At 35.3% G+C, this 144,179-nt stretch overlaps 1 pseudogene; it reads left to right on the top strand.

The window, feature by feature from the left end:
• The first annotated feature begins 49,906 nt into the window (after window positions 1-49,906).
• On the top strand, window positions 49,907-120,197 carry LOC149750256 (ubiquitin-conjugating enzyme E2 E3 pseudogene; annotated as a pseudogene).
• Window positions 120,198-144,179: the final 23,982 nt, after the last annotated feature.

Genomic DNA, 144,179 nt, shown 5'->3' with positions numbered 1-144,179 from the left:
GAAGTAAACAGAAAAGAGAGATTGATTACTGTTTGTAGCTACGTGAGAATCAATCTAAGTAATGCCATAGACTAAGAAGAAACTTGGGGGGAAAGTTCACAAACGTCAGGGAGAGTTAATTTTCCAGGACTTGGCATTCAAGTAGTCATTGCCCTTCCTTTCTGAGAAAAGGTAAAAGAAGGAAGAAACTATTAAGTGCCAGAATTTTAGGATATAACTTTACACATGCTTTATAATATACTATGTGAATCTAAAATCGGCTCAAATCAAACGCAACTCAGAGTGAGAGAGTTTTTTTTAATTTTATAAGCCAAATTGCCTACTCTACTCCCAATTTCACCCTGCTTGCAATAAATGTCAATGATGGAGGATGTTGGTGGTGAAGATTTTGGATAACTTTATAAGTAATGGTACAATAAGACAACTTACAACTAAAACCTATAACAGGGTCTGGAACATAGTAAGTGCTAAATAAATATTTATGAATGAATACGTGTATGTTCATCCCCATAGGGCTAGAAAAAGAAGTTTCTGGTGCTATCTTGTCTCTTTTGACATTGATTTTCTGTCAGCTCCATGGAAGTGAATGGAGAAGGGAGTAAGCTAGCAAGCTTTCTGACTACTTGAAAAATAAGGTTTCTTGTATTCTATGTTGAGATAAGATTTTCAGCTAGGTGGTACTCAGGGGATAATTAAATTATAGGAATTGGGTAATAGAAAACATGAAGGGGTAGAATATATTTTATTCAATATATATAAATAAATATAAATGTATGTATAAATATACATATAATAATAACACATATGTTATATATACATAACAGGAGTTTTCATATATGTAAATATAAAAATATATATATAATTTTATACATAAATATATTACACATTATATATTATATGTGTAATTATATAAAAATGTATAACTTTTTATATTATAAATATATATGTTTATTTACTTATAAATAGAGAGAGAGATTCCAAAAGACCTGTTTTGAAGTACATCAAATCCATAAAAGGCAGTCTTCTTTTTCTTTTATTATATGTACAAAAAGATTTTGGTGAGCTTAAGCTGGTTCTAAAAATGATCTCAAACTATTTAACTTCTTTTTAAACTAATAATTTTAGGGATTATTTTAAAGAATTGTCTTCATGGACCAAAGTTAGATAGATGATAGGTAAGTAGATAGAGATTTTTTTCAGACATTGATATAGGGCATTGTAAAAGGAATTCTGATTTGATTATAGAGGTTGAAATGATATATAATATCAGGCAAATTAAACAATCTTCTTAAAAGTTTAGTTACCTTCATGTAGAGGATGGTTGTCTCAGCATATGAAAAAGCACCACTTTTCTATTATTTTTCCCCAGTGATGGGAGATTGAGCTTAGTGTATGGAGAAAATTTTCACAAAGGAAACAGAGCCTTGATTCCTAGCAAATTGATGTTTTTATTTGCATTAAAGTCATATTACTCCATTTTCTCATTCAGCAAACAGTTTTTGAGCTCTATAGATAAAGTTAACTTTTTTAATTTTTAAAAGTAACATTAACTTGGGATTTTACTTTTTATTCAGCCACCTCGCAGATGGAAGCCATGTAGTTAAGAAGAGTGTCTAGGACTAGAGTGAAAGCTCATTTGGGGGATGCTAAGAAGTCTTTGAAGAGAAAACAGCATACAACAAGGATCATGGCTAACCAATGAGTCACTCTCTTTGGGTTGATAGCCTTGTTTTGATTTTAAAAATAATAGCAGCCATAATACTAATACAGTACGTTAATCATAGTAATGCTAAAAAAGGAGATTCTTAAAGGGTAAATGTTTTCAAAGTGAACAAAGCAACACCACCAATTAAGATTGGGGCTAAAATCTGCAGCCATGAATGCAACTTCTGGTACCTTGAAGTTATTTGCCTAGGAGGCTTTCTTGGAGGTCACTTTGAAGAGGTTTCTATCCAGCAACAAAACTTCATGAAAGGAGCTGATGAGAATAATCCAGATAGATAGCTCTAGGCAACATCTTGTGCTTTCTCCTTTATATTTTATACTGAGAAAGAGAAGATGTAAACAATCAATTATTTAAAATTCAAACATTTTGCTGTCTCTCTCTCTCTCTCTCTCTCTCTCTCACACACACACACACACACACACACACACACACACACACACACGAAAAAAACAAGAAACAAAATAAATAGGAAATGACCCAGAATTCTTGTTCTCTAACTAAAGCCCTTAGTTAAAATATATGGAGTTAGGAGGCTAAGTCATCAGGGTAGAAAACCTTGCTTTCCCATTTATTATGTGATAATTTTCTGTGATCCCCAGTTTCCTCATTTGTCTAAATGAGGCTAATGGTATTTTTAGTATTGTTTACATGAATTAAAAGCAGTGTATGTTGAAAGATATACACAGTCCCTGTACCTCCTAGGAATTATTATTTGACCAGAGGTCTTATCTAATAAAACAAAAGGTATCCAGCCAACTAATAATATTTTCTTAGAGAAACAGGATATATCCAGCAGAGCTAAGAGATTATTTTTCCTGTTCCTACACAGACATAAATTTATCAGCTAAAATCTATGGTGTAATAAGTTAACAGTGGCTGGACATAAAAATTAATAAGTGAAAACTCTTCATTTGTTTGATTTCAAAGTTCACTCATGTGTTGTTTTAAATTCATACTAATCTACAGCTGTATTAATCACCTGAGCTTTTGAACGGTTTTGTAGAAAAGAATTTTACAGAAGATTTGCATTTTACCCTGTAGATCCTTTTGTTAATTTCAGTTCATTTCAGAAAATGCCTAAAGTCTTTAATGAAGTACTATCTTCATTTATTAGTGCACTGTAATTTGGTGAACTTCAGAAGCTTAAAGTACAAGGGTGACATAATCAATTATAACTGTTTTAGAAATGTTTTTGTCTTAATGTTTTTTTTCAAAAAAGCACCAAGGTAATAATAGCACTTTTCATCAGCAAAATACCTTATAAAGGTTAACTAATAGGAAAGGAGTGTTCTCTGGTTGTTCAACAAGAAATTGAGAGTTCAGAGAACTGAGTTCTATTTCTGGTCCTTCTGTTGACTTCAATGATTTTAGATAAGTCACCTAACATAGGCTGTGCTTTTCATATATAATGTTTCTTGCTTTAAAAGAGGTCAAAGAAGTACTTCTTGACGATTTCTGTTGTGTATGGAATAATTAGATAATCCCGCCCCCTATCCATGTCAGCCTATTTCTTACTTATGTGCTTACTTATCTTCCAGTTTGTATATCTTTCAGTATTTTACATATGGGGGATGGGGCAGGTAATGTTGGATAATACTCTGAAATAAGGATTCCAACTTGGAGGCAGAAGCACATGAGTTCCAATTCTGATTCTCCTTTTAATTAGCTGTATAGCCTTGGGCATGTCACTTCATTATTCTCAACTGTGTCCTTAAAATTAAAGTACAGTTAGTGATATCTGCTTCTCAGGGTAGTTCTAAGGAGTCAATTAAATTATATTTGATATACATTGTATCTCCTTGCCTAACTAGGCTTCTGATTGGCTTCCCCAATTTGTACACTCTTTATAAAAATCTGGTCTTTACAATGAACCATGAACACTTGAAATTTCACCTACCTCTTCTCCAAAAAAAGAAAAAGAAAAAAAACAGACAGACACACATACGCGGCTTCTCCTTATATTTTTGTGATCTAATTTCTTGATCATTTCTCTCTCTCTCACTAGTTCCTTTTTAGCCACACTGGCAACCTTGCATTCTCTAATATTACAGAATTACTTCTACCTCAGAGCATTTGAACTTGTTGTTCCTCTTTCCTGCAAACTTCTTCCTTCAGACATTAATACGGTTTACCCTCCCACTTCCTTCAGGTTTTTGCTTAAACCTTATGATGTGAGTGAGTCTTTTTGTGACCTTGCTATTTAAATTTGCCATGTGTTCCTCACTTAACCCTTCCAGTACTATCTCTCTTCTTTACCTATTTTCTCTTCTCTCTTCTTTAATTAATTATCCATTATTGTATACCATACCAACTTACCCCAAAACATAGTGGCTTAAAACAACAAACATTTACTTTGTCACATTTTCTGTGGGTTAGGATTCCTGGCATAGCTTAGCTAGGTGCCTGTGTTTTGAAGTCTGTCATGAGAATTCAGTCAAAGCTTATAGCTGTGGTTATGGCCTTTTGTAAAGGTTTGCTCAAGGAAGAATACATTTCCAAGTTCACGCACACGGTTCTTAGCAGAACTCAGTTCCTTGTGGACCGTTGGACTGAAGGCCTCAGTTCTTTGCTGGCTGTTGACCACAGGCCTCCCTCAGTTCCTTGCCATGAACACCTTCCCATAAAGCAACTCACAACGTGGTAGCTGGCTTTCCTCAAAGAGTGCAAGCAAAAGAGTGAAGAAGAATTCCAAGATGGAAGCCACAGTATGTTTGTAACCCAATGTCTGAAGTGACACTTTTGCCATATTCTATTAAAAGTAAGTCACTAGGTCCAGCCAACATTCAAGGGAAGGGTTTTGCACAGGTAGGTGAGCACAGGGAAGTGAGGATCATTGCAGGCCATTTTAGAGGCTGCCTACCCCATCATGCAAGTAGGGAATTTTGTCTGTTTTTGTTCACTGTTATATTCCAAGAGTTTATAAAATATGCCTAGAAAATAGTTTGTTTTCCGTATATATTTATTGACTTAGTGAGCCTAATCCAGAATCTGCACATAGTGTTTAATAAATGATTGCTATTATTATCCATTCTTGAATATGCTTTTTAATAGTCATTCCTATTATTCCTTTTTCTATTAGATTTGAATTCCTATAACGTCACTGAATTAGACAATAAGAAAGAGCACTCTAGGGTGCTTGCTCTAAAATTTTCATGATTTGGAAACAATACATCTCCTCTGGTTATCAGACATGCAAAGAATAGGAAAACCAGAATGACTACATGAAAAACTGTGAGACCAGTAAGAAAGAAAACTAAAGATTGATAGTATCCATCAAATTACACTGTACAGCAGTTGCTGGAAAATGAGGTTCATGGGAAAAAATTGGGGGAAATTATTGATTCTTTCCTGGTATACAGTTCTATGTTTCTATTATTTTTATTTCTGGAGAGTCAAAATTGCTGTTACAAAACAAGTACTTATTCCTAAAGGCTCTTCTCCTTCATGAAAACAGGGTCATGCCCTTACAACAGACATAGTTTACTGGGGATTTTATGCCTTTTAATACCATTGAGCTGAGACCTGAGAAAATCATAAGAATTAGAAATTAGCAGTAGAAGAACGTCCATAGCAGAAAGAACGTCTTGTTCCCATTTGAAGCTAGATGAGATTCAACTGAAGAAAAGTGCACAGTTTGATGAGTTCAACACCTGTTTCTCTTGTTTTTAACTGTTGCTGTGAGTAAATGAACAAATGACAGGAGCCGAAGAAGAGGAGGAATGTCAGTAAAGCTCTGACTAGGGATGGGGTGCTGTCCTGTCCTTAATGGCAACAGTGGAATGACAGAAAGCCAGCTTCTCCTATGCCAGCCTTAGGATACCAAGCACCTGTCCTGTGAGAGAGATCCTGTGTGTGAAGCAAAATAGCAGGCCCTGAGGGGAAGCTGAGAAATCAGACCTCAAGTGGTTCCTGCGTGCTATGTTTCTGAGGGAATAGGAAAACAATCTCCTTTGCATTTTCACTTTGGTTCACCTTTGCTTTTTGTAGCTATTACTTCAGGTTAATAATCTGGGTGCTTCTCATTTATGAAAAGGAAAGGAGGTAGTCGTATGTTCAGGAACTGACACTTCTACCTTTCAGTTATGCTGGAACTGTGACTACTTAAAGACCTTGTTATCAACAGAGCAGATGAAGGTGTTTTTGTTTTTCTTTTTTTGCCCCGAATGACCATTGGCCCCAAGATGTGGACACCAAATTTTATGTCCAAAGTAGCTGGGTGTTCATGGTTGAACACTTACTTTTCTGGGATCACTGAGTGAGCTAAATCAACTGCACAAACAACCCCACTCCAGTACTGATGTGGCCTGGGTAAAAGCTTTCACTGGAAAAGAGTGGGGACTCTCACTGACTGTAACCCAGATGGAGGGAGTTGGTAAGGTTGAAGCCCCCTTTGCTTCCTCCGTGGACTCTAGACTACAAGGAGTGTTTCTCTAATATGCCTTCCTTTAGAGAAACAAAAGTCTAGAGGAGATTAAGTGACTTTTCTTAGAACGATACAGCTTATTAACACCTGAATTGTAATTTTAAACAAACAATCAGGAAGTGCTAGAGAAAAAAATATTTAAATGATCGTATCAAGAATAAAAATAAATATTCTATCAGCCAAGAGATTATAAAGATGACATTTTTTCTTTGATATTATCTAGAAGTTAAACTGATGAGTGTCGAAAGAGAATACACTTAGTTTCTCAGCAAACAAGTGAGATATTAGATCGTTTTAATTATATTAGAATAACTTGTGTATGAGCTACAATAGCATTTGTGCAGCAGCGACGGGATTCGCAGAAGTATAAGTGCAGGGGAGTTGAAGGCTTTAATTAGAATTGAAAAACAGGAACACTGCTGTACCATTCCTTTTAGAATAGATCCCAGCTCCATTTAATTTAGAATTAGAAGATTTTCAAAAGAATGAGACAAATATGGTTAGGCTAGAGGTAGCAAAAAAGTGTAAAAACAGCAAAAATATGCTAAATAAAAGCTGTTATTTACATTAGCACTTAACAGAGTAAACAAACAAAAAGATTGTTTTACTAATAAAGACAAAGGTAACAATGCAGTTGTAACAATTCAGGTTTTTAAAACTATATTTCAATCATTTAAGAGGCATTAATGAAAACTGCTGTTAAAACCACATATAAACAACTGTGAAAGCAAAGAGGTAGTGAGTGTGCTCTAATGGGTAGAGCATTGAGCTAGAAATGCCTGGCCTTGAAAATTATATTCAGCTGGGCCTCTGATTCTTCATGAGACTCAGGGAAAGGCACTTTATTTCTCAGTGCTGCCGTTGTCTCCTCTGCAAAACAGAGCCCATGAAAATCTTAACTATATATAACTCCAAAATATACTATGTGATACATTGGTTCAATTTCAGATACGCAGAAACTTGCAAAAAAATTATCTAAATACTTTGTACCGATTTATTTAGTCCTGCTACTCTTTCTTCAAAATAAGGCCAGGGAAGCTCCAGTATATCAAACAAATCAAAGTCCAGTTGCTCTTGTGGAATTGAGGAATGTGCAGACCACCACCCTCTCACCCTCTATACCCTCATCTGTTCCCCTCTGGCTGCTACTAAAGGGAGTCCAGAGATCCCACAGCTCTGTTGATCACAGCTGAAAAATTCTCATCTTCATGATGTTACCAGCTAGATATCGGGGGTGATTCAAATAAAGAGCTGGTTTTTTCTCCACTTTTCATTCAGCTTCTCATGTACACGGTTTTAATGGAATGATAATTTTAAAGTACATTAAACTATAAAAGGCATTGTACGGATTCAAGCTTCAGTATCTCCACTGTTTTTCTTCTCAATCAAAAGGTAAGTACAAAACAAAATTATTGAATCCTGAATTCAATATATTTCAATTTGTTAGGTAAGACCAAACAATAAACATCTCCAGGCAAGCATTCCTATTTTTAAAGAAGTCAATTCAAAGAAAGGCTGAGTGACAGTAATAATTGAAAGATCTCCACACTAATAATTGAAAGATCTGTGTTCCTGGATTCTAGCTCCAGTTCCTTCATTTATTGTCCATATAGTTTTGAAAACTTCATATAATCTGTTTCCTCCTGTGTAAAATGGGAATCATATCCAAAAGATGGGCTTAATAGAGATAGTGTTACAATGATTAGCAAAGTCAAGGCCCTCTTTGGTTATTTCAGTAAACACATAGCATTTTGATCAAATCCTTTTTGGTTGGGAGAAAGAAAAGGAGAGGAAAAAAATACATTATTCTCTACCAATAGGTTTCTAATATGGAGATTCCCCATGCCTCTCTGAACTAAGACTGATTCTTGCATTCATTATTGTTGACTGAAAGAAACAAGACCATCAAGTGAAGCAAGAAACAAGAATAGTTTACCTGAGAACAATAGTGTGCTTGGAATCCCTGTACATCTGAGGGGAAGACATTTTAAGTTATAAGATTTCATTCTGTATTCAAATTTTTAATATGTTATTTTTCACCAGTTCCTCCATACCATCTTCTGACTCTCCACTGACTCACAACCCCTCAAGTCACCCCCTTTTCCTCTTGCCACCTTTATTTTCTTCAGTGAACTTTGCAGCTCATGTATCACAGCTTTAATTGGGTTCTGGATTTTCTGCAGACCTACAGTTGACTTTTTCTTAATTTTGCCCACACAGTTACAGGATAAGTTACGGCCATATAATATACTAAAATGGGGATAATGGATAAGTCAGGTAAAAGAATTAATGCATATTCCATTAGATAAGAAGCTATTAGATGAGTAGCAGCAAAGTGGGTGTTGGCATTTTTACACTTCTCTACTTAAATCCTGGAAAATTAAAATCATCAAAAGAGAGAGCAGTTTGACTGTCAATACTATATTATTACTCATGTCCTGACCAACTCTTCTTTATATAACATTCACTTTGTTATAATTATGACTAGAGAAAAGACATTGCATTAGCACTCTCTTTATCAGATCTTAAGAGTATTTTAAATTAAATGCCTTAAAATTGTTTGAATGCAAAAATCAGTTAGCTTGGTTATGTAGATGACATCTTTGTCATTTGAAAGTATGAAAACAAAAATTCCTAAACTTTACACTTAAATATGCTCTTTTCTTCAGTTGCAAAGAAAATGCAACACATTATTTTTTAATATACACAAAAATTTTCACCATGTTTTCTACAAAAACACTTCACAGTTTAATATATTGGCTACTTGTAAATAACTCAGCTGAAGATAAAAGTTCTCAGGTTTAATTTAAGAAGTACATTTAAGATCATAGTGATTTTAGTTATACATTGGAGTAATTTATTTTTCTTAACAATGGCATGCTAGGGTTAACACTGGCTGTAGATATCACCGCATAAGACTTCAACTAACTCCTTAAACCTCTACCCTACACATTAGTTCCTAATTTCAGTTATTTAAAAATCCTGTTGTTACTAAGAGGGAACTCTACAATTGGTGTCAAATACTTTAAGAATTACGAGTGCACCCAAACTTGAAAAACAAGTATTGTTGTTTGAGTCTACTGGTTTCCGTTATTACCTTATATAACGTCATTATTAACATAAATACTATGGTTAAATGTGGAGAAACTATATCAAAATTCAGTGTAAGCAGTGGCCAAAGATAGTGTTGCTCAGTTTGACCCAAAAGCTTACTGTGACCAAACCTTGAAAAGATTACTGGATTTTTTTCTCTCCAGTTTCTTTAAGCAAAGGTCCACTGACCCAGAGTTGTTTTCACATCTTTTTCTGCCCTAACGATATTACATTTTCACATCATTCTTCCTTGGTGTTCACATTTAGTAGATCATTATAATAGGTTCAGTCAAACATGACCTTCTAACCTGAACACTTCCAAATGAAGGAGAAAGACATTAGCCACCTACTTTCCATGTTACTGAGGAACAACATCTGGTGAATGATTGTCCCTTCCCTAATTGCATAGTTCCAGTCAACTTGCATAAAAAATAAAAAGCATATGCATTCCACTAGTCACCTTGGAATAGAATTTTTGGAGGACGGCAGCAGTCTTACACTTGCACTGTTCAGTGCAGCACCTAGCACTTCCTGGGTGCTTAATAAATATTGAACAACCCAGCAATCAAGCCCTCCAGGCAATGGCTGCAGTTGTTAGTTGACACATATGCAGACTCTACACAGTAGGAATTGCCAATCAAACAGCCAGATCTGAACACACAGAAAATAGCAGAGACGATAATGGCAGCATCACCTTCAAATAAAGGACAATCTATATGTATATATTGTGCTACATATGAATTTAAAAGTATTCATAGTTTCCTTTGCATTCCACTGTGCATTTACATAGCTCGCTGCATGTGAAATTAGCCAAATGCACACTCTTCAGTGAATACACTTAACAAAAGGTCAACGGTCTCACACTATCTTTTTAAATAAGTAATTCCTTTGCCTGACCTAAATCCAAAATTGTCCTGGGTACAGGATGTCTAACCTTTTTGTGCCATCAAAAGTGGAATTCCCTCCAGCTCTACATACTTACAGTTATACTCACTTATGAACTCCACAGGCCTGAGAGTGCAGTGTGTGAAATATGTCTCTTCGCTAACAGGTCTACTTAAGAATGAGATGCGTAAACTTTACCTTTAGCACAAAGTGGTCACTTTGAAATTTACACCTTTATAATTAAAAACTATCATTTGGATTTCAGACAATTAAGATACCATCTAGTAAATTATATTATTGCCCTTTTTACAACGTCATCTTCCTGGTGGCCTTGAAGGGTTAATGACTCTCAATATCCCTAGGTTTAGCTTGTCCTAAGGGATCTGACCCAGTTTTTAAAAATAAAAATTAAACCCCATGTAAAAAGCAAGATAAATGAAGATATGACTGTAGTGAAGTGATGGAAAAAGCCTTGGCATGCCTGTCGTTTCCCTTCTCACCTCCATATTCCTGTGATCCTTGTTCTTGTGTCAACCGTTTAGTGAATACTGCTTGAACTGCTTAAAATTATACATTTAATGTCAGCTTTATGCTCTAAGGAATATTTAATGTGAAACATCATTCACTTTTGCATAGAAATTAGCTCTGCAGTGTGAAAACTGGCTTCAGGTGAATTCTACTTTAAAAAAAATGCAAGTGAAAACGGGAAGAACCTGAAAGCAAGCACCACAGTCATAAGAGAATCACCACCAGCAGCTGGAGGGTCCAGTATATTCAGAAAATTGTCTTATATCCAGATGAGTGGAGTCTATTTACTCTACAAAAAATTACATCCAAACTAGGTAAAATAAGAGTCCTGGCATCTCTAAGGCATGCACAGAATTTTTTTTCTACCTTAGATTCTCAAGAACACTGTGAACTTGATTCACCCTTTGACATTTAAGAAGGCACTGAAAACACACTCAGCACAGTGAAGAGCTTGTCTTTTATTTGCTCTTTAATGCATCTTGATACACTATTATTCCTCCTGACCAGCGGGTAATATTGAGTCACCTCACCCAAACACAACGCTTGGCTGACTTGGATCATTTGTTCAGTATTTACTGAGTGCTTATGATGTGCCAGGGATGGTAACAATTGCAAAGTGTAAATGAGGACGATATGCCCCCTCTGCTCCTAGGAAAGGTACACTCCAGAGGAGAAGTTAGACGTGTATAGATCATTAAAATGCAACACGGTAAAGGCTAAAATAGAGGCATGAACAAAGTACCATGGAAGCACAGAGTAGGGAGCAGCTAATCAGGGATGGCAAATGAGAAGACAGAGTAAGTAGGTTCTGAGTGGAGTTGAAAGAATGAACAAAGTAGGGTATACATTCCAAGGAGAAAGAGTATTTATTCATTACCTCTAATACCTTCTCCACTAGTTCTTTCAGAATATCTCCTTGAGGGGCCACAGAGATTTCCCTCTCAGGTGGATGGTGGTGTAGTTATTCTTCACTCTAAAAGGTAAAAATACCTAGGATATCTCTGAAGGACTTGATATTAATCTGTTTGTCACTTAATAGGAAGTGGATTTCTACCAATTCCCTAATGTCAGGAAAAGTGGTAGAGGTCACTCTGAGCTTGGCACTAGGTACAGAAAGATGAGTAGAATTTGACCTGGAATTCCAACATTTAACTGTTAAGTGCAATTATAGAAAGATGCATTGGGGGCAATGTGAACATGAAGGAAGGACAATTAGCCCATCTAGGAAGGCATCAGGGGAGGAAGGTGTCTTAAAGCACATGATGTCTGACTTGAGTCTTAAAGGAGGATAAGACATAAGACAAACAAAGATGGAAGGGGAAACCAGGCAGAGAAAGTAGATGAAGTAATACACGAAAGCATCAGACAGCACTGTGTGTACCACGCTGTTCAAAAAGTTAAGTATCATAGAACATAAGGAAGAGGGCAGAAGAGAGAGGTGAACCCGAGGAAGTGAATTGACATCAGATGCTTGAGAGATAGTACGTGCCTTTGGAAAGAGCTTGATGTTAAATTATAGTCAGTGGACAGACATTTCACAAATAAAGCCAATATCTTGAAAGTTTAGTCACTTGCCAAGGTTGCAGAAGAAACAAGTAGCAGAGCCAGAGGTCAGATTCAGGTCTGTTATCTTCTGGAGCCCACCCTCTTGACCACTACTCCATAAATAACTATCCTAGAATTAGGGGGGTATTTTCAGATCTTCCATTAACTCAACTTTCCTTTTCATTACTCTTGTTATCCATCTATGATAGGGTGGGAGGAACAGGGTTGGGGTGGGGAAAAAAACATGCTAAACCAGGAATGTGTTTGGGATTAACAAAAAGGAAAGGGAGATGTGAAATTGTTGGGAAGAAGTCCTTATGTGATATCAGAAGCCAGTGATTTTATTTTCATGCTAAAGCAACAGAGTATTATGAAATTAAAATCATAATTGGGCCCAAAATGCTAATAGGTGCAGCTGTATAACCCAATCAGTAAACAAAGAAGACTACAAACAGAGAGAAAGGAAATAGAATGTAAGAATGCATGGGAACTGAATACGCAGTCTAGATAATTTGAAGGGGAAGAGGGATGGATGTATTGTTAGCATAAAATATATAAAATAATGCTTCTCAGATGGAAGGAAATTATTTTTATTCCCTGGCAATGATATAATCAGAAATATTGGATTTAAATTGATAAAGAACACTAGTTTACATAATTGAAAGCACTTTAGCAGAAAGGCCAACTGCAGAATATAAGAACTTTGATATATGTGGAAGGAAGAAAACACTTAAAATTTTCAATTTGTAGTTTTTCAGACTAATTGGATGCATTCCACACATACTAGGATCCTTCGTCATTCAGCAGGGGCTAGATGACTTTAACAGGGGCCCTTTCTGTCCTAACTTTCAATGATGCTCTGACTCCACATCAAGTTTCACAAAAATACTGTCCAAGAAAATGGTTTGCTGCACTCTTTGAAAAAGCAACATCCTGTCAATAATAGCTGACAATTTAAGGAAACCATGATTACTCTAAAATACAAAGATAACCTATCCCTCCCTTTTCCTCCTTCTCTGAATGAAATATGGGAGGGAAAAAAGGTGTTGAAGTTAAAACACGAATTTATGAATCTGTAAGAGCTACATATGCTCTTTGAGCTTGTGTTTGTTAGTTATCTCTTCTGTCCAGAAATTGGTCAGATTGTAAATCTGAAAGGATTAAAGTGTCTATTTAAGGAATACAGATAGAGTTTTAAAGCTTCCAGTTTGAACACAAAACATGTGTTATTAAGCTGGAGTTTGTCAAAGAGGAACATCCTCCTGAAACCAATTTGCTACGGATTTATTTGAAAATGTACTGACAAATACAGTATTCCAATCTGTGCATACATATTCATCTATTTATTTAGGAAAATATTGCAGGTGACACTAAGAGAAATTTGTATTTTGGCATTGATCTTATTATTTCTTAGATGCAATGTGTTATATGCAGAGCCTAGGTCAGTTGGACTATAAATCATTCCCCAAAATAGTTTTTGAATGCCTTCCATTTAAAGGCATTGTTAGGGATAGCAGAGCATATGATGACGTACAAGACATCATCTGTATCCTCAAGGAACTTATAAAAATTGGAGAGAAATTGTTAAATACATTTAAAGATTTTAATGTAAAGTAGCACAAATAACTGCTATAGAAAATAAGAGTCAGCGAAAGGATCAAGACAATTACTCTTTACAGTACAGTTCATAGTGTGCTTGAAATGACAGTGATTTGATCCTGTACACATAAGTCTCAACTAGACTTCAGTTTTGCTTGAGCATGCTCACTTTCCACAGTTTCCAAACGAACCATTTTGTATTCTCCTCAAACCATCTGCGTTCCTCCCCAACTCAACCCCATACTTCATTAACAAAATAGAGGTCCTTATAACTCAGACTGCCTCACTCTCCTGCTTAAAACTATATAATAGCTTCCACTGCTTTAAAATAGAATTCAAGCTTTGACCATGGCCTACAAAGTTGCAGATATTTTGTCACCTGCCTGCCTCTCTTCCCTTTTTATACCTCTTTCTCTTTAGCCCTCTTGGCTTCAGCCTCATCGAACTGTTTTGCTTCCTTGCATGGGCCCTCCTCACCGCTGTCTTATGTCTCTGCACCTGCAGTTCTGTCTGCCCAGAACATCCTTCCCTGCGACTTTCTCATGGTCAGCCATTTCTCATTGTTCAGTTCTCAGCTCAAATGTCACCTCTTAAGGAAAACGTTCCCTTAACATCTTATCTAAAGAAGCTCCCACTGTACTCCTTCCCCTAAATAAAACATTTTCTACCATGTAAGCTTAGCTTTAAAGAAAAAACAAACAGTTCCAAACTAAGGTTTTATTGGAGTAATTTTGATATATTCACTTCACGTTAAAACATAGGAGTAAATATAGTAAAAGTTATTTTACTATATTTGCTATGAGTACATTATTTCAAGATTTGTAGATGTGATATTTCTCTTTAGTCCCCAGTATCACATCAAAGTCTTTTCTCAAAAAATTTTATACCAATCATTTATATCTTACTGTTTTATAGATTAAAATTATGTATATTTAAGGTGTACAACATGGTGTTTTGATATACATGGTGAAATGATTACTACAGTCAAGCTAATTAACATATCCATCTCCTCCCATGGTTACTATTTGTGTGTGTCCCTGTGTGATGAGAGCACTTGAGATCTAGTCTCTTAGTAAATTTCCAGTACATAATGCAGTGTTATTAACTATAATCACCATGTTGGACCTTATATCTCTAGAACTTATTCTTCCTACATAATTGCAACTTTGTACTCCTTTACCAACATCTCCTCATTTCCCTCACCTCCCCGCCCCTTGTAACCACTGTACTACTCTCTGCTTTTATGAATTTGACTTTCGTAGATTCTACATACAAGTGAGATCATGCAGTATTTTTCTCTCTGTGTCTGGCTTCTATCTTGTTTCTCCTTAGCACTATGGCTCTTTGAAACTATCTTTAGTTGCTTACTTTTGCTTTGCCTGCCTTGTCCTACTGAATGGAAGCTATATTGGGAAAAGGATCTGTCTGACACCCTCAGTACCTCACCCTATGCCTGGCACATGGAGCTCAAAAAAATACCTGCTGATTGAATGAACCAATGCATAACTAAAAGAATGGCAAAGCTTAAAGAAAGATGTGCAAAAGAGAGAACTAGAAAGTGTGTTCTTTGTAGGTTAATCCTTACACAGGCATTAGAGTGGTATAGGCTTCCAACTCAAATATTCAGGTGTGTAGAAAATATTCCACCTTTATTGTCAGTCCTGTGCATAGTTATTCTAAAGCACTAGATAAATCCAATTTATCTGTGGTTTGAGTTGATAGAGAAGTAGAAAGATTAAAGGATACTTATAAAATGATACTGACTTTAATTTACATAATTTCCACCCACTAATTTTGCATCCATGTATTTTTTTTTGTAACATTTTCCTGCTGTCCAGCTGACTTGGACAGATCATCCACCAATAACAAATTTTTGAGGGTGATACAGCATAATTACATGTTCATAAATTTGTTAAAGAATGTAAACACAGTTGAGTAGCTAATATTTTCTCCATTATCTAGCAATCAATGGTGTGACACTCTCTTGTAAGACCTTAAAACATAAGTAGATTCTAATTTACCCAAGCTATGCTACCACAAAGCTAAAAGAGAATACTTACTGTTATAGTATATACTAGGATTTACTGCTTTCTTAATAGGAGTAAAGGTTACATTCAGTGAAATATATGTTCCTTTTAATGTTTCTTAGTTTAATATTTAACATTTCTTTAATGTGAACTTAGGGAGAGAAAAAAGAAATCTAAGGGTCAAAATCAGAGCAAGTAGGCAAGATTATTAAAATAATTCTCTACATTTTTCTTTGCACACATTAAATTTAACATGAATCTCAGCAAAGCTTCAAAAAGTGAGTACCTCTTAAGAGACTTTTAGTTACTTTTAAAACCATTCTCTGGGTTTATGTAGCTTCTTTAAAATTAAGGTGGCTTAGGGAAAAACTCCTACCATTCCTGAAAAGAAGCTTTTTAAGTAAAAATCTTTTTTTCTTTTCTTAATTTTATTCTTCTAGCTATTTCCTTTAATGTACTTACTGATATAATGCAGGATAATGTCGCTCATAAGTTCTGCACATGTAGTTATGGACTGATAATTTCATAGGTTAGAACATTCAGTCAGAACACTCATTTGATTATCATGTCCTCTATCCTATTCTATAATTTTTCATATATCCATATGTCTATCTAAACACAAAAGATAGTGGCTGCTCTCTGCTGAGAGATGAAACGGAAATCTCCATTACAATACATTGTCTCCTGTATGAATGCTCTACATTTTCAGCTGTCTTCACTGTATTAACTGATGTCATCTTGTGGATTTTCAGCCTTGTCTAAACTGCTCTTGCAATGACACTAATAATGAAAAGATACATCATGAGCAGCAGTTATTAATATATAGTACTAATTACATAAAACACTGTTTTGTCTAGTACTACTATATTACATGAAAAACTGCCCTATCGTGTTCATTTAATGTCAACATAGTCTATACATGGAGAAATATATTTTGAAAGGGAAGTTGGTTAACTCTTTTTAACGTCTTATGAAAAGTGGTTTTGAAATTACTATATATCACCAACCAAGCCATTATATAAATTTGCTTTTGTGAATGAAAATCAATCTGAGAAGCAAAAGTTTAATAATACAAAATGAACGAATATGAATTATTCAAAAAAGAGCAGGCATTTAATGTTTTCCTTTAATGAAAATGCTGATAATAAAAGTGGAAATGTCTTACCAATTTGGAGCTTTTTGTACTTCCCACTCATGTAACTATAACAAAATGCTCTGTAATATGAAAAGAACTTGGAAACCACCATATTTGAAATATACTAAATCAATACATCCCTTTGTTGGCTAGAATTTTTCTTGATAATTGCAAATTCAAGCCTTTTGCAGTCAACAGATAAGATTAGAAAGGGAGACAATGGAACCAAATTTTACTAATCAATAACAGTAGAACATGAAATGTTTAAAGTTGTGTTAGGGACCCCAGTGAAATGTGTAAAATGGTCATGGCCTTTAAGAAACTGTTCTTTTAGTGAGCTAATCCTCCACTAGCAAGGCTGCAGGGGGGACTGCAAGAAGACACTCCAGTTTTTGGCACCAGAATTCCTTTATGCTGTCTCCCACTTCTCTGTCCCACTAAGTCTCACTGTTGGCTTTCCTGGTTTCTCCACCCTTAAGTTTACCCCTTAGATCTTGGTCCCTGCACACCCATACCCTGTGGTTTGGCCAAGTCGTTTCAATTACTTATCCTAGCAGATCTCAGCACCCTGAAGGGCATGATTTCCAGGGTCTACCTGGTGACTTTATGAACCTAATCATAGGCAAGAGGAGAGGTTGTATCCTTTCTCATCCTTTCACTTCTTCCTCATGGGCCCTCTCCAGCCCGAACTGGTTCAGTGGTTCCTCAGCTTGGTCCTAGCTGGTCCTTCCTATGATAGAGAGGAGCAGAAAAATGCATGTAGCTCTCAGCATGGTGGAGCGCTCTGTAGAGGGCTGTAGGTGAAATGAAGGGCTGTCTCAGGAGCACTGCCAGAATATGTGGTGGGTAATTGATTAGAGCCTGAGGAATTTTCAGTGACTCAAACATACTTTGCTGATAGAGAGGAAATGTGTCATAACTGTCTGCAAATGGCATATGAGGCACTGGGCAAAAGTTCTGCAGAAAAAAAGGGGACAACCAACAGGACTTCCATTTCCATAAAAAAGCTACTTATGATATGTTTTAGATTAATTGCTGTATTTTTGAGTCTATAGCAAAGGATCAGCATCTATCTCAGGTTGAATTCAGGTAGAAAGAAGAATAAAGCAAATATTGCTTGAGGAACTATGAGCCTAGACAATTTTGTATCTCTAGTTCTTAGCAGTGACCTGGCTTCTGTAGGATATCTATGAAGTTAATAAATGCTACATGAAAAATAAGTGAACGAAGACAAGGCAATCTAAGAAGAAATAATTTCAACAAATAGGGTGTTTGAAGAAAATGTTTTTCAAATAAAAAATAGAGAAATTGCAAAAGAGATAATTTAGATAATAAGAAAATAAAGCAAGAATAAGGTAATATGATCTGTGTACATAGAAATAAATGCAAGTGTAGTTTTAAAATCAAGGAGCAAAATATAGAACTGGCTACAAAAATGAATGTGGCATAATAATGTTCATTTTCATCCTATGAGCAGATAAACAATAACTTTTATTTATTCTGTACACTCTGAAAGACTGAGCTCTGAGGAGGTAGATTCAGTAAGGGCAAAGAATCTGTGAGTCACTAAAAAAAAAAAAAAAGAAAGAAAAATTAAAGAGTAAGATGGATCTTGATTAGCCTGAGAACGTGTGTCTCAGAAGTAGACCACAAAATTCAGGCTCTTTAAAAGTAACAACAGTTATACTGCACACTTACCTCAAAGGCTGCTGCTTATAGTAAAAATTTTTAAATTCAGAGAATATTTCAAAGTAACTAAAAATTATAACTTTATCAGTCTGATAAGTTCTCTGTCAGGACTGATTCATTTGCTATTTATTGTATTTGCTCATTTGCTATTCACTGCTATTGGTACTTTTATCATCATAACTTAGCATTAATTACCAGAGCATTAAAATAAAATGCCATTGTAATTCTATATTCAGGGCATAAATTGCAAAGTGACATCCATGCTTAGCAATTTGTCTACCAAACAGAAGTCCATTTACACTTTCAAGACCTTTCCCATAAATTAATATATTAATTGTTTTGTTATCCAATTAATATAGATATTAAAGTATGTTCACACTTTTAAAAAGTTAGAAATTTGCCATTCTATCATCTAATTAGAACCAGAATTCCATCATTAATTGAATTTTAATCTTATAAGTGAGGAGAGAGAAAATAGTTTGTGTTTGGAGAGGAGCATTATCTTTTTCCCACTGGAATACATTTAGTTAATCCTATTCTCTATCTAACCAAGTATAAATTATCTTCTCTAGTGGTTTTTTTTCAATATGACTTAGAGGTGTTCCTAAAATTAAGTACTACTATAATTCACCTCTCTGTTATGGCCACCCATTATAAATGTAGAATCTAACACATTCACTATTCCTCCTAATATGTTCTTTATTTTGGCGTCCATTCCTTTTGCAAACATGACCCATCAGCATATTATTTATCTTTGTCTGACTCTAATCTTAATGCAGTGATACAGCTTGACTGTCAGATAGTGGGGTATCGCAATAGGACTCACTTATTGCAGCTTTCATTTTGTGAGTGATCCCTTGGGTGCACCATAACCCCTGGACTTGGGAAACCCAAGAGCACTGTGTCAAAGATGCTCATCCATTGGGCCAAGAGTCCAGATCCAAAAGAATATGAATAGCAAACTCAGCAACTTCAAACTGATACCCACCCACTATCTAAATGCATTCTATTATGTAAACTTTAACCACCTCTTATTCTTCTGTTAGTAATTATCAAACCGTGGAGTATGAAAGAATCACCAAGTTCCACTGCCAGACGTTCTGATACATACGTCTGTGGGTAAGGTCCAGGAGCTGCATCTTTACCAATGAGTCGTGTAATGCCAACACAGATGATTAATGCTCAGCACATTGAGAAATATCCTGATACTCTAGAAGATAAAGGGTTGTTACTGGAATACATCCATTTTATGAGGATGTGCAAATGAGTCATAATTTGTTCAGAATCTTGTGAGACTAAACTACAGTTTGATCACATTGCTCAAGGATCAGAATAAGCTAGCTAATAGGAAATGCTGCAGAAAGGCATGTGGTCCCACGGTGAGAACCAGAGCCTCTGGACCTGAAGGAAAGAGCAGAATTCAGAAGAATTTTCATAAAGACCATTCCCTTCTCCATATACTAAGGTACTTAGGCCTTTCTGAAACTAGTTTTAAAACACAGGGATGGGCAAAGACTCTCGAGAAGTGACTCTTATTTGTGACTCTAAACGTCTGCAAGTAATTTTGAGGAAACAAAATATGTTTAAAGTTTTTAAGTATCAGTAATATTAATTGACAAATATTACAGCACTCTATAGAACGTAGTGTGAAGACTTACACCAAGTGTGTGTGAATGCACGCATCAGTCCTGCCACCTCACCTTTGTTTTACAGGTACAAGGACCTAAAAAAGAAGACATCACCACTTCACACTATGAAATGGTCCAATTATACCTTGTTACCTGTATCAAAAATTGACAATTGCAGAGACATAGAAGTATAGGTTTACAGTTCTATGTTGTTAATTGATTTATGTGTGATGGCTAATACCATCCTGATTTTGTTTCAGGATTTCTAATGAGATTGAGCTTGAATACTTACTGTTTATGACCTAAATTATTTTAAAGTAAGTTTGAAAATCTACAGCTACTATTCTACTTTCCCTAAAACATAAACAGTATCTAGCCATAGGCTAAATGTGTATCCTGGCAGAAGTTAAAATAAATTTTCTTATAGTCTAGATAAGTTAAATGAATAAGTATGACTGAGAAGTAAGAAAAAAGCAGTTCAGTATGTACATAATTATTCATTTAATTTCTGGGAGAAGAGAAGTTACTGGCAATTTCTCCTTTTAAGAACTGGATAGATGTGGGCAGCAAATAAGGAATCAACTAGTACATTCCAAAGTGTTTTCCCCAAATAAACTACACATTTTAATGCATGTGTGTGTGGATACATAGATATATAGATATAACATATTTGCATATGTGTGTGGCTATTTAGATATATAAAGATAGTATTACATTATATATAGTCATATTGATCATTATATATTATTTTATAGACTACATAATCTTATATGGACCACTAACAGTTTCTTTCTTAAAATCTTGAGCCAGATTGGCCCCAGTCACCAACCAAGGCATAAAGAAAATAGTAATGTGCAAAAAGAATTTTCACTCAAATTATTTTGGAATAAATATTACTAGATATTTTAGAAGCAGTGTTAGGAAGGAAGTAATATTATGATTTGTTTTTCTCTCCCTTTTATGAAGGGATTTGACTTCCTGAAGCCCACTAAGCAGGAAAGAGAAAAAAAGGAGTCAATTACTGCCTAAATGTGCTTTTAAAAAGTCTTTAAAAAACTAATTTTTGGGCTTCCCTGGTGGCGCAGTGGTTGAGAGTCTGCCTGCCGATGCAGGGGACACGGGTTCGTGCCCTGGTCCGGGAGGATCCCACATGCCGTGGAGTGGTTGGGCCCGTGCGCTGTGGCTGTGGCCGCTGGGCCTGCGCATCCGGAGCCTGTGCTCCGCGGCGGGAGAGGCCACAGCGGTGAGAGGCCCGCGTAACGCAAAAAAAAAAAACCCAAAAAACTAATTTTTCCTTTGTGGAATAATCCTTGAATTCAAAAGAACTAAACAATGAAACTGCAACATAAAGTATAATAATGTTGTTAGTAGCTGAAATTTTTTTTTAATACTTACCTATTTGTTATTTATTTTCATTTACAAGATTGTATACTTGGATGGCAAAGTAAAATATATTTGAACCCATAAAACCTCACTTTATTTCTTTAAATTTATGCTTCAATCTGCAGTGTGGTGTATAATTTATAAGTGTGTGAGTTAGGTTTGTATGATTTGTGTCTCTGTAGCCAACATTCAACTGCAACTTTTTTTATAATATAAGAGAATCATAATAACTGTGAGAACTTTTACACGTAGAGTGCTGTTCTATGTTTATCAGGCTATACATTTTCCTATCCCCATAGATCCAGTTAATTGACTATGCATGTGATAGCACTGAGTAAATGTTGAATGAAAAAAATACGGGGAAGTTATTATACTTACATAAAGGAGACAAGATTAATATAAATGAAATATTCAAGAATAAAGATGTCAAGAATATTTAATAAAATATACCAATTAGAACCGAATATATATGTGACATTTGGCTAAAGATAATCATCAATATAAAGGACTGTTCCTTGAATTAGGTAGCCAAACTCTCAGAGAGTAGGCCTAGGAAAACTTCATTTGGAAAGTTATTAATTGAGGGACAAGCACAGTTTTTATAGAGAACAATGAGGAAGATGCAAGTAAGGGCCATGGGGGCATGATAACTTGAGGTGACCCACTGCAGACAGAATGATATTAAAAGCTTGGTTGTCAAATGTAGAAATTCAAATATGACAGAGTCTTTGCTGCCAGGGGCAAAATTAAGATCTAGAGTAGGGACTTCCCTGGTGGCACAGTGGTTGAGAGTCCGCCTGCCGATGCAGGGGACACGGGTTTGTGCCCCGGTCCAGGAAGATCCCATATGCCGCGGAGCAACTGGGCCCGTGGGCCATGGCCGCTGAGCCTGCACATCTGGAGCCCGTGCTCCACAACGGGAGAGGCCACAATAGTGAGAGGCCCGCCTACTGCAAAAAAAAAAAAAAAAATCTAGAGTAAAGGAAGAAATAAAGGCAGTTGAATAAATGGGAAACAAATTTGGGAAAAGAAGGGGGAAAAAGATTTTATGCCATTTTGAAATTAAGCAGAAAAATAATTCATCAATTTTGGCTTTTGGAATTGGACGACCCATGGCCCATGACCTGAATTTAAAAGAACGTTACAGGGGTAAAATTAGGTGGTGTGGTGCATAGGATTAATTGGAACATCCATTTCACATTCCTTCTACTGTATTATATTTTCCAGACTTTCTTGAAATAAGGTCTAGCTGTGATCTGGTTTCAAATAATCAGAGGTACTCATATGAGATTTGAAGGCAGAAGCAAGGTGGAGCTATGCTTCCACTGTATCTGCTGGTTTCTTGGGGGGGGTTGTTTGTTTGTTTGTTTTTGACAAGCATGGTCATGATGACATTGGACTTCTCTGTGGCAACATTAGCAGAGGTCTCAGTGTTACGTTATCAACTTCACAGGTCTTGAGAGCTAAGGTATAGGCATTCATTTTGGTACATTTTCTCCTATGATAAGAGTATATAATATGGAATTTGAGGGTGAGTCCTCTTATAAAAATTTCCTTATTCTTCTCACAATTTTGACCTTTCCTGCATTAGAGGCCTTAATATCCAAAAAAGCAATGCTTCTATCAGATGACACACTGGTTCCTAGAAGTAGAAGTTGAGACTGTCATGGGGCCATCTGTGGCTCCTTATGACCTAAAAGTCATGGGGGAAAAAAAGAGTTTTCTCTGTTGAATAGGAAGATTAGTTCTGATTTTTAAGGGGACATAGGGCTACTCTTAAAAAGTTTGTCAGCGAGGATTATGTATGTGTCTGGAATGGAGGGGATATTTTGAGATGTGTCCTTATATTCCCACATCCTGAAGCAAAAAGTTCATGTACAATTCCAGCAATCCAAGCATGACTACCAATGGCTCTGGTCCAACAGGAATGAAGGTTTGCTTTAACCCACCCACCATTTAATGCCAGACAACTGAAGCCAACGAAAGCATGGAATTCAAAGTAGAAAAAAGATGCTATAAATACAAATAGGGTCTTATAACATTTTGGAGAAAAAAAGGCTGCAGTAGTCTCTTGTTCTTTATGTATTTATTTCTGTTTAAACATATTTCCTTTTTTTACTCCATTTCTCTCATTTTGTACTGTATATTTTTCTTTGATAACTTTGTAAGGTATGTAAATGGGAGTCACCTCAGAAAGGATTCTATGACTAATAGAAGTTTGGGTTTCTTCTCCTGGGTACAGTGTAAATATGTTTTTATTTGTATGGAGGAATTGTTGCATTTTATTGGGTGGAAATCAATTGTTGCTCTTGCTACTGTTGGGAAACATGTATGGGAAGATAGGCGTGAATGGTCAGGGAACAGACAAACAGATGGACAGCAAGAATTATTGTGCATTGCTGCTCAATAACCATTCACCCTCTTTCTAGTATACTTAAACTTCTGAGGTTGAGAAGCCAAAATCTACATTTCTAAGTCTCTTTTGCAGACAGGGCTCAGAATGTGGTTTAGATTTGGACAGTTAGTCAAATTCATGTGGTATTTGGAAAGAGGAATATAGTGGAGATCACAGGTCTACATTTCTGTTGGTCATCACAATCATAAAGGCCCTGGATTCTTCTCCATCAACATTTGCAAGGATCCCAGTGTCTCATAATTAATTTGTGCATATTGAGAGGGCTCAGGACATCCATTTTTGCCTATGCCAATATATAGGTATAATGTGGCTCTGGAGTCAACAGTGCATAATTTTCCAACCTAAGGATTGCAACAGCTAAACTAATACATTCCTGGACCCTATGGTTGCAATGACAGTGCCATAGATTCTTAATTATAACAAAGGTAGAGATTTGCCTGGTGATTTACTTCTATGACACTGGAGTCTGCCCTCCAGGCTTTCCAATAAGTTTGTATGAACTTAATTCCTGTATTAAATCCTCTCCTGCTTAAAATAGACAGAGTAGTTTCAGTTATGTACAATTTAACTCTGACTCAAACAGATGGTATATTGAGAAAGAAGCACAATTGATCAAATTAAACCATTATATGTGATGAAAATCCATTCTCCCTGAACATAACATGAACTGGAGACAGTCATGTATAGGAAGAAGAGATAATTTCAATACAAAGGATATGGACTGATTTATCAAAAACCAAATGTAGTTTATAGGTTTCAATAAGTTTTTGCTTTTTGCTTTTTTATTGTCTTATAGGCATAGCTAGGTAAAATGACTTCACCAACAGAACTAGTTCATTTCTAATCTGAACCTGGGCCATTAGCATTATTTATTAGACCACACATACATTTTTATTTGAATTTCATGTTAGTTTAATAGTCACAGTTGGTTACTTGCCACTTATATGCTTCTTATAAACTATATATTTATCAACAAATTTTGACACCTGAAAAGCAATGATGAATATCCATATGGATGTTTTCACAGTATAGAAATAAAAAGATGTATGTCATACAAATGATAAAATCTAACAGTTTAAGAGAAGATGACCGTATCTGTAAACAGAAAGAAAACTCATAATTAGGTTCAGCTCAGATCAAGCATTAAATATTTATATATTGATTTAATTTTTGTTGTGCTCTCTATTTCTCAGGTCAGACTGAGATATTTAAAGAGACAGACACAGAGATGCAGTCATAGGTCATGCACATTTCTGAAATAGATTACTGAGGCTTATTACTAAGGTCCAATCTAGGTACAGGTACGGTAAATTATCCACAGTTCACTCAGAAGAGCAAATGTCCAATCAACCTAAAAGCTAATTATATTGTGTAGATTTTGTCTGTATCTCCTGCTTCTGTTTCTTTCATTCTCAAGCATGACAAAAACTTGGAGTTGTGCAATATTCATACACTACTGAGGCACATAGAATCACAGGTATTTGAACAATTTGGTTGGATGGAGCATATATTAACTTTATTTAGCTTTGCAAACCTGACCTGTAACAGAATTGGCTTTCAGATTTAAATAGGAATAGAAGTCAACATCCACCTTCAGTTGCAATTCAGAATCTGTTTTCCACGAATTGTGAAGACCCATATTACTGATAATTTTAGCATAGAAATAATTTTGGTCAGTGTAAATTGTGTACATTTAAAGACAGTTCACCCCTACCCACCATACTGCTCACAAGGCCCAACATGAGGGAGGGGGTGAGCACCCTGCCTCCACAGTTCTGCTTCCATGGCCCCGCCCAGAAACATACAATCCTAGAAATATACAATCTTCTAAGACTGACTCAGTAAGAAATCAAAAATCTTAATAGATTGATTACTAGTAAGGAGATTGAAACAGTAATTTAAAAATCCCAACAAACAAAAGTTCAGGACCAAATGTCTTCACTGGTTAATTCTACCAAACATTCAAAGAATACCAGTCCTTCTTAAACTCTTCCAAAAAGAAGAAGAGAAGGGAACTCTTTCAGACTCATTTTATGAGTTCAGCATTATGCTGATACCAAAACTAGACAAAGACACCACAAAAAAAGAGAAAATTATAGGCCAATGTCTCTGATGAAATAGATGCAGAAATCCTCAACAAAATATTAGACAGAATGTGACAATACATTAAAAGGCTCGTATACCACAATCAAGTGGGATTTATTTCAGGGGTGCAAGGATAGTTCAACATCTGCAAATCAATTGCAATACACCACATTAAAAAATTGAAGAATAAAAATCATATTATCACCTCAATAGATGCAGAAAAAAGCATTTGACAAAACATATCCATTTGTGATAAAAAAAACTCTCAACAAAATGGGTATAGAGGGAATGTACCTCAACATATAAAGGCCATGTATGACAAGTCCACAGTTAATATTATACTCAGCAGTGAAAAGTTGAAAGCTTTTCCCTCAAGATTAGGATAAGGCTAAGATGCCCCCTCTGCCACTTTTTTAGCATAGTATTGGAAGTCCTAACCAGAGCAATTAGCCTGGAAACAAAAAATAAAAGGCATTCACATGGGGCAGAAAGAAGTAAAACTATAACTATGCCGTTGACATGAATTTATATATAGATAACCCTAAAGGCTCCACCAAGAAGCTGTTAGAACTAATAAATGAATGCAGTAAAGTTGCAGGGTACAAAATCAATATACAAAAATCTGTAGCATTTCTATACACTAACAATGAACTATCAGAAAGAGAAATTAAGAAAGCAATCCCATTTAAAATTGCATCAAAAAGAATAAAATACCTAGGAATAAATTTCACCAAGAAGGATAAAGACTTGTACACTAAAAACTGTAAGACATTGATGAAAGAAACTGAAGAAGACACACAACCATGGAAAGATATTCCATGCTCATGGATTGGAAGTATTAATATAAAAATGTCCATGTTACCCAAGGCATCTATAGATTCAATGCAATCGCTATCAAAATTCCAGGACATTTTCCCCAGAAATAGAACAAACAATCCTAAAACCTGTGTGGAACCATAAAAGATCCCCAAAAGCCAAAGCAATACTGAGAAAGAAAAACAAAGCTGGAGGCACCATGTTGCCTGATTTCAAACTATATTACAGAGCTATAGTAATCAAAACAGTATGGTATTGGAATAAAAACAGACATATAGATCAATGGAACAGAATAGAGAGCCCAGAAATAAACCCAAGTGTATATGGTCAATTAATTTATGACAAAGTAGGCAAGGATATACACTGAGCAAAAGATAGTCTATTCAATAGATGGTGTTGGGAAAACTGGACAGCCACATGCAAAGAATAAAACTGGACCACTATCTTAAACAATACATAAAAATTAACTCAAAATGCATTAAAGACTTGAATGTAAGACCTTAAACCACAAAACTCCCAGAAGAAAAGACAGTAAACTCCTTGATATTGCTCTTGGTAATGACAAAGTAAAAAGACAACATACTGAGTAGGAAAAGAAATTTGCAAGTCATGTCCAATCAAGGATTAATAACCAAAATGTATAAAGAACTCACCCAACTCAACATCAAAAAGAAAAAAAACCAATTTTAAAAATGGACAGAGGATCGGAATAAACATTTTTTCAAAGAAGACATACAGATGGCCAACAGACACATTTAAAGATTCTCAAGATCGCTAATCATCAGGGAAATGCAAATCAAAACCACAGTGTGATATCACCTCACACATGCCCAGAACAGCTATTATCAAAAATACAAGAAATAACAAGTGTTGACTAGGATGTAGAGAAAAGAGAACCCTATTTTTAGTTTTTTAAGGAACTTCCATACTGTTCTCCATAGTGGCTGTATCAGTTTACGTTCCCACCAACAGTGCAAGAGGATTCCCTTTTCTCCACACCCTCTCCAGCATTTATTGTTTCTAGATTTTTTGATGATGGCCATTCTGACCGCTGTGGTTTTGGTTTGCATTTCTCTAATGATTAGTGATGTTGAGCATCTTTTCATGTGTTTGATGGCAATCTGTATGTCTACCATATGACCCAGCAATCCCACTACTGGGCATATACCCTGATAAAACATAATTCAAAAAGATACATGTACCACAGTGTTCATTGTAGCACTATTTATAATAGCCAGGACATGGAAGCAACCTAAGTGTCCATCGACAGATGAATGGATTAAGAAGATGTGGTACATATATACAACACAATATTACTCAGCCATAAAAAGGAATGAAATTGCGTTATTTGTAGTGAGGTGGATGGACCTAGAGTCTGTCATACAGAGTGTAGTAAGTCAGAAAGAGAAAAACAAATACCGTATGCTAACACATATATATGGAATCTAAAAAAAATGGTACTGATGAACTTAGTGCCAGGGCAGGAATAAAGATGCAGACATAGAGAACAGACTTGAGGACATGCAGAGGAGGGGGAAGCTGGGATGAAGTGAGAAAGCAGCATTGACATATATACACTACCAAATGTAAAATGGATGGCTAGTGGGAAGCTGCTGCATAGCACAGGGACATCAACTCGGTGCTTTGTGACCACCTAGAGGGGTGGGATAGGGAGGGTGGGAGGGAGGCTCAAGAGGGAAGGGATATGGGGATATATGTATACATATAGCTGATTAACTTTGTTGTACAGCAGAAACTAACACAACAACGTAAAGCAATTATACTCCAATAAAGATGTGAGAAAAAAAAAAAGAGAGAGAGAACACTAGTGTACTGTTGCTTGGAATGTAAATTGGTTCCATCACTATGGAAAACAGTATGGAGGTTTCTCAAAACAATTAAAAATAGAGCTACCATGTGATCCAGTAATTTCACTTCTTGGTATTTATCAGAAGTAAGTGAAAACACTAACTTGGAAATATATATGCACTCTATGTTGATTACAGCATTATTTACCATAGCCAAGATATGGAAGCAACCTAAGTGCCCATCAATAAGAAGCTGTGGTATGTGTATATATATATATATATATGTATATGTACATGTATATATATATATATGTACATGTATATATATATATATATATATGTATTTTTATACACAATGGAATACTATTCAGCCATAAAACAGAATGAACTCCTGCCATTTGTGATAACATGGATAGATCTTTAGGGTACTATGCTAAGAGAAATAAGTTAAACTAAGAAAGACAAATACCGTGTGATTTCAGTTATATGTGGAATCTGATAAACAAAACTAACTAAACCAGACTAAACTCACTGATACAGAGAATAGATTGGTGGTTGCTGAAGAGGTGGGTGATTGGGGGGTGGGTGAAATAGGTGAAGGGAATTAAGAGGTACAAACTTACAGCTATAAAATAAATAAAGCATGGGGATGTAATGTACAGCATGGTAACTATAGTCAATAATATTGTATTGCAAATTTGAAAGTTGCTAAGAAAATAAATCTTAAAAGTTCTCATTCACAAGAAAAAAATTGTAACTCTGTGTGGTGACAGATGGTAACTAGACTTATTGTGGTGATCATTTCACAACGTATACAAATGTTGAATCATTATGTTGTACATCTGAAACTACTATAATGTTGTGTGCCAATCATACTTCAATACAGAAAGAAAACAAATGTTTTCTAAACAGCTGATTTGCTGGGTTTCAAAAAGTTTATTAAAAAAATTCAAACTTCCAAGAAAAAAAGTCATTTCTAGTATGTTATTTACTTACTATTTTGATATTTTTACAGCCCCCCAAACCTCAAAATCCATTGAATCTTAAATAATACTGAAAATATCAGTATAAAAGACCAGCAAAATGGTAACAGGAAAAAAAAAAAAAAACAGTTCACCAACATCATAACTGCAGAACATCTATATTTTCCATCTTTCCCATATAAGATCTAATGTGAAGTGTCCACTATAGTTATTTAGAGTTGCAAATAATGATTTATTATATCTTTATATATGAATTTATATATTCACCCTTAATTTATGTAAGGCTGACTTTCTTTCCCTGTCCTGGGGAGGACAGGCTCATACATATGTTTGGGAAACAGCAATTTTTTAAATATTTAATTATAGGTACAAATCTGTCCTCTGAGCCAGACATAACACTTGTGAAAGACTAAAGTGTTGATACATTATTTATCAAGCTGATATCTTCTTTTGTTACGTATTGTTGGAAGTACAGCATAAGAAAAATGCTATAATTTCAAAAAAGGGTGAAAATCAATCAGAATATTTATTAAAAATAGAAGAATAAAATATTTTTATATAAACAAGTCAAAAAGTTTCCCCCAAAAAAGCTAGCCCACAGATAGAAAATAATTAGCTGTTGAATTAATGAAAAGTGGATCATTAGAAGATGATTTATACATGATGGATTCAGGGACCTTCCCTTTACCCAAAGCTTTGTTTCCTTTTCAGAGGATTTTGGCAGCTTGTAGGATAGAAGTAAATTTTATGATAAAATTACTTCTAAATATATTGGAGCAAACAGTACTCACTGTGACTTCATGTTTTCTCATCCCTCTGTGTCCACAGACAGCAGGAAACCCTCTTGTTGACTAAGGCAGTGTTTGATAATAACCTTTCTCTCCTTGTTATTTTACTTGGAGTGTTCATCATTTGAGAGATGTAATGTGTTGGGAATCTCCTACAGTCTACTTCAATTGCCAGGCACCATACCTTCCATATTCTCTCTGCACGCCATTTTTTGAAATCCAACTTTCCAGCTGAGTAGATTGAGGCACATACTATTTTCTGAGTATCCCATGAATTTCACATATGGAATTGGCAACAAAATGTGTGCTGACCTATCTACCCTCCCCCCATCCCCTGCATATAGTCATACAGAATGAGAAAAAACATTTTACACTTGATGTTTTCCTCCTTTATCCATAGTGCCTCCAAACACTTAGAAAATTAAATAACATTCAAAAGAGAAAACAAAATTGAAACTAGAAGACAAAACTAAGTCACATAAACTTCCAGGAAGAGCAATAGCTTTTTATATAAGATTTTAAATAAGACTAGGAGTAAGTAAATAGAGAAATGCCTTGGAGGCATTTAAATTTTGGCACTAAATGTGGTGTAATTGTCTGAATAATTATGTGACAATTCAGTTTTTGGCTAGCTGGTCAAAAGAATAATGCTGTTGAAAGAGACATATCTAGACTCTCTTAGGGTAACAAAGCATAATTTTGAACTAGGTCCTGAAGTCAAGATATTGCTAACATAAGGCACTCCTAAATTTTCAACACACAACTATTTGTTCATACAGCTTGTGGAGACAAGATTTGTTCCTGAGTTTTTACTCCATTGCACATAAACACACAAACATGCATAAACAAACACATATACACACTCACACATATGTACATATTAACACACACACCTAGATACACACATAAATATGCATATATTTGACCACACTTAAATATGTACACAGTACACTCACCCATCTATACGCACACACACACACACACACACACATACACAAGTATACACAGACTTGCTCTCTCTCAGAAGAACATATGGCAGGGTATCAGCCTGGCCCTAGGTTTATACCTTTTATGAAACATTTATTCCTCTCCTCCTTCCACCCTCTCTAGATTTTACATAGCGCTAAGATCAAGAATCAGCAAACCTCAGCCTATGAGTGGAATATGGTCTGCCACCTGTTGTAATATGGTCTGAGAGCTAAGAGTGGTGTGTACATTTTTAAATCATTTGAAAAAATTTTAACATGATATGTTAAAATTGTATGAAATTCATATTTTAGTGTCCATAAATAGTTTTCTTGGAACACAGCCATACTCATTTATCTCAGATTATCTAAGTCTGTTTGGGCTACAACAGGAGAGCTGAGTAGTTGCTACAGAAACCACATGTGGCTCTCTCATCGCTTCACACTGCTACTCAGGACACTACCAATCACAGTGATGCAGTTATAAATCCACAGTGTTTCAAGTGCCACAAATATCTCCATCCTATGACCTTTTACTGTTTTTTAAAATTACCAGTATATATGCATTATGTTGAAACAGAAGAAGAAAGGTGGACTTCTTATGTTGTATTTTTAAGACATACTAGAGTATGGGTTATTTTGTTATTGAATTAGATCAATAAATAACAAATTAATAAGGCATCACCATCATACTGGAAGTTCTAGCAAGAATAAAATGCAAGAAAAGAAAAGACATGCAAACCGGAAAGGAAGGAATAAAATGGTCCTTATTTGCAGATGATATGATTGTCTATGTAGAAAATCTCATAGAAGCTACAAAACTATATGATAAGTGAATTTAGCAAGGTTACAGAATAAAGACCAACACGAAAGGTCAATTTTACTCTTATATGCTAGAAGGGAACAATTAGAATCTGAAATTTAAAAACCAAAAACCCTTAAAATAGCACCCACCCAAAAAATACTTGGGTATACACCTACTATACAGAAAACTATAAAACACTGATAAAAGAAACCATAGAATATCTAAACAAATGGAGAGATATTGCACATGCACAGATTGGAAGGCTCAATATTGTTAAGATGGCAGTTCTCCCCAATTTTGTCTATTGATTCGATGTAATCCCCAGTCAAAATCCCAGCAAGCTTTTTTGCTGACATCAATAAGCTGATTCTAAAATTCATAGTAAAAAGCAAAGAACTAAAACAACCAAGACAATTCTGAAAAAGAACAAAATTGGAATATTCACATTACCTGATTTCAAGACTTATTAAAAGGCTACACTAATGTAAACAGTGTGGTACTGACAAAAGGATAGACACATAAATCAACGGAACAGAATAAAGAGCCCACAAAAATATAGTCAATTGATTTTTGGCAAAGGGTAAAATGTAATTCGGTGGATAAAGATAGTTTTTCAACAAATGTTGCAGGGAAAATTGGATGTGAATATGCAAAAACAATGAACATAGACACATATTTAACAACTTAAATAAAAGTTGAATCAAAATAGATCATAGACGTAACTTAAAATGTAAAAATTTAAAATTTCTAGAAGATATAGGAGAAAATCTGCGTGACCTTGAGTTTGGCAATAGAGTTTTAGATACAATACCTAAAGTACAATTCATGAAAGAAAAATAATTGATTGAATTGAAAAACTCTTGGACTTTACCAAGCTTAAATATTTTTGCTCTGTGAAAGACAGATGAAAAAAAATGAAAAGAGATTATGGACTGACAGAAAATATTTGCAAATGATATACTTGATGAATGACTTTCATCAGGAATACATAAAAACTTTTAAATTTCAATAATAAAACATTTTAAAAATTTAATAATAAAAACTAATTTTAAAATGCCAAGTTATATGAACAGACACTTTACTGAAAATCATATAAGGATGGCAAATAAGCATATGAAAAGATTCTCAACATCATCTGTCATTATACACATGCAAATCAAAACCACAATGAGATTCCACTACACACCTATTAGAATCGCTAAAATCCAAAAAATTGACAGTAACAAATGCTGACTAGGATGTGGAGCAATAGAAACTCTCATTCATTTCTAGTGAGGAAGGAAAACAGTACAGTCACTTTAGAAGGCAATTTGGCAGTTTCTTATAAATTAAACATAGACTTCCTACACAACCCAGAAATTGCACTCCTAAATATTTACCAAGTGTTTTGTATGTTTAGATCCACACAAACACTTCTTTGTGAATGTATATTGCTTCCATGTCTTAGCAGTGGTAAAGTTTTATTGTGTTATATATATATATATATTTAGGTCAGGGACAAAATGTAATTTTTCTGAATGAGAAGAACCACCCTCAACTACTGTTACTGAATACTGAATGAGTTTGCAATTAGCTATTGCTGGAGATTTGGTAATGTTTATTACAGAATTCAACTTAAAATTACAAGGCCAACAGTGTTTTTACATGAGAAACACATAGTATGGTAAAATTAATTCAAGGACAACTAACATTATTTGGATTACAGGTAAATCAAGCTGCTTTATACACGTCTCACAATAACAAAAGTTAAAACAAGGTGTGAGATATCCATTTCCAAAAAATATTTTAGTGGTTGTATTTTATTTTTTTTTTATATTTTTATTTTTTGCGGTACGCGGGCCCCTCACCGCCGTGGCCTCTCCCGTTGCGGAGCACAGGCTCTGGACGTGCAGGCTCAGTGGCCATGGCTCACGGGCCCAGCCGCTCCACGGCACGTGGGATCCTCCCGGACCAGGGCATGAACCCACGTCCCCTGCATCGGCAGGTGGACTCTCAACCACTGCGCCACCAGGGAAGCCCTAGTGGTCCTATTTTATGAATGCAACTGTAGTTTCAGTAGCATTTTTCAGACCTCAATTCACGTGCCACATCTGTCGTTGGACATTTAGGTTGTTTCCATGTCCTGGCTATTGTAAGTAGTGCTGCAATGAACATTGGGGCACATGTATCCTTTTGAATTATGTTTTTTTCAGGGTATATGCCCAGTAGTAGGATTGCTGGGTCATATGGTAGTTCTGTTTTTAGTTTCTTTAACGTCCATACTGTTCTCCACAGTGGCTGTATCAAATTACATTCCCACCAATAGTGAAAGAGGGTTCCCTTTTCTCCACACCCTCTTCAGCATTTATTGTTTGTAGATTTTTTGATGATGGTCATTTTGACCAGTGTGAGGTGATACCTCATTGTAGTTTTGATTTGCATTTCTCTAATAATTAGTGATGTTGACCATCCCTTCATGTGCCCCTTGGCCATATGTATTTCCTCTTTGGAGAAATGTCTATTTAGGTCTTTTGCCCATTTTTTGATTGGGTTCTTTGTTTTTTTGATATTGAGCTCCATGAACTGTTTTTATATTTTGGAGATTAATCCTTTGTCCATTGCTTTGTTTGCAAATATTTTCTCCCATTATGAGGGTTATCTTTTTGTCTTCTTTATGGTTTCCTTTGCTGTGTAAAAGCTTTTAAGTTTAATTAGGTCCCATCTGTTTATTTTTGTTTTTATTTTCATTACTCTAGGCGGTGGGTCAAAAAAGATCTTGCTGTGGTTTATGTCAGAGTGTTTTTCCTATGTTTTCCTCTAAGAGTTTTATAGTATCCTGTCTTACCTTTAGGTCTTTAATCCATTTTGAGTTTATTTTTGTGTATGGTTTTAGGGAGTGTTCAAATTTCATTCTTTTACATGTAGCTGTCCAGTTTTCCCAGCACCACTTATTGAAGAGACTGTCTTTTCTCCATTGTATGTTCTTGCCTCCTTTGTCATGAATTAGGTGACCATAGGTGCGTGGGTTTATCTCTGGGCTTTCTATCCTGTACCATTGATCTATATTTCAGTTTTTGTGCCAGTACCATACTGTCTTGATTACTGTAGCTTTGTAGTATAGTTTGAAGTCAGGAAGCCTGAGTCTTCCAGCTCCGTTTTTCTTTCTCAAGATTGCTTTGGCTATTCAGGGTCTTTGGTGTTTCCATACAAATTGTAAATTTTTTTTTCTGATTCTGTGAAGAATGCCATTGGTAATTTGATAGGGATTGCATTGAATCTGTAGATTGCTTTGGGTGGTATAGTCCTTTTCACAATATTGATTCTTCTAATCCAAGAACATGGTATATTTCTCCATCTGTTTGTGTAATCTTTGATTTCTTTCATCAGTGTTTTATAGTTTTCTGAGTACAGGTCTTTTGCCCCTTAGGTAGGTTTATTCCTAACTTTTTGTTGCGATGGTAAAGGGGATTGTTTCCTTAATTTCTCTGGGTGATATTTTTTAAGACGACACATGTAAAATCTCCTCGAAGATCAGCTTTAACAGATGAATATTTGCAATTGATTTTGGTGATAGGGAATACTAACTGAACTGAAAATCAAGCAAAATAATATCCTAACTTGAATTCCATTCTTCTCATTAGTAGACCTGAATTACAAAAAGTACTCAATCATTATTACTATATTTTTATTTATATTTTAATATTTGCCAATAAAAATGTGGAAGTTTGTTTTCTCTTGTTTATGAGTACCTACATAATAGTACCTACATTTTGCCTCTTGGCTCACAAAGCCAAGATATTTACTATCTGTCCTTTTACATAAAAAGTTTGCCAACCTGTGCCCTAGAGTATTTGACACCTTTGCCCTCCTGACTAGAACTGTTACTACTCTCTAGGGACCAGAAAAGAATATAATTCTCTTCTCTGGATGGGAGTTAAGGGGGTATGGAATGGGTTTCTTTTCTCAGTGGCATATATTCTGATATCAAAGTTGAAATTTGGAATATATTTTTCCATAAAATAACTGGAATTAGTTTGTATGAAATAGGTTTATTACTGTCATTCCAGCCCATTAAACAGTAAATGTGCTTTGGTGGACCTGAGAACCTAAACAGCATTTTAAGTAGATTTCCCAAGAAAATGAATATTGGGTTCCTTACAAATGACTAGTAACCACACTTTCATAACAGAGCTCTACTGCAATTCCAAAACTACCTATAATTTTTTAAGTTTCCTTTAAATAAGACGGCATCATGGATAGTTTACACTAGTCCTCATCCAGTTTCTAATTCCAGTGCAGTCTTCTAACTTCCCTGGCTTTTACTGTCAAAAAGCAACTTTTTCACATTAGTGACTGGATGGTCACATCAGCAAACAACACTGTTAAATATAAATCAGTTAATGTTGATAAAATGCACTAAAAATTATAAGCATGATATTAGGTCATTTATATTATCATATCTAAGTAGAATTGAACTGCTGGGGTGAAATGATGCCACTCTTCGTTCAGGTAGCCAGATTGACTTCCAGGCAGGAAACCACCTCACTCCCTTAAGGTGGATAATTACACCCTGGAACCCACATGAGTCTCATTAATGAGCAGGCCAAGGTAATAAACAGAGCCAGCAACATTCTTATTAGGCTAATACAACTGCACTTGGGATAAAAAATAATGCCACATTGAGTAAACCTGATAATCAAGAGTCTTGAGTTAAGCAAAAGTGTTAGGCTGGGTATGTGAAAGAAAAATATAAAACCAACGACAGAAAAATAAGCATACATGTAATAAAAATTACTTATTTATTCATCTATCCATCCACAAATCTAATTATTTTATAAAAGTTTTTCTTATTTCCTGTAGATACAAGTCAACATCCATTTTTAAAATTTATTTTACATTTTATAGTCATTTGTTCATTTGACAAATATTTATTGTTTTTACTAGATTCTAGGCAAGTTGTTGAGACATATAACCATATCATCAATATACAATTGGGAAACAGGTAATAAATGTCTAATTATGGAAATATATGAATGGATGGTAATTAATTTCTTACATTGAAGAGCTTTTACACTTTAAGATTATTTTACCTACATTACATCATTTGTGACCTATAACAACCCTCTTAGATAAGGAAGAATTATTTACTTTAAATTTGAGAAAATTGATACTCTTAAGTTAAATGAGTTGTGAAATGTTCTGCAGTAAACTCAAATCTTCTGATTCAAGGTCCAGAACTTTTTTCACTATATCAAATCTTTTTTTTTAACATTTTTATTGGAGTATAATTGCTTTACAATGGTGTGTTAGTTTCTGCTTTATAACAAAGTGAATCAGTTGTACTATATCAAATCTTTCTTATTCTTTTTGATAATATTGATTTTGAATAGACTGCTGTCTCTTCAACCTCAACACTTGAATAACAACTTTATCAAATTTTTTCCTCACTATTTGAAGAACCATAGCTTCCTTGTTTTTAGTACCTCTACAGCATCTTTGAAGTCCTCTTCATTCACCTTCTCCTCAAATCAAATGTAGCAAATGCTACTGCCTTTATTATGATCTTACATTCAATACCTTCTTCTCTGTCCCTTTGGTGAATTGCTCCTCTACATTTTCACTTATTAACTTTACTACCGTGTTGGAACCCTCTCTTTCACTACAACTCAGCCTAAATGATTTTGGGCATTTTGTGGGAAAAAAGTATTAATAAAACTACAATTTCTGATATTCAATAAGTGTGTAGTATGTGCTAGGAATTGTGTTAATCAGTTCTTATATATTATCACTTGTAATCCTCAATAAACCCCTTTAAGGCAGATATTCTCACTCTTAAAATAAAGAGGTGGCCCCAAAATACTGTGGTTAATAACATGAGCTCCATAGCCAGACTATCAGGCTATGAACCCTACTTACCTCACCCTTTACCTTCTATGAAAATCCTGGTTTTAATCCTTTTGGACTTTGCCAGCTCTTCTTCTGAAAGAGGACAGGTGTGTGTGTTTGTATGTGTGTGTATCTTTTTATGTGCATGTGCAAACATATGAGTATATGTGTGTGTTCATGTGTATTTAAATGTATGTGTTTGTGTGTGTTTGTATGTGTGTACTTGTGAGTGGATGTATATGTTTTATGTGCATGCATGTGTTTTTGTGTGATTGAGTGAGCACTCAGGAGGAACTAATGTCACCCTTCTTCCACAAAGCACATGTACAGATGGTGAGTTGTGTGCTGTTAATTTGGAGATGCCCATGCATTAGCTGTATCTTGGCTTCAAAATTTAGTTCAAAGTACATCATACAAATGCACCATAAATTTGAAATGGGTGAGGAAAAAGTGGAGCTACCAGCTTCCAGTATTTCTGCCTCTAAACTGTTGGTTTCCATGTATACCATGATATTTAGTTGTTTATAAAGATTCTTGTTATTTTATAATTTTATTGCCTTGGATAATTTTTTATTTTCTTGTGTTTAGGTATGTAATAATTTTATTTACAGGAAGCTTTCTCTCTCTATATATATATTTTTTATTCTATATTTATATCAATTATTTTCCTTTTTTTTTTTTTTTTTTGCGGTACGCGAGCCTCTCACTGTTGTGGCCTCTCCTGTTGCGGAGCACAGGCTCCAGACACGCAGGCTCAGCGGCCATGGCTCACGGGCCTAGCCTCTTCGCGGCATGTGGGATCCTCCTGGACCGGGGCACGAACCCGTTTCCCCTGCATCGGCAGACGGACTCTCAACCACTGCGCTACCAGGGAAGCCCTATTTTCCTTTTTGAATAGCTATGGCTCAGTATGTTTTGGTTGTTGTTAAGTAAATTCCTATTTTTAAAAGGAATAACAATAACCATAATGTTTTTCCATTAAGTATAATGTTAGCTCCAGGTTTTAAATATGTACTTTGTCATGCTAAGAGAGGAATACTCCAAACATAGTTTTTAGTGTTTTAATCAAGAATAGATGCAGAATTTTAGCATTTCTTATCGTCTATTGAGATAATTATATAATTTTTTACCATCTTTCCTACTAATGTGATGAATTATATTAATTATCTCTCCTGTGCTATACCAGAATTTCTTGGCTGCACTAAATCCTACTCAGTCATAATGGAAACATATGGTTTAATTTAACCTTTTTTACTCTTTGAAGTGAGCTAAAGTGTTATTTATAATTTTAATATCTCTATTTACAGGTGAAGTTACCTGTGGTTTTCTTTGGATTGGTCTTTTTATGTGATTTAATATTTTTATTTCTAAATGTGATCAAGATAAGATATATATCCTTTCTATGTACTAGCATCATTTTCTGTTTACAGAAATAATGTCCTTAATAAAAGGATATTTTTCCTTTGGAAAATTAAATAACAATTCTTCAGTAAATCTTTTTGGGTCAGGACTAAAGTAGAAGAATCTAGCGCAGTTTCTCAAATGTTGTCCTAAGGGGCACCTTCTTCAAAATCATTTCAGGAGGTTCTTAAGTATGTCCAGCTCAGTCTTACTAACAGGGCCACTTCATGAGTGGGCTTTAGGCACTTTTTCCTTCGTGGGCACTTTTCTCCGTAGGAAATATTAAAATTTATGTTTCACTTATGTGTTAGTCTAAATACAAGAATATTGATATTATCATATTAATATTATATATTTTAATATATGATTATATTAATATTGTATATTTTAATATGTAAAATATTAATGTATAAAATATTAATATATAAAATATCATATTTTATATAATTTATATATTTTAAACTTTTTCTTTGACCTAATAGTTCACAATTTTTTCTTCTGATTTTTTTTTTTTTTGTGGTACGCGGGCCTCTCACTGTTGTGGCCTCTCCCGTTGCGGAGCACAGGCTCCGGACACGCAGGCTCAGCGGCCATGGCTCACGGGCCCAGCCGCTCCACGGCATGTCGGATCTTCCCGGACCGGGGCATGAACTCGTGTCCCCTGCATCAGCAGGCGGACTCTTAACCACTGCACCACCCTCTTCTGATTTTTTTTTAAAAACTTTCATAGGCCTCTAAGAGTGTGTGGGTCCTAGGCCCTGTGCCTCTTGAGGCTAATAGGTACATGAGCCCCACATACTGGATAGAGTCTTCAGGTGTAGGAGCCAGAAATGTGCTTTTGAACAAGCAGCTTCTGGGGTTCAAGTGCAAAATGATGTAGTGACCAATCTAAACTTTTTCACTAACTCTCAACTAGTAGCAGCTATTTCTATTAGTTAATAATAGATAACTAACAGGGCTAGTCTCTTAACCTCTTCAGATGTTAATGGTTTTGTCTGTAATGTCTCTATATTCCTCTTGCTACAAATTTTTATGAGGAGGTACTTTATTGAGAACTGATGACTTTCTCATCTCCTTATGTATTCTTTAATTCAACATCCAGGTAAATGGATGCATCAGAAACTGTGCCAAGCAGCATATGAGGCACTAGGAATACGAGTCACTGAATAAGATGTTTGGTCCCTAACCCCTTTGGACTTATAGTATAGTGGGGGAAAAAAGACATACACTAAATAAATACAACTGTGGATGTTAAAATAAGAAAGTATGGGATGATAAGAAGAAGACTTAATCTAGTCTGGAAAAGCAGTGTCTGCTTGACAATGAGTAGAACTTGGCAGGTCAGGGATGATGTTGAGGTTACAGATGGAGAAAACACTATACTTGAATACATTAAGGCAATGGAATATGATGCATTTGAAGATTTAAAAGACAAGTAGGATGGCTGGAACAGAAAGGTAAAGAGGAAGAATAGCATTTCATGTGCATTGAGAAGTTCCATTGTTTGTTTTATTTCATTCCAAAAAGAATCCAAGATGACTGGTTTAATCTGTTCATATTGTGCCCAATCCGTTTATTTAGGCAGTATTCACTCAGAGCATATCATGTTACACATACTGCTACAATAAGCGTTCTAATGGGCCTTACAACCTTTGGGTGAGACAGACATTAAACAACTAATTAGGCAAATAATTATGTAATTAAGCTTTTACTAAGTGCTGTAGAAGAAAATCACAGCCTGTTATAAGGACATATAAGAAGAAAAACTGACTGAGTCGACTTGAACGCTGAAACCTGGAAGGTGAATCTGTCTGGATTTCTAGAGAAATGTGAAAAAGGCCTTCTAAGAGAGAATAACATGGGGTAAGAACATGAAATAGAAAGAGCTTAGCAAGCTCTGGTTGTATTTTGTAAATTTTTAACAGTTTCGTCTTTTCATATTCATATATAGCAAAGTCATGTTATACTGTGGAAATAACATTTGATGAATAATCATAGAACTAGTCTTGATAATGCAAACAGCTAGCTATTCAATTAATTAAACCCTCTTCATGTGTAAACTGTATATTGGACTAGATATTTCAAAGACTATTATATCAATAAATTAACTGTTATAAAGCATTTTCTATGTGCCAAACACTATATTAAATTATTTCATTTATTCCTACAGTAACCTAATGAAACAGGCATCTTTTTCTGTGTGTATTTTTATGAGTGTCTGCTTTAATTCTTTTGTATATGTATGTACCCAGGAGTGGAATTGCTGAATCATGTGATAATTCTATTTTTTTATATTTTGAGAAACTATCATACTGTTTTCCATCTAAGCTGTACTTTTTTTACATTCCCACCAGCATTGCATAAGCGGTCCATTTTCTCCACATCCTTGCCAACACTGGATATTTTCTTTGTTTTGGTAATAGCTATTCTATTGGGTGTAAAGTGGTATCTTATTGTGGTTTTGATTTGCATTTCCCTAGTGATTAGTGGTGTCCTTTAGCGATATAGACATTCCTTAGAAATAGTCTGGTTTCTTTCCATAATGTTTTGGTTTATTTTCCACTATTTGCTTTTATTTTTCTTGTTTGCTGCTCTCTATAATGTTTCTACTTATATTTACAACTATATAAACTGACATACTGATTTTGGATTAAAGATCTCAAAAATTATATTTCTGTTTCCTTCTAGTAGTTTTTTGTTTTTCCTTTTATGTCTTTTGTTACTGTTATTTGGAATATATAGTTCAATATTGCTAGGTTTTTTTATTTGTACCTCTATTATAGTCAACTTTTGATTTCTTTTAATGTTCAAAACAATGAAATCTACCATACCATATAGCATTATATATAACTCCTCTCCATTTTTTTTTTTTTTTTTTTTTGCCTTATGCGGGCCTCTCACTGCTGTGGCCTCTCCCATTGCAGAGCACAGGCTCCGGACGCACAGGCTCAGTGGCCATGGCTCATGGGCCCAGCCGCTCCACGGCACATGGGATCCTCCCGGACCGGGGCACGAACCCGTGTCCCCTGCATCAGCAGGCGGACTCCCAACCACTGCGCCACCAGGGAAGCCCTCTCCATTATTTTTTATAGGTAAAATAGATGATCCTAAAATATTTCTCCCATTTGATTTTAATAGTATCCCTTAAAGGCAAAAGATTGCTGGAATTTGTTTGCAATTCAGCCAATTATTTTTCTCTTCCAAGAGAACTGTCTCTTTATATTTAGTGGAATAAATACATTTATGTCACTTCCGTCATAGCTATTGTTTTATATTGTTATCCCTCTTTATTTCATTTTTTCCTACCATTTTCCAAGTTCTCCTACTATTTATATATTTAGGACAGCAGTTCCAAATATTTTAGAGTTTATTTCTATTAACTTAAAAAACTTTGAACTCTGTCCCCAGAAAGATAAGGAATCTAGCATCTTGAATCTATCATATTCACCTCAAAACCCATTTTGAGCTTTTTATATTTATATAATATTTAAACACCTAAAACTTAGTCTAAATTAAAATTGATTTTACTTTATTGCATTAATCTTTCTTTTATTAATGTTATAATTCCTTTATCTCTTGTAGATGTCTCATTTATTTTAAGAATTCCATTGTCTCTCTACTGATCTTTAATCTGTGAGACTTTATGTTAAATTGTCAAATTAATTTTTATTCTAAATTCAATAAGGAAAACGGTATTCCTGGGTACTGTTTTGTGCTCGATAGTCCCACTTCTCTTAACGTTAAGATTTTCTCTTATCATATTCTTTTATTCAAAGTTAATGAGTATCAAAAACATGATTTATCTTTTCTATCTGTTAAATGATTTCACTTTTTTTTGCAATTTATAAAGATTACTACTATTGTTTTTAAACCTAAAAACTTGCCAGATAGTTGCCTACAGCAGGGGTCCACAAAATATAGCCTGAGCCCAAATCTAAAGTCAAAATTAAGTTTAAACAACTAAGCCATACAACCAATAACCAATGGGATCTGGAACAAAATTTGGCATCTGTTTTTTGGGAGGCAAAATTTGTGATCATTTTTCACAATCATAAACCAGAAAACAAAAATTGTGAGTCTCATTTTGGATTGAGGTATAATTAGGCTGGATCCCCAATCAAATGTCATATTTGAAGGGAATGAAATGACTAGTAGAAGTGATTTGTTTATCTTTGAATTAGCCTCCTTTTAATGAGTTTAATAAAGACTGCAAATATTCATGCATATAGTGTTTATTATATATGTATATAATAATAATCAAAGTGATTGTTTCAGCATGTGTGTGTTCATGAAACAACAGTCATCCAGGATCTTAAGAAACAACAGACACATTGTTTATTTTTCCAAGAAAGGAGAAATGAATGTAAATTATTAAAAATATGAAATGTTTAACTACTCTAATATTTATGTATTGTCTTTTATTATCACTTCTGTAAGTAAACAGTGTGAGTGGTAATGGTTATAAATAAAGTACAATAATGACTACTGAAAGTTTTGTTCTGCCCCGTGGAATTTGAGGGTGTTTGAAAGAAGTAAAAACAAATTATAATCTTATGTGTCCATAGGTAGAAACTCAACAGAATAATCTTTATCCACCTGCCACAATATATGACTATACATATACTCCTATATGTATGAATATGGAGTATATGATTTGAATATAAAATACTTGCCTAGCATTTATAAAAATTTCTTTAAAAACTTTTATTAAATAAAAAGTAAATATTACATAAATTAATACTAATCAGAGCCATTATTACTTAAGCTATACACTTTTAGTCCCTGTTTTTTTCACAAGAAAATATACATAAGTTGTCAAAACTACTCTTTAAAAAAATGTTTTGGTTCTTTTTTTTTTTCATTTATTTTTGTCAGTCGTGCGAAATTCTGATCTTATAGTCTATTTCCTGTTGCTATTAATGTAAGTGCTTTTGTGGTCAAATTTCCTTTGTTCTGCCATAATACGATGAGCAAATTTTATTTAGCACTTAATTCCACCTTGGTATAACTCTTTATCTTGGCCATTTTTTTCTTGCAAACTATGATCTTCGTGAGGGTAGGAACAGTGCCTAGAATGGCATCTGGTATTAAGAAGAATCACAATAAATATTTCTTTAATTAGGAATTAATCAAATATTTTATTAACTTCCCACTTGATTATAACAAGCATGGTTAACAAATACCAAGTGGCTAGAATGTATCAGACACATTGAGTAACACATTGACAACAATACTGTGAGGTAGGTACCACTACTACAAATGTACAAATAAGAAAAGTAGTGCAGATAAGAAAAGACTTAACAGTCAGTAAGTGGCAGAACCAAGAAATGATGCTACATAGACTTATCCTCCTTAATCACTGCCCTGGGCTTATACATTAGAACACCTTCTCACATAGGCCTTATCTACACAGACAAGGTGAAATGATGAGTGGAGGTTACTCTGAATCATTTCATTAAAACACTTTCATCCTGGAGAAAGGGAACATTCCAATTCCCTTGATACATGACTTTATTTAAATGTACCATACTGGAGCCCTATTCATGTCTACAAAATAGCAATAATCAGAGTGTCCTTCAATGTTACAAAAGTGATGGTCAGAGAAAGAAATGGACCTTAGGAACATTTAAGTATTAGGAAATATAATACCTGAAATAAAATCTCCTGAAAATAGCTATGTCATCAATTTACTATGCTACTGTGTGCTTATTAGCACAATATCCCAAAGAATACTGTCAGTTTTTATAACCTCACCTTTGAGGGTCATAAGAAAAATAAAACATATTTGTTATAATATCAATGTAAAAATAATCAAAGTTCCTAGAAATTATCCAGTTGGAAAAATAAAGAACGATTTGTTTTTGTCACAGCAAGAGTACACTGAATTATATTTTAATTTCTCAGTGAAATATAAATGACTCCAGGCATTATTCCAAATAAACTTTATAATAATTGCAATGCTTATACTTACTGGTAAATACAAGAGTAAGTTCATAAAAATCAGTTCTTCTTTGTGACTTATCTAAGATTAAAATTATTCCATCATTGATATCTAATGTACATACACCAGCTTATTTGGCATTTTCTCTCATGTAACCTTCAGAAATTTGTAAGGGTACCTTCCACAGAACATGTCACAATTATAAAAGCATCTCCACACACTTTCTTTGGAGACATATATTTCTGTCAGTATGAGACCTAAATATTCCTCCTCTGAAGATTTATTACTATATCCATTTCAACCAGAAATGCTATATCTTTTCATTTCTTTGTGTCCTTTCTTATCTCATTACTTTCTTTCAAGCCTATAATAAACTGTGTGATTATTGTTCTCTATGGGAATTTTCCCATTGCCTCATTGATACTGTAGCCTATAATGGTAACTCCACATTTCTTAAGCATTTATTGGTTTAAAGGCATCATTCACCAAAATTCTTTAAATCTTTAAATTAAACATTATGATACTGCCCTCACCTAAAGAAATAGTATCTCCATCCTTATGTTGTTCTACTGAACAGAGTGCAGATATAACCCATATCTGTCCAGAACTCAGTAGGTGAAAAGCAGTTAGTTGAGAATGTATTTGGGGATTGGATAACACAATCAATTAACTGTGTATTTATACCCAGGATTTTTTAATGGAAAGGATAATAGGTGTTGATGTATTTTTGACAGTATTCTCATTGCTAAGAGGAAAAAGAATGAATAAAGAACAGCAAGTTTGGAGGAAGATGTAGAAAGAGCACTGAGTGGGAATGAGAAGAGAGAAAACAAGTTCAATTTTTCTAATCTAAATGCTAAGAAGTTCATGTGCGGCAAACTGAATATTTATGTATCCTGCATATTTATATTAAATGTCTCTATAGGAGATGAAAAAGCACTGTGCCAGATGCTTTGGAGGGATATAAACTTGGGTAAGAAAAAACTCCTATTCTAGACTCTAGGAATCAGTGGTTCAGAGGCTGAACACAAATAGCTAAAATATCAATAGAATTCAGCAAGTGAAGCTGATAATCTCTCTTTACTTAAACCTTGAGATTTGACATTGTAAGTAGGTCACAAATATGAAAAAGCTGAAAGAATATTGAAAATTCAGAGGAAAGGGGTATTGCATCCTGCTCAGGAAGAATTCAAGGTAGGAGGCACATGAACTCACCCTTGAAGAGCCAGAAGAGTACTACAGTGTTTAAAAAAGAGAAGATGTTGTACGAGCAAATAGAAAGTAAAGAAAAAGACTCGTTTAGAGAAAGACAAAATTGTTAAATTTAACTAAGAGTGTCAAATGCATAAAGGGGCTACTTACTGTGAAATGTGAATAGCCTTCAAGTTATAGGCTTCAAGTTATAGTGGAAGGCCTTAAATGCTTTAATGAATTAAAGGTTTTGAGTAAATAAGTAATACATTCAGCAGATAACTGAAGAATCACATTTAGATCTGGAGATAGTGATTTGGAGACTATGTAGGCATGATAACTATACATAGAGAAAATACAGAGAGAAGGTAGCAAGCATTAAAAGAAAAGAGAGGAAGGCTGAGAACAAGATTCAGAATAAATATCTGTTTACCAAGGCAACAATAGAAAAGGATACAAAGAAGGAGACATAAAAATAATTACTAATTAGTGAATGGAGGATAGTATAGGGCAGAATATACTTCAAGTGCCTTTTATTTTAAAAATAGATGAAATACTTTGTAGTCTATGTATGACGAGAATAAGTTTGGGTTTTAAAGGTTATACAAACTTCTGAGTTCACTGTGGTGGAAAATTTAATGGGGAATAAAAAACTTTCTGAGAAATAAAAATGTTATTGTGCTGATGTGGATCATGATGAAATTAGCTAATATGCATTGTAGTAGACTTCATGTATATGGTTAATAATATTCTTAAATACAGCTGTCCACCTTGGACATGGAGTATAACACATGGAAGGTGGATATTATTTGAGGTAATGTTGGTAATAATAAGAATTCTGAACATACAAAGTAGGTAGAAGAGATAATAGACTCTATAATGCTGAGTTTTGTTGAATAGTTGATAATAATAAAGTTTCCAGTTAAGCAAAAGTAGAGCAACAGATTGTGCAAATGGAGAAGCTGAAGTTCATAGTGAGGATGAGAAATAGGTTCTACAAAAGTGAAAGAAATGAAGGAGCTGGGATAGCAACCAATAAATATAGAGGCATTTGCCCTCTATGCATTGCATAGGAGAGTTAGTTTAAAGATAAGCAAAGAGTCAACATGGTGGGATAAAAAATTAATCACATTAAACTGCAAAATGTAAAATCACTTAATGACTTCCAATATCCCCAGTGATAGAAATGGCTGAGGTGTAGTTATTTAGAGGCTACATAAAATCTGGAGTAACTCACCTCCTGCCAGGTACAAAGTGTCCTTAGAAAATGGTTAAGTTACGGTTGATTTGTTTTTGAATGAATGATTATGTGGAAGTTTGACTGCCAAATAGATATTCTCAGGTATCAAAAATGGACACTAGGTAAAAATAAAGAGATTGTTCAACTTAAAATTTATTTCCAAATCAAAGCCATTTGAAAGAGTATAAAATTGCCTTGAAAGTTTTCTCCCTGTATCCAAAAATAGCCTTCTAAGTGTGAATCCCAGTTTAGATCTTCGAATACCTGGGGAAGGGGAGGAAAGAAAAACTGTCCTGCAAATAAAGTGGAAAAAGTTCTTGCTCTATACATTTGAAATAATAGATACAGCCTGGTGATTGTGTGATATTGTATTGCATGGAAACATTTTGTTTTAGAGTGTTTTTCAATTATTTTCAAAAACAGTATACATTTTTTAAAGTGTGTCAAAGCAATGAATGCTTCTTGATAACAGAAACTGGAAACTGCCTGACAAAGTGAAACATTTTAATGATGTCAGCTTTTCTGAAGCAAAACCCAGGCATTGTTAAAATAGAGACAATTTATCTTTTAATTCAATTCTAGTCAATTTTAAGCTATATTCTTTCATAATTCTAACAATAAAAGGTAGTTTGCTGAATTAATATTACTTTAAAAGAATATTTCTTTATCTTTTTCCTACTGCATTTTTACAGCAAAGAACATTTAACACAGTTATCTTTGGTGAATTATACAAAATTAGTATTTTACCATTCCAGAAGTCACACACATTTTGGTCTCCATTCAAGATACTTGAGAGCAGCATGAAATTAAATTCTTAGTAATAGAAGACTACTTCAGAATGGTGGGGAATCCAGAAAAAAAGAGATAGGCTTGAACAAATTGCATGAAATAACAACTTAGAACAAATTACATAAAATAATTCAATAAACAACCAGCATGATATTTTGGTGATGTAATCTTGGGAAAAGTAATTTTGGTAGGGAGAAGATGCACACAGCAAAGCTTAGGTCTAATAAACTCACTGAGAGCTTAGATTCAAAATTCTACTTATGAAAACTGGATTCTGCCTTTAACACTGAGCAAGTGAATATATAGATATACAAACAAGATATAAGTAGAACTTAAAAGTTTATAATAATTGGCTCTCAAAATCGAGGACCTATATTCATTTAATCATACAAGTATTTGTTTAGGTCTGCTGTACATCAGACACTATGGTTGGCCTGGAAGTGGTAAAATTTAGTAATCCATGAATTCTACTTTCAACTTGCTCATATTTTAGTAAAGGAGAAAGACCAAAAAAATATAATTTAAATTTCTGTTTAGCTTCCTGATTACTTTTATTCATTATACTTATATGTATATATAAAATATAGTATACCGTGAAAGTAAAATACTAGATATATATGAAACAATACAGTGTAGAAATTACATCTATAGGCTATAACTGCTAACAGTCTGGGCTCAACTCCCAGTTCCATTGGTAATCAGTTGTAAGTTACTTTAGGTTTCTCGTCTGTAAAATAGTATAATATCTACCTCAAAGCTGTTATAATGTGGGTTAATGGAATAATGCATTCAATACATATATTAAAGTACATTTGGTATTTAATAATTGCTTGATAAATGTTGGTTAAATAGAGGTAGTGTTATGTTACAGATGATGAATAGAAGCTTGCCAGACAGATTGTGGAGGAATTACTGTGCAAGAAATAGATGTAGAAAAATAATATGGCAAATGTGGTGACACCCTTGATAGCCCTCTTCTTTCTGTCAAACTTGAAAAACCGGAGTTCCTCCCTTCATTTTTCTCCATATTTTTTTTCTAGAACATTGCAATTATTCCCTTGGTCATAAGTGCCATCAAAATGATGGCATTTGATTATTTTCAAATTTATATCTCTAATGCAAACCTCCCTTTTAAACTCCAGGGTCGAATCTATGACGTCTCACCACCCAGTTCATAAACTGGCATCAGTATCCACCCAGGAGCTCAAGCCAAAGGCAATCATCCTAATTGCTTCCTTTCCCCCATTCTCCGTGGCCATTCATCAGTAAATCATCTTGGTACCTGATTTTATCCCCACAATGTATCTCCACTGCAACTGTCCTCTCTGCTGGCCTTCTTCAATAGCATCCTTGTTTTCACAATTTCCTTCCAGTCCTTCCACTAAGAAGTCTGTCCTTATCTTTGCAAACATAAATTGGGTTATATAATGCCCCTGCTTAAAACTGTCCAGTCGTCTCATTATAGCTAATAAAAAATCACCACCCATTATCAGATGAAGGTCTAATAAGATCTGTTCTCTGCTTAATTTCCCAGCTACCTTTAAAGCTCTAGACACACAGGCCATCTGAGTTTTGTGAAACAGGCAAGAGCTTTTTCTTTCCAGAGATCCTCTGCCTGGAATTCTTTGCACACAGTCTTCACCATAGTAGCTCCTTCTCAGTCTACCAGTGTCAATTTAAAATACACCTACACAGTGTAGACATCCTTAGCCATCTGGTTTTACGTATTGTGTATCTATCACTTCCTAGTTATCCTCTCTCATAATACCCTGTTCTTTTAATTCACAGTAAGCTCATAAACTTAAGACAATATCTGCTTTTCTTAAACTGCTAAGGTTCTATGCCACCCAATTAATATCATACCTATTCATTCATTCAACAAATATTTATTGAAAGGCTACCGTGCACTCAGCATGAAGTTATATAACATAGTTTATGTTTCAGAGGTATTATTTGAGCAGATAGATAAAGATGAATTGCAAAAGAGCAAGAGAGGGACAGGAGGACTTGCTAGTCCATAACACCAGATGAGAAGTGATGATCTCCCTGACTAGGTTGATTGCAATGGAGATTCAGAAAAATGGATGGGTTTAAACTATTTACTCAGGTAGAACAAATAGGAATTGCTGATGGAATGAATGTGAAAGTAAGAGAAAGTAAAGAATGAAGAATTACTCCAAGGTTTTTTACTTGAGCAATTGAACTGATGATGGTAAGGTCAAAACAGGGAGTGAAATTGTTTTGAAAGAAAGATATCAAGATATTCATTTTGTACATGTAAATTTTGACATGCTTTTTAGACATACAAGTGGAAATATCAAATTAGCAGTTAAAATATTTGTTGGAAATCCATGTGCAATGTTTAATATAAATATAAATTTGGTTGTTATCAACATGGAGATAGTATTAAGTGCCAGGCACTATTGTAAGCATTTTGTTTATATTATCTCACTAAATACAGTAACTCTATGAAGTAGGTACTGTTATTCCTCCCATTTTAGAGATGACAAAACTGAAACACAAAAAGAAGAAGAGACTTGCCCCAAGTCACACAGCTAGTAAGTGCTAAGTCTGGAATTTGAACACAGGGTATCTGTCTCCAAAGTCCATGAATAGATAAGAGAGGTCCCAAGATAAAGCTATCAGATGACTGAGAAGTATAAGTCACCCAAAACTGACAGAAGACATAGAGGAGCTAGTAAAAAAGAATGAGAAGGAGTGGACAGAAGGAAAATCAAGACAAAGTGGTGTCACAGTAGGGATGAATATTTTTCAAAGGAGGGAGAAGCCATTCCCATTGAATTCTGCTGGGGGATAAAACAAGGTACAGAATGAGAAGGATCCCCCTGAATGCGACAACAAAGAGAGTGTTGGGCTGCAATCTCAGTAGAGTTGTGGGAATGGAGAGTGCCTAGAAGGTGAGTGTTGGAAGGCAAGGTTATTGCATAGAAAGTTCCTTTGTGATGTTAAGACATGTGATGATGTAGAAAGAATAAATGAATGTAAGAATGTAATTGGTAACATGGGAGCACACAAGAGGGCATGAAAAATGAAGTTAGAGAGGTGTTAAGTACCACATCACAAAGGTCCTTATATTCCTGAATCTCACCATGAAAATAATCGCAGTAATTGCTATTTTGCAAGCAAATGTCTCAATTTATTATTTCAGAATGACATACGCTGCAAGGAAATCAGACCATCATTTTTTAAAGTATTTAACGGGAATGCTTAATAAATGATAATATTTAGGAATTTTAATCTCTCATTTTTGCATATCCAGTTTTTGTTAAGAATAGATAATTGTTAAATCGTCATGTGTAGGTTTTTAAAAATTGTAGTTCAGCTTACATACAGTGAAATGCATGGATGTGAAGTACATCATTTGTAGCTTTTGATTTATTATTTATTGTATTGTGTCAGAAATGTTAAGTAGGGGCATTCCTGGTGGCGCAGTGGTTGAGAGTCCGCCTGCCGATGCAGGGGACACGGGTTCGTGCCCCGGTCCGGGAGGATCACACATGCCCCGGAGCGGCTGGGCCCGTGAGCCATGGCCGCTGAGCCTGCCCGTCCGGAGCCTGTTGCTCCGCAGCGGGAGGGCCCACGGCAGTGAGAGGCCCGCGTACCGCAAAAAAATTTTTAAAAAAAAGAAATGTTAAGTAATTCAGACTGTAGTCAATCTCATGTCTATTCAGAATTATTTCTCATCTATGAATTTACTCTCAGACCTCTCCACAAAAAGAAAAAGAAAAAAGAAAAATTGAGAATAGAGTGATTAGCACTTTGAAATTTGTTAGTACTACACAAATGTAAGATAGTAATGTAAGATAACATGGACCAGAATCACTTTTATAGTAAAACTTCTTCCTATGAAATTATGTAAAAACTGTTCTAATAAACTACATACATGTATGTAAAACTTTTATGAAAGCATCTAAAAGTGATAAATATCTCGGTAGAAAAAAATAGCTAAAAATCCTAAGGAAGAAAGTAAACTGTTATTCACTGATACATTGTAAAGAAAATTTAGGGGCTTCTAACTGTCGAACCATTTTTAAAGGTCTTCTTGCTAGACTATTGCTGCTAATACTCCTCCCTTTGAACTTAAATGGTGACTATGAGAATGACATGTTTCCAGTGACCTCACCCTGTTATGCAATGATTAATCATCATGAATACAAGTTAAGATCAACCCATGGGAAACTTGTCTTCTCCCATCTAATTTGATTAATGAGTTTTATGGCTGAGATGAATTGTGAAGAAAAAGTTAAAAGTACCTGAAGCAAAGGACAATTGTGGTCCATCTCACATGAATTTTTAGGGAAATAGAAATGATACTAAACATGAAAATTCTATAGTTAGAAAGGGACAGGATTATCCAAGGTGGTTATATATGATCACAAAAAATTGCAATATTCTCTGTGCTCTGAAAATAAATAACTAATAAATTCCCTACTATTTACTTTCTTGTTGATAGCTACTAACATACTCTAGTAACCAGTGAGAGAGTGATGCTTCTTTAAATTGACATTGTCGGTCTTAAGACAGTGTAATTCTTTACTTAAGTAACAGTAGAATTGCATTTATGACACGTAATTAAAGAATGTCCCATGGCAGCTTTTTAGACCTTAATGATTCAGTGAAAAATATAATAATCTTTTAAAACAGTCAATTGAAGGTAAAGCACAGCTTCAGTGATTTTTAAAATGTCAATAAATATCTGCAAATAACAGACATACTCTCTTTGTCACGTTGCGTGTAAAATCCTTATTAGCTTTAGAGCTTATAATACTCACTTTTTAAAAATATGACAACTAACCTTCATTTCTAGGGATCAGATACATTCCTGACCTAAGTTTACAGATTTTTCCTAATATATTTTTTATACTTTGAATGTTGAAGTTCTTTTGACATTTACTTGTGAAATAAATTTTTTTCTTGAAATTTCCTTACTTCCAAATTTCTGGTCTAATTGACATTTGTGTGTGTCAGAATTCACATTTTAGTCTCGTTATTCACACACACATCTTTTATGATCTCACTTACATAGAAACAAAATGGAGAACACAAACTATTGCTAGTACCTAATATGTTCTCTCTTGGGCTTTGGACTGCAATATAATTCTATCCAGAAATAATGACCATTGTATTAGTTTACTAGGACTGCCATAACAAATTACCACCATCTTAGATGGCTCAAAGCAACAGATATTTATTGTCTCACAATTCTAGAGGCTAGAAGTCCAAAATCAAGATGTTGTCAGGTCCATGCTCTCTCCAAAGGCTCTAGAGGAAGATGATCCTTCCTTGCCTCTCCCTAGCTTCTGGTGGTTGCAATCCTTGGCATTCCCTGTAGATATATCACTCCAGTCTCTACCTCTGGAATCACATGGCATTCTTTCTGTGTCTCAGTCCAAATTTCCCTCTTCTTAGGAGGACTGCAGTCACTGGATTAGGACCCACGTAAGGTCAATTTGGCAGAATCTATATGAACCAGTAAACTTTCTTTTAATCCATCCTAAATAAAAAGCCACACATATACACAGGAGGACATGTATGAGGATGTTCATTGCAAGCACTCTTTATAGCACACAACTGTAAATAACTTAAATGTCTATCGATAGCAGTGTGGCAAGCAAATTATCACCTATCCACGCTATGAAACACTGTGCAACAAATCTGTGCCCTAATAAAGGATCTTCCAGATATATTTTTGAGTAAAAATAGCAGGTTGGTGGCACTATATTACTTAAAGTTATTTTTTCTGGAAATAAATACAGAGCAGGGTCAGTTTGTAGAGCTCTGCAAATCTGTGATAATTAAGATCACATGAACAGCGTGTAGAAGAATATTTATCTTTCTGTCCCTCTTAGCAGAGTCATTGATCCATCTCATACAAAAGTGTTGTTAAGTCATATGACATAAAGACAAGGGATGACAGAACACAAAACTCACTTATCCCACTAGATTATCTGTCATTAAACATCTTTCCAACACTTACTCACATGGCAATAAAAGGTTTTATGTAAGCATTAGTTAAGGGTTTATGTTGCATTCTTATAGGTTATCCCAAAGGCACTTCCAGTTCATGGACTCCAAGGTAGAGAAAAGGTGTGAACAAATTTAAGTTGTTCTAGTAGGCTTATCCACAAGATCACAGAGCTTTAAGGGTATCAGTAATTGGACAACTATGCCAAAAGCCTGCCTATGGCTTGGTACAATGAATAAATAAATACCTGAGGAACCCAGGCTGTAAGTGACAGACTTTTGAGATGACAAATCTGAAGAGCTACTGTGAGGGGAATATAATCTTTCTCTTGGATAAATTTGTAAAGAGAGAGAAAGAAGACCAACAGAAAAGCACATTATTCCTCAGTGGGTCCATATCAAAGAGAGAAAATGTAGGATGAGGCCCCATCTCTTGGACTATATTTAGGGCTGTCATGAATGCCTTTGCCTTTGACATTTGGGCTCATGATAATGAAATTTATATGACCCCATCTGTTATGAAGTTAGTTAGGAAAATGACCTCGTGTCATTTTTATGCACAGAGGATTTGGGGGAGAACGATTGTAATAAACACATGTGATGTCATAAACACCAAGTGTCACAGCTCTAACTAAAACTATATATAAAAACACAGAATTCCCACCAAGAGTTAAAGCCATAAAAAAGTAAAACAAGAAATTGTATGAATAGAATAAAAGACAAATTATTTATACATGAAGTATTGTAGCTATTTAATAAGCTACATGTTTCATAAAAATCCATTAAATTAGAAGTCTTCAGAATTTGTAAGATTTTCAAATAAAGGACCAATTTTTTTTCTATTCTCACCATAGGCATCTTTCCAATGAAGAAACCCCATCAAAGGTCTCCTCAAGTGTGGAAGTAACTCAGAAGTAAAAACACCTTTGGTCTAAAAGCATTCCTCTGGCATATCTTTGTGACAAAGTCTTCCAGGTAAGTAATGAATGCATCTTTTGAAAAGGTAGAAAATTTCAGTACATTACACGTCTGTTAATCAATTAGTTCATTTTGTATAATGTCTTCTACTGACCAATCCAAAGAGGTCTAGATGTTCTAATATCTGATCTCTGAGAAAACATATCCAAAATACAAATTGGAAGTTTTGCCTTACATTCATCCAAAATATTACCCAACCAGTAGATTTTACTCGTTTCTACATTTCCTTTGAACGTGTTGAATGAAATATGTATCAGAGGAAAAAGAATTGCCTCAGTAAATTAAAACGTTAAAGATTGAGGGTATGGTTTCCTCTCTAACTGAATAAAGCTCTCATTAACAAGTGGAGTTAAGTGATTTTCACAGAAATTGTCCAAATCAGAGAGGAAACGGAGGACATTTTAAGGAACTGAGATAACTCTGTATTGATACAGCAAACCAAATAATAATGTGGATAATGGTGGAGGTATGGCAATAATAAAGACCATAATGTATCAAGGGCTAAGTGCCTGATACTGTGCAAAAGCACTTTATATAGATTTGGTCCTCATAACGACCCTAAGAAGTGGATGTTATGTTCTTCATCCTATATAGTAGGAAACTGAAGTTTAGCAAAGTTAAAAGGCTGGCCTAAGTTCACAAAACTGTTAATGTTGATACCAGGACCCAAACCCAACCAACCTGGCTCCAAAGCTCAAGTTCTTTAACAAATACAGAGTTACTAAGAGTGGTTTTAAATCAAGTGTCTCTGAAAACCAATTCAATTCAAACTTGACTTATATTTATTGGTTATACACTCTCTGCCAGTCTGCTCTAGGTGCTTAGGATACAACAGTAACTATATTTTTTAAAAATTCCAAACATCCAATTCGGGTCGCAGAACAATTTTAACTTGACAAAAACTAGTCCCATATGAACACTTGTCATACAGGAAAATATAGCGTTGCCTTTTATGTTTTGAAAGCTGAAAGATGTTAACCATCCTAAACAAGTATGTAGAACAATATGAGAGCTTTGTAACACTTTACTGGGACCATGACTAATGTTTAGTGGTTCAAGGAAAACATATCCATTTAAAATGATACAGCATTCTAATCAAGTAGCAAAATTAAAAGAGGGAAAGGATAATAAATATTGTCATTTCCTGAAGTTTGGTAGGACTTTCCTATTTTTTTCAGTTTCACTTTTTAATCCTGAAGGCATTACTTCAGTGTGTATAGATTTATGCTAATCATATACCACAGCCATGGGTTCTTCTATCAATATGAAATGTTTTGTACTTGCTGTTTTTGTGCATCTTGTATTGTTATGTGCAATATACAAAATAATGTGTCTAACTATGCCATTTATGCTTTTGAAGGAAAAAGCAAATTACTTACTGAAGAGAATGGCATTTGCATGCATGTGTGTCAGCTTTCAAGCCATTTCCTTCTACAAAATATTGCTTTCTACACTTAGAAAATGCATCCATCCATCAGTTACAAACCATTTCAAAGCACTTTATGAATCTACAGAGCAAAATGTACTTATCTTACATTGGCAGTGTCCCAGCTGTTACAAAATTGCTATTGTCTTAATACTTACAAGGCAATTTTAGCATCAGTTAATAATTTTACAGGATAGATAACTTCTAAAGCATTATAAAATGACAGACATTAAACAATAGCAACTTAGCATTTTTTGAAACAGTTCATGACAGCTTAAAAACTAAAGTGATTTTAATGTATAGTCTATGCAGTTTTAGTTTCTCATTGACAATTCCTTTAGAAGATAAAAATGTGAAAATCCTTTTAAATAGTAGGTGAAAGAATAAAACAAATTTATCTTTAAAAGATATTCAGTGAAAATCTCAATTAGGAATAATGTCTCAAATCTTCCTGTACAGATAGTAGGTGACAAGAATTTGAATTTATTTAGGCAGAAAAAAAAATGATGGTATCATTTAATGGTAGGGTACCACAAAATAAAAAGGCATATCTATTCATTAAAGCTAATACAAAAAGAGAAATACCATGAACAGCATTTTATATAAATCAGTATGCATTATTTCTTCCTAAACACTGTTTTCTATCAGTCTTAGTTTAAAAGCTTCAGTTAAAGGAAAAATCTGGATAATTGTAACACATGTGTTCTCTCTTACTCCCTTTATTTAAGTTGTTGGGATAGCCACACAACCCTTTTTTGGCTGGATATTTTACCGTTCACCTTTGATAACTAATGCCTTGATGATACAGAAAGAAAAATAGCTCTAAACAAATTATATTAATTGGTAGTTCGATGCTATACATGTGCAGTCTCTTCAAGGAAAAAAATACTTTTGATAAGCACCAATGTGCAACAGTGGTTATTTTCATCAATGGACTTATTAAATAAAACCAGTTATTCCATGAATGTTCACAAAGGCCAAGTAATTGACCACATCATCAAAACACAACCTAAATTCCCCTGGTACACAATTACCATCTTCTTCTCTATCACTGAGCACATTGATATTGCATGGGCTCATTGGACACCAGCTACCCTGGAAAATCAAGCACAAGTTGAATTTTCAAATGATGTAATTCATGTTCACACATTTAATTTTCTGTAGGATATTACATGTATGTTTTAATACTGCCATTGTCTCAAAATTATAAAACGAGAAGTTTGCATAATTTCAGCCTTTTTCATGGCACCAACATACCTAAAGAAAAGTGTAATTCAAAAAGTCTCAACTACTTTTGCAGTATGCAATACAAGCTATTATTAAACAGTTGTGTACTGTAAGACATACAAATCCTTATTTAACTCCTACTAGAAGGTGCATATAGTAAAATAGATCAAATTGCCAGACAGTCTATACTACCAGCTCCACAGAGGTAGGGAAGATGTCGCTCACAGATTGCTTCATTCCTGTCATCACACACCCTGCCTGGAACATAGTGGGTGCACCATAGGTGTTTGTTTACTGACTGATTGACTGAACTGGTCTGATTCTATTAACTATTTCAATCCTACATTAGCTATTTTTTAAATTCATATTTTAAATATCAAGCTCTTTTCTCAGTGTACATATAGAGAATAGTTCTTGAAAAGAATACACTTGACTCTGACTTAGAAATCAAACAACCACTTCTTGTCAACATTAATTGAGAAATATAAATATTTCTATTAAAATTATTCTATTATATACTTACATGTCACTTACAAACCTATATCTTTAATAAAATTATTCATATTAATAATATGAAAGACTCATATCTACAATGCAAATATAGAAGATGAAGGTAATATATTAGATGCTTCTTTCCTTTTACCTTCATATATCATCAAACTAATAACAGACTTATTTAAATTATCAAATATTTATTTACTGTGGGCTTGGCTAATATGTTTATTATTAACTAGTCTTGAATATAACATGTTATATATAACATAACTGAATTAAAAATATAAATTATTCTTGGTACTGAAAGAATAACATTTTAATTAAAGTTCCACTTTCCAAGTACCATTAAGCTCAGCCATTTTTGAAACTCAGCCTCAAAATGCACATCTATGTCCCTAATTTTTAGCAAGAATGTATTTAATGACAGTGGTACTGAATTACCTCTGAATGAGTGAATATAGAAACAAAGAAAAACTTATTTATTTGGAGAGAATGCCGCAAGGGCGGGAGTATGAAATTTGGCAAGCCCCAGTTTTCACAAACAAGGAAGCAGCCTAAGACTTTCCATCATCTTTTATTACTGGGCTCTGAGATATTTCAGACACTCCAGCATGCAATCTTTGAAGTGTGTTTGTAATAAAATCTCTTGAATTGATCTTGAGTAGGTTTCCACTTTCCTCGTCACACCATTACATGGCCATCCTCCATTGGCACCATCTATGTTTAATCAAATGTGAAGACTTTCTGATGCTGCTCTCAAAAGAGATCAGATATTTGGCCTGCAGGGCAACGAACCTGAGTTCATATCCTAAATTAAACCTGGACACAGTACCTGGAGATGAGACTACCCCACAGGAGGATTCTACAGTAGATTTTTAAGCATATGACAAAGAATTTCAATAGATATTTATCATGTTGCTGAATCACTAAATCTAAAAACTTGTTGCTAACTTAGTTTTCTTTGCCAACTTCTCATACACACCTGCATAGGATGAATTATTAATATAAACAAATTACTTTTTGAAGTTGTTTGTATTATTCAGACACACATCAACCGCTTTCAGCAAGAAACCCTGAAGAGCAAAATATGACTAAACAGGGAAATTACTTAAAGGAGGCAATAGCATGATGTTCTACATTTTGAGTATGACTCTAGATACCATGCTATTTCCAAGAAATTGGTCCAGAATGAGCATACCTGAAATGTCCTCCTAAGATTTCCCATTGTTTTGATGGGTCTAGTCTAAAACAGGCAGCCCCAAATCTAAGGAAAAATACAGACTATTCTGATTTCTGGGATATCCTATACACTAAAGTCAACATGATCCTGCACCTCTGGAGTTTGCTAAGAGTCACTGCCCAGCCCATCTCAGACCCATTTCACTGAAACTGCCACTTTGAACAGCTGCACAATAGCTATTGTCCACTGATGGGAAAGTGTCTCTTCTTGATGTGAATGCAACTTGTTAGAAATAAATGATCAACCTTGTTCGAATTGACCCACAGATTTAAGTTGGCCCTCACACCACAGTAGCACAAGCTCAGACCTCCTGTAAATAATATCAATAACTCAATGAGGGTATCTAGAAAAGCCTAGAATGACTTTATCTTATATATGTTCAATAAGGTGTTAATATTTCAGCATGCACTCTAGAGCTAGAATGCTTGGATTCAAATCTTAGTCTAGCATTTTTACTGTGTGTCACCTTTGGAAGATTGCTTAGCCTCTCTCAACACATTTCCTTATTGTAGTTTAATCATAACTCTACCATATACTGTTTCTTCAACATGGTAAGTAACAAACCATCTCTTCCTAAGTTTAAGTCTGTTAACATAGTAATGGCAGATTTTTTTCTTCTTTGTAAGTAATGATGTTTATAATGGTTAAATGTTTCTATTGTATCATTTAACAAGAAAAAAAAATTATTCAATGTCTACTAGAGATGTAAGATAGAGGGACTGTGTCTCTCAGTTGAAGGAGCACCTAATAATAGTTCTGGGATTAGTACTGCTATTCTCATACATGAACAATACCTAGTAATGCCAAAATATGTTGTTGTTGTTATTTTTCTCATGCATCACCACGCATGATTGGGCAAGAGAAGTTCCTAAGAAATTACTAAATTTTTTGTCTTTTAAGATATAAAAAAAAAATCTCTCTTGCAACTACTCATCCTAAATTAAATTGTCTAAAAGTTGTACTTTTACAGTAATTTGCAACTCGAAAATAAGAAAAATTGAGAAAATCACTATTGCCCATATGTAATGTAGTAGTGAAAAATGACAGAAAAGCTTTTATAAAAATAGCTATATACTCAGGACTGCTTGTGAAAGCAACAGATATCTTCAAGACATGATATCCTCTTTTTTCCAATGAATTAAATCTGTTTACCATTTTTGTTCTGTATAAATATAAAATTTTCAATAACATTGAAAAATATAAACTTGTAAAGAATGCAAGTCCATTCTTAGCATCTTAGCACATACAAAAAAATCATTGGTTAAAAATTATGGTTAAATGCACATAAAAATTAGAAAATTAAATCATGTTATTTTCAAAGTAAACAAGATTTTCAGAATTCACTCTTTCCTGTACCTGTACCAAATGCCTGTACATTTGACTCTAAGTCTTTGATTTCTCAACAAACTCTAATATTGCATGAGTTATATTCAACTATTAAATCTTCACACGTATTACTCCATTTGTCCACACTCATCTTTTGATCCTATCTTAGATTTAAATAAAACTTTCTTTAAACTCCTCACCTTTCAAAGGATGGAGCTAGGATTCTTACAATAGCAATAGTGTTTTCTCCAAGAATTTCTTGAAACATGAAGGTTCAGATCATGAATAGCTTTTTCAATCATATGCTCTCAAATTGTAACATTTTATTTATCATATTCCCATAGAAAATTTCAAAGTTATTTATGATATGTATGGTATTTAAGTAGAAGGAGCATATGATGATTTTCCATAGCTGAGAACATTTATAGTACAGAAGGGCAAAGTGGCAAACTTAAGGTTGGCTATGGGCAAACTTTTTTTATAGGATTGACTAACCTTACAAAAACAAGTAGGAAGGAGAATCATGGGCTTTGCTCTTCATAGATCACTATCCCACACTTCTTTAGTACTCTACTCAAAGTGATTTGTGATTAATCTACTTCAAACAATCAGCAGAATATACACTGACTAGTTGGTGTTTTTTACATGCTATGGGGATACAAATGATGTGTAAGAGATCAACCTGGCCCTCAGGGACTTAGCACATACAAACAATCAGCAGAATATACACTGACTAGTTGGTGTTTTTTACATGCTATGGGGATACAAATGATGTGTAAGAGATCAACCTGGCCCTCAGGGACATAACAGTATAACCAGGAAGATAAAATCAAACTTCAGGGAACTAACTTGGGAGGATCATTAGGTATTAAAATGTATAGAGCAGTCTGTAGATCTTCCAGAGGTAATATTTTTAAATACTTCTCAGTGCATCTTGAGAGGTACTCATTTATGAGTTTCTTTCCACGCAACACTTTTGCTACTTCATCCAAGTAAAGGATAAAGTGAATGTCATGTAAGGATGAAGAAGGGTAGGAACCAAGGCAGTTTCTGTCAGATGGAGAAATAAAAAGGCCCTCTATCTCCAGGAGAAAAAGCCAAGAAAGAAAAAAAGAATGAAGGAAAATATGTGAAGTCAATCATGAGTGTACTTTCTTACCATTCCCTCATTCCCCAGAGAGCGGGTGAGCCAGGAATGGTACATAACAGAGGGTGTGTGTGTGTGTGTGTGTGTGTGTGTGTGTGTGTATTGAGTCACAAGGAGTATTTATTTCAATTTGGCCTGAACATTAATTTTACTTGTGGTAGTCAGAAATCATTGTTAACTTTAATTGATAACGTTTTTCAGACCACTGGAACTAGCTAACCTTGATGCATGTTGAAATAGTCTCTCAAAACACTTGGATTATCTTAGATGAGACAAATTCACTAGGGTAAACTGTGAAGTTTTTTGAAAGATTTTTTTTTATTGAATTCAGACTTCCAGAAAAGTTGCACAAATTATACAAAGAATTCTTGTTTACCTTTCACCCAGTTTCCCACAATTTTGCATCTTATATAACCATAGTTCAGTTATTAAAACCAAGAAATTTTATATGTGGAAACTAAAAAATAAAACAAATGAATAAATATAACAAAACAGAAACAGACAGATACAGATAACAAGCTAGTGGTTACCAGAGGGGAGGGGCTGGGGGGGCCAAAATAAGTGAAGGGAATTAAGAGGTGCAAACTACCAGGTATGAAATAAATAAGTTACAAGGATATATTTGTATAGCACAGGGAATATAGCCAGTACTTTGCAATTACTCTATATGGAGTATAAGCTATAAAAATATCAAATCACTATGTTGTACACCTAAAACTAATAAATATTGTAAGTCAACTATAGTTCAATTAAAAAAAACAAGAAATTAACATTGATGCCATATTATTAACTAATATGCAGGCCTTATTAGAAATTTGCCAGTTTTTCTGTTAATATCCTTTTTATCTGGTCCAAGGTTCAATCCAAGATCCCATATTGCATTTAGTTGTTTTGGGGAATTCTTCAATCTGTGATAGTTCCTCATTATTTCATGTTCTTGACACTTTTGAAGAGTTCATGCCAGTTATTTTTTTTTTTTTTTTTTTTTTTTTTACGTTACGCGGGCCTCTCACTATTGTGGCCTCTCCCGTTGCGGAGCACAGGCTCCGAACGCGCAGGCTCAGCGGCCATGGCTCATGGGCCTAGCCTAGCTGCTCCACGGCATGTGGGATCTCCCTGGACCGGGACACGAACCCATGTACCCTGCATCCGCAGGCAGACTCTCAACCACTGCGCCACCAGGAAAGCCCCCATGCCAGTTATTTTTTAGAACATCCCTCAATTTGTGTTTGTCCAGTGTTTTCTCATAATTAGATACTTGTTACTATTTTTTGACAAAAAACAGAAGTGAGGTTATGTCCTTCTCAGTACATCATATAGTGGAATATATGATGGCATTATATCCTATTACTGGTAATGTTAGCTCTGATCACATGGCTAAATGGTGTCTGTCAGGCTTCTCCTTTCAATGTTAATATTTCCCCCTTTGTAATTAATAAGTATTTTGTGTGGAAATACTTTAAGATTATGTAAATATCCTATTTCTCATCACTCATTAATTTTAGCATCCACTGATGGTTTGAGCAATATGTATATAGGTAGATAGATTTCACAAATATTACTGTGGTGTTTCAATGAGGTATCACCTCACACTGGTCAGAATGGCCATCATCAAAAAATCTACAAACAGTAAATGCTGGAGAGGGTGTGGAGAAAAGGGAACCCTCCTGCATTGTTGGTGGGAATGTAAATTAATACAACCACTATGGAGAACAGTATGGAGGTTCCTTAAAAAATGAAAAATAGAACTACCATATGACCCAAGTAATCCCACTACTGGGCATATACCCTGAGAAAACTATTATTCAAAAAGAGTCATGTAGGGGCTTCCCTGGTGGCGCAGTGGTTGAGAGTCCGCCTGCCGATGCAGGGGACACGGGTTCGTGGCCCGGTCCGGGAAGATCCCACATGCCGCGGAGCGGCTGGGCCCGTGAGCCATGGCCGCTGAGCCTGTGCGTCCGGAGCCTGTACTCCACAACGGGAGAGGCCACAACAGTGAGAGGGCTGCGTACCGAAAAAAAAAAAAAAAAGAGTCATGTACCACAATGTTCATTGCAGCACTATTTACAATAGCCAGGACATGGAAGAAACCTGAATGTCCATTGGCAGATGAATGGATAATGAAGATGTGGCACATATATACAATGGAATATTACTCAGCCATAAAAAGAAACAAAATTGAACTATTTGTAGTGAAGTGGATGGACCTAGAGTCTGTCATACAGAGTGAAGTAAGTCAGAAAGAGAAAAACAAATACCATATGCTAACACATATATATGGAATCTAAAAAAAAAAAAAATGGTTCTGAAGAACCTAGGGACAGAGCAGGAATAAAGACATAGAGAATGGACTTGAGGGCACGGGGAGGGGGAAGGGTAAGCTGGGACGAAGTGAGAGAGTGGCATGGACATATATACACTACCAAATGTAAAATAGATAGCTAGTGGGAAGCAGCTGCATAGCACAGAGATCAGCTCGGTGCTTTGTGACCACCTAGAGGGGTAGGGTAGGGAGGGTGGAAGGGAGGCGCAAGAGGGAGGGGATACGGGGATATAGGTATACATATAGCTGATTAACTTTGTTATACAGCAGAAAGTAACACAACATTGTAAAACAATTATACTCCAATAAAGATGTTAAAAAAAAAAGAAAATAGGGCTTCCCTGGTGGCACAGTGGTTGAGAGTCTGCCTGCCGATGCAGGGGACACGGGTTCGTGCCCCTGTCCGGGAAGATCCCACATGCCGCAGAGCGGCTGGGCCCGTGAGCCATGGCCACTGAGCCTGCGCGTCCGGATTCTGTGCTCTAAAACGGGAGAGGCCACACAGTGAGAGGCCCGCAAACCGCAAAACACACACAAAAAATATTACCGTGGTGTTTGTTAATGGTGATTTTCAATTTCCCTTATTTCTTGTAGATTTATTAATTTATATTCTCCTGTAAAGGAGAGTACTCTCTTTGTTTACTTTTCCATTTACAGATTTATGTCTGTATAGTCATCCATGATTATTTTTAATCTAGGGGTTGTAATTCAAACTAGCATTATTTGGATTGTTCTCTAATTGGCCCAACTTTGGTCGTTGGGAGCACTTTAAACTTGGTTATTGTGGTGAATTTTTGAGATGCCTCCATCATTTTGCGGATACTTGTATACTTTCTGTTCCTTAAGACATTCCGGTCTTATCTTGTATTTTTCCTGCCCTGGTCCTTTCCAGCATCAGCTATTTCTCCAAGGAGTCCTGGTTCCTTTTACTGGAATGACATTTAAATTCCAAGATCTAAATGTTAAGTGTGCTTACTGTTACTGGGAAGTCATTGTTTCTAGGCCCTGTCAGAGAATAAAGCTAGGAAATAGATGTACGTGTAATAACACATGAATACACACAACTATTTATTTCTGTATCTATCCATCTTGTGTGCATATATATATATTATATATATATATATAAAACTACTAGTCATACTGATATGTTTTATTCCAATTTAACATGACAGAATTCGTTTTACTCTTTTCTTATTTTCATTTGTAACCTCTTCCTCTGACGATGAGAAAAATGGCACTCATTAACAATATATTTGGTTTTTGTTCAAACCTAATATGAATATAAAATAGTTTTAGAATTGCTAACTTACACCCGTGTTAGAAACAAATTTACTAAACACAGAGTACAACATTTTTGGAAAACTTGTTTTTTGTTTGTCTTTAGATTTACTGTATTTAGTCAAAATATTGCTTTCTAAAGTTACTTATGTTGGTTCTTTTATCCCCACCCTCATCAGTGTGGTTATTTTATTCATTTATAATAAAATTAGGTTCACTTTTTACTGTGTTTCCGCTTTGAGTTCTCCTTACATCCTGGGTTATTTAATCATTTATTTATTTGAGAGGTATATAAAACAATATCATGATCCTTAGAGTAAGAGCTATAAAAAACGTATCCTCACAAAAGTATTACTTCTCCCTCAATCCTATACCATGTTCCCATTGCCTCTTTATTTCTACCCCTTTTCCATGTAACCAGTCTCTTTAGTTTCTGTTTGATCCTTCCTATAAGTCTTTTCCACAAATGAGCAAATACATGTATATTCTCTTATTCTTCCTTCTTGCTTAAATGGTCCCATACTATAAATACTTTTTGCACTTTGCTTTTTCCACAGAACAATATATCCTGAAAATGTCTTTCTCATTCTTATTTACAGATGCACGGTACTCCATTGTGTAGAGGTACCATAGTTTATTCAGCTACTTTCTTATGTGTGGGTATTTAGGCTGTTTCCAAAATTTCACAAGTATAATAAAGAAATTTTTAAGAGATTTCCAGTGAAAGAATTTGTTTCTATATCCTCGGGATACAGACCAGAAAACTTCAATAATCTTAGGCAAACTCCACAGCAAACAGGGCACTGAGAGTATGGTGCCTCAAGAGCTAACAGGATAGGAACAATCTGTGGTGGTAGAGCATCAGATTCCTCACGGCCCATACCTGATGTGTAGGATATCCACAGGCTCAACTGCTGAGAATACAAGTAGATCAAAGTAGGACTGGGTCCATGGCAAAAACTGAAAGGTGCAAGTGTTTCATTACCAGAAACTACAACCAAGTTCACAGTCAGGAGGAGTAGATTCCAGAATAATGTTCAAATGAGATCAGTTCTCAGTGGACTCGATTGAAGAAAAAAAATGTCTGGGTGAAATGAGGGTCCTCCCAGCAGAGGGAGCAGGGCCTAGAGAATGGTATAAAATACATTCATCATAAGTTTCCTCTGGAAAGCTTCCATCTTGGATGGGAGATGGGGAAGGAGAGACTCTTGAGGAATTTGGAATTTGAGGAGAAGCTAATTTTATCAGGGAGTTTGAATTTAAATTTCACTGAATGTTACCTTACAGAGACTATTATATTAATTATGTATTACTGTGTAGTAAATTACCCAAAAACTTAGTGGCTTAAAACAACAAACATTTATTATCTCAAAATGCCTATGGCTCATTAATTCAGGAACTGCTTAGCTGGGTGGGTCTCACATAAGATTGCAAACAAAATGTCAGCCAAAGCTTCTGTCATCTGAAGTCTTGATTGGGGCTTCAGAGTCTGCTTCCAAGCTCACTCACATGGCTGTTGGCAGGAGGCCTCACTTCCTCACTAGCTATTGGCTAAAGGCCTCAGTTCCTTGCCACATGGGTCCCTCTGTGGGCTTTTTGAGTGTCCTCATGACAGGGTACTTGGCTTCCCCTAGACTGAGTGGCACCAGAGAAAGAGCAAAGAGGAAGCTAAAATACCTTTATGTTCTAATCTCAGAAGTTACACATTATCAATTCCACCATATTCTTTTGTTTAAAAGTAAGTCACTAGGTAAGCCCACATTCAGGGGAACAGAATCAGGCTCCACCTTTTGAAGGGAGAAATATCAAAGAATATGTGGACATATTTTACAACCATGACAACTGTTTTAATCTGGAAGAGATGAAATTAACAAACTAAAATTTATTTCTCTCATCAGCAGGGCTTTGGCTTCAAAACAAGATGATTACATAATAAAGGAAAGTACTTTTATTTAATGCATTATATGTAAATTGTCACCCCTGCTACAGGCTAAAAATAGATCACTATGACCAGAAGTGCTGAAAAACACCATTTACATTCTCAAATAACTTTTTAAAAGCTGAATCTATACTATCTCTATGATGTCACTAGTGGCATAACCTCTTCCTTTGTCTTTACCACTAATAAGATTGGAGAAAAGTTTAGATTCTCATTTCCACAATTCTTGAATTCTATAATATAAAGTACCTTATTTAGGTTTAATAATAATAAACCTTGGTAAAAAGATATGTATCCAGATATACCTTGGTTAGAAACTCATTTCTAGTTACTACTTTTGTGTGAAAGTTTCTTTATGCCTCAGTTTTCTTATGTGCAAATAGGGATACCAATACCTCCTTCATAGTATTGATGTATCACTAAAGCACCTAGCACAGTACCAAGAACATGGTGGATACTCAAAGAATGGTATTATCACTCCATGCCACACAAATAGAATTATATTGATATGGTTTTAGGATTGAATTTCTTAACCTTCATTCTGTTTAGAACTCTGCGAAGTGTTATACGTAAGTATCAAGAACGTACAATCAGGTGATGTTGGGAGATAAACTTTGCCATCTTCATCAAGTGTAATATTCATAATCAGTGAAACTAATAAAATCAATTCATCAATACCTAGGATTAGAATACAACTTTTGAATTACCAAAGAAGATTTCTGAGAGTTAAGAGCTCTGATACTGGAGTCACATAGGCTGCATTAAAACACTGGTTCCACACTTACTAAATGTAGGACTTTGGGCAAATCGGTAACTTCTCTGGGCCTCAGTTTCATTATCTATATCACAGAAATAATAGTACCTTCCTCATAAGGTTTTGGGAATATCAGTTAATATATTAAAGTAATTAAATGAAAACCTGGAATATAGTAAGTGCTAAATAAATGTTAGCTATTTTCATTAATATGGTTATGATTATTACTATTATAATTATTACATTCATTTGCTTTTTTTCTTCAGAGAAAAAAAGAGTTTTGAAAGTTAAAAACAAAAGAAAATACTGCCATTAATTCCAGGTGATGTTTTAAGATAATTTCCTGTTTGGATTTTGTGCATTATTTTAAGAATGACAAGGAAAGATTTTATTTTTAACCCTTAGTCACTTAGCAGAGAGAAGAATCTCAGAAAGAACCCAAATGTTGTATGTAGGTAAATTTCAGAGCTAGACAGGTCAAAAGCTGTTTCAATATTTCTGAATCTGGATGAAGATGTATAATTGTTAATCATTTTGAGGCCAAGCTGAACAGAGTGCCTTGAGGGAAAAAGAAGGACTTGTAGGGAATTCCCTGGTGGTCCAGTGGTTAGGCCTCCACACTGTCACTGCTGGGGGCCCAGGTTCAATCCCTGGTCGGAGAACTAGAATCCCACAAGCTCTGTGGCACAGTCAGAAAAAAAAAGAAAGGAAAAGAAAAGAAAGAAAGACTTGTAACTACTTTTGTGGTGGTGTCCTAGAGTGATCATGATGCTCCCTGCCTCTGCAGCCCTCTGTCTTCCATGTGCTAATCAGTGACCAGCATTCTCACAAGATTCTTTACCCAATTACTTATTTCCAGTGATATACTAAACCCCTCAACAAGGAAGAGTTGAAATTCCTGAATTTGAGAGAAATTGCCATGGGGCTAAGTTGGCATAGTGTAGCCAAGAAAACTTACTTCAAAATCTAGGAAAATAACACTAACTTTTCTCCACACTGTATATTTTGAAAGCTTGATTCAACCGAGAATTTTACACAAAAACAAAAATCAGCTTAAAATATGCACTAATTTATTACTGAAAAAATATGGAACTTAAGCAGAGAAATTTTAAAAGTCGCAACTTTCCATGATATAGTGGTAGCCTCTCCTGATTGACAGAGGTCTAGTAATCTAAGTGAATATCACCCCAGTCCAACTATGCCTTATGGGAAAAATTTGTCAATATCCAAATATCACTAGGCTGTGACTATGAGAGTTGTCCCATTTACAAAAACACTCAGATTGTTGCTAGGTCTCAGCACATATACATACATATACATATTGTACACTTCATCTTTTTCTCAAAATTCCCCTTCTGACATTCTCAAGGAGGAGTTTCACTTGTTTCCAGGAACAAATTTTACTTCTATTTTTCATCTCTGCTCACTTCACAGAAGTCAGGTACTCATAAGCCACTTGAGGAGGGTGTCACACCACCATTATTGCTTCCTTTCTCCACCATTCCCACCCTGACTGTCCCTCAGAATGTAGATTTTGCACAGAAGTCTACGGTAGAGTGGGGAGTCAGAGATAGCCCTCTGCCCAACTCCAAGTGGAACTTTGGCAGTATTACCAAGATGATAAGGTTGGAATTAATTTGTACTAAAATGTTAATGACTTCTGTACAATGTTTTCATTGTAAATGAAGTAATTTAGTGCCATAGTTTAATAGAAAAATGATTTTTTTTTCTTGGCCACACCATGCAGAATCTTAATCCCTTGACCGGGGATCGAACTGTGCCCCATGCAGTGGAAGCACGGAGTCCTAACCACTGGACCACCAGGGAATTGTCTGATTTTTAATGGAAAAAAAGTTTTCACTGTAAAGCTCCCACAAGAGATTGTGTGGATGGTGTAGTCTTCTGGTGCCTTTCAAAATGGAGAACTGACCTCATTATTACAGAACTGATGAAGTATTATAATTCTCGGCAAAGAGAAAAGGAATTAAAAAGGCAATTTTTAAAAATAGAGAGGTGAAGATTCATCTTTGCCTCTTTTAGTAATTAGACGGCCTTTTCAGTGAATCCATAAACTCAAGTTTTTTTGTTTTTTATTCTAAGCTTTAAAATGGGCATATCAATCTTTGCCTATTTTAGGTGGTAGGTAATAATAACTCCAGATAATGAGTGTAAAGCACATTTTATAGATATAAAATGTTTCACAAGAGAAGGTTGACCTCTTGACTTTGCTGAAATTTGTATACCATTTCTTCATATGCCTTTATTTCATAAACAGGAAGGAAAACACTTATACCTTAAACTATAATTTCCTTATCCTAAGGAAGCTGTAGTTTCCTTATACCTTAAACTGTAATTTCCTTATCCTAATCCTATGTTAGTCATTAAACTAACATAAAGCACCCTGACTGTCACCTCTGGTCTGTAGTGATGGAAAGAATTACTTTGCTTTCAGGCAGAATTCTTTAAACTCCAAAGTAGGTACTATCTCACTCTAAGTTTGAATCTATTGAACAAAAAGAAGTTTCAATGAATTCAAAAGTAAACTCAAGGGAATTCCCTGGCGGTCCACTGGTTAGGACTCCATGCTTCCACTGCCAGGGGCGCAGGTTCAATCTCTGGTCGAGGAACTAAGATCCCACAAGCCACGCGGGTCGGCCAAAAAAAAAACGAAAAGAAAAAAAAATAAAATCAGAATCTTTGATATTCAAAAGAAAAGAAAAAGTAGAGTCAAAATTCTTATCCATTCTACTGAAAATATATGATTTTTCTTAATTCAAATGATATTTATTTAGTCTGTGACTCAAGTAAGCTCCCTGTTGGATAGGAAAGAAGTTATATTCTTCAGGAAAATAAGTGGAACAGAGGTCTCTCTAGTGCAACAGTAGCTGACAACAGGAAGGTGACAGGCACAGAGGTGACTAACAAAGGAGGCTAATTTCAAAACTAAGATAAAATTAAGGGGAAGACCTGGTAGCCCGGTGAATAAAAGCTATTTTGTGAAAAATGACTACTGCTCATATAAAATAAAGCTTTTATGGAAGTAATTCTTACCTTATTAATTTTAGTACACTATAACTCTGCAAAAAATATTTTTTACATGTTAGTCTGGAGTAGGTTCTTTATGAAGAGAGCAAAATGTTCCCAATTTCATTTCTCGTCCTTCTTGTGTGCACTGCTTATCACAGAAGAAGGTGTTCTCGCTCTGAGATCTTTCTGTTGAAGAAAAATAATCGGTGTCTCAAACTAGAAACGGACCCATTCTAGGAATTGCACCATCTAGACATAAGTCACCATATGTGACTTTAAAGTTTTTTTAAGAGGCAACTTGGATTGCTGCCCATTCTACTGAAATGAAGAGGAGGGAGGAACCACACTTTTTCTTAAGTCCTTGGTGTCTGAAACCACAGCATCAGTTTGAAGTATTTCAAAATTTAAATTAAAAAAAGCAAAACAGAAATACAGTAGAACTCTGTGGTTGATGAGATATGGCCGAAATGAATGTGTTATCGTAATCATTTGCACCTTTCTGTAGACTCACCAAAATCTTCTTATCAACTTATATTTAACAAACCTCAACTAGTTCAGTGCCTACTGAAAAGTTCATCCAATGTTTATCCTAAAGACATAACATTGATATTTTTAAAGTACAAAATAATCTATTTTACAATATTCTATAAAATAATCAGTGAGGTTGTCTAGAAAAATAGTTCATTTTATTTAAGATGTCTGTCTATGAAATTGAAACCTAGATTTTGTTTTATGATAATTCACATTTTATCTGAAATGTTCATTCTAATCATTTTAATTTTTGAAAAGATGTACCCCCATCAAGAAAAAGCAGAGATTTGGTATCAGATGATCTTGAAAATACAATGCCTTTGACTGTTTAAAGAGATAGAAATTTTATTAGTAGGCTTTTAATCATTGAAAACAATAAGGAGAATATCTTCTATTCATTTTCAATAGGACAAGGCAGTATTAAAACAAGACCATTCCATCAGAGAAGCTTGATTATTTTCTCAGTGTTTTAAATTATGCATATGATTGGTGACACAAATACATGTTTAAGTGGTTGCAAATTTAAAAAATCAATATTCCCAAAGAACTAAAATTATGCCCAGTCATAAATAACAAATTAATTCACCTGCATATTTTGATCTACAACTTACCCTATGAACGTGAACATTTTATAAAAGAGAAGTATCTTTTCACATCAACTTATGTTCATTATATTTCACACAAATATAGTTCAAGTCAAACACAAGCCTTTTCAAAGAGGAAAAAATTAGAACTGTTCACTGTTCTTTTCTTTCCCAGATGATCTGGTGTGAGATGTGGACTGCCATGTTGCACCAAACCCACAGCAACCAGGACCCATTGTTCCCAAGGGAAACGTAGCCTATGCAGGAATGCAATAGTATGTACTGCAAGGAATGTGGAAAATAGCATATGTCACTACTGTACGGCACACAACAGACAATTATGATTCAACTGTCCAAATTATAATCAGTTTGACAAATGTCCACAAGCGTCTTCATTCTATTTTATATTTTCCCTAAGACAAGGCAATCACACAACCAGACAATTCCATCAGGGAAGCTTGTTAGCTGCTTAGTCTGTTAAACCCTGGTTGCCATAGCATCTAGAGTTGAAAAAGCTGCAGATTGGCATGAAAAAGCATGTCGACAATTGCCCTGTCACAGCATGCAAGCCAGGTCTGCTCAAAGGCAGCATACTACAAGTTTTCTTTCCCAGTTTGCACTACCCCATGCTGTTTAATAATATCCATTTACTGGTATTGGGATTGATCTAGCACAGTGTAAAATTCACATCTAGTGAGACTTTGCTTTTCACATGGAGTGAAATTCTTTAACAAATGGGAGTATGGCAATTAATTTAGAAATGTAATACTGTATATACTAAGTATATTTAGATTTAATAGAGAAACTGTCCAAAATTTTAATGCACAGTTCTGTAAAGAACCAAACAGTTTTACTTGGCAGTTTTTCAGTTGACTTTCTAGTCATTTCTGAAGCCTAGTCATACTTCGCAGATGACAGACAGCATTCAAAATTCAGTAGTACATTTTAAATATGTTTTAATTGTACCATAGTTGTTTCTTCTTTATGTGCATGGTATAATTTAATTAAGGATATACATTTCTAAAATAACTGTAATTTAATTAAAGATTAATATCATGAACATTAAAATTATAGTCTAGAGAGCAATGTGCATCCATTTTTTCCCAGAGGGATCATATACTTAATGGTGATAAATTACCACGTATTAATAAGAAAAATTGTGTTTCTACCAAAGGGTATTCAAATCCCTGCCAACTCTCAAATTCATACGGTATATGGATTTTAAATAAAGCATGTTTACAAACAGCCATTGTTAACTTACTGGAACTATGAAAATGTGAAAATGTCTACGTAAGTTGTGAGACTTACAAAATAATTTTTGTTCAGAAGTTTATATTTGTGTTATTCAGTCTTCTTCCATTATCTCCTTATATTCTAATTTGTCACTTCAGTTTAGTTTTCATTCAATGCTACAAAGAAAAGAAACATTTTAAGATACTTACTTGGGAGCAAATTAACTTGGCAAACTGATAAGTATTTCAAATACAGGTATTTTTCTATGTTTTCTACTATACTTGTTCTTTCCATTAATATCCACTGCTTTGCTCTCAAAATGTCACAAAATCATATTTAATTAACTAGAAATGACCTCATTTTTTTGAACTTTACATAGGAAAAAAGTTGATAGTTTACCACAGTACAAGAAAGGGAAGTTAATATTTACACTAAATTAGAGATATTGAAGTAATGACTATTTTTCATATTCCTGAACTATTGAAGACCTTTTTTTCCTAAACAAGATTATCAGAGATTTTTTAGACAGAATGATCAAAGCATAACACCTTGAGTTTTATACATACGTATAAGTGTATATATATATATCAGTATGAAAATAGTGTTAATGAGTGAGCCTCTTCAGTAAAATTCAGTATGAATTTAAATCCATCATTTTCTAGGAATTCTCAAAAATCTCAAAATCTTGGGATGAAACTTAGTTCACATATGGTGTCCATGAATGTGTTTTCTTATACCACATCTTCCAGTTTTTTAAAAAAGAGGAAAGCTGTTTACTTGTTAAAGGTCTTTTTATAAGCTTTGATGACTCAAAAACACCTTCATTTTAACACATGGAATTTGGCAAAGAACTTAACCATGTTACCATTTGGAAGACTTTGATATTTTGAAAAAGAGAGAATTAAAAACAACAGAGATTGAAACTTAAGTTGGCTTTTGTGTATAGAACATAATTTTCTCAAGTATATTTTCTAGTATAAGGATTTGCTATTGAAATTTATCTGCCAGAATACTATAACATATCAAAGCTATAGTTATCTTGAGTGAACAATGGTGAGTAGAGCCTCAAACTTTACCCTGGTGTATCAAGTTAAAAAAACAAAGATTCTTGGTATAGCATTACAGTAATCTAAATAGATAAATGTGTATGTCAAATAAAAAGCTTAACAAAAGGTTGAAACAAAATTTCTTCTAATTACTCTATTCCAGAAAGATTGTATTTAAACTTTTGTTTGCTTCTCATTTCCTTAATTCACATGCAATACAGTGCAGTGCAGTTCTTCAAGTTGTATTAAAGGAGTTACCACTTCTTAACAAGTCTTAAGGATATGTATTTTCCTACAGTCCTCAAAGTATTCGGTTTGCAGAATTCCACAAACTGGGTAGCATGGAAATGAAAGTTTATGCTTTAACTCAGAGTACCTTTGCTTTAGCTGGGATATCTCAAATCTTCCCTGTAACCCAAATGCTGCTTTTATCTATGATCTACAAACAAATGTTGTTCTTTATAACTGTGCGGTGTTCATATTCTCCATTCCCACTACTTAAAAAATATGTAATAACTGCATTTTTTATAAGTAGTTTATTTCATGTACATTCTTCTACTCTAAAATTGGAAATTACATTATCCTTTCTGAATGGCTTCAGACATATCATTGGATATCATTATTACTTTTGGACCTCCTCTACAAATAATGTACCTTTCAGTCATTATGATTATTGCCAAATGGAAATTATAGAAGAAAATGTTGATAAACCTAAAAAGAAATCCATAAAATGAAACAAGTAAACTTGACTTGTGGCAGAAAATAGGTGGTATCTTGCAATGCCATTAGTTGCTTTCATAATACAAAGGGTAAATGTCATACTAAAGACACTAAACTGCTTTATTTTGTAAAACACACACACCCTTATTCCCTAAGTGAACTACTACCTTACACAAAATGTAGGTTTCATGTAAGCACATACATTCTTGTGTAAGGTAGTTCTTCTTTTTCTGGGTGATTTTGCCTTATTCTGAAATTTTCTTCACCTGACTGAAAGCACATTAACTGCTAGATAGGCATCACTCTGATGTCTCCATGCTGTAGCATAGAGCCGTGAATTTGCTACGATCTGTTTAATCAGCAGTATATTGATTTTCCGCAGCTTTCCTTCATTTTAGCCCCATAGCAGGCTTCTGTAATTTCCTTTGGACAAAGTGTAACCAAACTGTGCTAAGTGATGTTGATTTGCAGGCAAAAGTAAAGGGGTAAATATAAATTAACAAGCTATAAACATTTTACAAGTGGGGAGTCAATAAAAACAGTGTCTGCCGTTTCTTTTAAAAAAATGATTTGAAGCAGATTGTTAACAAACGTGTCCAAAGAAACTGACGTGAGTCTGAGAATAATTTTTGTGCTTTGTGATTAAGAATTGATCAGTCTAAAAGCCTTGGATGCAACTGAATCACCCATAAGCTGCTGGCCTGCAAAGGCTCAGCAGGGGCTGGTATTTGTTTGTTAAACTCCCATGATTCCAAGTAGATAATTGGTCTGTGAAGTTCATGGCAGAATCTGAATTTGCTTTCTTGCTTCCCAGCTGGCTGAGCGCTGGTTTATAGACTTATGTGTACAAATTTAGCCAGCAGCAAACCTCACATCTTTAATATAAAAGGTGTTTTGTTGTGTTTTTCAGGTGCTGAGTGGAAAGCCCACACTCCAGAAGCTCATTAAAAGGGCCAAGTTACAGTACAGGTTTATTTCTGTCACAGCGTTTCTGAAAACAGTGACAAGGATTAATATGTTTCTTTAGTACTGGAAAAAGCCTGACACAATCCCCTGTGAATTTGATCATCTGTTTCATTGCCTGTATAAGATTCAATCTCCTATTATATCCTGAAGTTCCAGCTGTAAACTAATGCCGGTAAGAATTCATAAGCTATTGCAGAAGCCTGGGGCAAAACTAATTGTTTTATTCAACAGTCACTTATTTATTTATTATTTATTTCATACCACTCTCTTATCATCTTTTTCCACTGTTCCTCCTCAAAGTCAAGATGATCTTGGCTCTTTGTCTGCATGCACAGAGCAAATACAGAGACATGGGAAGTTCATGTTGCCAGGAGCTTTCAAAAAAGTTGCTACAGATCAGTGTGTTGTAGAAATGTGGCCCGATCTAAATTTCTTATAAAGCTATTCTACTTTCCTTTCCTTAAAATGGAAATTCCTTATTAAAAAAGCAATTATCTGCACAAACATTATAACCTTTGTGTTTTGTATAATCATGTGACATTAGGCTCTATCTGCTAGTGGTTGCTGTGTTTCTGGGACATGATTTAACATGTGGTAAATGCAAATCCTAGTAAAGTGCAAACTATGTTATAAAATGATTCTGTTTTACATCAAAGTAGATAGGCAAATAGCTATTTGCTATTTTCAAAAATTAACAAACCTATAACAATATGCTGTATGGATACCATAAAAAGTAATCTTTTGAATTGAGGAATCTCTGTCTCTAAATCTCTCTCGAAGTCAATCTCTCTCTCTCTCTTTCTCAATTCAGTTGTAGAGTAATATTCCTTACCTACCAATTTTTGGTTATGGCAAATTACATGCTACATTAAAAATTTAGATACAAAAATTTATATTCAAAATTTCAAACTTTAATGCAAGTACATAATAAGACACAAACAGAAGGATTCCTAATAGTCCATTTGTGTACACTTTATAAAAAGTTGGTGGACATTAATGCAAGATTAGACAGAAGAAGTATAGTCAGAGATGTTTGAAATTAGACATTAAGCTTCCATTCTTAATAGAAGTTGAGTGCTAATTCCCTATACATCACAGACATTTTAATCCATAATAACTGACTGTAAATACAGTATGAAGCTAGCTAGAGCCTTATTTACACCTGCCACTTTGCTGCCCTCCAGCACTAAAAACAAAAACAAAATTGTAGCCCAAGAACTGCCAAGCAAAACACACCCTGCCCCTCATGTACACTCCTTTCTATTTCCACAAACAGAACCTCTTGCTTCTTGTTTTCCATCAACAAATTCAACTATGGGATTTGAAATAAAGTTAAGGAAAAAGACATTTGCATGACATGACAACAACAAGTAATTGTTAAAATGGTCATTTCTTTCAAACATGTGTCCCCTTAAAACATTGTAAGTGCTTGTAAGCATTTCATGGCACTTTTAATTGAGAAGTAACACATGTGCTATGCAATGCATATGTTGCAATGGCAGCCACTTACTTTTACTGAATAGCTACAAAATTTGCACTCAATTTTGTTCATATAATAAAAGCCCACGTTATGCGTTAAAAAGAATATATCATGGATATTTTGATTGATAAAGTTGCATTTCCTGTTGTTTTTCATCCCCTGTGCCTTCCTATCATGTCTCATTTACATAAATAATGGCAGCCCAATTATTTCTGTTTCTACTTTTTTTAGAAGCTTAAAGCATTTGTCAACATTTTAGTGAGGTTTTCCCTACGACCTTAATTCAATGAAAATAATTTCTGCTAAATGCTAGACAGTGTTTTACCCTTCTATTGTGGATAGCAGTAATTTGCATATTGTTGCATCTATTACTTAACTTGTATATATTAAAATAGTAACATAAGGCATATAACAATGACTTGCATACATGATGATATGAATAATTTGTTTATCAATAACATTTTTTTTCAGTGAGCTCAGTACTTGTTTTTTGATATTGAACCCTATCCTTATATATTCAGTACATTGAGAACAAATGAGACTCATACATTAGAACAGAGTAGTAGCTACCAGAGGGTAAAGGGTGAGGGTGCAAAAGGGGATAGATGGAAACTAAATTTTGGGTGGTGTATACACTGTAGTGTGTACAGAAGTTGAAATAGAATGTTGTACACATGAAATATAATGTAATAAACCAATGTTACTTCAAGAAGAAATAAATTTTAAAAAAAGAACGTGTACATCTTAATTAGCTTTTTAAGGTTTTAGAAAACAAATTTTATTTTTATCACATAGAAAAAACTGAGGGTTACTCCTTGGACAAAAATAGGTGGCTAAGCCAATATTAGATCTCAATACCCTTTTGACTTTAGATCACATCTTAATATTTCATGCCAAAGGTTTATGAATTCCAAGGCTGGTAAACACATATGTGGAGATTTATGTTTTATTGGCTAGATTGTAGGATCCTTAAGACAGGGTAAATGTCTCATTTAACTTTTAACCAACACTAAATATGTATTTAGCATTCAGTAAATATTCATTAAATTGAATAAACTGAGGCTTTCAAGACATAAATCGCCAATACATGATATCTTAATAGAGTATACAGATTCTTGTCACTTATGGCAATGATGATCAGTTTTTCCGATCAACATGTTGCAATTACAAATTGTTGCACAGACAATATTTATTGTGCCTTCTAATGGGAAATTAGATGAATAAGAAGATATGGGGATATATGTATAGGTATAGCCGATTCATTTTGTTATAAAGCACAAACTAACACACCATTGTAAAGCAATTATACTCCAATAAAGATGTTAAAAAAAAAAAAACGGTAGACAGTGTCTGGCATGCTATAATTGGATGTTGCTTTACTCCTATAAATTAAAAAGATTATATATCTTAGAGAGAAAAAGGTGAAATTTTAAGAATTATCTTTTTTTTTGGTAAGTCTGTATAGTATCCTATGAAACATTAGTAAACATGAAAATATTATAGATACAAGAAAAATGCTATAAAAGGCATGATTGCTATAGATTTATGAGAGAGTGCTAGTAAACCCATCATTCGTTAGAAATTGCATGTAAAAAATATAAAGTTTCGATTCTGTGGCGAAGTAAACAGCATGGCCTTATATTTACCATGGAAATCTATACCAAGAGACTAAGACAGACATAATTTGTTAAAACAAACTTTGAAAAATTTTTCTACCAATTTCTGTTCTCATATTAAATCCTAGAGTAGTCAGGCATTGAATTAAGTAAAGTAGGTCTATAATAGAAATCTGAGGCATATTTCTAAGGACAGAATCTGTGCCAACAGTGTCAATCAGACACTTAAAAAGTACTGTTTATTTAGGATGATTAATGACTATCTAATGTCTTTGTTGATTTTTCTTTGCAGTTAAGTGGTGGTCTCAAGTTTATTTTGGTAATAAAGCACTGTTCTGGGAAACGAATTCAAATCTTGAGTTCCCATCTATTTAACCTTTAGATTTTTGTTAAGTGGAGATTATGCTTTGTTCCCTCAATTTCCTTTATTCTGCATTATACTACATCTTTTTCATTCAAAAATGTCCAAACTAGTGAATTAGATACATATTGTAATGTACTGAAATCTGTAGCTACCCTTAGTTCAAGCAACTTCAGAAAGTTAAAATAAGTTAATGATCAATTGTATATGAAAAGAGTATTGCAGATCATAGTGTAATTGTGCCCACAGTGAACAAAGTGAATGATTTGTGCTTTCTCAGCTTGTTCTCAGTTGTCCACTAGTTTGTAAATTCTTTTACGCCTGAATATCAAACACATGACTCTATTTAATTATTTTAGTCTCCATGCAAAGAATAAACATCCCAATTAATATAGGTGTCATCAGTGTAGGTGATATATCCTGGGGAATTGTAAAGCTAAAATAACAAGAAAATAATAAATATTTACATAGAGTATACAGATACTTTACCTCATTATAACCAACAGTAATACCATAGATATGGCACTTAGACTGAAACTACTTCTTTATTCCCAAATCACAGATTGTAATTTTTGTTGAGCTAGTTGTTTGGAAATTTAAAATATGGTTATCTGACTAATTGATTCTTCTTACAGGAAGCTGTTCCTTTGGGTGGAAATTATAACATCAGGGAGAAGATTGGCCCAAGTGAATTTCCAAGGTTTAGCCAACAATATTTATTAAGCTCTTATGGTATAACAGAACATTATATCAGGTTTTGTATGGGAATAGTCAAAAAATGAGTGTAGGGTACAGGATTCCTCTCCACAGAGCATTTTAATATGTATTAGAAAACTAGGACGTTCATCAAGAAGACTTAGATGGACACTTTTATTAACCAGAGTTACATAACTACCACGAAAAGGCCAAGTGGAGGCATGGTCATAATCAGGTGGGATTCATCATGGAAAAAATTCGTTTTAAGCCAGGTTTTAAAGTAATTAAGAACTATTGAATGGAAAGGGGAGGGACTTAATAAGCTCACCAGAGGAGAATTAAACGTCATTTGACAAGCACTGAGTGCCTTCTGTATGCAAGGCACTATGCTCTGGACTTTATTGACTTGCAGAAGACTCAGAGGCGTGCCTGCCCTCATGATCTCTCCATCTAGTGATGGAGACAGAGAGTTTAGCAACAATGGCATGTGCCAAGGCTCAGGAGCAGAAGCATACCTAAAATCTCTAGAGAACCAAAGACTTGTGTTTTTGCCTGCACTAAAGATGCCACATAGAAGAATAAAAATTAGCTAGTTTACAGAAGTGCTGGAGTGGGTCAGTTGGCAAATGATCTTGAAAGCACATGCATCAGCTAGAAACAGTTTCAGTCATGAGAGCTGTGAATCAAGCTCCAAAATACCATCAGTGGTCCAGGTTCCTTCTTTCTTTCTGTTCAATGATTCATAGTGTGAAACTCTAGAACTAAGAAGGGGAAATACCGTGGGCCTGAAATTCCCTCTAGCATGCGCCCATGTGCGCGCGCGCGCGCACACACACACACACACACACACACACACACACACACACTTTCTCCATCTTAGTTAACTGGCACCCCATTCACCCAAACTATAAATATAGGAACCATTTTTTCTTCCTTTCCTCATCACTTGTAGCAATTCCTGTAAGCATTACATCCAAAATACTCCTGCATTTAGCCATTTGTTACCATCTTCACTACTACCACCCTAGTTCAAACCTCCAACCTCGGTTATTGGGTTTATTACAATAGTAATTTACCTGATCGCCCTGAACTCTTATCCCTTACAATGTAGTCTCTTCTGATAAACCAGAGTGATCTTTTAAAGAATATAAGTCAGATTATTCTGCTCACATGCTTAAAACTGCTGACAAGCTTTCCACTACAATTAGAATTAAAACCTCAGATTCTGTATCATGGCCTGCCTACCTAGCCATAAATTATCTAACCCCTCAGCACTCTTCCACTCATTCTCTCCACATTGACACACTCCTTATACTTTATATACTTTCTTTTTTTCTTGTACTTTATATGCTTATACTTCATATACTTTCTGTAGCCATTAAGATCATTCCTACTTGAATGTGTTTACACTTACTGTTTGTCCTTCCTACAGTACTCTTCCCTCTAGATAACTACATCCATATATCTGGCTCCTTATCTTTCAGGTCTCAGAGGTCTTCAGAGTACAGTCTATCTAAAGTGATCTCCTTTCACCCAGGCACCATCCCTATTCTATTTTTTTTTCACTGTAACTTTCACTATCTAAAATATGTATGTTTTAATTTATTGTGTATTGTGTCTGTCCAGTAGAATATAAGCTCCATTAGGCAGGCACATTATGTCATATGTGTTCTTGTTTCCCTGCACATAGAACAGCTCCTGCTTCAAAATAGGCACTCAGTAAATACTTGTGGAATGAATAAATGATTAGGATGGCTTTGGAAGATGTCCACAGCATTGTCTTTGACATGAGGCAAGTTTGGGACTAACTGATGAGAACCAAGGAGAAATAGTAACATTTTTTTTGCAGTAGGAATAGTAATACTGTAGGAGGAAAACAAAATTAGTTATAGGATGTCCTGGGACATTCGTCCACAGTACACAGAAGGCAGAGAAATGGGGCTATTCAGGTTTGGGAACTGAACTAAAAAAGAATAACAGGATCAGAGACTGTAGAGTCTAGTAGTATGACTATACAGCCCAATTTACTCAGGACAGTCCCAATTTACATCTGTTGTCCCAACTTAATTATTAACTATGCCTCCCTTTCATTCTCAAAAGAATGTTCCCTGGATGAAAAATTATATGATCAACCTAAGTTTAGGATGCCAAAGAACTATCCATGGAGTACCTACCAGCCAGTGAAGACTAAAAGGAGAATCCTTGGTAGTTTTGTACCATGTCACTTGCTCCTCTGAAATGTAGAACAACTCAGAATGTTTTCCAAAGGCATAGGCCTCAAAGGGATCAACATGGACTTTTCCACCAGCTGCTTCAGTGACTGTGCAATAAGCAATCATCCAGGGATCTCAGCCTGAGCTATGTGAAAGTATTTGGCAAAAAGGAATTAACACTGCTACTTCTGATGCAAGAACAGCAAGTACTTCACTGAATCATCAAGTCAAACCAAAGATGGAAGGAGTCCCAGAATGCCAGCTGGGCTAGGTTCCCGCTTTAGTAAGCTAAATACAAAAACTTGATCAGGTCTCAAATGGCATTTATTTAACATACAGGTAAAATGGGCCACATGAAGACTACATTACAATGAACAAACCGCATAACTCTGTGGCAGCTTTTCTACTGGATTTGCAGACATGAGTCTAATAATTTTTATTCCGTTTTCTGTAGACTTCTTCCAGCTCTGAGTTTAGAGAGAAATTTTTTAAAGCAGATTTAACAGGTTTTTTCTGATAAACTCTGTTACAATTTTTGTCATTAGCAGAATTAGTGTAGTAGTTCACAGGCACAGGTACTTGCTTGGAGGTTTACGTATGTTATATCAGTTAATCTCTATACAGACATGCCTCAGAGATATTGTGAGTTCAATTCTATATCACTGCGATAAAGCAAATATCAAAATAGAAGCAAATCACATGAACTTTTTTGGTCTCCCAGTGCATATGAGTTATGTGCACACTATACTATAGTCTATTAAGTGTGCAATAGCATTATGTCTAAAAAATGGACCTATCTTAATTTAAAACTACTTTATTGCTAAAAAAAAAATGCTAACCATAATCTGAGCCTTGAGTCATAACCTTTTTGCTGGTAGAGGGTCTTCCTTCTACGTTCATGGCTGCTGACTGAGCAGGGTGCTGCTGAAGGTTGGGGTGGCCATGGCAGTTTCTTAAAATAAGACAACAATGAAGTTTGCTGCATCAGTTGACCCTTCCTCTCATGAACAGTTTATCTGCAGTAGGCAGTGCTGTTTGACAGCATTTTACTCACAGTAGAACTTCTTTCAACATTGGAGTCAATCTCTCAAACCCTACCTCTGCTTTATCAACTAAGTTAATTTATGTAATATTCTAAATCATTTGTTATCATTTCAACAATCATCACAGCATCTTCACCAGACGTAGATTCTTTCTCAAGAAACCACTTTCTTTCCTCATCCATAAGCAGCAACCCCTCATCTGTTTAAGTTTTATTATGAGATTGCAGTAATTCAGTCACATCTTCAGACTCCAGTTCTAATTCCACTTCTCTTGCTATTTCTGCCACATCTGCATTACTTCCTCCAGTGAAGTCTTGAACCCTTCAAACTCATCCATGAGGGTTAGAATCAACTTCTTCCAAATTCCTGTAAATGTTGATATTTTGACCTCTTCCCATAAATTATGAATGTTCTTAATAATATGCAAAATGGTCAATCCTTTACAGAAGGTTTTCAATTTACATTGCCCAGATCCATCAGAGAAATCAGTCTGTGCCAGTTATGGCCCTTCTCCAATAGTAAGACTTGAAAGTCAAAATTAATCCTTGATCCATGAGCTGTAGTGTGGATGCTGTTTTAGCAGGCATGAAAAAAAACGTTAATTTCATTGTACATCTCCATCAGTGCTATTGAGTAACCAGGTGCATTGTCATTGAGCAGTAATGTTTTGAAAGGATTCTTTTTTTTCTGAGAAGCAGTTCTCAACAGTAGGCTTAAAATATTCAGTAAACCATGTTGTAAATAGATGTGCTGTCATCCAGGCTTTGTTGTTCCGTTTACGGAGCACAGGCACAGTAGACTTAGCATAATTCTTAAGGGGCCTAGGATTTGGGGAATGGTAAGTGAGCATTGGCTTCAACTTAAATTCACCAGCTCCATTAGCCCCTAAAAAAAAGGACAGAGTCAGCCTGTCCTTTGAAGCTTTGAAGCCAGGCATTGACCTGTCCTCTCTAGTTATGAAAGTCCTAGATGGCATCTCCTTCTAATAGAACACTGTTTCATCTACATTGAAAATCTGTTGTTTCATGCCAACAGGCACATGAAAAGATGCTCAACATCACTAAACATCATGGAAATGCAAATCAAAACCACAATGAGATATCACCTCATACTTATCAGAATGGCTACTACCAAAACGATAGCAAATAACAAGTGTTGGCAAGGTTGTGGAAAAAAGGGAACCCTGTGGCGGTCCAGTGGTTAAGACTCTGTGCTTCCACCGCAGGGGGCGTGGGTTCGATTCCCAGTCTGGAAACTAAGATCCCATGCTGCGCAGCTCCACCAAAATAATAATAATAATAAATAGAAGTGTAAATTGGTGCAGCCAGTCTGGAAAACAATATGGAAATTCCTCAAAAAAATTAAAAATAGAACCACCATATGATCCAGCAATTCCACTCCTGGGTATTTATCCAAAGAAAATAAAAGCACTAATTAGAAAAGAGATATGCACCCCTATTTCACTGCAGCATTATTTACAATAGCCAAGATATGGAAGCAACCCAAGTGCCTATCAAATAAATAAATGGATAGAGAAAATGTGGTATACATAGACAATGAAAACTTAGTCATAAAGAATAATGAAATCTTGCCATTTGGAACAACATGGATGAACCTAGAGGATATTATGCTAAGTGAAATAAGTCAAAGAAAGAAAGAAAAATACTGTATGATTTCATTATATGTGTAATCTAAAAAACAAATGAACAAACATAACAAAACAGAAACAGAGTGATAGATACAGAGAACTAATAAGTTGTTGCCAAAGGGGAGGGGAGTGCAAGGAGAAAAGAAATGGGTGATGGAGATTAACAGATACAAACTTCCCATTGCAAAATAAATGAGTCACTGGTATGAAATGTACAGTGTGGGGAATGTAGTCAATAAATATGTAATATTTTTCTTTTGTGACATATCATATTAGACTTATTATGGTGATCATTTTGAAATGTATAGAAATATCAAAATACTATGTTTTCCATGCACATATGGTCACCTTATTTTTGATAAAGGAGGCAAGAATATACAATGGAGAAAAGACAGCCTCTTCAATAAGTGGTGCTGGGAAAACTGGACAGCTACATGTAAAAGAATGAAATTAGAACACTCCCTAACACCATACACAAAAGTAAACTCAAAATGGATTAAAGACCTAAAAGTAAGGCCAGACACTATAAAGCTCTTAGAGGAAAACATAGGCAGAACACTCTATGACATAAATCACAGCAAGATCCTTTTTAACCCACCTCATAGAGAAATGGAAATAAAAACAAAAATAAACAAACGGACCTAATGAAACTTAAAAGCTTTTGCACAGCAAAGGAAAGCATAAACAAGAAGAAAAGACAACCCTCAGAATGGGAGAAAATATTTGCAAACTAAGCAACTGACAAAGAATTAATCTCCAAAATGTACAAGCAGCTCATGCAGCTCAATATCAAAAAAACAAACAACCCAATCCAAAAATGGGCAGAAGACCTGAATAGACATTTCTCCAAAGAAGGTATACAGATTGCCAACAAACACATGCAAGGATGCTCAACATCACTAATCATAAGAGAAATGCAAATCAAAACTACAATGAGGTATCGCCTCACACCAGTCAAAATGGCCATCATCAAAGAATCTACAAACGATAAATGCTGGAGAGGGTGTTCTGCACTGTTGGTGAGAATGTAAACTGATACAGCCACTATGGGGAACACTATGGAGGTTCCTTAAAAAACTAAAAATAGAACTACCATAGGACCTAGCAATCCCACTACTGGGCATATACCCTGAGAAAACCGTAATTCAAAAAGTCATGTACCACAATGTTAATTGCAGCTCTATTTACAATAGCCAGGACGTGGAAGCAGCCTAGTGTCCATCGACAGATGAATGGATAAAGAAGACATGGCACATATATACAAAGGAATATTACTCAGCCATAAAAATAAACGAAATTGGGTTATTTATAGTGAGGTGGGTGGACCTGGAGACTGTCATACAGAGTGAAGTAAGTCAGAAAGAGAAAAACAAATACCATATGCTAACACATATGTATGGGATCTTAAAAAAAAAATGGTTCTGAAGAACCTAGGGGCAGGACAGGAATAAAGATGCAGATGTAGAGAATCTATTTGAGGACATGGGGAGGGGGAAGGGTAAGCTGGGACGAAGTGAGAGAGTGACATGGACATATGTACCAATGTAAATGTAAAATAGATAGCTAGTGAGAAGCAGCTGCATAGCACAGGGAGATCAGCTCAGTGCTTTGTGGCCACTTGGAGGGGTGGGATAGGGAGGGTGGGAGCGAGACGCAAGAGAGAGGAGTTATGGAGATATATGTATATGTATAGCTGATTCACTTTGTTATACAGCAGAAACTAACACACCATTGTAAAGCAATTATACTCCAATAAAGATGTTAAAAAAAATAAATAGAAAAAATAAACTAGAAAAAAAACCCAATGTATTAGAGTTCCAGTTACCCTGTGTTCTTGCCAGACTGGAATTGACATTTTAAAACATTTAAGCTATTCTGGTAGGTGTGAGGTTGTATCTCATTGTGATTTTAATTTGCATTTCCCAAATAGCTAATGGCTGGTTATGTTGAGCATCTTTTCATGAGCTTATTTGCCAGCGATATATCTTCTTTGGTGAAATGTCTGTTCTTATGTTTTGCCATTTAAAAAATTTGGTTTATTTGTTTTATTACTGTTGAGATTTGGGAATTTTTTAAAATATATATATTTTGGATACAAAAAAATACTATGTTTTGTAACAGAAATTAACATAGTTTTGTAGGTCAATTGTACTTCAAAAACAAACTCATAGAAAAAGAGATCAGATTTATGGTTACCAGATGTGGGGGGTTGAGAAGGAGAAATTAAATGAAGGCAGTCAAAAGTACAAACTTCAAGTTATAAGATAAATAAGTACTAGGGATGTGATGTACAACATGATGAATGTAACTAACACTGCTGTGTGTCATACAGGGAAATTGTTAGGACAGTAAATCCTAAGAGTTCTCATCACAAAGAAATTTGTTTTCTATTTTAATTTTGTATCCATATGAGATGATGAATGTTCACTAAACATATTGTGGTAATCATTTCATGATGTATCTAACTGAATCATGTGGTACACCTGAAACTTATACAGTGCTGCATGTCAATTATACCTCAATAAAACAGAAAGATACATACATACATACATAAAAGTAAATCTGTTGTTTAGTGTAGCCACTTTCTTTTTTTTTACTGAAGTATAGTTGACTTACAATGTTGTGTTAGTTTCAGGTGTACAGCAAAGTGATTGTTTGATATATATATGCACATATATACATTGTATATGTATATATATGACACACATATATATAATTCAGATTATTTTTATTTTAGGATTTTACAAGTTACTGAATATTGTTCCCTGTGTTTTACAGTAAAATCTTGTTGTTTATTTTATATATAGTAGTTTATGTCTGTTAATCCCATACTCCTAATTTATCACCCCTTCCTCCCATTACCTCTGGTAACCGTAAGTTTGTTTTCTATGTCTTTGAGTCTGTTTCTGTTTTGTATATAGATTCATCTGTATTATTTTTTAGATTCCACATGTAAGTGATGATATATAGTATTTGTCTTTGTCTGACTTCTCTTAGTATTATATTCTCTAGGTCCACCCACATTGCCACAAAAGACAATATTTCATTCTTTTATGGCTGAGGAACATTCCATTGTCTATATATACCACTTCTTTTTTATCTATTCATCAGTTGATGGACACTTAGGTTGCTTCCATATCTTGGCTATTGTAAATAGTGCTGCTATGAACATTGGGGTGCATGTATCTTTTTCAAATTAGTGTTTTCCTTTTCTTCGTATATATACCCAGCAGTGCAGGATCATATGGTAGCTCTATATTTAGGTTTTTTGTTTTTTGGGTTTTTTTTTGCGGTATGCGGGCTTCTCACTATTGTGGCCTCTCCCGTTGAGGAGCACAGGCTCTGGACACGCAGGCTCAGTGGCCATGGCTCACGGGCCCAGCCGCTCCGCGGCATGAGGGATCCTCCCGGACCGGGGCACGAACCCATGTCCCCTGCATCAGCAGGCGGACTCTCAACCACTGCACCACCAGGGAAGCCCTATATTTAGTTTTTTAAGGAACCTCCATACTGTTTTCCATAGTGGCCACACCAGTTTATTATACATTCTCACCAACAGTATAGGAGGGATCCCTTTCCTTCACACCCTCTCCAGCATTTATTATTTGTAGACTTTATGATGATAGCCATTCTGACTGGTGTGAAGTGGTACCACATTGTGGTTTTGATGTGCGTTTCTCTGATAATTATCAATGTTGAACATCTTTCATTTGCCTGTTGGCCATCTGTGTGTCTTCTTTGGGGAAATGTCTATTTAGGTCTTCTGCCCATTTTTTGATTGGGTTGTTTCCTTTTTTTATAGTGAGTTGTATAAGCTGTTTGTATATTTTGAAATTTGACCCCCTGTTGGTCTCCTTATTTGCAAACATTTTCTCCCATTCTGTAGGTTGTCTTTTCATTTTGTTGATGATTTCCTTTGCTGTGCAAAAGCTTTTAAATTTGATTAGGTTCCATTAGTTTATTTTTTGCTTTTATTTCTTTTGCTTTTATTTCTTTTATTCTTTTGCCTGATCTAAGAAAATTTTGCTATGATTATGTCTGAGAATGTTTTGCCTATGTTCTCTTCTAGGAATTTTATGGTGTTGTGTCTTATATTTAGGTCTTTAAACTATTTTGAGTTTATATTTGTACATGGTGTGAGGAAGTATTCTAATTTCACTGATTTACATGAGACTGCCCAGCTTTCCCAACACCACTTGCTGGAGAGACTGTCTTTTCTCCATTGTATATTCTTGCCTCATTTGTCAAAGATAATTGACTGTAGGTGTGGGTCCTGACCAGACCTCATCTCTGCCCCCTCCTACCCAGCTGTTGTGACACCTTCTTTATATCTTTAGTTGTGGAAAAGCTTTTCTGCTAGTCTTCAGGTTGCTCTTAGAGATAGTTGCTCTGTAAGTAGTTATAATTTTGGTGTGCTCAAATGGGAAGTAAGCGCAGGATCTTCCAACTTTGCCATCTTGATCCTGTCTCCTGGTTCGTCAGTTTTAACAACACAACGTATGATGTTAAGAGAAGACCAGGGGTGGGGCTTGGGCTGGGATGGGTATCTGAGGCTCTCTAAACTTTGTGAGTGGCTTTTCTGTAAGCTTAAAAATGCTCTTAAAAAAAGTAAATATGCACCTGATTATGTATGTTCACAAAAACACTTTATGCTGGCTGAGACAGTGAACATAAATGTAATCTTGTTGCAGAATTTGTCAGAAAATATGGTGAAGATCTCAGATGTCTTGAACTTGAATGACTCACTCTTATAATATAGATATAGATAAATATATAGAGACAGACAGACAGACAGAGAGAAGGAGAAAATTACAAAATTCTCCCCAAGATAATCAAATCATGGCAAATGAAATGTTGAACATAGGCCAAGCACAAGAGAATCTCAATAATAGCTTCTTTGTATGACCTTGGAATCATACATCTATGACCTTTGACTTCTCCTTCACCTCTCATGTGCAATTAGGTACAAAGTCTTGTCAATTCTTCCTCAGTTTTAAATTATTCTGTTTAAAACACTTCTATTACTTTCCATAGCCAGAAAAATTCCAAACTCTTTAGAATTGCATTTAAAGTCCTTCAAGCCTCTGAATCTAATCAACATTTTTAGTTTTGTATGTCCCCTTATAGTCTTGGGTTCAGTCAGACCAGAACACTCACCATTGCTGAACATGCCATTCATTTCCATGCCTAGTCTGTAACACTGATTCTCATACTTTGGTGTGCATAAGTAGAGTATGGGGAAGAGCTTATTAAAAATGCACATTTCAAAGAAAAAAACAAAAAAAAACACAAAAATGCACATTTCAACAAAACAGAAACAGACTCATAGGTAGAACAAACTGGTGGTTTCCAGAGAGAAGGGGGGTCGGGGGAATGGAGAAAATAGGCAAAGGAGATTAAGAGTTACAAACTTCCAGACATGAGATAAATATATCACAAGGATAAAATGTACAGCATAGGCAATAAAGTTAACAATATTGTGGCAATTTTGTATGGTGACAGATGGTAACTGGACTTACTGTGGTGATTATTTCGTAATGATAAAAATATCAAATCACTATGTTGTACACCTGAAACTAATATAATATTGTATATCAAGAATAACAATAATAAAAAATGGCAAAAATTCAATGAAATAATGTAAAACAAGTTGGGACATCTGGTCTCTTATCCTGATTTAATAAAGTATTTGTGTTCTTTTTGAAAAAAAAAATAATGAAAAATACAAATGCACATGTCAAGTCCATGTACTGCATTATGACCGAAAATAGTCCAAAGGACCTTCCTGCTATAGAACAACCAAATATTTGATAGAACCGTTTTCTATGCATTGCTGAGGTGACAGGAAATAAGGGAAATACTAAGGGCACCCCCTACAGGGGAAAATATCTGTTTGCTGAACCTGGAGTAGAGTCAGCAGGCAGCAAGCAAATCATAACCTTGAAGCTTCCCTGAAGGTAAATGCCAGTATTAGCACTCTCATCAGGAAAGTCTCAAGTAAGCTTCAAGGAAGCAGAGCTGAGCCCCAGGCTCTTGCATTAGCTAGGGGCTCTAGAAGCTTAAGTAGTTTCAGGTTGATAGTCTCCTTACCATCAGGAGCTAACTACGAGAAAGGGGGTCTGAAACTCAGACTCTTGTATTAGAAAGAGACTCTAGAAAAACCCTGAAGTGATCTTAGGCTGTTAATCCCCTCCTAAATAATTAAATGCTTACTTAGTGAAGGAAAAAAGACAAGGTTGGTACTTTTAAGGAAATTAGGCTTCAACCGTAGAAAGAAAGAAGTTTAATCTGCTCTAATAGGAGAAGCTGAATGCTTACAACATGTTATGTTTGCATAGAGGTGTCCAAGGTTCTCACAAATTAAGATGAAATATGACCTCTTAATCAAGTATCTCCAAGCATGTAAAAAAACAAGCCATCATACATGAATCAGTAGAAACCTCAAAAAACAGATTTATTCCCAAGGATTTCAGATACTGACATTCTGAGAATCAAAATATAAAATTTCAACTAATGAAATGTTTAATAAAATAGAATGGGCAATCTCAAAAATGCAGAAGAGTAACAAAAACACGGACAGAGATTTGAAAGGGGACGAAGTTGAAATTTTAGTGATAGAGAATATAATTTTGAAGTTAAAAACCAAAAGGGCATGTTTAAAGGCAGATTAAACTAAGCCAAAGTGAAGTTAGTGAGTGAGAAGATAGATCTTAAGAAATTATCTAGAATTCAGTACAGAGAACAAAAAGATGAAAAATATGAATGATAGGATCCAAATATAGAGACAGAATTAGAACTACATCATATATTTCATTGAAATACTAGAAAAAAAGAGAATGGATGAGAGGTACTTTTGTAGAGATAGTATCTGAGACTTCTCCAGAACTGATGAAAATTATGAATCCACCTATGTCCATCAACAGGAGAATGGAAAGTAAATAGTGTTAAGTTCACAATAGAAATTACACAGCAGTGAAAACAAATGAATAACTACAAAAATCACCATAAATGATTCCTAGTAACATAATAAATTTTTTTAAAAAGGAGCAGAATATGATGTACTAATTATTTCATTCTTTTTTATTGAGGTATATTTGATGAATAATATTATAAAAGTTACAGGTGTACAACATAATGATCCACAATTTTTAAAGATTATATTCCATTTATAGTTATTATAAAAGATATAATATTTTGGCTATATTCCCTATGTTGTACAATATATCCTTGTAGCTTATTTATTTTATACAGCATAGTTTGTACCTCTTAATCCCCTACCCCTATCTCGCTCCTCCACACTTCCCTCTCCCTACTGGTAACCACTAGGTTGTTCTTATGCCTGTGAGTCTGTTTCTTTTCTGTTATATTCACTAGTTTGTTTGATTTTTTAGATTCCACATATAAGTGATATCATATAATATTTGTCTTTTGCTATCTGACTTATGTCACTTAACATAATACCATCCAAGTCTATCCATGTTGTTGCAAATGGCAAAATTTCATTCTTTGCTATGGCTAAGTGGTATTCCATTGTGTATATATATGCTACACCTTCTTAATCCAATCATTTGTTGATGGGCACTTGGGTTGTTTCCATGTCTTGGCTACTGTAAATAGTGCTGCTGTGACACTAGGGAGAATGTATCTTTTTAAATTAGTGCTTTGATTTTTTTCCAGATATATACTCAGGAGTGGAATTGCTGGATCATATGGTAGTTCCATTTTCAGTTTTTTAAGAAAACTTCATCCTGTTTTTCATAGTGACTACACCAATTTACATTCCAACCAACAGTGTAGGAGGGTTCCCTTTTCTCCACATCCTTGCCAACATTTGTTATTTGTGTTCTTTTTAATGATAGCCACTCTCACAGGTGTGAGATGCTATCTCATTGTGTGGGGTTTTTTTTAACATCTTTATTGGAGTATAATTGCTTTACAATGTTGTGTTTCTGCTGTATAACAAAGTGAATCAGCTATATATATACATATATCCCCATATCCCCTCCCTCTGTCTCCCTCCCACCCTCCCTATCCCACCCCTCTAGGTGGTCACAAAGCGCTGAGCTGATCTCCCTGTGCTAGGCGGCTGCTTCCCACTAGCTATCTATTTTACATTTCGTGGTGTGTATATGTCCATTCCACTCTCTCACTTCGTCCCAGCTTACCCTTCCCCTTCCCCGTGTCCTCAAGTCCATTCTCTACATCTGCGTCTTTATTCCTGTCCTGCCCCTAAGTTCTTCAGAACCATTTTTTTCCTTTAGATCCCATACATATGTGTTAGCATATGGTATTTCTTTTTCTCTTTCTGACTTACTTCACTCTGTATGACAGTCTCCAGGTCCACCCACCTCACTATAAATAACTCAATTTTGTTTCTTTTTATGGCTGAGTAATATTCCATTATTACTCATTACAGTAATATGTGCCACATCTTCTTTATCCATTCGTCTGTTGATGGGCATTTAGGTTACTTCCATGACCTGGCTATTGTAAATAGAGCTGCAATGAACATTATGGTACATGACTCTTTTTGAATTATGGTTTTCTCAGGTTATATGCACAGTAGTGGTATTGCTGGGTCGTATGGTAGTTCTATGTTTAGTTTTTTAAGAAACCTCCATAGTGTTCTCTATAGTGGCTGTATCAATTTACATTCTCACCAACAGTGTAGAAGGGTTCCTTTTTCTCCACACCCTCTCCAGCATTTATTGTTTGTAGATTTTTTGATGATAACCATTTTGACTGGTGTGAGGTGATACCTCATTGTAGTTTTGATTTGCATTTCTCTAATGATTAGTGATGTTGAGCATCCTTGCATGTGTTTGTTGGCAATCTGTATATCTTCGTTGGAGAAATGTCTATCTAGGTCTTCTGCCCATTTTAATTGGTATTGTTTGTATTTTTGATGTTGAGTTGTATGAGCTGTTTATATATTTTGGATATTAACCCCTTATAAGTCATATCATTTGCAAATATTTTCTCCCATTCAGTAGGTCATCTTTTCGTCTTGTTGATGGTTTCCTTTGCTGTGCAAAAGCTTTTAAGTTTAATTCGTTTCCATTTGTTTATTTATGCTTTTGTTTATTTAACTTTAGGATACTGATCCAAGAAAAATATTGCTACAATTTATGTGAAACAGTGTTCTGCCTATGTTCTCTTCTAGGTGTTTTACGGTTTTGGGTGTTACATTTAGGTATTTAACGCTCCAGACCTCACTCAAAGTTGGCGGCATTTTGTGTCACCCAGTATATACACCAGAGAAGTACACCTATATGTGGAATTTATTGCCTACAGAACCGAAGAAAAATAATAGGTGATGTGCTTCCTACTTTGTGGTAAGGGGGGCAAGATTAAGGAATTTTTCTCCCTGGAGGGGAATTGTGGCTTTTTCCTGGCCACTGTATACCTGAAATCTTCACTGGCATGGTCCCTGAATCTTCATGGGGTTTATATCTCACCCTCTGGAACATAAGTGTCTTACCAAAGCCTCATGTTATTAGCCATCTCTTGTTTGTCTGGACCAATCAGTATGATGTCACTGATGTAATTTATCAGCATGATGTTCTGTGAGATGTCAATATAATACAGATAATTTGGGACTATATGATGACAGTGGGTGGAAGAATTAATGTAACACTGAGGTAACACTGTAAATCAATACTGTTGTCCATAATGTGTGAATGCAAGCTATGTATGATTTTCTTTGCAAATTAGAGGAGCAAAGAATGCATTTGCTAAATTTTTAACCACATACCATACCATATATTTAGGCATTGTTAATCTGTTCTAACAATGATACCAACTCCAGCACAGTATCTGCAATCATCTTCAGTCATTCTCTAGTACCCATCCAGTTTCTATAAGGGCCAGCCTGACTAATTAAATAGACTTATAGGGACAACCACACCTGCATCTTTTAGGTCTTTAAATGTTGCATTAATCTCACCATATCCCACAGAGTATGATATTGTTTTTAATTTACTATGTTGGTGGGGAGAACTGGAGGGCATGGAATGTTTCAGAGGTTTTCACTTGACCTTCTCCACTGTGACAGCACTTGCCCCACAGGCCAAAGAACAAATACGTTGATTACTCCAACTGCAAGTATATTAATTCAAATTATACATTCAGAGACTCAGAAAATGAGCACTGGAGGGATCCACAAACATAGTGGAAACACTGTGAGTTGACCTCTAAGCCAGGATTCCATTTATTACATACTCCTCTGAAGTCTCCATTCTAAAAGGGGAAACTTGCTGAAAGTTTAAGTTTCCATATATTTATGTCAACTCAAACTCTGGGTCTAACATTACTCAAAATTAGGAATAAGAGGTCTGCATGTTCCCCTTTCTCCTCTTTACAGTCATCCATGTAAACTGCTAGAGTTCCCTCTTCAGTGGAAGACAACAGAATCCAGTTTCTACAACGTATCAGCCACAATGTGAAACATTGTTATTTTAAAAAAATAGATATTTTTTAAGTGACCAAAAGTGAACAGCAAAACTAGTCAACAGAACCAGAGTACAAGGTGAATGAAACACTAGAATCAGTAAACAATAATTTTGAGGCAGCTATTTTTAATTCGTTCAAGAATTTAAAGGAAAATTTGATCATAAGTGAATGGATGAAGAATCTCAGCTGAAAAATAGAAACTACAAGAAATGGGAATTCTGGGACTTCCCTGGTGGCACAGTGGTTAAGAATCCACCTGCCAATGCAGGGGACATGGGTTTGATCCCCACAGAACATCCCTCTGTGGCACGTTCGATCCCACATGCCACAGAGCAACTAAGCCCATGCGCCACAACTACTGAGCCTGTGAGCTAGAGCCCACAGGCCACAACTACTGAGCCCTTGTGGTGCAATTGCTGAAGCCCACACACCTAGAGCCCACGCACCTCAATAAAAGAAGCCACCACAACGAGAAGCTCATGCAGTGCAGCGAAGAGTAGCTCCCGCTCACCGCAACTAGAGAAAGCCCATGCGCAGCAACAAAGACCCAACACAGCCAAAAAATAAATTAAAATAAAAAGAGAGAAATGGGAATTCTAAAACTGAACAGTACAGAGTCTGAAATTTAAAATCCCCTCTATGGGGTCAAAGATTGTAGATGTCAAGAGAGAGTTTCACTGAACTTTAAGATAGAGCAATAGTAATTACTTCAATCTTAATTGGTGCTAGTGTCCTAAAAGATATTTTCCTCCATCACATAAACTTTGAATCCAATAGAGATGACCTACTGAAAATAAAAATAGAAGCCATTGTTATTTTACAAATGCTTACATAAACACAGACACATGCAAACCTACACTAAAAGGGTAAAAATGTGTTATTATTATTAAAATTAAAACTTAGGTCTATTAACTTCATTCCATTTCTGTTTTATCTAAATAAGAACATCTTATAATGTCAAAAATATTTTTTCGGACTTCCCTGGTGGCACACTGGTTAAGAATCCGCCTGCCAATGCAGGGGACACAGGTTCGATCCCTGGTCCGGGAAGATCCCACATGACATGGAGCATCTAAGCCCGTGTGCCACAAATACTGAGCCTGTGCTGTAGAGCCCGCAAGCCACAACTACTGAGCCTGTGTGCCACAACTACTGAAACCTGCTCACCTAGAGCCCATGCTCCACAAGAGAGGCCACTGCAGTGAGAAGCCCACACACCTCAACGAAGAGTAGCCCCCACTTACCGCAACTAGAGAAAGCCCATGCACAGCAACAAAGACCCAATGCAGCCAAAAAGAAAAAAAAATAATAAATTTTTTGATGTAGATACACAAAAGATACAGAAAAGTAAAGAGAAGAAAATAAATGTCACCAAAGGACAATGTCAATTAGCGTATTACATTTTGATAGATTTATTTCTACTCTTTTGTCTAAACAAAAAGAAATATTTTTATTAAAGTAGGATCTTTGTGTAAATAATGTTATTGACTGATTTTTCATTTAACATTTTTCATGATCATTTTCCTATGTCATTAGCATTCTTTTAAAATGTAATTTTAATTACTTTATATATATCAGAAATTATAAACCTATCCCTCTATTGTTGAACAAATGAGTTGATTTCATTTTTCAGTATTGCAAATATCATTGTAGTAGATTTTGTTGCACACAAATCTGCCTGAATTCCTTCTTATTTATTGAGAAAACTTAGAATTGGGATTAGTTATATTATTTTATTAGTTTTCTAGGACTTCTATAACAAAATAATACCAATTGGGTTTCTTAAACAACATAAATGTATTATCTCACAGTTTGGGAGGCTGAAAGTCTGATACCAAAGTGTAAACAGGGTTGCTCCTTCTGAGGGCCATGAGAGAAGGATCTGTCCTAGGCCTCTCTCCTTGGATTGTTGATAGAAGGCCATCTTCTCCCTGTATCTTCACATTGTCTTCTCCCTGTGTCTGTGTCCAAATTTCTTTTTCTTATAAGGACACCATTCATATTGGATTAGGGCCCACTTTAATTACTTCATTTTAACTTAAACCCTCTCTAAAAATTCTATCTCCAAATACAGTCACATTCTGAGGTAGTGGAAGTTAGAACATCAATTTTGAATTTTTGAGAGTACACAATTCACTCTGTAACAAATGACTCTGAACATTTTTAAACATGTGAATACATTTAACCAAACAGGCCTCTATAAATTGCATGTCTATCCAGACTCAGAACTGGAAGACTCACATAAAGCAAAGTTACTCCTCTGGTATTGATGTTTCCCTCTAAATGAATACATGGAAATTAATTCCTTTTGAAAATGGAGAAGAGGTCTATATCAGGCAGCTTCTCAATGTTTGGAGCATATTGAGAGTTTACTTACTATACATGTAATTTAGTAAGAGCTCTTGCAGAAATACCGCCTGGATTACTTCTCTGTTCTGAGATACATAGATTATAATCACATTATCTGAATGTTTAATATTAGTTTGTCTTAAAATAATATATATATATACACAATATACTTTACCAGTATGTTATGGCTTTTTACAGAAGAGACATTTTAGATCAACTTCTCAAATGTTTCTGCCATATTTTGAAATGCTACTTGCAATCAGGCAATAAACTGAAAGGCAACTAAAGAAGTCCAACACAGCTGCTGGAATAATCTTCCATAAATGTTGTTTGGATAACATCATTCCCTCTCTTAGAAAGCTACAGTGGCTTTCAACTTCTTTTTGTTCCAAATATGAACTTCTAAATATTTGCTACAAGGTTTGGAAAAATTCAAAACCACCTACCAAGACTAGTGTTTTCTTTGTCTGATGACTCACAATCAGTTCCCATTCTATCAAACAACAGCTACTTAACTTCCAGGGCATGTGTATCTCACTCTCATGGTTGACTTTCATGGGGCTACTCTTCATTGCAGTGCACAGTGTTCTCATTGTGGTGGCTTCTCTTGTTGCCGAGCACGGGCTCTAGGCACGCGGGCTTCAGTAGTTGTGGCACACAGGCTCAGTAGTTGTGGCTTGCGGGCTCTAGAGCACAGGCTCAGTAGTTGTGGCTCACGGGCTTAGATGCTCCATGTCATGTGGGATCTTCCCGGACCAGGGCTCGAACCCATGTCCCCTGCATTGGCACCACCAGGGAAGTCCCTATAGAGCATTTTTTGACCAGCTAAACTGCACAGCCCAAGATCAGGAAAACTTTTTCTCTGCTGAAGCAGAAGAAGTAAAAATATTCTCAGGAAGTCATCTCACATGGCAGCAACTGAGGCTCCTGGAAGCACCAACAAAACTAAAGGTGAATGTAGTCTTCCTAACATTGATAGAATAAGATCAAATACAGACAAATAGAACAGAGAACAAAAGACATTCCTGAGCAATAGAAGTTGGCTGGGGCATGCAGGACCTTTAAAGAGGCCTTGAGAATATTAGGCACTGAAAAGAGAGGGAGGGGAGTCAGACCAGTTTCACCAGACCTACAAAGCACCAGGCAGAGACTTCCCCAGCTAGATGCCTCCCACCAGAGATTCTGAAAGCTTCTAGTCATGTGCACTATTACCCCTATGGTATACTGCATAAGTCTCATGACACCATCATGTTTAAAGCAAAAGAATGACTATGACTGTGACTATGTTTAAAGCAAATTCACATCCTCTTCTTTTTTGTAGAAAACAGTCTCTGTGCACGTGTGTAAATATTAAAGGGAGAAATCTGTTCAGATATGCTTCCTGAAGGATACAGAGTACCAAAAGCATTAATATGTTTTTGAAATAATATATCCTATAATTTGAGTAACTTGAATTTTTAATCATTTTTTTTCTTTTAACACTTTAACTGTTAAACACTTAAAAGACCAACTTATTTGGGGACAGTTTAATGGTATATAAAAAAACTTTAAAGAATTTACATATCGTATAATTTGATAAAATTTTAATCGTCTATATCTTTGAACACTTTTAAGGATAAATACTTTAATGGATAAAGTCATTTGGGGGCAAATAGTTTATTTTATTTTATTTATTTTTTGTGGTACGTGGCCCTCTCACTGTTTTGGTCTCTCCCATTGCGGAGCACAGGCTCTGGACGCGCAGGCTCAGTGGCCATGGCTCACGGGCCTAGCCGCTCCGCGGCATGTGGGATCTTCCCGGACTGGGGCACGAACCCGTGTCCCCTGCATCGGCAGGCAGACTCTCAACCACTGCACCACCAGGGAAGCCCTGGAGGCAAATAGTTTAAAAATAAACTTCAAATGTAGCCACAAAAAAATTCATGGTTGAGGGAGGAAGAGGATCTGGTATGGACCTTTATTTAAGTGGATATTCACAGCAGTTCTGGATAACCTGTGTATGTCAACAAAAGGCATATTATCTCTTAGAAAGATAAACTATCACTCTTCATCTCTAACTCACATACCCATTAGTCTTTGCTTTACAAATTTTAAGCTAGCTTTTTCATGCTCCATGTAATTACCTGTTTCTCTATCTCTCCTCTACATCTCCTCTCTCCATTTTCTATGGCCCCATTCTTTGTATTTCCTTTTCCTGGAGGATTTCTCTGCATATGCTCCAGGAAAAGTAGTACCTCATCATATAAATGGAAACACAAAAATTGGCTTCAGCCTAACTCAGTTAATCAAAAGGACAAAAGAGTTCATGGTACTTATCCTAGAATTTTGGAAGAAGAAAAAAAATTCATGAGGTGAGAAGGAAGGAAAGAAGGGATATTCTTAGAATATATTTTGTCTATATATATTTTTTATATATCGACTATCAGTATCCACTGAAATGATTTCTTTCTTTGGAGAAAAATGGAGGGAATAGAAAATTATATGACCATATTTTCCCAGAGTGCTAAATAAAAGCACACCGAAATAAAAGAGAGAGAGAGAGAGAGAGAGAGAGAGAGAGAGAGAGGAGGGAGAGAGGGAGAGAGGGAAAGTAAAAAGAAACACTACCTCGGTGTTTTTTTTTTCAGCTCAGCACCTTGCTCTTGTGCTTGTTTTAGAGATTTTTTGGAAAGCTAATGGTTAGAGCATTTTTAAATAAAAATGAGTTGGGAAAGTAAGACATCAGTAGACAACTGTTCTGAATTGTCTTTAGCTAGCAAGAACCTATATAAACTTTTTTTGGAAAAACCTTAAAAATGTTTATCACTTTAAAAGGACAAAAAAAGAAATATTGAGATGTCAAAGTTTCACATGGTATGTACCATCAATGTTTTTTGTGTTAAAAGATAACATTACACTGATTTATGTGAACATACCATTGTAGCAACAGACTGTGGCATCAGTTGGAAGCAAAAAGAAGGCAGAGTGGTTAATGTTCTGAATACCTACAGTGTAATTAAGTGAATGGTTTAATTTTGAATACACTTCAAGTGGGCACATGTCCAGTCAATTGAATTTCTTTTTCTTTTTTTCAGATGCTAGTGTTTATCTCATTCACCAACATGATCAGTGTCCAAACTTCAAATTCTGCTGAAGTGAATGACGTTGAAATTTTCTTGACCTTCCTCATCCTATACATTCGTATTCCAAGGGGTAAGTATTATCATCCAATGAAAGTTTATATATAAACTGTTTCCACTCATTTCTGAATCTGATACTGATAAGGCCGTGGGCTTTTGATCCATAAAATAATGTTATGTTAATTTTATCAACACTTTCTAAATTAAACCAAAAAACTTTTATTCCCCTAACTGAGGTTTCAAACTAGAAATCTGAAGCTTTTGAAGCAAAAGCCCCTACCAGAATTATTACTAAATAGATTCCTTAAGTTATTCCATACATTTTCTTCCTCTACATTCCTGATTCTGATGCTAAAAATAAGCCAAATAATTCATTTCCAATTTATTAATTTTATTAAAGTTTATTAATTTCAGCACCCTATTAGAATTCTCCCAATCTTTCAATAAAGACACATAACAAACAGTAACATATTTAACTTTTATTAAAAGTTTTAAAGTGCAATTAGACATATATGTATATAGTCTTATAGATATGTAGATATATTATAAGAATTCAAAACTTTATATATATAATATTATATGCTATGATATTGTAGCACACATTGTTCACCCTACCATGGAGTGAAGTTATATTTATGGAAATGTATTTAGGTTACTAAAATTCTGTTGCTCAAAGTAGAATATTCCAAACGCTGGGATCAATTATTTTTTCCCTACATTTCCATCCATTGCTCAAAATCATACTATATTTTATTTTGCTACATATTTAGAAAATTATTTCTTGCAGAATATTTTTCTTTCCTGGAATTTTCTGGAGGCTGCAATTAATTTTCTTTATTTTTTTATATGTCAAAAGAAACATGTCTTTATATTCATTACTAAGATCATCCAGAGCTTTGTAGTTATATTATTTGATATTGTGCATTTTTGGAATATATTCCTTTCATGTCAATCTGACTTCCAGTTTAGTTTGATTGTTTTATAGGCTTAATACATAGTTGTCAAGCTATTATTCCTTTTTGTTGCATTCCTGGGATAACCCAACTATTTTTTATCTTTATCTTTCTTTTTCTTGCATTCATTTTTGTTTGTGTGTTTGTTTTGCTGCAGTAAATCCTTCAGTAATCCCCCTGACCCAAAGCCTGTATAGCATTGAGATTTCTAAGTCATCACCTTTTGGAAAATATTTTTATTTTGACATTTGGTTAGTAGTTTGGCTTTATTTCTTTGCCATATTCCTTAGCAAAGAGGAAAAACATGGAAGTTCTGGAAACCAATAAACAGTTGCAAGATATGCATTGTTTTAGAGGTAAATTGTAAACAACTAAACCCATGTGGCAGGCCAAATCATGGCACCCCAAAGATGTCAATGCCTTAATCCATACAACCTGCAAATATATTAAATTACATGCAAAAGATTTTTCAGGTGTTGTTAAGGTTACATCTTGAAATAAGGATATTATCCTAGATTATTCCAATGGGCCCAGTCTAATCACATGAGTCCTTAAAAGCAGAGAACTTGGGCTTCCCTGGTGGCGCAGTGGTTGAGAGTCCGCCTGCCGATGCAGGGGACATGGGTTCGTGACCCGGTCCGGGAAGATCCCATATGCCGCGGAGCGGCTGGGCCTGTGAGCCATGGCCGCTGAGCCTGTGCGTCCGGAGCCTGTGCTCCGCAACGGGAGAGGCCACACAGTGAGAGCCCCGCGTACCGCGAAAAAAAAAAAAAAAAAAAAAAAAGCAGAGAACTTTCTCTGGCTGACATCAGAAGAGCTATAGCAAAAGTCAGACTGTAAGGACTAAATGTGCCCTTGTTGGTTTGAAGATGGAGAAGCAATGTGATGAAAAATGTGGGTGGACTTACGGAGAGGCTCCCAGTTGACAACCAGCAGGGAAGCAAATCCTCAGCCCTACACCCATGAAAAACTGAATTCTGCCAACAACCTAAATGAGCTTGGACTTGTATTTTTTCTCATAGCTTCCAGATAAAAGACCAGACCTGCTGAGGTAGGGAGACGCAAGAGGGAAGAGATATGGGAACATATGTATATGTATAACTGATTCACTTTGTTATAAATCAGAAACTAACACACCATTGTAAAGCAATTATACCCCAATAAAGATGTTAAAAAAAAAATAAGACCAGACCTGCTGACACCTTGATTTTGACCTTGTGAGACCTAAAGCAAAGAAAATGGTTGAGCCCAAACAGACTTCTGACGTATACAGCTGTGAGATAATAAATGTATATTGTTTTAACCCACTAATATTAATGTGATAATTTGTTATGGCAGCAGTCTAAAACTGATTCTTTGGAAACTTCAAGAATCTAGAGTACCAACAAAGAATTCATAACAACTAAAAAAGAAGATACAACAGCCAGGAACATGGAAAACCTTCACAGGGAGAAATGCTAAATCTAATTAGCACTCCTCTCTAAGGGCTTGTTGCAAGTTGCTTCTCTGGGAATAAATGAAACTGAGTGCTCAGAAGATTTATTAAGTGCTCTCAGCGTCCACACTGCAGAAGGAAACAGAAGGAAGAAGGATTGTGCAGTGAGAGAAAGTGAGCTCTCACACAGTCTAAATGAAGGCCTCAGTCAACCCTGCAGGGGGTTCTGAAGCTGGATGGCCCTTATTCCAAGACAGGATGAATGGTTCAGGTCTTTATATCTATACTTCAAATAGTTACTGGGTGTTGCAGCCCCAGTAAAGATTGTGACCTTGAACAAGGATACTCATTGCACCTGAAATAATCCCTCCATTTAGGTAGCTGACAGCTGAGAGCTTGATGCTAGTAGCACTTATAGCAGCAGAAGGAGTAAGGCCTTCATTCCAGAAGAAGGATCTTGGCATCACATCACAGCATCCACTACATGGTTGCTATTACCAAGTCACCTGCAGTTTGTGTTGAAACACAATATACTGTGTCTTATGGTTAAGACGTTATTTTCAAAACCAAGATCCATGATCTGTTTATGCATAAATTAACTCAATCAACAGATTTTTGTTATTAAGTAACAAAAATGTCCCAGGTACTATGCTTACTTACATAGTTACTTATTTACATGCTTTGTAATATTTTGATTCTTTTCAGTTTATTGAGGCTTTCTTTTATATCCCAGCAATTGCTCTATCTTGGTGAACATATTCTGTGCAGTTGTAAGAGTGTGTATTCTACTCTTGTTGAATATCAGTTAGGTCAAGGCAGTTGATAATATTGTTCAGATCTTCTAGATCTTTACTGATTTTTTTTCTAATTGTTCTATCAGTTGCTGAGAGAGGGTTGTTAAAATTTCTAACTATGATTATGGCATTATCTCTTTTTAATTCTGTCAACTTTTGCTTGAGTCTGCCCTGGGCATAGATCAGCCAAGGACTTACGTAAATTTTACAAACAAATTTGGAGATATCCTTTCTCTGGTTGTCTTATTTCCAGGATATTTTCCTTATTTTCCAGTGCCTATCGTTGCCCTGAACTCTGCCCTCCAGTTATTCAAACATGTAAGCTTGTGAGTTTTCTAAAAGAGTGTTTTCTAAAGGAATTTTTCTAAAGGAATGCTGCTGGTCCAGTTGGAAAAGGCTTGAAGGAAGATTTATGTGTACCCTTACGGCAATGATGCAAAATCCTTCTTCAGTGGCAACTAGCTTCCCTTTCAATCAAGGACCTTGAGTCTGTGAACTGACATATCTTGAAACTGGGTGAGAGACTGTGGTAACTCAAGTTAGGTTTTTGGATACCAGACTTGGAGTTTTTCCCATCGTATAGATCAAGAAATAATCTGTTAGGCTATCTATTTCATTCCTAGAGACTCTGTGATCAATTAGCAACTTTGAAAGATCTCTATGAGGAAGCACGTTCTTATTTGGAGTCTTTGCTGACCTTTACTAGTTGACAGAATCACCTTATCTTTGAAAATTAAGTGTGGCAACAGGGGAGGTTGTGGTATATCTTTAGGACAGTAAGCATCCCCTTCCAAACCATCTTTTCAAGTGTGATTATCACCAATTTTTCAGGCAGAAAAGGCTAGCCTCTTTGAACACCAGAAAGCAAGCTACTTTCCCTGATGAGGGAGTCTCAGAATGGCATGTGGGTTCAAGATTGTCAGTTTCATTTAGGCCCAACCAGAAGTCCCCACTGCAAGTTTCAGAATTCCATTCTTTTCCACTTTCACATGAGAAACCTAGCAAGAGTGTGAATGTACCTGTCATTGTAATTCAGCAACTCACACAGTTACATTTTGCATTTGATTTTCACCAATATCACTCCTGTAACTACAAGAATTAAGATAGTTTGAGGAACATCATAGAAAATCTCTGGTTGTGAAGTTATGAGTTAAATTTAGAAGTAATTGAGTTAAGATTATTATTTTCTCTCTATAACTGCTCAGGTGCACACAACGGTATTTCATCCCACATTCCAGTCATTATAGAATTCATTATTCCCATCTGGTTAAGTGTAACAGCCGCTTGAGTTCCCAAGAAATGTGCTTTAGTTGGCACTTCATTACAATTAACCCCAGTTGGTAGCTTAATTAACTGTGATGCCACTACAAGCCATGGATTACTAGCATCTATTTCCCATTGACAAGGAGCTCAGCACTGTGCTAAAGCTCAAGGGCATGGCCAAACAATCTCAAAATCCCATCTTCAAGAGTCTACCTCCTGAGATCTATTCCACTTCTTATACCAATTCTGAATCAACCTGGGTCCAATCAGGAGATAGAAACAACACAGTGATTCAAACAGGAGAAGTTTAATATAAATAATTACTAAGCTATGATAAAAGAGTAAATCTCCCTAGGGTTATGAGAGAGTACCTAAAAGAAAAAAAATACTTGGACTGGAGGGTCTTTCTGCAAGAGTGAGGTTCAGACTTCACTGGAGAAGGTACAGCTGCAGAGCAGGTGTTGAAGGGTGAATTTGGAGCTGCGATGCGATAAATTGATATCAGGGCATCTACTATGCTTCTCCTATCCACTGTCTCCTCTTTCCAATCAATTTAGTCACTGTTTTATTGGACCAATATTATGGAGCACTTATCACGTCTCAGGTGCTCTTTTCAGTTCTGGAGATAACACCCTGGGCAAAACAAAGCCTCTGCTCTCATGTCATTCTATTGGGATAATAAACCAACAAACACATCAAATAATATATTCTCAGATTATGATATAAAAAAGTAAAGCAAATAAAATATCATGTTTCTCAACACTTTTTAAAGAAAAAAAAGCAGACTAAGAAGGTGACTATAATTTAAAAGTTATGACCTTTGTAGATAGAATGGTCAGCAAACTTTTCTGAAGAGGTAACTTTCGAACAGAGACCTACTACTCACCATTAGTACCTACCAACTAGCACTCTTCCAGTTATCAATCGAAAGTCACAGTTGAATCATGTCATTTTCTTCTCAGAAATCTTTCATAACCGCCTACTTATATGTAGATTAAGCAGATCAAAGCTGCATTCAATAATAAAAGTGATCAGGACAAATCTCCAGTCCTAGAAGGGTCATGATATGCTAAGCAAGATATAAAGACAGAAGCCTAATTGTTTGGAATGAGTAAGTCCAAGTAGGGTGAAGAAAACCCATGGGAAGGTGAGCCCATGTTACACTTGGGCTAGAGCCTCCTATGGGTCATTTCCTTTCCCCACAGATAATACAACTCATAAATGGAAAAACCTCACTTCTTGAAATGGTCCATCAATACCCATGACTGGGGTTCAGTGTATGGATTCATTTGTCATTCACACTAAGCTCTGTCCTCCCACTGATATCCATTAGAAATAAAATGTTTTAATTTCCACCTAGTACTTTCTCTCTTGCTCCTTTTTTTTTTCAGAACCTAGAAAACTAAAAATCGACTCTCTACTGGTCTCCCTCAGAGGCACAAACAGTAGATTGTGAGAGATCAAGTATCTTGCCCAAGATCACATAGGTTTATTGGTGGCAGCCAGGATTCAAATCCTATTTTTTGTGCTACCGTAATTCTCAGTTTGTGCATAATAAGTTAGTCTGGGGAGATGCTGAATGAAAAAATGTTTATGATCAAATAAATTTGGTAATCACTACATACTATGGTACCCTTTTAGAAATTTAGATTGTACATTTGCATACTAAAAGCTCTGAGAAGTCTAAGATTTGAAGGAAGAAAATTTTGTTTAACTTTATTCATTCATTCATTCATTTAACAAATACGTATTGAAACTTTACCAAGTTCAGGGCATTTCAGGCAAAAGAAAGAGTACAAAGACCCCAAGGCAAGAAAAAAACTGGCTTGTGTGGGGAACTTACAAAAGGCTGATATGACTGAAGTGTAGTGCTGACAAGAGAACAGTAAGATATGAGGTTGCAGAAGTTGGCAAGGAATTAGTGGATGACCAAAAGAAATTTGGATTTTTATTCCCAATAGAATCAGAAGCCACTGAAAGATTTAGCTGAACATTAAACTTATCTGGTCACAATCCTCTTTACTCCATGAAATTTTCATAAACATATGCTTCTTTATATTTTGTTGACCCCCTTTCACTGGTAGAAACTGATTATGACCAAGATAAACTCCTCCAGGCTGAAATCATTTCATGGACACTGTAAACCCTAGCACAGACATAGTAACTACTCAGTAAATGATGTGTGGAATGGATTAAAATCATGATGGGATGGAAAGCTATGACATTTGATAAATGTCTGAAAGAACTCGAAATGTTTCATCCTGCCATCTGGAAGATTTATGATCAGAGAACAAGACACAAACCTTCAAATGTTTGCAGTGATACTAGAAGACAAATTAGACTGACTTTGTAAGGCTCAAGAAGGTGCGCTCCTAGTCAGGAGCACTGAATTCTAATAACAGAGAAGCAGACAATAAAATGGACATGTCATTGAGGCAATAAATCTCTCATCACTTGTTTTCAAACAGAGATCAATAAAATTATACGGAATATCATTTATTTATCAATCAAAGCCTGGATTACATACTTTGAAAATCTCTTTCAACCCTAAGATTCTGGGATTCCATTTGGAAAGGATTGGAGGAAGGAAAATGAGTAGATGAAGAAGTAAGTGTGGCTAGAGAAAATTTTAGACAACAATTTTTTTTAAATTTTGCAGACCTTTTATCTAATTAAGGCAGAGTAAGGAGAATTACTTGAAAGAATGAAATGAAGGAAAGGAACTTCCAATAAAATGTGTCAGTATAAAGATATTCTTATTATACTCCTCACTCTGACACTAACATTAAACAAAAAAAGAAAAAAACTAGAGAAAAAATGCTCATCATCAATAAAGTCTCTAACACTCCCAGAATTCCAAGTCAAAACCTGTAAAATCTGTCAATAAAACTAAAGGAGCCACCTAAAAATTTGTAGAATTCTTGAAATATTTCTGTAATACACAAGAAAGCACTAATAGTAGAAAATTTTAGGGAGTAAGAATTGGGTTTGTGGAAAGATGGGGGAGTAGGGACTTTTATTTTTCACTTTGTATGTTTCCCTACTCTGAACATTTTTAGATAAAGATGTATATATGTTACATTTTAAAAACAATTTCAGAAGGATAAAAGTGGTAGAAGTAAATTTGTACTGAATATATGGTAGATGCTTTCAAGGAGACATGTATCTTCAGAGTTATAAATCTGAGTACATGACAACTTAAAATAGTCCTCTAAGAGGAAAGCAAAGGGATAGCCAATATAAAATGTACTCTACTTCTAAACCCTACAATCCTACAAAAAACAAGCCCCGTGATACCTGAACTTTTAATTTGATTGGAAGAATTAGATTCACACCACTCTGTAGAAACACCTGGAAGCTAATAAAATATAACATGTACTCATTAATAAAAGTCCAGCCCTCCCATCAACAATAAGCGTAAGTCCACGAGCATGGTTGTAGGTATAGACTGAGCAATAGCTGAGAATCTAATTATATCTTCTTAGACACTAGAGTTTAGGTATGTAGTCTATGAGTAGCACCTTAACAGTCAGATTTCAATGGAAAAAAAACACAAATGAGTGGAGAGATATTTTTCCCAAATTCCAAGGTTCATGTAGATTTCAGTTGAAAAACGCATTTTGTCTTCTGCTAAATTTGTTGCTTTGGAAATATTATATTGAATGCCAAGCCATATTTTAAAGGGAAATTTTCTTTTAATGTCACTTACAATAAATGACCTGGAGCTTTACAGAAGTAATGCCATTGGCCTTCCTTTTTTAAGAAATCTACATTCTACCCCAAGCATCTGTAGGCTACAGAGTATTATCAGACAACTAATACATCCCAATCAGACTGAATTTATTTATAGACAACGTTCTTTTTGCAATGTTAGATGCCTCATTAACTTGATTCAGCTTGTGCATAGCAAAAATATTCCCTCCCTCTTCAGATTTTTGATAGAGTGAATTATAATTTCTTGTCTCACTCATTATAAACCTTTAGTTTGGAGGACATTTCAAAAATGTGTAGTGCCACTTATGTAAATCCTGGATTACTTGGCCTGGATTAATTATGTGCTTTATTTATCTTTATTTGGGAGGAATATGGAGTGGTATAGTGCCCATTCTTATTTTTCGCTTCACATGGAAAATAAGTTAAAATTTAATTTTGCTATAAACCTCCTCCCAGAAGAAATGAAATGTAAATTGCGTTTGAGTAGATTCCATTATACACATTATTGTCAAGTTAGTGGGGTATGGGTGGGATAGTTGGGGTTTTAAAACTCCTAGAGCCTTAATAATTCGATGTACTTTTTAGATACGTTCATCTGAGAAGAAAACCAAGGAGATACTGCGAAAAAATCATCATATATAGCTTCCATATTATGTTACACATATTGAAATTGTGAAATTTCCTTTTGAATATCACTATGCAACTTTGGGTTGTATGCTCTTTTAATTTGGCTTGCACTTCTACAGCGTGGGGGAAAAAAGGATTTTTCGTTCCAAATATTCCACTACAACTGTTTCAGACTCATCATTTTTAAAAACCAGATTTAACAGGTTAAATTGAGCTCGGGAAAAAGATGATGATTAAAAAGCTAACCTCCATTTCTCTTAAATTCAACCTACCATGCTTTCAATGAATTTTCACACAAATAAATAAGAATACCTAATGTTTGATGTAAAGTAGTCACAAATTAGACTTGGAAATATTCCACATTTTGTTTTAAATAAATGGAGTTTTGTGAAGAACAAAGAAACATTTTTCTTAAATTACAGCCTGCAGTGTTTTAAATTTCCTCTGTATGATTTATTAACCTGTTCGCTATACTGGAATATAACAAATATGAAATATCCAATATATGTGGTTTTCCTTGTTTGCCAGATGATAGGGAATGTATCAATACTTACAATCTTGTAGCTCTGATGCTATCACAATTAATTTAGCCAAAGTTGATCGTATAACAACAACAACAACAAAAAGGTGGTTTCATTGCTGAGTCTTCACACTTGAAAACGTGTAGCAGAAATATGAACACCTTAAGCAAGTTTCAGGACTTCTGTTTTTAGTCAAAGAAAAATGTAGAAATTCTTTCCCTTCTGCAAAGCCGATCTTGTTTTTTTTTTCTTTATTATATGTATTCTAAGTAAGCTTCTATTTAGAAGAAAAAATTAAAAAGAAATCTCTAAATATGAAATACTCCATGTGATTGGAAAAGAAAAAAATACCAAAAAAAATTTTTTTTAAAGCATCTCTACCCACTGTTTTGTCATGAAAGACCATGACATTAACTAGAAAAAAATTTCCCCTTCTAGGCCACAAATAGTCCTAGATCCACACTGTTTGATAAAAATTCTGATTCTCCAGAGTTCCCTGGTAGCCAAGTGGTTAGGATTCCCAGCTTTCACTGCCCTGGCCCAGGTTCAATCCCTGGTCAGGGAACTGAAATCCTACAAGCTTCATGGCATGGCCAAAAAAAAAAAATCTGATTCTCATAAGAGATTGGGAATTTATGCAGAACAGTATGACTTAACGTTCATCAGATGGAGTGGTTTTCTTTGTGATGGGAATGGGAATGGAGAATTGAAAGCATTTAAAATTAAGATGGAGTTCCTAAACTTATAAAATCGGTCTAGTGTGCCAAATGTATGCCGAATGACATGGAGCATGGTTTAAGCATACATAACTGGCCTGTTGTTGAGCTGTCTTTTTCAGAATACATAAATGAAAAGTTATTTGTAAGCCAATGTTTTGGTCCTAAAGAAGTTCCAAGTTTACCTGTTAATCAGGTTTTAAGGCTTCAGGGTACGAAGGGTAAGCCCAAACTAAAGGCCGTCTCTTATTCCAATCACAGTTAAAGTCAGCTGTGGGAGGCCGCCACCCTTGAATGCTTTATAATCAGCTTGAGACATGAAACTGACTCATTTCTGGAAGTGTGGGGGGCTGTTCTTTCACTCTCCTCAGTGCATGAATGCCACCATAAAATAAGATTAAAAGCTCTGGGATTTCCCCCGCTGCTTCCCTTCCCTATTTGTTAGCTTTTCATGGTATGTGGGCTTATACTGTATTTATGTTTTCTCTGCTTCAAATTATCTCACTCACAATTTTGCATTGGACAGCCCGCTTTGCTATACTTCTAAAATAAGACTTATTTTCCTATTATGCTCTATTTTATCATGTTATTTTAAAAAGATTAACAGCTTAAATATGAATAGATATAATACTTAAACTCATTAGAGTCACAACATCTTTGTTGGTGCCCCACTCCATTCAATGTCATCTCTTGGGAGAAGATTACTTGTGAGCTTCTTCCCCACTGTCTAAAGGTAGCTGTAAACTTGTCCTCTAAAATACTATTATTAGGGAATCACACTGCAATTATAGACTTTCTTCCTGAAGCTTCTAAACTTCAAGCTATAGTGTTTTATTTCCTTCTTTGAAAAGTGTCTTGGCCTCCTAAATTATGGACACATATCTTTCAGGATCTTATAGACATTCACCTTACTTAAGTTATTGCTCCCTTGTATTTTGAAAAATCTTACTCAAGTTTTAAAGGAGGAAAATGCTTAATGTACTCAACCAACTCTCAAATGGATTAGAAAAATAAACTACATATACATATGTAGATATATATAGTTTTTACATATAAACTATATATATAGAAAAAGACAGAGAGAGGCTGAGAGGGTGAAACAGAGGGAGAGACAGAGAGACAGAGAGAGGTGATATAGAAAATGTGGTAAGTGTTCATTTAAAAATCAGCAGGGAATTCCCTGATGGTCCAGTGGTTAGGACTCCATACTTCCACTGCAGGACTGTAGTGGACACGGGTTTGATCCCTGGTCAGGGAACTAAGATCCCACATGCTGTGTGGTCAAAAAAATAAATAAATATATAAATAATAAAATAAAAATCAATAAATCTTAGAAAAGAATATCTAGGAGTTTTCTGTAACTATTCTTGCAACACTTCTTTAAGTTTGAAGTTATTTCAAAGTGAAAAAATAGAGAATTCCCTGGCAGTCCAGTTTTAGGACTCTGCGCTTTCACTGCCAAGGGCCCAGGTTCAATTCCTTGTGGGAACTAGGATCCCACAAGCCATGCGTGCAGCCAAAAAAAAAGAAAAAAGAAAAAAATATATTAGTTTAAGTATGACATTGGCAAGTATGTAGCAAATAATTTAATAGTTAATATAGCAAATAATACTATGATGACAACAATCATCCTTTATAATAAAACTAAAAATATAACATAAAGTGAGGCAATGATTGGGGTGTAGGGTACTTACACTAAATCCCTTCTCTTTCATATCAAGAATTTAACAAATTACTGTGTTATTTTATATCAAGACATAGAATGATAAAAGTGTGTTTGGTGAGGTTGAGATGAGAAGGATCAGAACAAAGTATTCAAAATTGGTAGAAGTGGGTGTTATGCAGAGAGGTAAGAAGGAGATTGATTTTATTTATATACTTACTTATTTTTACTGAGATAGCACTGGTTTATAACATTAAATAAGTTTCATGTAGATAACATTATGTTTCTACCTCTGTATACACTACAGCCTGCTTATCACCAAAAATTTAGTTTCCATCCATCACCATCCAGTTGACACCCTTTTACCCATTTTCCCTCCCTGACCCCTTTTCCCTCTGGTTAACACTACTCTATTCTCTGTATCTAAGTGTTTGGTTTTGCTTGGTTTGGTTTGTACATTTATTTTGTTTCTTTGATTTTTTTTTATATTCAGCATATGAATAAAATCATAAGGTATTTGTCTTTCTCCATCTGACTTATTTCACTTGGCATAATATCCTCAAGGTCCATCTATGTTGCCACACATGGTAAGCTGTCATCTTTTTATGACTAGTATTCCACTGTATATACATATATATACATATGTATATACATATATGGAATATATATATGTCACATCTTTAACCTTCCATCTGTTGATGGGTACTTAGGTTGTTTCCTTATCTTGACTATTGTAAATAATGCTGTGATAAATATAGGGGTGCATATATCTTTTCGAACTACTCTTTTTGTATTCTCTGGATAAATATCCAGAAGTGGAATAGTTGAATCATGTGGTAGTTCTATTCTTAATTTTTTGAGGAATCTCCATACTATTTTTCACAGTGGCTACACCGACTTACTTTCCCACCAACAGTGTATGAGGGTTCCCTTTTGAAGGAGACTTACTTTAAATAAATAAGGCATTGGCAATACACATACAAACAGTCCTACTTAAGTAGAAAGGGTTTAACCATATGGTTCATTAAAGGTCTGCAAGTAGTCACAATCAGAACTGTAGATGGAGATAATCGTACTTGATCAATGACAAGACAGTAACAAGCAATGAGAAGTTATAAAGCAATCAATGGAGAATAACAGAAGAGACAGGACAGATGCATAATACCAGAGAATTTTAAAAAAGAAAACCTGAAGCAATTGACTCTGTCAGCTTAAGTTGCTTTCACATTCCTCTTACCCTTGGTGAGAGTTATTCTGACTGAGCCAGACCTGCAGACTTAGAGGGTTCACTGGAAATAAAAATTAGAAAATTCAGTCTGGCTTGGTAGAATGCAGAAAGGGGATCCAGTAGAGTGTTTAGTAAGGGTTTATCTAAATAAAGTTTTTATTTTGTAATAGTTTTAGATTTACTGAGAAGTTTCAGATGTAGTACAGAGAATCCCATACACCATATACCATTTCTCCTATTATAAACATATCTGTGTGGTACATTTGTCACAATTAATGAACAAATATTGATACATTATTATTAACTAAAGTCCACATCTTATTCAGATACCCTTGGTGTTTACCAAATGCTCTTTTCTCTTCCACAGTCCCATCCAAGATATCACATTAATTTGGTTGTCAATTCTCCTTAAGCTCCTCTTGGCTGTGATATTTACTCAGACTTTCCTTGTTTTTGGTGACCATGACAGACTGTAGGAGTACTGGTCAGGTATGTTGGTCAATGTCCTTCTATTGAGATTTTTCTGATGTTTTTCTCATGATTACACTGGTGTTGTGTGTTTTGGAGAGAAAGATCACAGAGGTAAAGTGTCATTCTCATCTTACCACATCACATCGAGAATACATATTATCAAGGTGACTTGTCACTGTTGATATTAATCTTGGTCACTTGGTTGAGGTAGTGAGTCAGGTTTCTCCACTGTAAAGTTACTCTTTTTTCCCCCTTTCCATTCTATACCCTTTGGAAGGAAGTCCCTATGCATAGCCCACACTTAAGAAGTGAGGAGTTAGGCTCCATCTTCTTGAGGGTGGAGTATCCAAATAAATTATTTAAAATTCTGCTGCACAGGAAATGTGTCTGTTCTCTTCCATTTGTTTATTTACTTAATTATTTATATCAGTTTGGACTCATGAATATATATCTTGTACTTTGGGTTATAATTCAATACTATTTTATTTTGTTGCTCAAATCATTCCAGCTCTGTCTATTGGGGGGTCTTTCACTTGGCTTCTGTGTCCCTTTGACATACTCCCATCACTGTGTGTGTGTGTGTGTGTGTGTGTGTGTGTGTGTTGAGCACTTTCTTTCTTTATAACACTACAAGGTTCTCCCAGATTATCTTGTATATTTCCTGCCCCAGGCTTAGAATCAGCCATTTCTCCAAGGAGCCTTAGTTCCTTTAATTAAAGAAGGGTTCTAGAAACCAAGATCTGGGTGCTAAGTGTACTTGTTGCTACTGGGTGTCCTTGCTTCTAGGCTCTCTCAGCTAACAGAATAGGAAAATATGTGGATGTATGTTAACCTTTGTGTGTATATATATATGTATATATAGATAGAGAGACAGAGAGAGAGAAAGAGACAGAGACAGACAGACAGTCACATACCTTGGAGATATTGCAAGTTCAGTTCCAGAACACTGCATTAAAGCAAATATCACGATACACTAAGTCACATGAATTTAGGGGTTTCCAATGCACATAAAAGTCATGTTTATACTATTCTATAGTCTGTTAAATGTACAATAACATATCTAAAAAACAATAAATATATATCTTAATGGAATAATACTTTATTGCTAAATATGTTAACCATCATCTGAGCCTTCAGCAAGTCGTGGTAGTGACATCAAAGATATCTGATCACAGATTACCAGAACAAGTTATATAATAATGAAAAAGTTTGTAATACTGTGAAAATTACCAAAATGTGACACAGAGACACGACGTGAACGAATGCTGTTAGAAAAATGGTGCTGATAGACTTGCTGGACACAGGGTTGCCACAAACCTTCAATTTGTAAAAAAGCAAATATCTATGAAGCACAGTAGAGTGAAGCACAATAAGACAAGTTATGCCTGTATTTATAAATATTTATCTGTGTTTCTGTCTGAATCTATAGTAAGCTAAAATTGAGTTTATGCTGATATCTCCAACTATATTCTATTACCAAACAAACCTTTTTTTTTGTTTGTCTGTATCCTCCAGCTCGAACACTGAGAAACTTGCCTCCCACGATCTGCCATTCATCTACCTCACTATTCAATTCTAGTATATATGCATAGTGGCTTCAGAATTGTTAACCCATAGCCCCATGGGAATCAAAATTAAAGTACACTGCTTATGTGCAGTTTCTTCCTTTGCCTTTAGTCTAATGTCTCCATTCATTTCCAAAACTACTTAAACCAGAAATTTTCTCCCTATTCCTTCAGTGAGGTTGTTTTATAGATGTTATACAATTAGATTGTTTTGTCACAGTAAACATTACATTCTGGAATCTACCAACCTTCTAAATGATTTTTTTACTTGCATACATTAAAGTTCATTCTTGTGCCATGGATTTTGACAAAGGCAGAGTGTCATGCATCCATCACTCCAGTATCATACATAATACTTATCTCCACAAACCACTGCCTCAACCCAAACCAACCTGCCCCCAAACACAGTCAGTGCCATGCCCTCTAAAAAATAGTAACTCCTCTGGAAAGAAATCTTAAGGGGCACAATCTCCTCCTACTTTCAATGTTCCACACTCCCCAGCACAAGCCTCCTTGGCTTTTTTTCCCCCTGCTCCCTCCCCTTCCCTCCCCCACCTACCTCCATTACCTTAAGGAAGGGTTTTTTTTCTCTCTCTCACCCTCACATTGTAGGAGTGCATGAGCAGGCCAGGTGCACAATCACATTTTTCAAGAAATAACGTCACAGGATTTCCAATGATAGGCAAAGATTGAATGATAAGAACCCCAGAACCAGGAGAGGTAGTTCAGATGCAGACCATAAAGACACTGCTGCTCCAGAGCTTTAAGAACAAGAAAAAACACTCTTTGACATAAATTGTAGCAATGTTTTTTTGGATCTGTCTCCTAAGACAAAGGGATGAAAGCAAAAGTAAACAAATGAGGCCTAATTAGACCATTGATAAAATGAACAGACAACCTACCAAATGGGAGAAAATATTTGCAAATGGTATGACTGATAAGGGGTTAATATCCAACACATATAAATAGCTCTTACAACTCAACATCAAAAAAACAAACAACCGATTAAAAAATGGGCAGAAGAACTGAATAGACATTTTTCCAAAGAGGAAATGCAGATGGCCAACAGACACATGAAAAGATGCTCAATATCGCTAATCATCAGGGAAATGCAAATCAAAACCACAATGAAATACCACCTCACACCTGCCAGAATGGCTGTCATCAAGAAGAACACAGATAAGAAATGTTGGTGAGCATGTGGAGAAACGGGAAGTTGGTGGGAATGTAAATTGGTGCAGCCATTGTAGAAAACTGTTTGGAGGTTTCTCAAAAAACTAAAATTAGAACTACTATATGATCCAGCAATTCCACTCCTGGGTATATATCCAGAGAAAACAAAAACACTAATTCAAAAAGATATGTGCATCCCAATGTTGATAGCAGCATTATTCATAGTAGCTAAGATATGGAAGCAACCTAAGTGTCCATCAACAGACGAATGGATAAAGAAGATGTGGTATATATATATATATATATATATATACACACACACACAAACACACACACACAATGGAATACTACTCAGGCATAAAAAAAGAATGAAATTTAGCCATTTGCAACAACATGGATGGACTTGGAAGGCAATATGCTAAGTGAAATGAGTCAGACAGAGAAAGACAAATACTGTATGGTATCACTTATCTGTGGAATCTAAAAAATAAAACAAATGAACAAATATAACAAAACAGAAGCAGACTCATATATAGAAAGCAAACTATATATGGTTACCTGTGGGGAGAGAAAAGGGGGGAGTGGATTAAGAAGTACAAATTATTAGGTATAAAATACTATACAAGGGTATATTGTACAATATGGAGAATATGGCAAATATTTTATAACTATAAGTGGAGTGAAAGCATAGAATATAAATCATTACATACATACATACCCCAAAAACGTGAGAGAGAAAAACCTTTTACCACACAGCAAAAGAAAAAGTCTGAACTCCCCAGCAAAACCACTGCAAATTTTCCACTACAGTAGTGCAAAAAGAATTCGGAAGGAGCTAGCTGAAATCACCTTTGACCCTCCTCCTAACCGAAGTGCTGGACCTAAAAGAGATAGCACCTATGAACAGAGACTGACTATACTTGGTCCATCAGGTCCTGTGTATGAATGTGGTATATTTTTTCTAAATATCACATGTTCATCCAGTTATTCATTTAAGCTGCCAAACGTTACTTTTCACACCACAATCTATCACTGCAACATCAACAGTCAAGGAGTCATCTGTTTGGGTATCCTTAAAGACAGCTAGAGTCCTGCTTTACTATTTCAAAGATTTTGTGGTCAATTTGTTCCCTTTGACATTGACAGACTGCAACTCTGTAGATCCTCCGGTTGGAAGCATAGCTGCTCAGTATTTGACCAACAAAGAAGAACATGACAAGAGATAGGCAACACAATTCACATAATTTGTATGCAGTGAGAAAGAGCAGAGGCATCTTCTCACTGCGCAGCAAATCTTTATAGCCTTTACAATATGGACTTCTGTGTATGTGTTATGCTGCTGATTCTACTCTGGGCCTTTATCCTCTGGAAAGTGGGAGACTGCCCCAAAGGGCAAATGCTGTCAAGAATAGAACTTTGTAACTGTAGATAATTTATGTTTAAACACCTACTGGCAAGTCTTGCTTCTTTGGGATATTAAAATGCATTTTGTAATATACTAAAGATACTGGTCTTGATTTCTGCCAAATATTATAGTGCATTTTGGCTTAACTCATTATCTGTATGAAGTTATAAAAGTAGCCATATAGGAATTAGATCATTTGTAGTAAACCCATGTCAATTTCTGAGTATGTGGTTCACACTGTTGTGAAAAAACGTCTTACGTTTTACTTTCATCAATTTGTAATTAGAGGATTTTCTTTTACCCTTTTGTAGCTCAGAGAGCACCTGATGTATCATCTCAAATACAATAAATATGCTTCTGAAGGCAAAAAAAAAATTAAGGGTTTTTACAGCAGCTTTACAAAATATAGGATCTGAAAAACCATATTGTAATTACTTCTTTACATGTTTATAACCTCATGAGAGCTTACCTGTCTTATCATGAATACCCATGCCCAGCACATACCTAGCAATAGTAGGAACCCAATGACCATTTTGGAATAAATATATTAATACCAGTTTATCCTAATTAAAATAACCAATACATAGTTTTCATTCTGAAATTTTTCTGATTTTTCAAGGTTTTTAATTGAAAAATATAGAAAGATAAACTTTGAGATTCAATATCTGTTCTATAGGCATATTTATAATTTAACACATTCACTTAGCTCTATAGAGTCCTAATAACACAGAGGGGATTCTGCATAACCATAATGAATATTTCATCATATCTTTGCCTGTGTATTGAAAGTGTGAACAATTTTTTAATAGCTTAGATTTCCTCTTTTACAATGCTGCAAGAAATTTTGAATAAAGAAGTTATATATTTTTACATCCAAAACAAAAAATGTTCACAAATTTTATTTTCTACAATTTGGAATATGTTGCTCCTATAGGCAAACAAGGTCAAGCTTATAATTTTCATAAATGTAATTTTGCAAATTTTATAAAAGCCAGAACTCGTTTTACTTAATGTAATGATCAGGTGATGGTGACATGCATAATGCAATTTTCACAAATGAAGGTAAACGTTAAGTTCGTATTTCTGTATTCAAGAAAAATATGAACTAACTCAATAAAGATGAGCAATGTTAACCTTAAGGAGTTAATCATCAGAGTGAATGAGGGAAAATAGTATAATTAGCAATATATGAAGGTAGTCATTAAGGTGAACCAAGGCACATAATATAGTTTGCAACATAATGTAAACAAAAGCCAAAGTTCCCATAGCAACACAAACTTTTCTCCAGTGTACACATACTGTATTTTGGATTACCAGTTAGAGTTTTAAATTTGTAGTTTCTTATGCAGGTGAGTAATAAGGGTATGTCAACATGGCTCTGAGAACAATAAGATTTATATATTCAAATTTAGATGTGTTTAAATTTGCAAGCTTCACACTTAGTTTTCTTTACAGTTGACATCCCCTAAACTTATGGTGGCATTTCAGGTTAAGGCCATGAAATTACATTTATCTCATTTGTGGTAATGTTTGTTAAGTACCTTTATTATTTAAGCTTGCATGTGTTAGGATGCATATATTTTGTGGTGTGTTTTAGAAACTTTGATGATTAAATGTAGTGGTGTTAAAATATAAGATTATATAAATATTAGGAAATATAATAGCTAGCCCTAAATTATGTCACACAGCAATAAGATAGTAGATACCATAAAATGGTATTCTTTGCTCAACATGGACAATTGTATTAATACTCTTTCTTCAAGGAAAATTTTTTTCTTCTACAATTCTCACTCAAATAATCCATTCCATTATAGCTATGTCTTTACTTTGTTTTTCTTCTTTATAAAATAAAACAGGATTGTTTAAAGTTACATTTACAAAGTTTATACAGTCACTTGTATACTAATTCTCATAAAATTTTTGTGAATGTGCCAGTTGGGTGGTAACTACAATTACTTGTATTTTATGTATGGAAAAAGAGACAAAAACCCAAGATCACACAATTAGAGCAAATACTATAGTTACTCAGCATAAACAACTTTAAAATTTACATATTATATATGTATATATGAATGGAAAGTGGAAATAACTAGGAGAAAAATCGTGTGTTTTATTTCATATTTACATATTTAATTCATCTAGATATAAATCCTTATTCATTTTTATTAAGACTCAATAATCAAATGCTTAGAATATTCTGGAGAATCCTAGTGGCTCTTTATTTCAAAGAGAAGTCGACTTTTCAAGGTTTGAATTATTGACAGATTTTGCTCATTGTAAAATGGAAACAATTTAAAGGAGGTGTTAGTTTTACCAATCTATCCATCCTCAATTTGAATGTCCTCAAATATTTGTCTTTTGAATTACATTATGATAGAGACAGAAGGATCAATCATTAAGTGAAGGTTAGTGTGAAGTCTCAAAATTAAACCATTCTGGAATTCAAACTCTCTGTGGCACTTGACTGAGACACATAATGAAGTATCTGACATGTGGGAGATAATATGATTTGTTTACAATTTGAATAGGTAGAATAAAACTATAAAAATTGGGGGCTTCCCTGGTGGCGCAGTGATTGAGAGTCCGCCTGCCAATGCAGGGGACACGGGTTCGTGCCCCGGTCCGGGAAGATCCCACACGCCGCGGAGCGGCTAGGCCCGTGAGCCATGGCCGCTGAGCCTCCGCGCCCGGAGCCTGTGCTCCGCAACGGGAGAGGCCACAGCAGTGACAGGCCCGCGTACCGCAAAAAAATAAAAATAAAAATAAATTAAAAATAAAATAAAATTCCTCTTCAATTAAAAATAGAACAAAATAAATAGTAGTAAGAAGGTGTAGGGATGACATCAATATTTTAGCATTTTCTAGGACCTGGAGATGTTCTCATTGTGGAACAAAATATAAATGGTTTCATTCATTTTGCTATTAAAGTGAAAATACATGTGTCAGAATACAAATCTTAAAACAATGATGTCCAATTTTAGGGGGAAAAATCATCCCTTTTGAAGATAATGATAAATATTCAAGTTTTCCTCTATGAAGATAATATTTTTTGTCTAAGTCAACATACTTTACCATTTTTAAACTTTTCTTATCACATTTTTGACAGCAGTTTTTCCAATTCTGACAGCTCTTTAAAAGTAATTTTAACAGCCGAGTGATTTCTCTTCTAAGCAAAGTCAGATTATGTGAAATGTCAATGTAAAAACTATACACTCTGACACATAATCATTTTTAGTTGAATTTACTTATTAATTTTGCTTGCTATTACTAATAAAACATAAGTGCTTAGCTAATTGTATTGCTTTTTGAAATGTTTTAACGGTATTAAAACTGTATCCTCTTTACCACAAAACGTCTCACTTTATCACAATTAGCTACCCTTCCAAAAATGGAGAGGAGGGAGGAGTAGCAGTGCTAGGTAGAGAAAAGGCAATTGAGAGACTCAGCAAAGTGGCTAAAGTGCAAATACAAGCCTACATTGGTTAAACCAGGACGGCGATATATCTGAATTCCCTAGGGGGAAACTCTTGCAAAACACGGGCATCTCCCTTCTCCCCTTCCTCACATAGCCCTATATTCCCAACTCCCATTGCTGGGATTCTGATATATGCCCAGGGCAGGTGGATAGAGAATATTTTTTCACATGCCCACCCTCCCACCTGATTGAAAGCCCCTGGAAACAATTTAAATAAAAACTGACAATTTTTTTGACTGAATTAATCCAGTTAATTTCCTCAGTCCTTTATTTCATGATCAAAGTGTTGAAGGAGGTGAAGTGATTATCTGGTAAATATAAATAAATGGGTTGTCAGTTCAAAAATTATCTTCTCTTTGTAGTATTTGCTCTAGTCGCTTGTTTCCTGATCCATACTTTGGTGACTGAAAGCTTGTTTCTCTATAGAATGACTTTGTCATAATTTTAAAGAAAAAATGTTTTACAGAAGAGGATTTCATTTTAGTTGATGATCCACCATCTAACCACTATTCTAAATGGAATTCCAGTAAACTTAGCAAAATTTTAAAAAGTTAGATTAGTCTTATTAGATGAATTCATTGAGGATTATACATTGACTAGATTAATAAATTGAATTCTAAACTGTCCTATGTTCCTCATCATTGTAGAAACGTTCCACTTCATGTTGAATGAGTAGACTTGCCTTAGACAAATTAGGAGCATTAATTACATTTTGAAGTCTAAACAAGTAAACAAACAAACAAAAAAACCCAGTCAAAATTACAAGCAAGATTCAACAACTCAGTAGCATCATTCAATAGAAAGTGGAAAACAATGGAGAAATAACTTTAAAATTCCAAGAGAAAATTATTTCCAACCACACTATCAATCAAGTGTGAAAGTAGAGTGTAGACTTCTTAGATAATTTCTAAAATAATTTACCTTCTAGTCAACCTTTCTTAGGAAGCTATTAAATATGCACTCCACCAACTCAAAGAAGTAAGCAATGAAATGGAGTCCAGCAATTCAGCAAACAGGAATCAAACTCAGGAAAGAAACAAGGTAATTTTCAAGGTGATGAAAAATCTTCCAGGAAAACAACTAGGCAGTAGTCCTAAACTGCTGATTGTACAGGCTAGATCAGAAGAATAGACATATCCAATAAAATAAAATATAAAGAAAAGAAATGGATATGTTGCCTGATGTGTTTGAATATATGGAAACAAGTTTTACAGTTTTGGTACAAAATTGGCTCTGAGACAATGGTGTAACAAACAAATGTAAAGCAATGTAATTATGAACCAAACTAAGAAAAGGTTGTACAAGAAAGTTAATGTAATCAAAGGAAAAGAACACCTAAACCATGAACAAAATTTACATTGTCAGAAACATGTAACAACAGAATACTGTCTTTAACAGCTTTATTGAGATATAATTCACATACCGTAAAATTCAGTCTTCCAAAGTATACAATTCAGTTTTTAGTATATTCACAGATTTGTGCAACCATCACTACTATCTAAATTTAGATGAAGCCCCGTATGCATTTGCAGTCACTCCCTATTCCTTCCTTCCCCAACCCTGGCAGCCAATAATCTACTTAGTATCTCTATAGACTTACCTATTCTAGACAGTTTTTATAAATGGAGTTATACAATATGTGGTCTTTTGTGACTGACTTCTTTAATTTAGCATAAAGCTTTCAATATTCATCCATATTTTAGCATGCATCAGGACTTCATTTTTTTTTCACTGCCAAATAACACTGATAGGACAGACCAGAAGAATCAGAGAGGAAAATACATTATTTCCTCAATCCATCAGACACCATACAACTAATAAACAATTTAAAAATATTAAAATTTAATAAAACGTTTTCTTTACACAGTCCTCCTTAAATCTTTATTTATTCATTCATTCATCCATCTATTCACTTATATTCAATATATAGTGATATATTCACTATATCACCTAAGATACTTACCAGCTTATCTTAGGCCTTGTTATAAGCACTGGAAATTATCACAGACAAAATAAGATAAAAAAGAGAAAGCCCTGGCATCATGGAGCTTTCTAGTGGGAAAGTCAAACAATGAATAAGCAAAATAATATATAATGCGTTTGTTAAATAGTAAGGAGGAAAATAAAACAGGGAAGAGTCATAGGAATCACGGGGGAAGGGTTGAAATTTTTGATCTTATAGTCTGTAAGGACTCATTGACATCTATGTAAAGGAAGTGAGGAGTGAGCCATGTGTATATGTGTGTGTGGCTGGGGGGAAGGGGAGCTTTCCCAGCAGATGGAACAGGAAATGCAAAGGTCCTGTGACAGGAGCAGTTTTGGTATAACTGATAAACAGTTGGGAGACTAGTGTGCACAGAGAGAATGATGGAGGAAGAGAGTAAACGGCTGGAAGTCACAAGGTAAGGAAGCGCACAGGTAATGCGGAGCCCTGTATATCGTTGTGAAAATTTTGGCTTTTAGCCTGACTAAAATAAGACCACAGGAGGAGGCTGAGCAGAAAAATGAGATTATATGAGTTAGATTTGAACATTTCCTTCCTTGCTACTGGTTGAATAAAAACCAAAGAGAGACAAGGGCAGAAGCAGAGGCTGTTGTGATAAACCAAAGGAGATATGGAGAGTGGCTTAGACCTGAGCTGTGGCCATGAGGGTGGCAAGAAGTGGGTGAATTTTGGATACATTTTGAAAATAGCACCAACATAAATTACTCAAAAATAGGATATTGTATGTGAAATAAGAAGGCAATAGTGATCAATTTGGTCAAATGTTAATGAGAGTCCAAGTAAGATGAGGCCTGAGAATTGATCACTGGATTTAGCAACATGGAGTTCATTGTTGACCTTGATAAAAGCAATTTCACTAGAGTTCTGTGGCTAAAAATCTGTTTGGAATGGATTAAAGAAAGAAGAGGGGGGAGAAATTGGAAAACACATGTAGAAACCTCTTTTTCAAGTTTTGTTTTAAAAGGAATGAGAGAAAAGGAAAAGTTGTAAGGGGAATGAGCCAGAAGGGGAAGTAGAGTCAAAAGTGAGGGGGTTTTTTTAGGAAAGCAAGAAATAGCAGCATGTGTATGTGCCAGTGTGAACCATCCAGTATCGAAGGAAATATATATGGCGCAGAAAAGAGAAGAGAGAATGATTAGTCCTACATCACAGAGTCAGTGGGAAAGGGATAGAATCTAGTACAGCAGTTGAGGGCTAGCCTTTAGGAGTATGGTAATTAAAGGTCAAGTAAATTTGCACAGAGAGTTAGGTCAAGAGATGTAGAGGTAGGGGAAAGTCCCTTCCACTTGCTTCAGTTTTCTTAGTGGAGTAGAAATCACAGTCAACAGGTTAAGATGAGTATGAGGAAAGAAGTGTTGGAGATTTGAGGCAAGAAGATTTAGAATAATCATTTTAGTCTTATTAATGAACTAGGAAAATGTAGTATGATTTCTAGACAGTATGAAGGACCTGCTAGTGAAAAGTGATCCTAAATTTAAGGTGAAGTTAGTCAGCATTGATTTGGATTTTTTTTCTCTAGCTGCATTCAGTTGCAAGTGGGCAAACATTGAGCAGGTTAGAGTTTGATTTAACATAGGTGGTGCTTTATCCAACTGATCATAATGAATCAAGACTGGGACAAAGGAGTGGATGGTATCTGCTAGTGACAGATTATCACTGATCGTTAGAAGGGCTTTAGAATGTCATACCAGCTTAAAGATAAGACATATTTTTAGCATTTTTAGATTTCATCAATTCTAAGTTTTATGGTATTCCCTAGCAGGACAGTAAAAACACAAAGTTTTATGTGAACCTTTTCCTTTTGTGGTTCTAGAAAAGGTGCTTTTATTCTCTGCTAGTCTTTAAACTGCAACATTTGAAAACCACAGTCCTTTATTATCAATAAATGTATTAGGATGTGGGCTTCTCTAGAACAGCAAAACGTTAAAAAAAATTAAAATTAAAGAAGCAGTAATGTTAAATTATCCCTGAACGCACATTATTTAGTTCCTCATTAACTTAATTGTTTTCCAGTAAAAGTGAAATGTGCAATATGCAAATTAAATAATATTACATGTCAGAGTTTGAAAGAAATATTCATTTAACATTGGAAGAGGTTTTCTTTCCCCAGGAAATCTTGTTCATTTATTTTGCAAGAATTTTTGTTTGTCGCTATTTGTTCAAAACATAATACAATTGTGAGACCCAGTGCCTGCTGGCAAAGTTGGAATAGCTGTCAGCAGGAAATGGCAAACTAATAATAAGTGCTGGTAAAATATTTATATTATAGTTTACTAGGAAGCTGAATGTAGTTTTGTATTTCATTAGTGCTCGGAGCAATACATAGTAACATAGTTGTGCTCCAAAATAAGTGGATAGAATTCTAAATACTATAGTAACTTATCAACTATCTGCTGGGAAGAGAAAGAATTAATAATAATAAAGCCTTTTACAAGTTGAAATTTAAGAAATTTTAAACGAGGTCCATAGGGCAGTAATTAGCAGCATCTCACATTCAGTGTTATTGGACACTAGGCTGCTGGATCAACCACTTCTCTATGAGGCCTAGTAATTTAGCTCTGGCTCATAATTTTCAATAACAGAGCTATTCAAGAGGGAGGGGTGGTCCTAAACCACCAGAGGACTCAGAAGTATGGTGATGTTCAAGTACAACACTATGTTTATGTACTCCCCAAAGTGTATCAAAGCTCAGATCCAGAGAAATAAAAGAAAAGTCAAACAAAACAAGCATTAGACTACGTAAAATAAGGTATGGACAAGGCAAACAGGTGAGGCATTGTTTAGGTGGCTAAGGTAGATCAATATCTATTCTTGCAAGCCAGGAATCCTGCCTGCTTTCCTCTGGCGCTCTGCAGATCATCTTACGGCTTGCAGACAGACTGTCGCCTAAACCCAACTGACAGACAACTTATTTCACCCCTGTAAAAATCATACCCATCTTCTTTCTTTGTGGTTCACTGAGGGGAGAAAAAAAATATAACTGCCAAAATAAAATAATTACCAGATTGGTTTTACCACACTTTAACATCCTTTTTCATTCACCTACTTATAAAAGAGTGGTTCCTAATTTCTCTTTCATATATAATTTTAATCTACTCAATAAAAGGTAAGTATATTGTGAGGATAACAGTGTGTGCGTGTGTGTGTATGTGTATGTTGAGGTGGCCAAATTTATCCAAATAGTAAACACGTGTAAAGTGTCTTGCACAGAATAATCACTCAATAATTATTAGCTATTATCATTATTCCTATCATAATTTTTAAAACGTTAACAGAGGGATGCACAAAGAATCAATTAGAAACTCAGGAAATAGACGTTTATAATTGTAATTCATAGGCTAAAGAGGTAATACTTCAGTAATTTTGAAAACATTTAACAAGCTCATGATAGCTGAATTTTGAGTAAATAACAGAAAATCAGATTATGTTTTGTGACATAGTACCATCAGTTTTCATTCTTCTGACAAACTACAAGTTGAGGCATAACTATTAGTCATCTTAGCTTTCCCATATGTTTTAGTTCTGATGGGAAAATCAAAACCAAATATGTTTTCTCAAAAATAAGTATTATACTTTTGTTATGGCAAAAATAACCAAAATATAAAACCCGTCTTCTGGCTCTATAGGACTTTAAAAAATTATTCAAACTTCCTTGCAAATTGAGCATTATAGAAAATGTTTACTTTACATATATAATTATTATTGTGTTATTGTTTTTCACTTCATAAGTTTAACCAAAAAGTTAGGAGAATGCCTTCACTGTAGTAAAAGCAATAGTAATTGCTATAATAAAAGCTTTGTGTAAAGGAGAAATTACAACAAAGGCTACTTAACAAAATAACAAAATATAAAAAGTTTGCACAATCCTCCTAATTCTGCTTTGGCAAAAGGAAGACATTTTGTATGTTTTACTCCTGAGTGTAGCATTTACTGAGTTGTAATTTTTCATATGTGTACAGTAACTTACAGATTTCATCTTATCCAGATTTTTATATTAAAAGCCATCCTGCTTTTTTTCACCCTCTGGGTTGACTAATGAAAGGAGTGACAATTTTAATAAAATATTAAAATACCAAAGTCAAGACAAATCCTTATTTTAGTGTTTGTAGGGATTTTGTCTTAATCTTGAAAGTGGAAAAGGTCATATTTTGTAGGCTGGCCCATATCATATCTCTGAGTAATAAGAATATGTCTTTTCATCACTGCTACAGTTTTCTGCTTACCTCTTTATGGTGGAAGAAATGTAATTTACTTGTCAGATTGAAATGTTTGATATAAATTCTTATCCTACCTTTTGAACTAGCATTTCTGAAACACTGCATTGTAAACAAATGGCATGTTTAATTAAACAACTACTTTACTACTAACTGAACAAGAGAGTATGATTATATTAATTTAATAGAAAGCCATGTGACTAGAATTTAAAGAAACCATTTTTAATTCAGCAAGAATATATGATTATACTAATTTAAAATCAAGACACGTAATTGGAATGTAAACAAAATCTTTTAAGTTCCTGTCTTCAGGATATCAAGAGAGTTTTCTTTTAAAAGTTAAAACTAACATGGTTTAGAAGATTTTAGTTTACATTAAAATTTCTTCTGTAACTTACTAATAAATTTAAAAGTCAATTGATAGTTTACTATGATGCTAAAAACTCATTTTAAATATAAACAATTGTGATTTTCCAAGGGATTCATTTTATTGATACTTTTCTATAGGATTGATTTTTTCACAGCTACAGGTTAGCAATTCTGAAAGATACTATCTCTGTTCTAACAAGAATGAAAATATGGTGAGGTAAATTTAGCTGAATAACTAGGCATACTATAATGTACATGATTACACATGTGCATATGCATGTGTGTTTATGTGTGTGTATATAAATATATATATTTAATATATGTCTATAATTTTTGAAAGCCAAGGATTAATTTTGCCTTCAAATTTCAAAATATTAAATAGTAGATTTTCTGTAATCATTCACAGGCATTTGATGCTGAAGGTCAATCCATTTTTACTCATTTGTGCAAACAAAGAAAAATAAAAAATCACTGGGTTCTGACCTAATCAAAGCCATAAACTGCTTTTTAAAACATGAATTGTTAGAGTCCTAATTATCTTATTTGTGTTTGTTTAGATAGATAAACAGACGAAACTTTTCTGATCCACATGTGACAATCTCACCGCTGTCATTTACCTTTCAAGGATCATAGAATTTTTGCTTTTAACACATTCCCTCGAGTACCTACATGTTTTCATTATAAACCAGTAGTTGAGAAAACATGTCAGATGCTAAATTCAAAATCCACCATGCAGGAAACATGGGGAAATGTAACAAATGTTTTGGAAGAAAATGTCTTGAAGTCAACTTACATAAAATCTTTAATGGTTTGACAATGAATTATAATTAGCATTTATGTTACAACTGCAAATGCTAAACAATTTCTGCCTAACTATTATAGGGTTGAAAATATTTTTGTCAAATATGCATAAAACCTTAAAATATCTACATTCTATAATATAAAAGTTTAGTGATACAAACGCAGAATTTGTAATATCAATTTAAGTTATGAAAAAGGAGCAAAATAGTTTGAAGTCTAGATCACTTAAACTCTTTTAATACTTAATACATTGTATGACGTCTCATAAAGAATATGTAGTACTCAAGGTAATAATTTCTGATATGAATATTCAATAAGTTGCATGTCCAAGTAGACTGAAAACTTAGAAATTCTTCAAGAGGCTCACATTCAATAGAGTAAATTAAATGAAAGCTTTAGGATGCTTGTGTAAAGGTTAAAATAACTCAAGTTACTTTCTTAGTAAATGCTTCCTCATCTTCATCAATCATTATTCTAAAGTATTAAGAAAATGATTTATATAACACAAACAATATAATCAATGAAATGTTATATGCAAAGATAGATAATGCAAGACAACTGAGTTTTTAATGCATAATACTTAAAATATTTAATCATGGCTTTGTATGACTACACACAATAATTTATTTCTATTTAATAAAATAAAGCTGCTTTTTTTACTTTTTTAATGTGTAGTTGCAAACATTTTCTCTCACAGAATTGTTCAATTAAATAATACGCATTTCCAGTTAAAGAACTAATGTATTTATGGATATTCATTTTTCAACATTTATTTATTTAATAAAGGCTAAAGTTGGTCAGGCTAGCATGGAAACAAAAATTATGATGTTATTTTGAACTCTATAACCTTATACAATTTGCAAACAGGTAATTATATGAAAAATTGTAGGATACACTAAAAAAGCAGTTGGAAAACAACAAATATTTCATGAAAGAATTATTAATTAGTGTTATAACCACTAAAAACAGAAGTATGTGCATGAATATATAATCACCTAAAGAATGTCAGTCTTTAACTTCATTTAATTAGTAAAATGGTCATTTAAGAATGTCTCAAAAAATAAAAAAAGAATGTCTCACAAACATATCCTTTGATTAAACATGAATAATAAGGGATAGTTTGATATCTAATAAAAATAGCAAAATATAAGACCGATTTCATATATGCATATTAGTTATGAGAAAATGTGTAAAATATTTATGCCTTCCAAAATGGTATCAGTATAATCAAAAGTACTCTTATTGGAAACGAACCCATTAATATACACAGCCAATCTCTAACAGATTATTGGTATTACTAAAATGTGAGTGTTGAGTGCTAGTTGCTATCATTTGTGACTTGTTGGATAAAGTGTAAAGTAAGCAGGAAGTTTGAATCTATTTATTTAACCAGGATGAAAAACACCATCATGAAAACATTAAAAGTCTGTCTTTCGGAGAGTGCCTAGGAATCCATGTGCTAAATGCGTTTTAATATAAGGAAGCCTCTCATCAGTAAAGTGGAACTTCAGAAAAAGTCATATTTTAGAGTATCATAGCAAAGTTTGCCCTGTGCGTAGGTTACTGTCACAGCAATTCTTCATAGGGAAAATTCTAAAATCTAAGGTTGTCAATCTGCTGTTTTTTGAGTACCATAGTCACTTAGAAATAGCAGTTAACAAAATAACCTCTTAAAAGCATTGACTTTTATACTTCATTCTAACAAAACAATTTACTATTTACTTATTTTACAGTTAATCTCCATGTTAAATCTGAAAGTATGCTCTCAATAACAACTATAATAAAAGAATGTTGGGATAATGACACAAGATGATAAAAGCAAGGAAAATGCTCATTTGAGGATAATCTCTTTCACATATACAAGCTTTAAGTAAAAATAAAGTAGGATAAGTGCTCCACAAAATGTTAACCCAGAGAATTCCTATAGAACAAAATTTATCAAAAAGTGGTAGAAAGCCTTCCTAGACACCAATCCCTGTTGATAAAGGCTTTCTAATGGAGATACATAGCTCTATAAAATTATGCGCAAATAAATTTTGTAGGCAAAGAGCTCCTCTCCATTTTTAACTAACCGATGAAAAATTAGAGAAGAATCCTAAGACTTAGTTTTGTTGGTGGAAGTGTTTGGTTGGTTGGTAAGGCAGAGATAATGCTATGTGTTCAGCAAACCCATTTCTTATTCCTCCTAAACACAATACTAACATATTCTCAAACCTTCCCTGCAATTAGGTTGGGCCTAACATGACTGACTTCAGGCCAATGGAATAGGTATTATCTTTTAGAATCCTCAAAAAGCTTTCCTCCCTCCCTACCCAATGCAGAGTACCAGTGGAGGACTCCAGGGGTCTAGAAGATGGCAGAGCCATTCCTGGGTCCCTGAATGACTGAATGAAACTGGATGGAACAAAGACCCACTCCTGCTCTCTACCCGACCCGCAAGGAATATGACATAAAGGAGTAATAAATCTTGATGGTATTAAGCCACGGAGACCTGAGAAAGGCTAGAAGATTATTCATTCATTTTTTAATCTGTTTCTCAAATATTATGAATAATAAAGAATTAAAGGGGATCAAAATAAAATTTGGTACTTCAGAGGAAAGCAAAAGTGGTAACTGTACTGGATCTGAATATTACAGTAAGCATAGTTCTTAGAAACTATATGATTTCAAGTATTCTGCAATTGGTCCCTGTCAATGTCTTGCTTCCCCAATCATGTGCTGAACTTATGTCATCTTATTATGATATTATTATTACTCTTAGTGATAAATGCTTAAAGCATTAGCTACCATTCATTTCGTACCATACTCCAGGCTGAGTGCTAAGCACTTTATATGAATTATCTCATTTAATTTCAGAGTGACTATATGAGGGAGTTTTGACAATATACTCATTTTACAGAGGAAACTGATGTGCATAAAAGTAAAGATGATCTCACAGCTAGTAAGTGAGAATTCAAAAAGTCTTTTTGACTCCTATTAATATATAATATTACTTTGAAGGTAATATTTGGTCCAAACCAATTATTGTTTGATCAACTGTAATTTACTTCAACTACTATCCTTCACACAGAGAATCAGACAGTTGTATTGAATATGTTCATTTTGTAGGTCACAGGAAAGACTGACAGGAAGGATTGACCTTAGAAGGTATAATTCTGGATCTGCCCCTCATAGTAGAAACCTTACACTCTGATTTTATCAACATGCCAAAAATGTATTCATCTATCAAAGGTAGATATACAGTAATCATCAAATCAAAACAGTAATGTTTTGACCCAGAAATCAAATTATTCACTTACGATGAATAACTTAAATGAATAGATCTTCATTGAAGGCCTGGGATATAATTACTCACCTAAAGGTAACTGCTGTTATAAGTGAAATATTTGAAATTCATGTGATTAGTGTATATTCTAAGAACAAAGATACTTCAGAAGCCAAATAATAATCCAAATATTGCTTGGAAGACATGGATTCAGAAAGAAGATATTTTTGTGGATAGAATGTTTAACAGCATCAAGTTTAAAGAGCCTGATATACATTCACAACAGGAATGGCCTTTCATTGGGATTGAAGTCCAATGGAATTGAATCCACTCCCTCATCTCTGAACCATACTTGCATAGGCTTTGCCTACTTTGCTTCTGGCTTTCCTTTATCTGCTTTCATGGCTAAAATTCTTTCTGCAGATATGTCAATACCTTCAATTAGTTTATGTCAAACCCTGCTGCACAGGAATTTGTCTGTTCTTTTAAGATAACTTTGCACACACTCATGCTGATTTGTTTTGTGTTGATCTTGAAATTTAACAATCGAAAGGCAATCTCATCTTGTATCCTTTATTTCAGATTTCTTGCTAATACCTTTCTATTATAATCTATAAGAACAAAGCACCATGACAAGAGTTGAAAGAATTAATTCCAGGATAAGATAATGCTCACTGAAAAATCATGGCTATTTGTGAGAAATGAGTGAGAATAAATAATAGCAGCTGTTCTCTTCTTCTTTCACTTAGGGTAGAAGCAGTATATCCACAGGATTCAGTTAATCATCTTAACCATCTTGATTACTGGGGTAAAGCTCTCCAAACTCTTCCTACAAGAGGCACCATTTTTCTCTTTATGATGGTACCAAACCCCATACTAAGAACTTTAGCTCTGGGAGGAAGTGTGGCCCAGAATAAATCATAACTGGCATACAATGTCAGGGAAAGATGATGCTATGCCACTTGTACCCTGTCAATGAAAAACTAAGCTCGTTCAAGCTTTATGCTGCTATGATGCCATGCATTTCAAGAGCAAAGTCCAGTGCCGCATTCCTACTGTTCCCTTATCCACCTAGGCAAATGCCAAGAGGAGCAGTTTCCCACAAATAAGTGTGTGGGAGATAGTAAATACAATAATAAGGCTAATTAACCTACCAGGGTGCTTCAAGACTGGAATGATTCAGTCAGACAGAAACAAACGATTTTTATTCCTTTATTATTATTTCTTCTTTATCTGTGGAGTCAGAGGGTGGGAAGAGGACCAAGAATTCAGACATGGGACAGATCTGGATGAACTTCGGAACCTATCTAGTAGTTGGAGTATACTGTAGAAAGAAGTGTTCCAAAAACAAAAAACAAAAAAGAATGCTGAAGCAACTTTCTCCGGAGATGCATCATGTGCAGGGAGTCCCGGATGCATTTTTGCCTGGATCCAGCTACTTTTCTTTGAATTGAATTGGAGAACACGTATTTGGAAACTTCTGATTGATAACAGCACACCAATAAATAGATATCCTTTGATTCAAAGTGAACAATTGTGCCATCAACCTTCATTGTACTGACCCATGAGAAACCTCTGAAAATAACAACATGGAAAGGACAAGAAAATAGATGATCAGTACAAAAAAGGCAAAACTTCTTAATAATAAGAGAGAAGTAGACAAAGATAAAAGTTAATTTACAAAAACAATTTTAAACTATATTAATCCTGTATTTGTAATTTTAAAAATTGTTGTGGTGTTATAGTATACTGTATACTAAATTTTATTTTTATTAGTAGAACTAATTTCATTCATAATGAAAGGAGGGAAATTCCATTAAAGTAAGCATTGTCTATGGTGTCATTGTAAAAATTTGATAAGATCTGAATATTCAAGCTATTTCAGTAAAGCAAAAAAGAACACGTGAAAACTTGCTGTGTTTAATTGAGCATATGCAAAGTTACCCTCCCCAAAAATGATGAGTAAGGAGATTAAAGAAAAAATGTCAAAAGAGTGATTTTAAAAACATTATCTTACAGATCCTAAAAATCTTACTCAGTTAAATTACTCAGTTCAGTGCTTAGCCACTGCAAAAGATAAGACACAGCAAACTCACTAGCTGTCACTTGATTCTGCTTAATAACAGTTTCCTATAGGTAACAACAACCTGAACCATATAAACGGAGAGAAATCAGAAATCAAAAATTCTATAAGGAAAAAGAAATATATTCCAAAGGAAAAAAATGAAAGAAATGTCTAATTAAACACCTGAAATAAGAGATAATTACTGTACTGTCTGGCAGAAGTAATGAATGGGAAAAAAACCCAGAGCAGATTTAAAGTTTTATTACATCTTCACTACCACTGAATCATAACTTGAGGTACTTGTCCAAAAATTTTTCTTTTGGACAATGACTTTTGTGGTTTTTAAAAAACACTATAGCTAAATGGTATGTGCATAAATAAATAACAGACCATTAAACTTTTCCTAAGACGCTTAAAGATTACTTTCAAGAAACAATCTCAATTATAATAGTGGAGGAATCTTCCATTGAGAATAACATGTTAGTCCTATGTAGTTATACTCTTGAGAGGCAGGATTTGACTTTCAAGTCCTAAAAAGTTATCATCGTGAGGCTCTACTTTAGTCATGTAACAGCAAATTTGATCCATTTTCTTTTCCATTATCTTTTCAAAAGGAATAAAGTACTAGCCATACTCACAATCTTTTCTTTAAATTTATGGGAAACATGGTGCCCACTGTTCATTATTTGAGTGGGACATTTGGTTTGTCTTGTCTACAATTTAATGGGGTTATACACAAAGATGAAGGCTTTACGATTTTTTTTTCAATCAAAAGAAACCGTCAGATACTGTGAATTACCTGTCCTGTTTCATAGGTAGCACCTGTATTACTGCCACACATCTGTGGAAGCACAGTATCAGCCAACTGTTAATCAAGGATCACTTCCCTTCAAAGTGACTGATGATCCACTGTTAAAACAGCTTATAAAAATAACTTCTCCTTCGAAAAGGTGCTTCAGGGTTTTCAGACACATCTCACTGTTCCTGATAGTTTAATGCATGTATGAAAGTTAATTTCTCATTAATATTTAAAGAAGAAATGGCTTCAGAACAAATTTTAAATGATCCATTACATTTTAGAAATAAAATACTATTGGCATTATTTTCATTTCGATTACAAGGAATAATAATGTCCAAGATTAAGATTAGCTTTTAAAACTGTTAATGAGCCCTGGAAATGTGAAAAAGATATGGATTAGGTAGATGTAATGAGATATGATTAAAGGGTGCAGGCACTGAAGGGTGTTGGAGAAATTCTTTTCAGAAAGAGTATAATTAGTGTCTGATAAAAGTACTTAGTAGATAAGATTTTTGAAGAAGAAAGGTTAAGATAAACACATACTTTATGACAAACCTGCTGAATTTTCCCCCTTTGGTTCTCTTACAGACTCAATATTATTTTGAAGTTTCATACATAAATAATGTTTGTCGAATACTTGATGCAATTGTATGAGACAATTAGAGTGTTTTAATTGCCAGACACGAGAGCAGAAAATGTGTTGAAACATCTTATTCCATTTTCAGTGTACATTTCTTTGTTGATTTATGTAATGTAGCTAATAATACGCAACGTACCTTAGTTTTTTGTTTTTTGTTTTTTTGCGGTACGCGGGCCTCTCACTGTTGTGGTGTCTTCTCCCGTTGCGGAGCACAGGCTCCGGACGCACAGGCTCAGCGGCCATGGCTCACGGGCCCAGCCGCTCCGCGGCATGTGGGATCTTCCCGGACGGGGGCACGAACCCGCGTCCCCTGCATCGGCAGGCGGACTCTCAACCACTGCGCCACCAGGGGAGCCCAACCTACCCTCGTTTTAAACAAACAAATGAACTTCTAAAAAGCAAGCTTTCTGTAAGTTGCTAAGCAACTTCAAAGGCACATTTTGTTAATTTAATAAATAACATTTAGATGACAAATCCTTAAGGAAGATTTTTAACTCCATTTTATAAAAAGTAGAAAATCCAAGCAGTTATCCTTCTGATTTTCCTATTTCTAAGGCCTCAAGGCTAAGAAGAGACACTGCCATTTTCAGAGGTACATTTGACTCACTAAACAAAACATTTCTTCAATCGAAATTGTTACTATAATAGAAGTTAGGTTCTGGGACTCCTTGTGTAGTTCTCCAGAGTTAGAGCTCAGGCTTCACTCCCACAACTGAAGGTTTCTCAATCTCAGTACAATTGATATTTGGGACCGGCTAATTCACTGTCATGGGGGTCTCTCCTCTGAATTGTAAGATATTTAGTAACATCTATCCCTGGTCTCTACTTACTAGATGACAGTAGTAGCCCCACAGTTGTTACAACTAAAAATGTCTCCAGACATTGCCAAATGTGCCTGCTGGGGGTGGGGGAGGTGTGTCAAAATCACACCCAGTTGAGAACCACTGAAACTGAATAGTGGGTAAATATGTTAAATGAGAAAGATATCTTGAGCTTTAACTGGTGATGAAGATATCCTGAAATTAGTCACCATCAGTCAACACCTAACATCCCCTAGCACTACCAACAATGAAGATTAAAGTGGTAATGCTTATTCCAGTGGTCTGGGGCTCTTACTTTATTCAAGACTCATTACTGATTTTATCATTTAAATGTAATTTCCATTGTATAAAAACTGGGGAGAAAGGGCTTAATGATGACTGTCTACAGTCACTCTGTAGTAATGTCCCATTCCAGAACTGCACCAAAATCTTTTCTCATACTCTTTCTCCCTCAGTTTTCACTATGCTCAGTTGCTGGCTAGAATCATTTTAAATATAAATCTCCATTTTAATCATGCCATCCTCTGCTCACAGGGCCACCACAGGTCTCCATCACCTCTACTATCAAATACAAACTCCTCTGCATGATCTTTAAGGTTTCCTACAAATTACCACCAAACTCCATCTCATCAAATATCCTTCTCATTCTCCATTTATGCCACCTTTACCCCCCTTGAACACAAACAGCTTGCATTTCCAATCTTTCTATGTGGCACATTAAGGACAAATTCATTTTCTCCATGAAAGTTTTCCTAATTAATCCTTCCTGTATTTCTTATCAGTATCATATTTCTGTTAAAAGAATGACACGACTGCAAATTAATTTGTGAGGCAATTGTTTACTGAATGTTTTCAATATTCCAGACACTGAATACTGCTTAGTAGCTGTTTCTATCAATTTACATTCACATTATTTATGCCCAGCTAGATTGTAAGTTCCCAGATGAGAAGAACAGGTCTTATTTGTATCCCTCAGATGCCTATTAATAATGATGCTAAATACACTTTAACTTTGATTAGCAATTATAACCTTTCAAATTACTTTCATGGTTATTAGCTTATTGGTTATATATTTTCACTATTTTACAGTCAATGAGAGTGGGACATTAAATGCCCTAGGGACTAGTCTATAGATTACACAACTGGTGCTTAGCAGAATATGCATTTAATATATGTTGACTGATTGAATCCAGTCTCACAAGTTCACAACTATGAAATTTCTCTCCTGGTTACATAAAGTTCTTATAGCATTTTTTAGAAAATGTTATCGTAAAGAACAAGAACAGTTGAATGATACAGAAGATACAACATAGGATTGAATTGTTTGGCAAGGATTAAACTATAACATAGCAGGAAAGCAAAAGAGAAATCTTAGTTTCTGCCTCAAATTAGCTATAAGAGATTAACTTCATAAGGCCTTGACCTCTTACCACAGAAAGTGAAACTTAAAAAAAAAAAGCAAAATGGAAAGGAAAAGCCACAAAAGGGCTGATAAACCCCACATTCTAAAAATCACAGCATTTTATCGCATACGTAAGTTCAAGAAAACACTTTCAATAACTCTTAAGAGATTTCCTCCCACTGTTTGGGGGAGTCCCTAAAAAACATCAAAATGCCCGTAAAAACCATTTATTTATCAACCTCTCAACTGAATTTAACAGAACACCGGAAGGCAAAAGTCAGCTGCTTTCTGAGGATACCTACTATCCCTAAGCACCATGTGCCTAGCGGAGCAGCATCATTTATTCAGTAATTCTTTCAGCATTTATTGCATGCCTACTAAGTGCGGACACTGCCCTAGGCCCTTCGGGAAAACTGGCCTAAATCTCAGTTGCTGATGTGAACGGGTGCGGGGAATTCAGAAAGGGGGGGAGGGGGGTGGGGGGTGGTGATCTGAAAAGACAAAAAAAAAAATCTTCAATGGGCTTTTTCTCTCAACCTCTGGCCCTCCTCCACTGCGCCCCCCTCCCTCACCCCCAAGTTTAAGGAAGCAAAGAAATTAAAGTCAAAATAAAAAGAAATGAATGGAACAGGTAAACTTCCCAACAGCTACGGGAAAGTTATAGAAAACAGCTCTCAGGGGTGTCCCTCAGCCCGGTGACTAGGCGGGAGCGCAGAAGCCCCCGGGCCGGAAGTGCTGGGGAGAGGAGGGTCAGGGCCCCCGGGGGAACCGGAAGTGCAGGACCTGGAGGGCGCGGGAGAAATGGGCCTGGGCAGGGCTTGACTCAAGCACCGAGACCTTACGAGGCCTCTCAGCGGGTTCTCTGACCACCAGGCCCCATCGCGGCACAGCAGGCTTTCTGCAAAATAGGCATTTTGGAGCTTTTCCGAAGAGGTTCCTAGAGGTGGCGGTAACCTTGACGTGAGGTCTGCAGCGAGGGTCCGCGCTCCTCTCCCAGCTTTTTCCTGGGCAAATCTGCTCCCCCGACACCGGTACGCGGAGGGGAGCGGACGCCCTGGGCCCCCAGTCGCGCGGGCAGTGTTGGGGTGCGGTCCTGTCTGGCGTCGGCCGCGCGGCGCCCCCTTCCCGAGGGGGAGGAACACTGGAGTGGGCGGCGGGGTGGGAGTTAGAAAGCTGGCCCTCTGGGGGTCCGGGGTTCCAACGGGGCCACTGAAAATGTATCTGAGGCAGGGCTCGTAGCGGGGGCTTTGTTCTGGCCGCCCTCTTTTCTGAGGCCCCCGGCCGGGGCGGCGGAGCGGCTGATGGACCCGACAGAGGACCGACTCCGGCCTCGGCGAACGCCCCGGGCTCGCGCGGCGCTTTGCGAGCGGCGGTGGGGGCGGAGGGGGCACCGTGGGGCCCTTTTCAAACTAAATTGTTAAGAAGAAAGTTGGGTCTAGGGTTTTTATCCGGGGTATGGAAAAGAAGATAGAAACTCGGAGTCTGCCTCTGTTGGTCTTTCTCGACCCCGAATTAATTCTGAAGCTCTCGGCCTGGCCTGCAAAGGCGGAGGGATAGGACAGGGAGCAGCACCTCTCTTTTCCTCCCTCTCCATCGCCACCCCCAGCCCCCGGCCCGTCGTCCCTCTCTCAAGGGACCGGCTCACCCCCGCCCCTGCCTTCATCCCACACACTTCATTGGACCGTCTCAGGAGTCCCTGACATATTCCACAGAACACAGAACGACTAGAGCGCTCCACTGCACTGTTCCCAGCCCTGGGCGACTTACATCAGAATAAGAGAGCTAGAGAGTTTCTTGCTGGTCTTAATATAATTAAAATGCACCAGCCCTGTGTATTCCCAAAGGCGCGAGAGGGAAAGTGTTTGAACTCGGCGCTGATGGTTAATGGATCTGCACAACATGGCTTATAAGTTCAGTTTTGAGACCTCCCCAACCAAGTCGTCACTGGGAAGAAATAGCTTTCGAGATGATTTTTCATCGCATTAAATGTAGGACTCCTCCTCACTCTCTACTCTCTTTGAATGTCCAAAGATGGAATGGAAACTCTAGGTTAATTTCCAAAGGTTAGTGAACCAGAGGAGCCCTGACTCCCCTCCCTGCCCTGCCAGCTCTCGGTCATCCTGGGAATGGGGAGAAACCCTGGGATCTGTAGGACCCTAACAACTCCTGATTGCTGAAAGGGGGAGGAGGGACGGAGGAGAGAAATGGAAAGGGAGAAACACACATTTGTGTTCATTTACACATTTCCTGTGCAGAACAAAAAAGTCCCACCATCAGCAAAAGAAGTCTTTTCCTCCAAAATAGCAGCCAAAGAGGGAAAATTAGAATATGCATAAATTTCTTCATTTTCATTTGCACAGAGCACGATTTCCGGCAGATTTGTATCTAAACTGCTCGATTAATCCCAATTTCTGAACAGTATTTTACTTAGCATCTTCCCAAAACTCACCTAAAGAGTATTGCTCTCCTCCCACTACCCTGTTTTGAAGCTTCCTTCTTCCCTAGTTTCCAGCTGCCAATGAGACTTTCATTGATAAGACTGTCACTTTATTTTTCCTGTCCATCGTCTTCTTTTCAAAACTGGACTGATGCATTGGATTGCACTTTAATACAAGCTGGCTACTGTCTGTGAAGCCATAACTGCAAATGAGAGCCTAATATAAAGGCTATGTTTTTGAAATGTGTACCCAAAAGAAAATAAACATGATAGGACCAATAGACTTTTGCAGCTCCCCTCTTGGCGTGGAATCCTTTCCTTTTCTACACAGGTCACATCCTTCCACCATTAGCAACAGTTAGGAGGCTTGGACACGTCCATCCCCCCAAACTTCTCCCCCCTCCCCCATTTTTAAGGAGTGTGATAGTCACACAACACTCTTCAAAGGAGTATTACTCATCATAAACATTCAAAGAGTATCAGTCCATTAAATCCCCCCCACAGACCATTTTTAAAATATTTGTTTTGCCACTTGTGCAACAGATCTGGCTGTATCTGCCTTGAAAAATTCTTTGCTGGAAAAAAATGTTAGCATCATTTGAAACCATTCCTTTTGTGAGATATAATAGCTTGACTTGGACTTACCTCTCCTGTCTTTGAAACTGTGTATTTCTTTTATTTAATTATAGAATGTGAATGTTTAAAGAATGAAATTACTACATCTTGGCTTACTGAAAACATATATAGATCTTAGTGCCACTCAGTCCAAAATTCCTCACTCTTGCACACCCCAAAACAGAAAGAAACTTATATTTGCTTCATAATACAGCCTAAGCAGAATGTCGTGGTTCTGGCTTTCCTTCGGTGTGTACAGATCACAAATAAACACCAATTATGGGTGGTTAAAAAGTTAGAAATGCTAATATTTGTTTAGCTCTTAGTTTCTACTTAAAAATAAATGTATATTTGAGCCATATGTAGCATGGTATATAAAATACATATGCATAAGCATTAATATAGGTTGGCTAAAGATGTTTTTACGGTACTGGGATACAGAAGCCTACTAATTTTGTTAAATGGGTGTTTTTACGATACTGGTATATAGAAGCCTACTAATTTTGTTAAACGGGTGCATAAACGGAATGCAGGTGAATGTCTGCATGACTTTTACTACTTTGTGAAATATCTGCTTTTATTGTTTCTTTACTTTCTGTCAAATATTCCCATTACAAAAGTATTGACTTAGTTTCTTCTAGTTAGGCATGTCTTCAGTGACTCAGAGGTTCTCAGTTACATACAATTAAATCCAAATTGTTTGAAACTTCTTAAAAGCCATACTTTGGGGGTGTACATAACAGGATTGAGGGCTACTTTTACTGGTGATGTTGATTTCTTTTAATTTTCTTACTGAAACAAATGATAATTGCCTTTTAATCAAAGGAACAATTCAAATGAATAAAAAAACAATCACAATAACTGAGAACATTTTCCATAAAATATTATTTTAATTAGAGTTGGATTTTATATGGAAAGCACCAGTTTGATTTCAAGTTGTAGAGTTGTACTTCCAGAAGAATTGAAGTGAACTTAGTAGTTATTAGTTATTTTTAGTGCACAGAGAAAGCCTGGGGGTACCACTGAAGAGCAGAGCAATATACAGTTCCAGCCAAAGCTGCCTTTCTGTATTGCAGACTGAGCATCACCTCAGTGAATTTATCCCTAGAAATGAAAGCTCCTCATTCTCTGCTGATCTTTCGTGAAAAACAATCTCATGAACTGGAATATTTTCATACATTTTTAAGTGAAAAGACTAGACGGAAATGAAAAAAGATTGTTCAACCTCCCTGCTATGAAAGGTGAAGAGATAGATGCACAGTACGACCAGCAGGGAAGTTGCGTCCTTCTTTTTTTCCCCCTCCCTTTCTTCCTTCAGCTACCGTTTGGTTTAGTTATGGATTGTGTGTATACAGCAATATCTAAAGAAAAAAGTTTTTTTGAGGACAAAAGTGGCTATTGATAGTTATGCCTTTCTTTTTGTAATTGTTTTTTAACAAGGTATGAAGATCTCATTTTCTTATAAATTTTCAGGGCTACATTAATTTGCAGGAACAGAACAATGCAAAAACGTTTTATGATCACCCTTCCTTCCTCTCAAACTGTACTTCTGTTGCTAAGGTTGTTTTCCATTTGGCCCTAGCTGCTGGGCTGCCGAGGAATTTCTATCTCATTCTCTGCTCTTCTCTCCCACAACCACCCTTTCTCTCCTAACCAGCTTTCTTTCCCCTCCAAAATGAAAGCAGTTACCAAACAACCTGCTTTAACCCCAACATCTGCCTGAAAAAAAAAATGAGTCTAATTCCCTCCCCATCTACTTTTTATTTTCTTTCATTTCCTTTTTCTTG

This window comes from Delphinapterus leucas, chromosome 2 (genome assembly GCF_059928025.1).
Source record: "Delphinapterus leucas isolate spDelLeu-1000000601 "Yukka" chromosome 2, BTC_Dleu_Yukka2, whole genome shotgun sequence".
In the NCBI taxonomy this organism is placed as follows: Eukaryota; Metazoa; Chordata; class Mammalia; order Artiodactyla; family Monodontidae; genus Delphinapterus; species Delphinapterus leucas.
The sequence above is the reverse complement of the archived record's forward strand: the minus strand, read 5'-3'. Positions and strand labels throughout refer to the sequence as shown.